The sequence below is a fragment of the Chrysemys picta genome, chromosome 2 (assembly GCF_011386835.1).
Source record: "Chrysemys picta bellii isolate R12L10 chromosome 2, ASM1138683v2, whole genome shotgun sequence".
In the NCBI taxonomy this organism is placed as follows: Eukaryota; Metazoa; Chordata; order Testudines; family Emydidae; genus Chrysemys; species Chrysemys picta.
Window position 1 is genome coordinate 88,346,863 of NC_088792.1, and position 144,179 is coordinate 88,491,041.

A 144,179-nucleotide genomic window follows, 5' to 3' on the forward strand; every position below is an offset into this window, starting at 1 on the left:
GAGGATGGCGTGGACTGGACTCTCAGCAAATTTGCAGATTACACTAAACTGGGAGGAGTGGTAGATACGCTGGAGGGTAGGGATAGGTTACAGAGGGACCTAGACAAATTAGAGGATTGGGCCAAAAGAAACCTGATGAGGTTCACCAAGGACAAGTGCAGAGTCCTGCACTTAGGACAGAAGAATCCCATTCTGCTACAGACTAGGGACTGAATGGCTAGGCAGCAGTTTTGCAGAAAAGGACCTAGGGGTTACAGTGGACAAGAAGCTGGATATGAGTCAACAGTGTGCCCTTGTTGCCAAGAAGGCTAATAGCATTTTGGGTTGTATAAGTAGGGGCATGTCCAGCAGATCGAGGGACGTGATCATTCCCCTCTATTCGACATTGGTGAGGCCCCATCTGAAGTACTGTGTCCAGTTTTGGGCCCCACACTACAAGAAGGATGTGGAAAAATTGGAAAGAGTCCAGCGGAGGGCAACAAAAATGATTAGGGGGCTGAAACACATGACTTATGAGGAGAGGCTGAGGGAACTGGGATTGTTTAGTCTGCCGAAGAGAAGAATGAGTGGGGATTTGATAGCTGCTTTCAACTACCTGAAATGGGGTTCCAAAGAGGCTGGATCTTGACTGTTCTCAGTGGTAGCAGATGACAGAACAAGGAGTAATGGTCTCAAATTGCAGTCGGGGAGGTTTAGGTTGGATATTAGGAAAAACTTTTTCACTAGGAGGGTGGTGAAGCACTGGAATGGGTTACCTAGGGAGGTGGTGGAATCTCCTTCCTTAGAGGTTTTTAAGGTCAGGCTTGACAAAGCCCTGGCTGGTATGATTTAGTTGGGAATTGGTCCTGCTTTGAGCAGGGGGTTGGACTAGATGACCTCCTGAGGTCTCTTCCAAGCCTGATAGTCCATGATTCTATGATTTACTATATGTTTGCACAATCCCTAGAGCAATGAGGGGGGGCAGTCTCAGTTGGATCCTCTTAAATTTTTCTGTAACACATTGTTAGTAATATGTTTCAGTATTTTTTCTGTTTGAAGCTGATAAATTTATTAAATAAGGGTTCTTCAAAGGGGAGGCTGATCTCCTTATTGAGCTCTTCCAGGTGTCCTAAGCGAGTGTGGTAATCATCTTGATGCAGAAAAAGCCCTTTCTCTAGAAGTGCCTTCTTCTGTGACTAAGTCTCCACAGTCTTTCCCCAGTCCTGGGGGTTGGCCTCTTATGGGAACTATTTCCCAGAGGCTTTTCTGGGGCCTGGTCCTCTAACTGTGGCAGAGACAAGCAGCTGCAGCTGTTAAGTGGCCATTTTGCAAGAGAATGTTGCTGTTTGTATCTCCCTGCCGTCCAGCTGGTAAGTGTTCTTAGCTCCTGCTGGGTTTTTGCTTTCTTATTTCAGCAGAGATGACACATCCTGACAGGCCCAGTCTTTACAAACATTAATGCACCTATGTAACTTATCTCATGTGTGCAGTCTTAATAACAAGAAAGCCAAAGGAAACTGGAAAAATAGTTAACTCTCCTTTCTTAATTGTTTTCACTGAGGACTTAGTAAATGTGGACTCATTATTTGTGCTGAGAATGTTCTGTGGATGGCCTTTATATGGCTCTTAAATGGAAATGGGATAGTATGAAAGGAAAACAGAAAGGCTGTCCTTGTCCATGTGTTTAAAAGATGCTGCTAAAAAGGCCCTGTGTTCCCTGAGGGTATGTGGGGTATACACATCTACATCCCATGTTCTTCTGGAGAGATTTTCACTCTTTCTTTTTCAGTGTTTCCCATCAGTAGAAGCCAAACCATTCCTTTACTTTAAAGCAAGGAACCTTAGGACCAAGGTTTCATAAAATTTCATAAGAAACAGAGAGCCAATACACCACTCTTGATACTACTTGTAAAAATAAAACTAAAGTAGTACTATTGAGCACCCCAATACAGTGTAACCCACTGGTGGATGTGTGTTCCCCTCTGTGCCTGATCCCCAGGAGATATGAGTCTGTGAACAGCCTCACAGATGGAGCTTTGAATCAAGTTGTAGCAGCTCAGGATTTGGATCTGGCAGTCCCTTGTTCAATCCTGTGTGTGTTGGTCCAAATGTCTGCTGTCACAATAGTGCCTGCATCCAAGGATTTTAAAGTGCTTCAGGTGTAGTCATTGATTAAGCCTCACAACATCCTGGGTATGCTAGGAAGTAGTATTAAGTAATAATAGCTAGGGAGATTAATAAGTGAGGCATGGAGAGAGTCTATTAAAACCCTGATCTCTTGACTTCCAATCCTATGATATAACAATTAGATAATGCTGCTTTTGTAGTAAAACATCCTGTACCGAAGGGTTCATTGTAGTAGGCATCTTGTTTCTCTCTCCTCTCCCAGGAAAGCTCTGTCTGAGGGCTTTCAGAATCCCTACCTATAAAAACATACAGATTTCACTCAAAAATGTCTCCTTTGACTGACAAGTTTGAGGCTGCATCAATAAAATCAAATGATCTGGATGAACCTAGATAAAGTGACAGTGTCCACAGTACTAGAGGTCTCTTTGGAAGATTTATGTCTATATTACCAATGAAATAAGAAGGTGGCCTGAAATTCTGGTAATAGGAAAAATATAGCTCTCCCAAGAAAGACCTGTTCATTGCACATCTTCAGCAGTAGCCACTGTAATCACCTTGTAAGGGTGTCTTCTTGAGAAGTTAACCTGGATCCAGGATTTTCTTGGGAACCTGAAGGGGGTTTAATGTGCAGGGATTTTTTTAAAGAAAAGGACACTGACAGGCCCAGGGCTTGAGAGGCATATGACTAGCTTTATGCCACCTTTACAGCTTGTTGACTGTTGAGCAGGACAGGGGTTGGGTCAGCCTTTGGCATAGTTTAAAGCTATCTCACGCTTGCTCTGAGCTGTGCCTGTGGATCAAAGAGGCTATGCAACCAGATAGAGATTACTGTATACTCTGTTTTCCACTTTTCTTGCCACATTCCCTCCACACCTCCTGTGCCGACAGATGGGGTGGTCTAGAGCTGGTGTTGCCTGCTTTGCCAGGTGAAGGAATCTTTAACTTGCAGTCAAGATGACTTTATGGTCCCTTTGTGACAGGGGCTAGTAGGCACTGTGGCAATAGAAATAATAATAGATAATAAGGTTGTGGTCAAGAATATGGCCCACAATCTGAGTTGAAACAATATCCACTTTCAGCTGTATTATTTACAGAGGCACCAACAAATTCATTCTGTTCTTTTACAGTCTTGCCTGCATTCAGTAGACAGCTACTCCTGTATTAAGTTTGCATCTTGTACCACTGTAACAGGAAAAGATTAGGGTGGGATACAAAGGAAATTTCTCCCAATTTTCCTTTCAAGAGAGTTGTTTGGAGTATCTGCTTATGCTGTACTAAAGAGTTTGGGGCAGTTATGATTTGATATCTGAGCTCTCTGTAAAAAAACAATGGTCAGACCTAGGCCCAGGAGGATGCTGGGAGTACATGATTTCCCTGACATCTGGATCCAAGCCTTTTAGGTGTTCCTCTTAATGCAAAATGTTAGAGATGCTAAATTGAAAATTGACTACTACCCATATGTAGTCATCCCCCCCCATAACACTGGTGAATTTATAGTACTGAAGGTACAGTGCTTATCCATGTTAATGTTGAAACTGCTCTTATGATACAAACTGTCACTATATGCTACCCTGTGATATGTCTCAATAAATTTCACAATAAAGGGCTAGACACTGCTCTCAGCGACACCCATATAAACCTGGAGTAACTCTTCGTACAGTTGACATTAATAGTATGTGACTATACGCATATTCCAAGGCTCTGAGACATGATGTCATCTCTGTCCAAAAGTTCATACAAAACTCAAAGGCCTAGGAAGAGGCTCTAATTCCTTATTCTGTATATTTCCTGTCTTTGCACCATTCACTCATTCCTTTCCACTGGGTGAATACACTCATTTTATAGAGTCATTCTTACTCTTTCTCAATGACTATTTTAAGTGTTTCTTACAAACTCGAACAGCTTCAACAGGAGAGATTCCCACCTCAGAATGCCCCTCCTGTCACTCAGTGGAGAGGGTGCTCACCCAGGATGTGTTCTGTGTTCAAGTACCTGCTCTGAATTAGGTAGAGGAGGATCTTGGAGCTGGATCTCCCACATCATAGGCATGTGCTCCAGCCCCAGGGTTATTGGGTGTAAGGGTCAGAACCACCACCACTGTGCTTTGTGCACAGCCCCACTGGTAGTTATGTTCTTAGATGGCCTCTGAGCATGCTGACTGGATCTCACTGCGGGTGTGGAACACCTGAAGTGGCAGTTAGGTGCCCAAGTCCCCCATGTGAATCTAGCCCCAAAGAAGAAGAGGCCGCATAAGCAAAACACCTGCACCAGGTCTTCAGCTACCATTCCACTGCACTTTTCCCCCCTTACATCACAGCTTTAACCCACTCCTCTGGCACACCACAGAGCTGGAAGTATTAGTTCCTTGAATAAGCCATTGAACACCGTGAATGTTCCCACTGTATCACAATTACAGAAATACAGGCACTAAGTGAGTTTATGCTGATCCACTGGGAACATTTTTAGAAAGTTTAATAGCCCTGAAAATTTCTCATTTCTAACCTGTCATGGGGTTGCCTAGAGGCTGCTCATTTTGCTGCACTATAAAGCATGTAGGGAATCAGGAATCTGGCTCAAGACATCATTAAAACCTTCTTTTTAGGCAGTAATAGTCACATGCCATATAGGTCGCTGTGTCCATTTCCTGCTGCACTTACAATGGGAACACAGCAACATATTGCAGGCCTTGAAATGCTTCTGATCTAATTAGAAGGGCTTACAAAAACCCATGTAGAGATTATGTGAAATGTTCAATGGAAGGAATAAATAAAACACAAATCTAATGTTAAAATCTGGGCATATTGCAAATGCAAAAGAGAGTCATAAAATATGGATTTTGTTAATAACAACATTAGATATATCATTGGTGATTATACAGGCTTGATCCCCTGATACACAAACAGAGGCAGTTCCTATGTTTCATAGGCTGTGTCTACACTTATGGCAGCACGTAGAGCACATACACTGCATGTCTCAGGTATAAATAGCTCTGTAGACAGTGAGGCACTGCCTAGGTGTATTAAGACACACACCTGAGCCTTAGGGAATGCCCCCTACATGCCCAAGCAGTGTCTCTTATGTCTACATTGCTGATTTTAGCAGTGTCCTGCTGTTGCCCCACTCTTGGAGGGAAAGACTCCAGCAGTGAGGAAGGGCTCTGGCAGGGAGGAGCCAGCAGGGAAAGGCTCTGCCGGCTCCCCACTGCCTCCTCCCTGCGTCACTGCTGCATGGAGCTACATACCAGAGTGTGAATGCGGCCTGCTTTTCCCTGTGGCGTGTCGCTACACGTACCCTATGTGCTGCCAGAAGTTTAGACAAGGCCACAGAAGAAGAGCTTTAGAACAGTCTGAACGAATTCTAGTTTATTAGCCCTAGGGTGACCAGAGGGCAAGTGTGAAAAATCAGGCTGGGGGGCGGGGGAGAGGGGGGTAATAGGAGCCCATATTTAAAAAAGCCCCAAATATCGGGACTGTCCCTATAAAATCGGGACATCTGGTCACCCTAACTAGCCTCAACCTCTTGGAGCTCTATCCTGCGAGGTGTTGAGCACTGTAGACCGGATCCAGCAAAGTACATAAAACATGCTTACCATGACGCATTTGAGAAGTCCCATTCACTTCAGTGGCATTACTCACGTGTGTAAAGTTAAGATCATTCTTAAGAGCATTACTGGGTGAGGCCTAAAGTGTTCATCACCTTGAGGATCTAGACCAGGGGTCGGCAACCTTTCAGAAGTGGTGTGCCGAGTCTTCATCTATTCACTCTAATTTAAGGTTTCGTGTGCCAGTAACGCATTTTAACATTTTTAGAAGGTCTCTTTCTATAAGTTTAGTTATATATTATAGACTATTGTTCTACATAAAGTAAATAAGGTTTTTAAAATGTTTAAGAAGCTTCATTTAAAATTAAATTAAAATGCAGAGCCCCCCCGGACCGGTGGCCAGGATCCGGGCAGTGTGAGTGCCACTGAAAATGAGCTTGCGTGCTGCCTTTGGCATGTGTGCCATAGGTTGCCTACCCCTGATCTAGCCCTTGGTGCATTTGTGGAGGAAAGACATTTCACAGTACTGTTTAAATAGACTGAAAATGTTAATGCTGTAAAGATTGAAGACGCCTGTATTATATGATACAGTGTTCAGTGGTGGAAGAACAGAAAGATAGGTCCCTTCCCTCAAATTCTGATGAGTGTAACACTTATTTGTACACCTCAAGTATGCCAATTCAACTGTTCAATACTTCAGAACATTTAATTCTGCTCCATTCCCTTCCCCCTGCGCCCCACATCCAGCCCTGCTTCCCTCTCCCTTTTTGCCCCCCCAGCCAGTCCTGCTCCTCTCACTCTTTCTCTCTGTCCCCAATCTAGCCCTGCTCCTCTCCCTTGTCCTGTGTGCCCCACATACAGGATTGCTGCCCACCTTGCCCATTCCACATCCAGTCTTACTCCCACCCCCAATCCAGCCCTGCTCCCACTCCTGTACCTGGGATCTCTGGGCGGGAGTTGCCATCACAACCTGCACTGGGCAGGAGCACACACACCAGGTGACCCTGTTCCAGTGATGGTGGGGCACACACTCTCCCTCTCCCCATTGCTCCCCTGAGGCTGCAGCTCCCTGCTAGGCCAGAAAAGGTGAGCAGCCTGGCCTGCTCCTCATGCCCTATATAAATCCTTGCCCCTCCCTGCTGGCTCAAGGCTTCCTGTCAGTCCCTGGTGCCGAGAGAAGCTGCCACAGGTTCTGGCAGGAGGGCCTGGCTGGCAGAGTGGGACCGAGGTGCCATTTCTCAGCCAGGTGAGCAGTGCACATCTGGGCCTCATTTCTGTGGGTGCAGTTGTACCACTGAACCATGCCTAGAGCCACCAGTGCTCCTGGGCTCCTCTGAGTTAGATGGGCCCCTGTGCACCTGCACTGGCAGCAGGCAGATTGGAGAACTAGCCTAAACAACCACTCTTGATGGGAAATCCAACTGATATTAAGAAAGGAGTTGATTAGTGGTTTCAGTATAGCTGTACAGAAAGGTGGTTAAAGACTTAAACACCCCCTCTGTGAGCTGACAACTTAAGAGAAAGTTCTGTTGCTAGGGAGACTGCAACCAAAAAGTATCATGCTAATTCATGTTTTTATTTTAAACAAGAAATGTTGATTACTGAATAGATTTAACAGATTCTTTTCATTCTCTGGTCCTGTATCAATGATAGATCAAAGCCTGGGGGCTACTCTAATTTGTGCTGGAGCACCAGTTGGACATAGAGCCGCCCCAGGATTGGGGGGCAGGGGGGACTACAAAGATAATGTCAAGATGTGCTGGGCACTCCTCAACTGGAGCCAAGGATCAGGGCCAGAAGCTTGAACTGAGGGAGTTTTAAGAGGAAGAATTTACTTTTTGTTTTTTCCTTCTGTTACAGTAACATAAAGACTTAAATTAAACTTAACGCCCCCAAACAATCTCCTTCAGTAACACAAGGGTCCCACAATAGATGCTATTATTCTTCCTCATACAGAAACTATTCTAGTATGTTTGTACTGTCAATATGAATTGCATCTTGCCAGTTCATGCGCCATTCTTCGTGGAGTAGATGATTCACTCTTTGACGTACAGAGACAGATGACTCTTCCGTATCCTGCCCCTCACAGACGCATAATCTGTACTTCGTAGGTCAAATTTGAAAAAATAGGCAGAGGCTCAGATCCTGCAATGTGTGCACCTGTTGGACCCACATTGAGCCCCGTAGACTTCAATGGAACACGGGGGGAGGGGGACCCACAGGTGTCTGCCCCAGTGCATCTCATTGTAGGGTTTGGGGCCTTAATTTGCATAATGTGAGAGTGGTGGTTTGTCGATAACTATACATGCCAAATATGCTGTTGCAACCATACAATGGATGGTTGCATGAAAAGCAATGTGCTTTGTATGCGCAAAACCAGCTCCTGAAGTTCTTAATGTGAAAAGCCCATGGACCTCAATACGAATTTTATTTAGTTAAGAACAAGTAAGAGCTATGCCATTTGCAACGCACTATCTCGATTATGCTGCTACATATGTGTATAAATTAGCAACCTAGTTTTGGCCTTAAGGGTTTGATCCTGCACCTACAGAAGACAGTGACAAAACTACTATTGACTTCAGTGGTGCAGGATCAGGCCCTAAATAAAAAACTCTGGAAGTTATGAGTGGGATTCACAAGGGGGATTTAGGCACCTAACTACCACGCTAGGTGCCTGAGTCCAACATTTAGTGCCATTGGCATTCACAAAACTACTGCTCAGTGGCCACCTAACCCTGCATGTGCCACAATCCCTAAGCCCCTCGTTTTTTGCTGTTGAAGTTCCCACCTTGCCTGCATTTCTGTGGCTGGACATGTGCACAGCCAAATCCTGACACTGATCAATGGCTCAATACCTAACTCACACCTAAGCCCCTTCAAGATTCACAGACTAGGTGTTCTCCCACCTATCTTGCCTTTGTGGCCTATCCAGTAGACATGCTCAGAGCACATCCACATCCACACAAAACAGATGGGAAAGGGGCCCCCACCCACAACTTTAGCCCAGTGGTTAGAGCACTCACTGAGGATGTGGCAAACCCAGGTTTAACACCCCCCGCTGCTTGACATGCATTAGTGTCTGCTACGTCCCAGCAGAGTGTCCTCTGGGGTGTGTGGTACTCTGGAGCAGTGCACTCTCAGGGCATGGCTACACTTGCAGATGTAGAGCGCTTTCAGTTAAACCAGCCTTCGTAGAGCGCAATAGGGAAAGTGCTGCAATCTGTCCACACTGATAGCTTCAAGCGCACTGGCATGGCCACATTTGCGGCACTTGCAGCAGCATTGGGAGTGGTGCATTATGGGCAGCTATCCCAGCATGCAAGTGACTGCAATGTGCTTTTAAAATGGGAGGGGTGGGGTGGAGCATGACAGGGAGTGTGTTGTGTGTTTGTGGGGGAGGGGGGAGAGAGTGGGTTTTTGGGGGGCTGAGACCCATGTCGGCATCCTGTCTTGTAAGTTCAGACAGCAGCAGACCTCCCCCTCCCTCCCGCTTCTCTCTCTCACACACAGCATTTCACAGTAACAGCTTGCATGCCGGCTGTCAGAAACGGAGCTTTGAAGGGGCATTTCTGCATTCGTACAGGAGTTCAAAACAATGACAAGAGTGGCCACTTTCTTAAGGGGATTATGGGACGTTTCCGGAGGCCGATCAGAGCACAGTAATGCAACACCTCGTTCACACTGACGCCCAGGCATTGTAGCCAAGGCACAGCAAACGTTATTCCTCTCGCCAAAGTGGAGTACCAGCAGCGATGTAGCTGCGGAGTCAAGTGCTCTACGTGCCTTGCCGGTGTGAACGAGGAGTGAGCTAGTGCGCCCAGGGCTCCTTTATTGCGCTGTAACTTGCAAGTATAGCCAAGCCCTTAGTCTCTCCTGTTGAAGCTGGTCCACATTGTAGAAGTAATTGAATAGTCATTGGGCTGGAGAGAGTGACTCAGAATGATTCCAAACCCCAATGGTTAGGGTGTTCACCTGGGAGGTCGGAGAGCCAGGTTCTGGTCCCCCTGCTTCAATGAATGTTTAATTATTTAGACACAGTAGAATGGCTTCAAAAGGAGAGCTTGAGAGATCACTGCCCAGTGGTTAAGGCCCTCTCCTGAAAGGGGGGGAAGCCCTAAGTTCAAGTCTCTGCTCCATGACAGGCGGAGGAGAGAATTGAACTGGGGTCTCTAACCACAGGGATAATGGTTGGGGGAGAGTGGGAGGGCTCATCCGCCTTAGTTTTTCTTGACAAAGGAGAGGACTAACCTGTCTGGTTTAGGCATCTAACTCCAGGACAGAGCTCATAGCTGTGAATCCCAAATGGAGATGGGCATCTAACTCCCACTGAGGAGTGGGGCTTAGGTCACACCCCTCTCCTCAGCATTTCCTACTGGCTAGTTAGGCGTCTCCCTGCTCAGTGTGCCAGCTTCTGTGGATCCCATTCTTAGGCACCTCACTCTCCCATGCATTGGATAGGGAGTCTGGGCACCTAACTCAGGGCTGCGAATTCTACCTGGCAGCAGGTAGTGCAGTGCTCAGCAGGACAGCACTCAAGTCCCCGTTGTGAATCGCACCCTACAGTCTTTATTCTTCCCATGTAACATTCATGAAAACGCAATAAACTTATTTAAAATTGATAGGAGGGGAAACAAAAGAGGCCATGACGTGACACAACAGTGTTGAAGAGGTACGCTCCGCATGCGTGAAAGGGATGAAAACTGTTTAAGATATGCATCAATGGACTGGGAGCTTTGTGAGAAGGCTTAAATAACTCTCTCATTAAATACTGCAAAATGAGTATAAAAGCGACTATAGCAGGCTGCAAAACTGTTGTGCCATAGAATAGAATAAATATAAATAATAATAAAATGGATGCAGTACAATGTTAAACCAACTGCATGTAAATAGCAGAAGGGTTGCAATGCATAATAAAAAGTTTAAGGCAAAACAGAATGACCACAACATCAGAATGGACAGAATATGTGGTGAAACTTTGTACCAAACAGAATATAGCCCAGGGAATCAGACAAAGACATTTGGAGTGAAAGTGATGAACGATCAGGTATGCTTCAGAATTTTCCACATTCTTTTGTCTTTCCTCAGCTGTCAGCAATAATATGGGGGGAAAAATCCTGCTTGTGATCTCATTTTCAAACCAATTATTGTACATCTGGTAATGTCACTGCCTAAAGCCTAGCTACTGAGCCCTTAGAATAAGTTTCTGTGCCACCGCAAGCCTCATTTCTTCAGGGAGGGTTTCGAGAATTCAGGATCACTCTTGCTCTGGTGATAGGTGTGTGCAATGTATTGCACGCTGGTAGAATTCCAAGTTCTGGGCTGGATTCTCTTTTCACGCTAGTATAACCCCATTGACTTTAGTGGAGTTTCCGCTGTTTTTCAGTGATGTCAGTGAGGGGGGACCAGGCCCTCTCTCCCCCTGTCCCCACAATTCTGCACCACTGGAATCTTTCATGCTATGTATCAGTAAATCCTAGCATGTTGCCTGCTGCTAATAGATCTGAATATTTTTCCTACTTGAAGAAGTGGAAATTTGTAATAAGGCTGATTTGGACACCTTCCTACTCCTTTTAGTCATTATGTCTGAAACATTAGCACTAAGTGCAAATGCATGTTTCATCTGTATACAGCTCACCACATACAGATCCGAGAAACTATGAGCTTACCACAAAAGCAAGTTTTTGGTTTGAGAAGGAAAGAGTGCGTTCTGTTAAGCATTTATGCTAACAGAGGCCAATCAAGTTATAATTGGCTCTGATTGGCACCCCCACAAGTTATAATGTTCTTGCAGGCACTCACAAAGGTGTGAAATTCTTTCCTTCCTTTGAAACATCAAAGAAAATTAAAGCAATTACTTCCAATCTGATTCATAATCTCAAATGCTTTTCTGGCCATAAGTGAGGGCAAAAATACCTCCAAACACCCAGTATCATTGGGGAGAGAAAGTAAATCAAGTAGCTGAATGATCGCTATAAGCAATGGTAAGTATAAAACTGAATTCCACCAAATTTTTTTTTTTTTAAATAAAACTATTCCCACCATAGCACTCAAGTCATCCATATTTTAAATCCAAATGCTCTTTTCCTCACCCATTACCCACATAGGTTAATGTTAGCACACTGTGACTTTCAGAACTATGGAGTCATGTAGAAGAATACATGGGATACACCACTACAGTATTGCTATATTGCTATAGATGTTACATCATTCCTGTGTGCATATGTTAACATAGCCATGAGTAATCTTTGTACATCCTCACACTGCTCAGATCTTTGATTTCCTTCATTCCTTCTCTGCTGCTGAAGTATATTTTTAGCTGGGCTGAAGAAACCCAGCCTCCCATTTTTGTGAATTTCCACCTGTTATTTTTTCCCTCTGCAAAATTAATTTCAGGTACAAGTTTTCACCTCACACTCTTTGATTTATACCAGCAATTAAACCACAGGTATTCTGATTTGTGCTGACAATTCCACTGCAGGTACAAAAATAAAAAAGTCCCTATATGAAAGAGAGGCTGCCACCCTTCTGAAAGTGTGCCTCTGTATATTCAAACATCCACCAATACCACAAAAACAAAAAAAGACCAAATGCTACTATTTGGTTTGGGAATGCAAGATAGGAAGGCAATAGGAGAGAAGAAAACTGGTTTTAAAAGGAAAGAAAAATTCTAAACAAACCTGCTAATGTATTAGTTGTAACAATTAGCAGAGGAGCTCTTTAAAAAGGTTTTAAAAGCTGTTAAAAATATCAGCATCATTTAAAGCCTTTTGAAGAACCTTCAGTCCATTTTATCTTATCTTGCTACTACCTTGTCTTGTTCATTTTATGTTGCTGCCCAAACAATGCCCTGGGGTGCTAACACATCCTTGGTTTGTATCTCCTCTCAATTGGATGCTGCTGCTGACATCAGATACAGATCTGAACGTTTCCTGGAAAGAGATTCTAGTCCTTCATTTCAAAGATCCATCTCTAAGTCGTGAAGTACTAGTAATGGTTTTTCTTTCTTCTAAAAATCCCATTTACTTTCTGTTTCTTATAGTTTGACGAAGATTTAGCAGCAAGCTGGTGAATCCATGTAGCCCATTTAACAAATGCAGGCTTGGTGAAAACTCAAGGTCATGACTGTTCTGAATAAAAATAGTGGCATAGGAGGTAAGAGCTCAATTCTTCTATTTCTAGAAGTTTAAGCGCTGCTTAGGTCACAAGATGAAGTGAGTTTGGTGGTTTTATCCTAGTACCACATGGATATTTGTCTATATCAAAGTTCCACCAGATAACTGGGAGGCCATTACTGGGAGTGTCTGGGTAGCAGAGACCAGTGGTGAACTAGCAGCAGGTTATTCTAAAGCAGTGAACTGTGGAGCTAAAAGGGCAAGTTTTAACAGTGTCTCCCCATGCTATGCCTGGCTTTGTCTAGCGCTCTAAGCACCATACTTCATGAGCTCCTAAATTTATTCTTTATTGCAAAAGAATAAATGTTAACATTACCTTTAGATTTAGTCGTGCCATTTCTACAAATTCACTTCTCTGAATCACTGACTGAACTCAACAAAAGGTTTTTATCTGCTGATAACTTTTCATTTGAAAGATTTAAAGTGCCAGATGACATTAGCTCTAGTTCAATGAAATAATTAAATTTTCACCTTAAATCTCACATACAGGAAGCTCTCATCAGGGTCACATGAACAAGCTGATTGTATTAGTCATGCTACAAGAGTGATGTACTCATTCCAGTAAATTCATATATTCATGCTGAAGTATGATATATGATTGGATACTTTACATTTAACATGATATGGTTTCTTTACTTCAGTGTTTTTACCAGTTATATTCTTGTCACCATAATTTATATCACTTTTGCTCTGCTGTATGCATTCTGTAGTCTATTTTCATTTTCCTTGCTATGCCATGTTCCACTACATTAAAGAAGTATCCTCTGAGTGTATATAATATAGAAGGATAATAATCTGTCCACAATTAAGCTTGAAGCTAACTTTCCCCAATCATCCCCCTTTTTAAAATATCTCCTGTAATTTACCGAAACTAAACCAATCTCATTGAAATTTTACATGTAGAATTTTTCTGGAAAGACTAAAGCAAATAAGACAAGACATTTGTGAATGATGAGTTATTGAAATGAAGTGTTTGAATGCTTTTAGAAGTCTCCCACCTTCTGCCTTGTCATAACCCAAAAAACATCCAGATGGCTTGAGATAGATACATCTTTGGACTTTACACTCTCCTGGTCTAAACATTTAATTGGTACCTGTTAAGGCTGATTTCCCACTCTGGCACTTTGCGGGCCCCCACCTTCTGCACTCAAAGATTCTAAACATTTAATACTGGCCACTCCAGGCAGGTATTAAACTCCCAAGGTCACAGCTTCTCTCTGACCTTGGATGGGTAGATGCTGCCACCACGCAAGTGCAAAAAATCCCTTTGGAGGGATTCCCAGGAAGGCACACTTGGGAATTCCTCCCCGTGGGGTAACCTCAAGCCCTTTCACCCCCCCTCGGGGAAGAGCTGAAAAAGAAAAACAAAGGAAATCAACTGTTGCCACCAGCTAATTAAACAACATGCACAAACCTCTTGGGACAGAAAAAAAAACGCAATCCTGTTCTTAAAAAAGGTAAATTTTATTAAAAACAAAAAGAAAATACATCTGGAACTTAGGTTATTGCTAGATTTTAAAAAGAGCAAATATAATAATTAAGCATCAATAATGGCTTTCTTGAGGTCCAGCTTAATGGTTACAAGCAAAACAAAAGCATTTGGGGGTTAGCACAGAGAAGTCCACAAGCCAATAAGAAAAAAAAAAAAGGAGAGAAATCTAATTGCATCTTCCGAGACATTCCCTGATCTACTTACATATCTCAGGGTTTCAAATAAGTAGTCTCTAGGTATGATCTGATGGTTTTTCATACCTGGCTTAAAGCTTCCTATAGCATAGTTCAGCCCTGTTCCTGTTCTGCATCTCCTCTCTTCGGAGAACAACAACAGACAAAGGGAAATTTCCCCCCGCCCCGCCCAATTTTAAAAAGTTCTAGCTCTCCCATTGGCTCTCTTGGTCAAGTGCCCACTCCCTTCCTTTTACCTATGGGCTTTTTTAACCCTTTACAGGTAAAGCAAGTAGAGAACAGCTACTAACAGGGATTTTATAGCTAACTGGCTGGCTGGGTGGCCATAAAAGGGAGCTACCCCTGCCCCTTCATTTATCACAGTACCATTGGCTAGCTTTTTGGGATTAGAAGAGTTTACCCATGGATTAGGAATTCTATATGCCAGTTTTAACGGGCCCTAGGAAATGGGCATCACTAGATGCAAAATTTGTGATACCTTTATGTGCTTTTATGGACCTTATCATCATAGTATCTGTGCACCTCAGCAACATGAATACATTTACCCCCACAACTCTCTTTTGAGTTAGAGAAATACTATATCCCTGTTTTACCAATGGTGAACTGAGGCTCAGAAAGATTAAATGACTTGGTCAGGGTCTCACAAGAAATCAGTGGTAGAGCCAGGTATAGAGCGCAGATCTTTTGAATCCTAGTAGAGTCTTAACCATAAGACAAGTCCTTGCTCCAGACTTGTATCAGAGCCATTGTGAAACCAGAAGTCTCTTTCTTTCAAAACATACTTTACAGAGGCTGAGCAGTCTAGTAGATTGAGCAGATTTGGGAGCCAGACACCTCTCAGTTTTATTTTCAGATCTGCCACGCTCTCTATTTATATAACACCTTTTGTTCAAGGATCGCTAAATGCTTTACAAACCTGAATTATGTCTCATGACTCTCTTTTTAGTTACAGTAAGTAAGTATAATTATCCACATGTTATAAATGGAAAAACTGAAGCCAGAAAGGTTAACTGGCTTAATGCATATGTCCATGGCTGTGCTTTGAATCCAGGCAAGAGTCAGGAACAGAACCGACATCTCTTGTGACTGCATCCTATGCCGAATCTGCTAGACCAAGCTCTGTCTTATGCAAGTCACTTAACCTTCCTAGGCTTCTTTCTTTCCTACCCAAAACCATAATTAGCTTAGAGTTGATATTTTTAATATTTAGCAATAACTTAAGGGGAAAACCACAATAAATATAGTTAACCCCCAGGTCCTCGAATCATCATGATTTGGATTCTGGTAGAGCCTAAAGGCCCCAACCAACTTTGGGAGCACATTGTGCTAGACCTTTGCCAAAGCGTTTACAGAATGGTTTCACACAACACACAGTGAGCCTGTGGAACTCATTGCCATGGGATGTTGTGAAGACCAAAAGTTAACTGGGTTCAAAAAAGAATGAAGGATAGGTCTATCAGTGGCTATTAGCCAATATAGTCAGGGACACAAGCCATGCTCCAGGTGTCCCTAAACCTCCAACTGCCAGAAGCAGGGACTGGATGACAGGGGGTGGACTACTTGAAATTTTCCTGTTCTGTTCATTCCCTCTGAGACATCTGGCATTGGCCACTGTCAGAAACAGGATACTGGGCTAGATGGACCATTGGTCTGACCCAGTATGGCCATTCTTATGTAATTTAAATAGAAAAGACAGACAAAGGAAGTATTATTATCTGCACAGATGGGAAACCTGAGGCACACGGAGTGACTTGTCCAAAGTCAAACAGGGAATCTCCTGATTCCCAGTCCAGTGTCTTAATACAAGACCATCCTTTGTCAAAATCAACCATTTCTGAATTTTCTGATTTTCAGTTTAAGGTTACACTTAGCCCCCCACTGTTGCCTGGTTTCAGCTCCAACTGGAGTATTTTCTGCAGTTTCCCCAAACCTATCACTCCCCATTTCCTCTGTCTACAGGAATCTGCTCCTGTTCCCTTCTCTTGGGATGCCAATCAGAAATGGTGTGGGGGAAAGGCCAGCTCTTGGAGCACTCTGTGTGTTGTTGTTTTTTTTACCACTGGTGCTGCAGGATGAGTGACACAGTGGTAACATGAAACTGGAGCTGTCTTCTGTGACATACCAGGGTGCTATCCAGACCAATGAGGGGCTGTGTCACCCCTGCCCTGTAACCTTGGGTGCCTTACTATACCTTGCTGGTAGTAGCTCCCACCTGGATTGCTCACAAACAGCCTTCCAGCATGCAAGCCACACCCTGAGTGTCTGTGTGTAACTGCAGCCTGCCAGCCACACTTGGTTACACTCTGGCTCTCACCAGCTTTCGTTATACTGCAGAGTTACCACAACACTCTCGCAGTCCCAGATTTCCCCCCAGAAATGTGTGTCCAGCCCTCTCCTGGATAGTCCAAATATATTAAGTCCATTATTCCTTTAAGGGAATAAAACATACCAGCCTATTATCCTAAACAGAGTTACCCAGACACTTTAACTTAAACACACTGGATTAGCTAAAACAATAAAACAAGTTTATTAACTACAAAGACATGGATTCCGAGGACAAGTAATGAGGCATGAGTCAGAAATGGTTACAAGAAAAATAAAGATGATAAAATGCTTTCTAGTGCCTAACTTATCAAACTATATTAGATTTAAAGCAGTTTCTCACCACATGCTTCCAACAGCATTACTGTTCAGGTCAGGACCCCTCCTCCAGAGTCCAACGGCTGGTTCCTTTATCTCCTCAGGTGTGGAGAATGAGATGGGCAGGGACAGAGAGAGAGGGGTGTCTTGAGGTGTTTGCCCCTCCTTTTTGTAGTTTCAGTCTCTCTTTAAATAACATGACCATCTGAGAACCAAGAGACACTGGGTCTGATGGAGGAAGGAGACTTCGTGCTACTTCTTCGCTAAGACGCAGATCTCTTTGTCCCTGCCCCCCCTTTCTTGTCAAAGAACGGCCACTTGATAGGTGATGGACCATCAGCTTTGTTGACACATGGCTGAGGCATCAGCTTGCCCTTTGCCTTTGGGAAACTGTTTTAGTCCCTCCCCAGACTTATCTGGGAAACACACTTCAGTCATGATTTCAGCTTGTGCTCGTACCTTAACACACCATGTTGCTTTTTGCATTTTACCATGATATTACAGATCAGCAAGTTATGAGTTTTCAACTGATACCTCACCTCACCAGGCATGCCTCATACAAAGAATATTACGATAGCATGTAGGGTGTGAATACAGAGGTGCGTTCCGTCACACCCTCACCTGCAGAGTCTCTCACCCCTGCACAGAGGCCTGCTCCACAGGCTGAGAACCAGCACTTGTTGCCTTTGCAGTTAGGCTATGGATGCTGTGCTGTAAATCAGTTGTGGTCTGAATTGCCAAGCTATCTAGGGGTTAACCTGCCAGCTTGCTGTGCTACACATCATAGAAACATAGCAACAGTACAACAAGGGTGCACAAATTGATGGGGACATGTTTGCGGTACCTTAACTCAGCATTACCATATTTTCCAGTGCCTGAATTTTTGTCTTTTTAATAACAGAGGGTCCTGTGGCACCTTTAAGACTAACAAAAGTATTGGGAGCATAAGCTTTCGTGGGTAAGAACCTCACTTCTTCAGACTTGCATCTGAAGAAGTGAGGTTCTTACCCACAAAAGCCAATGTTCTTACCCACGAAAGCCACAGGACCTTCTGTTGCTTTTTACAGATTCAGACTAACATGGCTACCCCTCTGACACTTGTCTTTTTAATGTGTAACCTTAACTTTAAATTCCCGGGCCTTGGGGCCTTTCAGCATTTCAACTGTTGAATTCTATTAAGGCTTTTTCAACTTAACTTACTGCTATATGCTTACAATTCCAGCTTCAGCAAGGGTTTATTTATTCATTTATTTATTGCTGGCATAGCTGTATAAAATGTATTGCTCAGGAAAGTGAGGGGCTCATAGCAGACTAGAGCTAAGCTAAGAATGAGCAGGTGTTGTGCAAGTTGCCCTCAGATAGTCGTGCTAATGCATCTTTAGTCCAGAATTGCAGTTCCCCTGCCATGTTTTGAAGTACTACAAGGCAACAGCACAGTGTACCCTGGCGTGTCTTAGCCCATAAATGTAACTCAGAAATATGGGAAACAATGTTCCGAATCTGATGGCCTTTTTAGTCACAATTACAGAGACAGCATGAGTTTGAAAATATCTACACAAGGACATATACAATAATCAGACAGTTGGATATTTGCACTATTAATCCAAATGTGGATGAGCTTTTGGCTAACAGTTTCCCCCGCCTCCCAATATAATGCTAGTGTTGTAACAATATTTCTGGTCCGACATAATGGATGGTAATGCACATATGTATTGTCACTTTTAATGATCGGAATATCTCACCGTTTTGTATGGGCCCCTATAGACCTAGAGAATATGAATGATGGAAATGTTTTTATTTGGCTGCAGATTAAAACACTTTAGTCTGGAAAAGTGGTGTGCTCTGGTGCTTTGAAAATGAAAGAGGGGATGATGAAAGAAGACTAAGGCCACCCAAGAGAGAGATAGAGAAGACATTCAGCCTCCCTCTCCCACATTTCTCTCTTATTTAATTTATTTTTTTCAGGATCAAACCCTGCAAAGTGCTGAGCGATTCCTCTGGTGTGCTGAGTGTCCCTCAGCTCCCACTGACGTGAAAGGGTGTTGAAGGCCTTCGGCACCTTGCAGGAGATGCTCAGCACTTTGTAGGATTGGACCTATCATCCGTAAAATGTCCCCCATCGCAAGGGCTAGGTGGCTGTGCAGAAAACATTCAACCACATGCCTTAGAACAAGCTAGATAGACAGATAGTCAGTTAGTCAGAACTCCCCAAACTGCAAGAAAGCCTCCCACAGTTCCTCAAGCTGCCCTTCGGAGAAAAGCCTGAGTAAATATGCAGAACGCAGTGTGCCCTGAAGGTCAACAATCTCTGGCTTTCTGGATGGAGCCATTCACATACTGTCAAGGCTGAATCGCCACTCTGTCACTTCGAGTGCAGAAAGTGGGGGCCCGCAAGGGTTCTAAAAATTAATACTTGCCACTCCGGGCTTTTATTAAATTCCCAAGGTTACAGCTTTTCTCTGACCTTGGCTTGGTAAACGCTGCCACCACCCAAATGCAAAAAAACAAACAAACCTTGGACCCAGGAAGGAGCACTTGGGAATTCCCCCCTGTAGGGTACCCTCAAGTCGTTTCACCCCCTGCCCCCCCTTCTGGGGATGAGCTGAGAAAGAAAACAAAGGAAATTAGCTGTGGCTACCAGCTAATCAAACAACTTGCACAAATTTCTTAGGACACCAAAAATCCAATCCTGTTCTTAAAAAAGGTAAATTTTATTAAAAACCAAAAGGAAAAAAATACACCTGGAACTTAGGCTTTTTGCTAGATCTTAAACTAAACAATTACAAAAATTAAGCACCCAAAATGGCTTTCTTGGGGGGTTCAGCTTAAAGGTTACAATCAAACAAAAGCATCAGGGGTTAGCACAGAGGCGATCCACAAGCCAAAATAAGAAATGAACCTGATAGCGTCTAACTAAACATTCCCAATCCAAATTATTTTTTCTAGGTATGGAAGATACATTTTCATACCTGATTCAAACCTTACACAGCATTTCTGCTTATAGCATTGCTGCTCCGTGTCCCTGCAGCCCAGAGAACGACAGACAAAGGGAAAGTTTCTTTCCCAATTTTAAAAAGTTCTACCTTCTCGTTGGCTCTTTTGGTCAGGTGTCCACTCCTTTTCTTTTACCTGTGGGCTTGTTAACCCTTTACAGGTAAAGCAAGCAGAGAACAGACCAAGAGGGATTTTACAGCTAGCTGGCTGGCTGAGTGTCCATCAAAGGGAGCTACTCCGCCCCCCCCTTCATGTATCACACATACTATGGTAAATGGGCCTGGTTAAGAAACTAGTTAGATAGACTGGTGGTGAAAACAAATAGAATCAAGAGCCATTCCCTGAGTGCTCTGTCCCTGGGCCCTTTATGCACAAAGCTAGAGGAAACTTTCTTCTTCATGTGAACTTCAGTGTTGGTGCACAAGGAATGCAGGTCCCCAAGATATATTTGGGTTGCTGTTTCTCCTAGGTATTGAAGTGGTTTGGGTGAATGGTATATGGACAAACGTTGACTATCCGAACCTACTCCATCCTGATCGTGCCCATGAGAAGCAAAGTTGTGTTTGTGACAACGCAGTAATTTTCCAGGCAGTAAATTATGATACCTGCTGAAGAGAAGGTTCTGGTTTAGGCAGACACTTACCAGCAAGAGACCTGGATGTGTGTGTGTAAATGGTGTTCCTACTACCGAAAGGCAGCTGTTGGAAACAGTACCAGCAGAGAAATGGATCTTGCGCTTTCATTACATATTCATGAGATGCAGTTTAATAGTCATTGTATTTAGTGTTGATGGAGTGAGAATTTCATCATCTCTCTCAAAGTTTTTTTATTTATTTATTTAATTTTGCAAATAATGTGAGAGAGAAAATTGCTTTTTTTCCACCAGTTTAGTAATGGTGAAAAGCCACTCCCAGGAGTGGCTTAACTTTAAACATTTTTAATAATAGCATATACTGAGACTTACATCTATGGAGACAACCCTGTATTCTTTAGTCTCCAGGAGTGTGGCTGTGTTACAAATGACACCTTTTGAAAAAAGTGATTTACTCACCTGTAAATCTTTATCTCCAAAGATATTATTTGCATATGATCCACGCTTGCCCACCCATCTATATTGCACGGGTAAATTTCTACCTTTTACTTGAAAAAATAACTGAAATTTGGGAGTTTCCAGCTTCTCTTGTTTTAGAACTCTCATAGCTCTAAGTGTTTTGGCGCTTTTAAGACATGAGTTTCCCTTCCTCTCATGTACTTTCCCTCGTGTGCTTTAGCCCTGCCACACCTTCCAGTCAGTATTTGATTTGCACAGGTAGTGAGCTCTCCGTTGCATAAGCAAGTATAAAAATAGACTAGATATAGGCAAACATAATAAAAATAATTATCTCTCAGAGCAAACAAAAGCCTAGACAACTTCAAAAACACTGAGTCAATGGGGCTGTGCGAGCATATAATTTGGCCAGAGTTTGGATCACATTTTAAAATGACTTATCACTGAGTGAAAATCAGGTGCCATTTGATTAAAAATCACAAGAGTTAGCTGGCAATTTACTCCATGTAGCCTTTTGTATTGAGATTTTCAAAGGCACATGTGGGAGTTAGAGCCCACATGGAACTGGACCCCTGCAGGGGCGGCTTTATGTATTTTGCCGCCCCAAGCGCGGCAGTGTGGCAGCCTTCGGTGGCGTGCCTGCGGGAGGTCTGCTGGTAACGTGGATTCGGCGGCATGCCTGCCGGTCCTGCGCCTTCGGCATACCCGCCGCCGAATTGCTGCTGAATCTGCATTACCTGCGGACCACCTGCAGGCACGCCGCCGAAGGCAGCCTGACTGCCGCCCTCACGGCGACCGGCAGGTCACCCCCCGCGGCTTGCTGTCCCAGGCACACGCTTGGTGCGCTGGTGCCTGGAGCCGCCCCTGGACCCCTGCTACCAGAAGCTCCTTTGCAAATTCCAACCTCAAGTAATTTTGCAGACTTGCTTTTGCAAATGTTTTCCTTCTCTTGCTGCACTGGGCAATCCTAGTGTTGAGATACTATGATGACTGCTAGGTATAAATGACAATAGATGGATCTTGCTGTTCCTAATTAATATTTTTTAATCTGTCAGTAATTAATTTTAAAGTCAGGAAGTATAATCTGAGACTCTACTCTGAGATCCACTTTCTAGCAAGCAATGAATGTATGTATTCATTATATCAGGAAATTAGAAACTGGAGCAAGAGCCAATCTATTTGACATTTTGTAAGATGATATAAATTGTCCTACTCAATAAACACTAGATTTATGTGAGGATATGAATGATGTCTGTCTGCGACAAAAGTATAATCTCTCTCATGAGGGTTAGTTAATGTCAGACATCAATTAAATATAGTTCATTAAAGCCGCTGGGTAACCTTATTTTTTGTCTGGATTTGAGGAGCTATCATCAAAGGACTGACAGAAGGGTCATCTCAGTAATAATCTCCACTTTTACTCCTTTCATATGCTGGGCTAAGTGAAGTAGTGTATCATCTGTAAAGAAAATAACCTTTTCAGTGAGAGTATATGTGGAAAGAAAAATAATAGGAAGTGATTACATTTGTGGTAGTTGCAACAGGTGTGCCCTCAGATGTGTCAGCCATGATATTAGTGCTGACATGATAATGGTTGATTTATGCACCAACACCCCCTTCCCAGGCATGTACCATTGCTAGTGCTAGATTTTATAGAGTGTTTCCCTTTCATGCTAGATTTCAAGAGGTAAACTTACAAATTGGAACCAGCAAAGTTTGTAGCTGTATTAAAGACAAGGAGGTGGAAAAAAAATCCCCAAACCTCTGCTTTGGCCAAAATAGTGTTTGAAATGTTTTAGGCGGTTCCTTACTTTATTTTAGCTAGCTTCAGTTTTAATTCTTTTCCTGGATTTGATTAACTGTCTCTTGCTCACACCCTTTTGAACCCAAAGAGCAAGGAACCTACTATTGCTAGCTAAGGAAGTTCTCCTTTAGCTTAAGTGCAAGAGGCCATATCTTTGCAACTGAAGGACCATATTTAATTAGCAATAAATGATGTGGTAGTCAGGCAGCGTTGTAAGAAAGATACCTTTATTGAGCATGCATAGCGGCAGAGTGTAACAACCTGGGAGTCCTGCGTTTGTTTGGTAGCAATCCAGCCACCAGCTTGCATTCCTGTCCCATCAAACTATGTCCCTCCTGAAACTTGACCCTCTTTCTCCATTCCCTCTCATCCTATTACAGACCAGGGTTCTACCATGGCATCTCAGGTATGTTTAATTTATGTAGTAGTTGTGTCTGGTTTTTTTGCAGCATCTGGAGTCATTACAGCACCAGATTGGGAGGACAGGAGGGGAGCACCATTGGACGATGTTATGTTCACGGCATGCAAAGAGAAGTTAGATAAAAAACATACATACTCTTGCTGGAAGGTTGCAATGTAGCACTACTTTAATTCTTAGAGTTCAGAGTGATAATACACAAGAACCCAAAGCCAGAAAGAGAGAGAAAACAGTCTGCTCCCTGTGGCAGAGGGGCACAATTCATTCCACCTTGCTTTAAACTGGCTCTTTTCAGCTGACTCAGATTGCACACTTTGCTACAGAGCCCTCTTGCCTGCAAGCAGGACAAGGAAAACTCACCCACCCTTAAAGTGATTGCTTGCAATTCCAACATAGTCCTCAATACACCATAGGGCCAAAGGTGGGTACACTAAAAGTGGCAGAGAGAACATCATCAATGATTTAGATAATGGCATAGAGAGTACACTTATAAAGTTTGCGGATGATACCGAGCTGGGAGGGGTTGCAAATGCTTTGGAGGATAGGATTAAAATTCAAAATGATCTGGACAAACTGGAGAAATGGTCTGAACTAAATAGGATGAAATTCAATAAGGACAAATGCAAAGTACTCCACTTAGGAAGGAACAATCAGTTGCATACGTACAAAATGGGAAATGACTGTCTGGGCAGGAGTACTGCGGAAAGGGATCTGGGGGTCATAGTGGACCACAAGCTAAATATGAGTCAACAGTGTAACACTGTTGCAAAAAAAGCAAACATCATTCTGGGATGTATTAGCAGGAGTGTTGTAAGCAAGACACGAGAAGTAATTCTTCCGCTCTACTTTGCACTGATTAGGCCTCAACTGGAGTATTGTGTACAGTTCTGGGCGCCATATTTCAGGAAAGATGTGGACAAATTGGAGAAAGTCCAGAGAAGAGCAACAAAAATGATTAAAGGTCTAGAAAACATGACCTATGAGGGAAGATTGAAAAAATTAGGTTTGCTTAGTCTGGAGAAGAGGAGACTGAGAAGGGACACGATAACAGTTTTCAAGTTCATACAAGGTTGTCACAAGGAGGAGGGAGAAAAATTGTTCTTAACCTCTGAGGATAGGACAAGAAGCAATGGGCTTAAATTGCAGCAAGGATGGTTTAGGTTGGACATTAGGAAAAAATTCCTAACTGTCAGAGTGGTTAAGCACTGGAATAAAATTGCCTAGGGAGGTTGTGGAATCTCCATCACTGGGGATTTTTAAGAACAGGTTGGACAAACACCTGTAAGGGATGGTCTAGGTAATACTTAATCCTGCTATGAGTGCAGGGGACTGGACTAGATGATCTTTTGAGGTCCCTTCCAGTTCTATGATTCTATGTAATGAGGGGTGTGATTGAGAGGACTGCACGGAAAATTTCAGAACAGAGATGGGCAAAGAAGACTGGCTCCCTGTTTATTACCTGGATGGGTATTGGGTTTCTCCACTTTCCTTCTCTGACAAAGGAGATGGCAATAAGGAGGAGACATCTAGGAGGAGGATGGCAGCCACCATAGTCTTGGATAAGTGGGAATAAATAGGGCTGAATTTGACCCCAAATCTGGATGTAATTATAACTCCTGCAGATAAGTGTATATTTCTTTTAAAATCCCTTCTTATTTTCAAATTAAGCTAGTAGGTTTATTAGCATTTAGGGAAAATAACTTAAATCACAGATCTAGATTTACTAGATCCTATATATAATATAATATGGCAGAATTCTGACTTCCCCTGCACAGGTTCCCTATAGGGAAGAGAGCTCTGGGAACCTTTTCTCCTGCAGCATGCTCACAAAGAGCTGGCTACCATACAGATTTAATGATCCTTTGAGCACTAGTGTGGGGATTCAGCTCGCACCATGAGTCTCTAAGGCCCCAGGAGGGTATGGCCAGACTGGTGGGAGTGTGGCCAGGACCCCTTTTCTGTTCTCCTGCAGGCATCATGTAACAGGAGCAGTTACAAGTCAGGCTGTATCTTTCCAAAGTAGCAGTAAGGCACATTAATGAGAGCATTCCCACAGTGCCATCCTGAGGTATTCTGCCCTGTGGAGGTAGAATGCTTCAAGCCACCTTTGCTCATCTGCTAGAGCTCTACCCAGCCACCCATCGCGAAGCCAGAATCTTGCCCATAGGGTGTATATAATACCAGCCACAGCTTGATGTACAGCCTAATGTATGTCAAATCTCCAGCAGCATATGTCAGCTAATCCATGCATATATTGGAGGTTTTCTGTTTCAGTGGCATTCAGAGTAGAAATTCATGTCAGATACTGTATGAGAGAAAATTGGCATGGTTGACTTACTGAAGGGATTATTTCCCATGGGCAACTCATACCATCACACAGAGGGTTCAGTGTTTGGGTTTCTGTTTCTTACCATGCTCCCCAAAATCTTGCAGAATGCTTTTCTATTTTTTTTCTTGTAGCTATTCCGCTTGGCACGTGTTTTTTTTTAATTAGTGTTAATTGGACAGACAATAACACTTCACATCCAAAGGCAAGAAATCATCTGTTAAAGTCTTGGGGCAAGAGGCAAACCCTGGGAATGGCATAAAAGCAAATCTTGTGACTACAACCTCAGCCAAAGCAGAGGTGTTTCTGAAAAATAGTTCTAAACAGCCCTATTAGCGAACCTCTTGAGCTGTACTTGAAGAGCTGGCAGTAATCTATCCGGCTTCAGCGGTATAAAGTTTTATTGTGTTACCTGCCTTGTCACACCGTAATTAGCATGCTTCCTTGTCGGGCCATGCAGCACCTTAGTTCACAGCAGCTGTCAGCTCCTATGGCAGAGCAGATAAGAGAAACATATTTGATGGTGCCAGCTTCAGGAAAATACCCAGCTTGCCATTTTTTGCAGGGGTTACTCCGATTCCGATTTCTCCTGCAGGGCTTTGATGTAACAGGATCGAAGAAGCAAATTGTCGGCGGGATGGTGTAACCCCTTCAGAACAGAGGGAAACTAGCAGCTTATTGACGCTGGATTTCACGTTTGCCTTTCCCTCATTTCTGGCAGCTTTTGTGCTGGATGTACCTGATGATGATTTTCTGCTTTGCTGGCTGCTGCCTCCATGTGTGAGACACGTGTCCCCCATGCCAATGTAATGTCCCTTGTGATAGAGCAGAGAGAGCTTGGTTGTAATTAACAAATAGAGGATTCTTTGTTGTGACCAATCGATATAGACAGACTCTGTAATTCTCCCTGGCTCTAGCTTCCAGAATAACACAAACCTGTGCTGCCTAGTGTCACCAGCCAGGGTCTCTCTAAGACCTGATTGATTAGTCTAGGTCCACTGTATATACAGTACAGTTTAATCATCGAAGAGAATATGCCAACCACTAAGGTGCAAATGGGATGGGAAAAGAATGAGATGGAGAACTGATTGCCCCTCCCCCTTATATTTTTCTGGATGAATTAAAAAAGGGACGTGTAACAGGAGACCTCACTACAGTAGCTGATATCACATCTTTGCTGTGAAGTTGGGAAAAAATTGCTGATATTTTGTGCAGATTACACAGTGTGTTGTTCAATGAACTGCAGATTAGTGAATCTACTGTATTATTGCTGCTACAGTAGCTTAAATCATATATCCCAGGACTATAGGAAATGTGACCATATCTCAGAATCTGTTCTTTCAAATGTCTATTTTTAAATGGCTTTCTCCAGATTAGCTAAATGTGCCATCTCAAGGTTTGATCCTATCACTCTTCTATACCCTAAACTGACACTGAATGCAGCTTGTGGTTCTCATTCGCTGATGTTTAACTGGTCCATTACCAATTTTGTAAAATCTGCCCTTTTCTTACCCTGGTAATAACTATCACTAAACATACCCTTGTGCACTTTATTTAAATAATCTAAATATTCCCCAAATTGGTTTTCAATTTTTATTTTTGAAATTATATTAAACTCCCTCCCCCCATTATATAATTCATTTAAGGCTACCACAGTCATAAAATAATGAAAAGATGCAGCTGCAATATCTACCGGAGACAAGACTTGCTGGCCGTTAATAAGGCCCCAAGCTCTCTATTTATATGCCTCCCACAACACTCCATGCTTTCACTCATGCTGAGCTTGCCCCTTCGCAGTTCCTCAGCTTGTTAATTCATTCCTCCCCCACACCAATACGAACATAAAAGGATAAATGGACACAAGTCAATGTTGAGCTCTGTTATTGCAGAATACTGCAGCATTTTTGTGTTAGGGAAGTAGTAGGTGATGCTCTCAGTAAGAGCAGGCAGTTTCTTTTGGTATCTTAGTGGGCAGAATCAAGCAGCAGGTTCTTCACTAGTATCACTACCCACATAGCTCTCATGCTTTTCAGTGTCATTTTGTTCTCAAAAGGAAACAGAATGATTGAAGAGAATGACACAGTCGTGATACAGAGCTCTCAACATTATTTTTTTAAAAGCCCCACCACGTATTAAGATTTAAATTGAAATGAAAGACAAAACCTACAGTCAAGAACTTGTCTGAGTTCTCTTTTCTCCTGTATAATATATTAGGTTTGATACAAAAGAGAGGTCACGTTCATTCTGCAGTGTTGAGGCTGTGCTGAGCTCCAGATTATCACCAGCATTTTTTCTCTGAAAGCTTTGTACCTCGAACATGAATAATATTAGGTCACATAGACACATAGGCTATATTCTGCTTTCTGTTACATGCAATCAGCTTGATTCACTTAAATAAGGTTGCACCGTATAACTGAAGATGAAGTTGAGGTCAGATTGGGTCTACTCACTTTTAAAAGAAGATAAATTGGATAGGATGGGGACTGACAATGGGATTTCCACCTCTAGGCTACTGGTTAGAATCTTGCCCAGGCAGGTAGCGATAGCTATTTGGTGAGTTCTAGCTAGTGGTCTCAACCCCCTTCCAAGTAGACAGGCCCGAACTCAGCCATCTTGTTGGTAGTGCTAGTGGAGAGGCCAAGGACTTAATGGGCATAGTGAGTGCTCCCTCCAGAACAAGACTGAGGCAGAATGGAGTGGCTTGTGCTGCCCCTCTCTGTGCCATCCCTATGATGTGGCTGAGTGAAGACTTCGGCCTTTAGTGCTGTTGAACTAGCACCTTCCACACTTTTTTTTTTTTTTTTTTTTTTGCAACCCCCTGAAAAATTAGTTATATTTTCTAGTCTTCTTCCCATGGGCGGCGTGTGAACTGCTGGCTATGGAAGGCTAGCCCCCAGCCCTGCCCCTTCCACCCGAGGCCCCACCCCTTCCACCCCCCCACCAGAGCTCAGAGTCCTCTCACCGTGGCTGCTAGCCCCTGCCCAGGTTAGCCCCCCTGCTCCCAGCCCCGGAATGCTAGGAGGGCGGGCTGCGTGGTCCTAGCCTCCCCAGCGCTGGGAGGGTGGGCTGTGCAGCCCAAGCTGGGGCCACCGCACAGGAGGAGCCGCAGAGGTGGGTCTGAGGGCGGAGCATGAGCGGGGGCATGCCTGGTTGTTTGGGGAAGGCACAGCCTCCCCCAGCTTATGATACCCGCCACCAGTTCTTCCTAACTGTAAGCCAGCCACAGTTGAAATCTTCACATGGAATACAAGACAACACAAAATTACAACTTGTGCTCCTGTTTCGATGCTCTGCTTCTGTAGCTGAAGTAGATGGAAATTTATGACTTTTTTCTTTTACTACTCTTCTGACTTAATACCTTCTTAGTCTTTCACCTAGTTTAAACAGCCCTTTATGTTGAATATAGCAGGGAATCCATATCTGTGCCACTTCTAGTGGTTCCGTTTGGGTTATAGATGCTGAGATCTAATTTTCTTATTGTTTCATATTCTTAAGAAGGCCTGTGTATAAATTCAATGCAGGAGCATTTCATTGTGTTTCTCAAGTGTGTGTAGGCCAAAAAGTAGCAGGAGCCGGCTCTAAAAGACATATTTGGAACTCTAGTGTCAAGCACTTTCCTCCTACGCTGGAAAACTGTGAAAAACTGTTGAGATGCAGGCATGCATAATAACGCTTCTGAGGGCTGGAGTTGTTTTATTTTTTAACCCACACTTCATTTTGGCATTTAGACTAAATACAACAAAACCCCTCTGACACAGACTATGAAAATGCAGACTAAGCACTTCACACTACTTATAACTTGCAGCATTTCAAAGTATTCACTTTAGAGCTGCCATGCTTCAGACAAGTATATGTGGCTCCAGATGGGGCTTGATTCTCATCACACACAGCCTGTATCCCAATGTAACAACACTGACTTCAATGGCATTGAAGGTTGAGCAGGACAACAGGCCCTAAAGGTTGTTTTTACACCATCTTCTATAAGGGGGGGAGGGATAGCTCATCAGTTTGAGCATTAGCCTGCTAAACCCAGGATTGTGAGCTCAATCCTTGAGGGGGCCATTTAGGGATCTGGGGCAAAAATCTGTCTGGGGATTGGTCCTGCTTTGAGCAGGGGGTTAGACTAGATAACGTCCTGAGGTCCCTTCCAACCCTGATATTCTATGATAACACCATCTCACTGTGGGCCAGATTCTAATATTCTTAGTTACTCACACAGAAGACAACTTTACTGTGGGCCTGATCCAAAGCCAGTTGAAGTCAATGGAAAGATCACTAGTGATTTCAATAGGCTTTAGATCAGACCCTAAATGAATAATCCTATTTATGTCAATAAGACTTCTTATGAAGTAAAGTATCACAAAGGGTATTGGAATCTGGCCCTGTGTAATATGTGTGTGGAGGGTAAGATTAGTTTAAATCCAAGCCTTGAATTAAACACGGTGGTTGCCTCTTTTAAAAAGAGATAATCTGAACATTTACTCCAGTATTTGAATTTACTGTGGTGTTTTCTATACTTAGGCTAAGAAAAATTGTTCCTACAAAGCAAATGCCAAGGTGCAGTTTGTGTGTGTCTGTGTGTGTTGTAGCAATCAGTGTATAAAGCAAAAAGATAAAAAAAACTAAAATATCAAATGGAAATTTAAAAACACTGAAAAAGTGAAAATAAAATTTAAACTGCTGGCTACGGTTCTGCTTCTCCATCTCATGCCTGGCCCCTCTAGTCTCTGCTTCTTCCTAATTGACTCCACCTGAAGTTTAAATCAGCAATGGTATCAGGGGTAGCCCTTTAAAATCATAGGCCCTAGCTGATCGTAGACATAGCAAAAATAACATGTAGTGGGTTATACTGCACCTAATAGTAAGCAGCTCTCCTCTCGTATTTGTTGGGAGCTCTGGGCTCCTGGTCTGATGTCTGGTTGTCTCCTGCAGAATTTCAAAGCAAGTCATTTCCCCTGTCACTGGCTCCCTCCTGGCTGCTCCAGGGATAGCTGCCTCCACCATGGTTTTTGGCTTCTTTGCTGTCATTGCTAAACTCTGCTCTGCTTTTTTTCTAAAGTGTCGCTTTCAAAAGAAAGTTTCTAGCCCTTACCATTGTAGAGGGCGTTTTCAAAATGTAACCTGACTGATAGGGTTGAAAGCAGACCTACCTGACCTCCAGCTTTTAGCTGAAAGATCAAGCTTTTTGCTCCCTTTTCTCTAGCTTCTGAATCTGGCTTCCTGGTTAGCTATTTATAGCTCTCTCTCTCTCTCTCTCTGTGTGTGTGTGTGTGTGTGTGTGTGTGTGTGTGTGTGTGTGTGTGTGTGTGTGTGTGTAAATCTTCAATACTTGCCTGCCACTGAGGGCTGCTTGCCCAGCTGCTGTAGGGCATGTGGGAGGCAGATCAGTAGCTCAAACATTTTCTCCATAACCACTCAGAGTGCCTTCTGTCTCTAAGCTCCTTCTCATCCTCCTGGCTGTGCCGACTGTCTTTCACTGCAGAGCTATGTTTGCAGCGGTGGAGCTGGGGAGCTGAAAGAATGCTGCAAGCAGCTGAGAGACAGCAATACGGCACCCAGAGGTGATGGCAGCCACATTCTTCCTTTGTCTAGTGATCTTGGGAAGAAGAGCAAGAGGAGTCAGGACTTTTGGGGAGGTGGAAAATAATGGCAGAGAGTAAAAGACTGGAGGGGGGTGGGGTTTGGGTACAAAACAGAGACCTCAAAGGCAGATAGAAGAGACATGTGGGAGGGAGAGAGAAAGATGGGGAAGGAGAATGAAACCGAATCAGAATAGAGATGCCACTTGCCTGACACAAGGTAGGGGATAGGGAACTGGTCCCTGAAATTGCTTATGGGGGGTGTGAGGAGAATGTGTGTTCTGGCTGCTCCTGTAGATGTGGAAAGTAAAATACTTTGTTTTCCTATAGGCAGAAGATGTACTTTTTATACAGATATGTTATCAGGTTTCTTGATAGTCTAGTGTAGGTAAGTGTAGTTGAAAGCTTGTTATGGGACTATTCCCTGGACACAGAGTAATTTTACTTCACCCCTTGGTTTCTCTGTGCTCTTTAGGGGGTTCACCCATTGCACAAACATCTCAGCTCTTCAGTACTTTCACTTCAAAATTCTAGAGACATTCTGAATCTGATTAACCTCTGCAAACAAATGCAGCATGAGCTAGGCATTTTCCTAAGCCTGGCACCACAGTGTAAGTGCTTTTATCTGCTCTGCCATAGGAGCTGACAGCTGCTGTGAAATAAGGCTCAGATGTCAGAAAGAATGCAGGACACGGACTATTCTACAGTGACCCATGTGCTTGTCAGGGCGATAAGAAACCACATGAAAATGCTTTTCATATAATCAAGGAAAGGTCTAGTTGAGTCACTTGGAATACAGAAGATAATGATTCTTAGGAACATAAGAACTGCTATACTGGATCGGACCAGTGGTATCTGATGGTGAACAAAACCTGATTCTTCCATGGAAAGTGCAAGAGATGCTATAGTGGGCAAGTTAAAGAATAACCTGTCCCAAGGACAAGAGACTGTCCCAAGGAGAAATTATTCCTGACCCCCATCAGTTAGTGGTTGTCCTATGCCCTGGAGTATGAAGATTTACATTTCTTATAAACATTGCTTATTCTATCTTCTGTAACAGTAGATGTTTTCACTCTCTATATAAATATCTAATCCTTTCCAGCAACAGGTACAGGTCGTCCCCCAACACTGAGAAGGCAATGATTTTGTTCTTATTGTTAGTAGATGTAAGTCCCTTTGTACAGGAATGCACCAGCTCCTCCATTCTCCTCCTGCTGTGATTGTGTTGGTTGTACGAACAGTCCATGTAAATAGCACACTTCTGAATGTAAAATTCTTTCATGACCGACATTCCACTCCCACTGATTCTTTTGAGCATTGCTTTTTAACATCCAGCGGAAGTTAACTGGGAAATGAACAATGTAAGATAGCTTTAGGAGACCTGTCTTCTCAGGCCCTAATTTTACAGATATTGTTATACCATTCCCCTCTTCAGTTCATGTACAATTGCCATTTTTCCATACAACTTGAAATAATGATGTTTCAGTGCAGAAACTGCTGATTTAGTGAGCTTGAAATAACATTTCCTGAAACACGTTCCAAGGGCATGGACATCACATCATCTCATTTCAGTCACCGGTCTTATACAATGTCTGTGTTAGGGGCTATAGTGGACAATATGACCTGCAATATGCTCGTGACACACAGGTTTCTCTTTTTTTTTTCCCCCAGGCTGCTCTGACAGCGTTGCTTCTCAGCTATCTCAGTGCAAAGAGGAAATTGGAGCCTAAATGAAGAACACCGATCCACTGGTAGATAAGGCAGCGTAGCCTTGATCATGCTGGGCTTATTGCTAACTCTGGGTATGCAAACAGCAACGGCCATCAAAGCTTGATACCTTCCATCTTTAGCTAGCAAGCAGAATCTGTCCATTCCTCTTGGACAATGACCAGGTCACAGCAGTTTGTACCTTTTTGCCCCCCACCCCCCAAATTCACACTCTCTGGCTCCTAACAAGAAGCTGAAAAACAAGCTACAGCTTGTGCATAACACCAGTATTCATCTCTTTCTCTATTCATTATGTCATAGAAATTTCTGTCTGTTCCAGCTGAGGAATAAGGAGAGATGGACACAGCTAGCCAAGCAAGGAGCCCCGGGAGGGGCGATCCATTTATTTCTATTGCAATTAGGTTCGAGCTCATAAGTCAGCAAGAACAAAGAAAACACTAACACCAAAGCATTATATGCAGTTGCTTATGATAATCTATCGCTCTATGATTGGCCAAAATTTGCCATCATTACCATACATAATGTATCTGCCCCTCTTATGATCCCTTATTGTTCATCTATTTGCCCCCTCCTCATTGCTTATTTTGCAAACTAAGCGGTTAGCTATCTACAGGACACAGGCACAGAAAGGTCCATTGTCTCCAGGTTTGGAGTTTGGCTACATTTCCTCTTGAAGGAACTTCCTGACTACCTATAGCTGACCCTGCATTTTGTCCTCCTTCTTTCTCCCATGTGTACGTGACAAATTTGCCCCCTGGCAGTTAAGTAGAATAATTTTATATCAATTACTAGATCCACTTCAGTGTCCTGGTGCTGATCTACAAAGCCTTTAATAAAGCAAGCCCATGTTATTTCAGGGACCCTCTCTCTTTCCTTCTGGAACCCACCAATACAAGTACGATCATCTGGGACAGTCTGAATAACAGAGCCCAGATATGTACTTGAGGGAGCCAGAGGAAGAATCTTCCCAACTGTAGTTCTGAGGCCTTGAAACGCTCACCCAATGGAGATCAGGAAGAGTTATGCCCTTTGCATCTTCTGATCAGGTTGCAAGACTGTCCGATTCAATAAAACTTCCCCCAAACTACCAGAATAGAAGAAAATGTGGCAGCGTACATAAAATTAGAACCCAGGGTTAAAACAGAGTTGGGCAGAGAACTGGCTGTCCCTTCTGATCACATTCCATTGTTTTGTGTAACCCCTGGGAAGTTCCCACAAGCTATGGTAATAAACACTTTAGAATCTGGTTGCAAAAGGCTGAGGAATGCAAGTGGGAAGTTGGTCAGCACTGACACAGAGTCGTGATGAGAGGAGTGTATGCTCCACCTAAAAAAAAAAAATACATTTAACGAGTACTGAAGGGGTGTGTACTTCTTGGGACCCATAGAGACACTATGCCTGTTCCTGCCTTCTGCAAGCATAGTGTCACCAGGAACCCAAGCAAACTGTGCTCCACCTCTCCTATTTCCCTTGCAGCTCAGGCTTGCGGATCCCATAGTATGTAAAGGGCGTTGGTCTCTCTATGTAAGTCCTTCTGCTTGCTGCAGAAAAATATCATTTTCTAATGTAATCCGGTCACCTCTAACTAGCCTGTTCCCAACAGATCGCGAGCAACGAACTTTGCCTATGGGAGGTCACACCATCCTCACAGTCACAACCACTTTGGGGTAATATTCTTTAATAAACTTCATAATAGGTGTCCCAAGGCGCGATCGCAAATTGGATTCCGCTGCTGAGATGACTAAAATCTACCTCTGCTTCAGATATCTTTGTTGTATCTTGGAAAGGAAAGGAGAGGGCCAACTTTCCCCCCCGCGTGCTTTATACTCACTCGGTGTTGCTCTGGATCCTCATCTCTCATTGTGTTGAAGTGAACAAGTCAGTTCTGGCAGTGAAATCACATTGACAAGGTTGTACAAAAGAAAACATTTGTCCTTATCTGGTTCTTGAAGAAACCAGCTGCCCAGGCATGTGTCATTTACTGTTGAAGCTTTTTTTCACTTGCCCTATCTTGTTCAGTAAAGGGATTTTTTTGCCCCTCTTTTCCTCTAGTGTCTCTCCTTGGCACTGCACAGAGAGAAAGCGTTCAGAGAGATGCAGCAGTTTGCACTGGTTTTTTTTGTATAGCACCGAAGAAAACAAAGGGAGAATTAAGCAGATTTCATGACACTTACAAAAGAGAATTTGTGGAAATGTCAGACAAAAGCTGTAAAGCAGCCAACATGCTCAAATCTAAAAAACAAGAATTTTACTTAAGAAATTGAATCAGCTTATGTAATGAAAATATTCTGTAGCTGGAACTTAACGGAAGAGTCTCAGAAACAAGCAAAGTTAGTATAGAAAAGATTAACTAAAATAGCCAGTGTGGTCTGTGGGCCAAATGAGACTACCTGTGGCCCACACAGACTGCACGCCTTAGCAACTAGGGCACTTTGAGCATGAAAGAGCATTGCATGCTGGGACCTGTAGTTCTGTGGACTGCATTGCCATGTCTGAGAGTGGGCCTGATTCTGCTTTCACGCTGGTAAAATAGCAGTAACTGTACTAAAGTCAATGGAGTTGCACTGGACTGAAAAACAGCACGAGAAGGGATTCTGGCTTAGAGATGGGCCCAAGATGCAAAGCTCAGATCCGTATCCAAATTCTCTAGTGTGTGGTGGGGTCCAAACTGGGGTTTGGGCTTGGCCCATTTTAGAGATGGGCTGCCTGCAAAGTTTAGATCCGGATGCAAATCTGGATGCAAACTCCTGCAAATTTAAGGGATGTGTGGATTCAGAATTTTGTTACAGGCCCAACTCTAGTTAAAGAGCCGGGCAGCTTCAAAATGTTCCATTTTATGCCAATTGGTGTGTCTTTCTGGCTCCTTATGAAGTTGCCAATATGGTCATAAAATGAGAACGTTTGGGGTGCACTTGGGTTAAAATTGCAGGAGCAAACTAGCAAATCTACATCTCTAAATATAACCTAAATCTACCAGGATTATTTGCCGTCTCTTTGCCACAGTCTGACAGTGGATGATGGTACCATTATGCTATTGTAGTGCTTTTGTAGACCATCTAAACTTAGCACATGTCTCAGAGTAGCTGGTCCCTGTGGATAGACTAAGCCCAGTGTCCCTGTATTGGAGCAGGTGAGCCCAATCCAGCTAATTAAAAAGGCTGGGCTACACCTGGGCCTATAAAGGGCTGCTAGTAGGCAGCTAGGGAGGAAGGACTGAGAGGAGGGAAAGCCACAGTGGGTCTAGCTACTGAGATGGGTCCCTGGAGCAAGGGAAGGGTGCAGAGCTGATTGAGCTTGGGAAGCTGCCAGGAGGAGACCCTTGGGAAGGGTAGTCCTGAAGCTTGGGGCTAAGAATGGAGTTGAGACTATTTTCCGTTTGTTTGTTAACCTCTGTAAGAAAATAAACCTCCTTGACCGAGACTGGGTGTGGCAGTGCATGCTTTGGAGCTGGGGAGAAACACGGCCCAGTGACAGCACATCACTGAATTAAAGTTATCCTACTACTGTCTTCTCAGTACAGAAATCTGAAAGATCACATGGCAATAGTAGGGTTGGGCAAACTCATTTTGCCTAATTTCAGACTCACTCAAACAATGTTATTGGATTTGCATTTCTCTTAGGCAAATGTGGTGAGAGGTGCCTAGGGTGAATGGAAGGAAGAGCATGGTGAAAAATGAAAAGGAATAGAGAGTGGAAAGAGTAAAAACTCCTGAAAAAGGAGTAGAGATGCATGAACTAATGAAAGATATAAACAGTATTGTAAATTTGTGGCGTCCCTGTCCTCCTTCTAACACAGCATATCAACTGCGGGTGTTGGCTAAACTCACCCTGCCCTCCCCCCTTTTCCTGGGGATTTACTTTTATTTGTAATGTAAATAACAAAGCCTTAAGGAAGCAGGACTGTAGTGTACTTTAAAACATAAGCCTTAATTCTAAAGATCCCTTCTGACTTGGAATATTTAGCATTTCTACCTGTAGGACCTCTAGCCTTTTCCTCTAGGTCTCTCTTGCCTGAGAGAGACTTCCTTTTCGCATCTATGTTTAAGTGGAGCTAATGAGATCGACATGGTCTAGCTACCAGGGTGAGTCAACAGAATAGCTCTGCAACCCCTCTCGTCTCCCTACAAGATCTTGTGTCCTGACAGTCAGTTACAAGTATATAAACCACTTGTGCCAGCCTGGCTTTTGAAGATGAGGAGGTTCTATCTATAAAGGCTGACACTTAGCTGGAAATTTTATTTAAATTAAACCTTTTTGGGGAAAAAATGGTTTTGTATTACAAGAAGTAAAAGGTTCACCATCTAGGTTTGCATGCTGCAAGCCCAAAACATATTTCAGATAGCTTGTCAATCTTCAAAATCCATCAAGTTTGCCCAACCCTCCTGATAAGCATTTCTTTCTGCAAAATGTGAAATGTATTTGAAAATAGACTTTTAACAAGAAAAACAGCATTTATAAACTTATTGCTGGGGATGACCATATTAATTAACTTAGCATTTAACATCTCCAGAGCTCTTGATCTTCTGTGTGAGATAGGTAAGTAAATATAATTGCCATTTTACAGAGCCGAAAGTGAAGCAAAGTAGTTGTTACTTTCTCAAGACAAGAGAAGGCGTTTAAGTCAGAGATAGAGACATAGGAGTTTCTGGCTCCCAATCCTGTGTTCAGACCACTACACAATTGCTCTGTTTTAATCTTGCTGAAGAGTAGATTGTTAGTGATATAAGCTGTGTGGGAGTTCAGAGTAAAGAATTGTACAGCAGTTTTCTTTGCTTTCATGTTGATTTAAGAATCAGACAAAGGATTTTATTGATTGAACATGAACCATTTTGTTTAAATATTAAGCTGTAACATCTATCTTCTGATTGTTGAACCATTAGTACAGGGGATGGAAATTTATTTATAGTCTCTCTTTCATTAAGTTCCCACATTGCCCGAGTCACAAATTATGTCACTTTTCAGCAAGATCACAATCACCAGCACTGTAAGCCATGGGGAATATTACATACAGTTAAAATCTTTACAGTTAAATGCAAGTAGGTAGATGGGAAGCAGCATCTCCCTGTGGTTAGCACACTGGACTGAGTGTTAAGAGATCTGTGTTCTAGTCCTGCCTCTGTCCCGGACCTGCTGGGTGATCTTGGGCAAGTCACTTCTGTCTGTGCTTCAATTTCATGATCCTTACAGTGGGCAAAATAATATTTACCTACCTTTGTGGAGCCTGCATCCTACAAATGTTATGAATGGCATGCAAAGAATGGGACAGTTCACGTCTGCAGAAGTGTTTGATAAACTGGGGCCTTTCAAAGCTAAATATTTATTTTAAATTTCTTGTAGCCACTTTTGTAGGGATTGCTATGGTGAGACTTGCTTTAGCTTTTAGCAGTGTTGTAAATTCCCATGACTTTGCTATTATCTCCCTTATGCGAGGCCTCCAGACAGTCACTGAGGCTCTTCGTTCTAATAGCTGCTCTGACAATATTAGGTTTCAACCAAGATTCTTATTAGAATGGGATAGAGAGATGTCCTCACTGATGTGGTGTTTGGTCTCACAATGCATGTGCATCCTGCACATTATTGCAACTGAGATTTGAACCATTGTCCCAAGGCAGGAATTCTACCATGTGAACCAAAAGGGAGCCTCTGTCTGGTATTCAGCTGGGTCTGTTCTGAACTTTTCTCAACTGGAACTTTCTCGCTCTGTATCTCACACAAGAGGGAAATATGACAACCAGTTATGGACAAGCCATCCAGTGACAAATTTTCAGACCTGGCCTGTGATTTTGTATATGTGCAACTAACTGAGTCCTCAAAAATGGGTTTTAGTCTTCTTAGGCAAAATCTGCTTTTGTACGCTATACGCTAGGATGCACAAATGCCCAACGTGTTGGCTCAAAATGGGGGAACTCTCACACAAACGGTTTTGCATATGAAGGTGGGTGTGCAAAATCAGAGGCTGGGGAATAAAAATTTGAGTTAAGAGTTTTGCTTGCATTTAACACACAAATATCAGTGTAGGCAAAAACATATTTAACTTACGGATATATGTGCATTATATGCTGGTGCTACACATAATATGTGTGTGTGTGTATATGTGTGTGTGTGTGTATGGATGAGACGGATGTTTCACTGAATCTGGAATAATATCTTGAGTACTGAGAGAGAATGAATCAATTCTTCTGTTGAATATACAGTAGCAGCAAATCAATGTGACAGGTTTTTTTGTTTTTTTTTTTAAGTAAAATGTGTAGCACATTAGCAAAGCATTACGTACCTCATTATGGACAGACTATAGGAATACAATGGTGAAAGGATGGCTAATTACCGATGTTCAAACACAGCACTTCCTACAGATTGGATGGAATAATGAAATTAGTCAAGCCTACATGTCGAATCAGCCCTCAAAGGTCAAGGAAAAATAAGCAGGACATGTGTGAAACTCTGATCTTCTCAGAAAAGCACACCGTGCAAATTAATGTCTGCAACTTGGCACTTTGTCAGCAGTTCACAGGCCTTTAACAACTGTGTGCATGTGTCTGTATAGGTGTGTTAAACTTCCCCATCTGTAAGTAATTGATGGTGGGAATGGGGAGGGATGGTGACGGAGGCACCTAAACTCTTGAGAGGTTGCAAGGAAAACCTAACCAAAGGGACAATGGCCTCTGTCACCAACCTTTCTGACAAAATGTGTAGTCTTTTTTCCCCCTCCTCTCTCAGAACTGTGCAGAAATGGGCAGCATGAAAGAGTGAGGCTGGCAGGGTGTGTGTGTGTGTGTGTGTGTGAGAGAGAGTGAATGTAATCTCCCAAGAGCTAAACTGCTGCGTTATTTATTTATTTTATTTTTTATGTGCTGAAGGCAAACATCTCTGCTACTTTAAAATCTATGTTCAGATGAAAAGAGTTTTTAGGCTAACATGCTTTGTTACTTTGTCACTGCGACTCAAGAACTGGCTGCTGGTTTGATTAGAAAGAAAACACTGTGGATTTTTCTAAGTTTTAAAATTATATATCTTGTATATATAATTTTGCATCTTTTCTCAGTAGGATATCTGCTAATGCAGAGGACTTCTATTTTGTCACAAAGACAGCTTTACAAAAGTCAAGTTACCATAACAACCAAATGCAGCTTTTAAATCCAGAAACTATGCTCTTCTGCTAGTCAGGGTTTTTTTTTTTTTTTTTTTTTTTTTAACTCACACAAAAAGAAAAGACAGATAATATAGATGGATACATAGACAGATACACATACCAGGGATGGCCAGACCTCAGAAGATTCACAGTTTGGATACATTCTGGAGAAATATCCAAAACTTTGCATACATATATTTGTCCAAACCCCTTTGTACCTATTGGGTTCCGGGAAGTGGGCGGGCGTAAGCCTAAGGGGAGGATCTACAGGGCCTGAACCCCAAATGATTACGGGGGACAACTAATGTGATAACAGGGACAGGAGTGCAGTCAAAGGGGCAAAAGAAGGGAACCTGACGGGGACAGTGAGCAGAGAACCCCGGACAGCGCCCACTGCTCCTTGAAGGTGTCAAGGGAGCCAGTGGATGCCGCTCAGAGGAACTCTGCCCGGATACGTGAACGGACAGAAGATCGGAAACAGGCCCCACAGTCACAGGAGCCTCCATCGGCCAACCTCCTCTCCCTGGTTTTATAGATGGCCGTTTTAGCCAGGGCCAGGAGGAGGTTGACCAGGAGGTCCCGTGACTTTGTGGGGCCACGGATAGGGAGTGCGTAAATAAGAAGGTGAGGGGAAAAGTGCAGCCAGAAACGCAACGTAATATTGGTGAGGAGCCGGTGTAGGGGCTGCAACCTGGCGCACTCCAAGTAAATGTGAGCCAGGGTCTCTCTCCCTCATGCCGCAGAAAGGACAGGTGTCTGGGACAGGGGTAAACCGCACCAAATACACGCCCGTGCTCACGGCCCCATGAAGGAGCTGCCAGCTGATATCCCCTCCAAACCCCTTTTCCAAGGTAAAAGGGATTAAGAGCAGCTGAGGGAGGCTGATGAGGTAGTTGGCCCCAAGTGGCTGGCTTAATCAGCCCACAGCTGGTCTGGATAAAAGGGCTGTGGGGCCAGGAGACAGGGGAGTTTCACTCTAGCCCTGGAGTGGGAAGGGCTAGCTGCCTGAGAACAAGGTACCTGAAGTAGAGCAGTGTTAGGGAAGGGCAAGAGGAGCTGGGGAGCTCCAGCCTGGTAAACCCCCAGGCTGAAGGCCTTGGTGAAGGCCCACAAAAGTACTGGGGCTACAGAGGTGCAGCCTGGGAATAGGCAGAGGCAGCTGGTCCTAACCCCTTGCCAATGATGAGTGGCCATTACAGACTGGAGTCTGCCCCAGTGAGGGTGCTAGATGATGACTGGCAGTAGTCACTGAGGCAAGGTGGGTTTAGAGGGTTGGGGGCTCCCCTGGGAGGGGAAACCCAGAGTAAGGGGGTACTGCTGGGGCAGAACCTTGAGGAAAGGGGTCTGGGAGGGACACGGGGCTTAAGATAGGTGAGACACCAGCCAGAAGGAGGCACTCCAGAGCTGGCATTGAGCTAATTCCCAAGATGACCAGCATGAGGTGCCATGCGGGAGAGTCTTTGCTTTGCTACACCCTTGCATCTGCAAAGCTGGGTTGGAAATGTAACAAGAAGAGAGGGAAAATGTTTTCTTCATCTGTCCATGTATCAAATGATCTCCTTCTTTTTCTTCATATGCCTTCTGGGAAGCCTTTTACCTATTGGGCTTCAGGAAGTGGGCAGGCTTAAGCCCACCCACTGCTAAAGGGTCCCCCCCCCCAGCCTAAGGGAAGCCTTTTAACAATGAAAAAAGAACAGGAGTACTTGTGGCACCTTAGAGACTAACAAATTTATTAGAGCATAAGCTTTCGTGGACTACAGCCCACTTCTTCGGATGCATATCTTATCATATATGCATCCGAAGAAGTGGGCTGTAGTCCATGAAAACTTATGCTCTAATAAATTTGTTAGTCACTAAGGTGCCACAAGTACTCCTGTTCTTCTTTTTGCGGATACAGACTAACACGGCTGCTACTCTGAAACCTTTTAACAATGCTAATTAGCACCATTACCAGGGGTATCGTTTACTTTCTGGCTTGGGAATTCTAATTTTCTTGGTCTTTGTGTGTTACAATCTCAGGGTCTGACTCTCCACTGCCTTGCTCCTTGTGTGATCATTTATACCAGTGCAAAGTAGGAGTAAAATGCTATCAAATCGGATATCTACTTTACATAAAGGTAAATGATCACCTAAGGAGCAAGGCAGTGGAGAATCAAGCTCTCAAATTTAATGTTGTGGTGTTGTATGTGGTATAACAAGCCTGCCCAACTTTAAGTGTGCTGGATGTATCTGTGTTTATTATTCTGATTGTTTTCTCTGATCCATTGTCACCCATGAATTATGCTTATACAAAAGTCATGTACAGTTGGCTTTTTCAAATTCAAACTTTAGAAACATGAAGGCATCCTAAACCACAAAAGGACAGGGAATATAAATTGTATATACTAGGATGCCTGGTGGCTGAGCAGAGGAAACCCATAAAGTTTGAAACTTTTCCATAATCTACAGAAGAGCAGGTGAGAGCTGTGAGGTAGACGTAAAGACAAAGCTGTGCAAATTTTAGGCTGGACTCTCTGTGCTGTACAGCTGCTTTATGCTCTATTGTTGGCAGAATTTGACTATGGAGCAAGTATAACTGGCTAAAGGAGCACTTCAGTATAGGGGGAAATGCTTTAGTAGCACAGAACCAGTGTATCAGCTTCCATAGTACCCTTACTTTTCTGCTGATGTGGCCCTGTACCCTCTAATCCCTGGCTGTGGTTTCAGCTCCTTAGGCTGTTGGCAGCCTGTGTAATGAAGAGCAGCCTTCAGGGTGCTATATCATATATGAGGGGACCAGCTAGGATACTCAGAAGGCTCAGAATCAGGGGAATTGTGTATGAAAAGTTTCCCCCCGGGCTTTCCCACAACTTTTGCTCTAAGCTCCTTGGCTCTAACTAAGAATCTAGTCCTATGACTCAAATAAGAAAACACCGTATGGAATGACTTCTCAGCTTATTCCTAATGTGTTTACTAAGCAATATGTTCGCTTTAGCTTCAGATCCTTTTTGTCTTGAAGAAATACCGCTGGCTGTATTGATAAATAGTCAAATGAAATAACATAAAGGAAAAAAAGTCAAACAAATCACACATAAAGCTCCCCCCTCAACCCCATCTGTTCTCCTCAGGGAAATTATTACAGTGTGGGCTCAACTCAAAGTGCTGCTAGAAAAAGAAAACAAGCTGGTACAAGCTATTAAGAAAATAACCCTATTTCGTTTTTGAATCAAAAGGAAATAAAAAAAAAAAAAAAAAAAAACTCAACGCCCCCCCTCCAACCTCTATTTAGGGCGCTCACAGATTTTAGAACCAGAGTTGGTTTCCTTGTGTTTTTTCTTTTAAAACCTCTCTGAGGAAATCTGTCAGAACTTTAGATGAAAAGCTTTCTGGTGTGTGCCATAATGATTAGTTTGGAAGAAGCTGAAGGCAGCAGGAGCAAAACCTCTGGGAAAAATTCTGTCCTGAGGGCTGGAGAGTGCTGGGGTCAGTACACTGCACACAAGTGAGGGTAGCTATTTCCCCTCTGAAATTCCATACAGTGTGTGTAAGTTTAGAAAGTGAAAGTACATCATAAGTATCAGAATAAGGCCCTGATTCTGTAAACTGATCTGTCATGTGGACCACTTCCCCTTTGCAGTGCCCTGTTGTAGTCAATGACTGAGGTCTGCCCATACCGATTAGTTTGTAGGATTAGAACCTTAAGATCCCAATCCTGCAAAGTGTTGTGCACCCTTTGATCCCATTGAAGTAATGGAATTGAGGGTATTCAGCACCTCACAGGATTAGGCCTTTGATTTTGATTCCAGAGTGAGGGTGACTATAGTAACCATGTTAATTCTAAGGCCTAGTCTCCAAGCCAAACAAGTGTGCTTTTACATAGCTGTTGCTAGCATGGTTAGGCATATCTACACAGCAGTGCTGTTTCTGCCATAATCATGTTTTGGCTGTGTGTTGTTCACACCTACTGACCTTCCTGAATTTGAACCTGTTCCTCTAGTGAGCACACTTAACTCTGAGAACCTGCAGTAGCTGTAACACCAGAATGAAATTTTATTTCCTTTGCTTAAAATAGGGAACATTGCTGGAACTGGTAATATCTCTAGCTCCAGAATGCATTTAAGTGCATCTCCTATACCCGTGCATGACAGGAAGTGATTTGGATAAAATAAGAACAGATTAAAACTTAAAACAAATGAAGCATTTTGTGGAGTGTGAAAGAATACAGTTAATTTCTTTCCCCGCTATTTTGCATTTTCACACGCTTCTTGGATGTCAGTGGGAACAGAATCAGAAATCCTGAATATCATGAGGAAAGTGGTTCTCACAGTATTTCCAGCTTAACCAGAAGCTGGATGTATCAGAAATCTTTTGAGAGAGCCTGTGCCTGGAAGATTTTGAGCTCCATTTTGCAGATTGTGAGATGAGGTTAGGTAGTTCAGGTAAAAGTTGGATAACTATTCCACTCCAAATGGAATATTTTTATTGTTTCACTTGCCGTTATCTCTAGTGCATGTAGAGGCCAGATTTTCAAAAGAACTCTGCTCCTATTTAGGCACCTAAATGAAGAAACCAGATTTTTCAAAACTGCTCAGCATGCAAGATGGTGACTCTTCTGAAAATCTGGCTACTTATTTAGTGTATAAATGGGAGCTGAGTTCTTATGAAAATCTGGCCTCTAATGTATTGAAAATACAGAGGGAATCCTACTCCGTTTTTGCTCAGTCCTTACTCTTCAGGCAAAACTTCGAGTGAGGCCGACTTGTCTACACTAAAATGCTACGTGGCGCAGCTGCATTGCTAGAGCTGCACTGCTGTAGCGCTTCAGTGAAGACACCACCTATGCTGACGGGAATGATTCTCCCATTGGCGTAATTAAGTCACCTCCCCAAAGGCAGCAGCCAGGTCAATGGGAGAATTCTCCTGTCAACCTAGCACCATCTACACCAGGGCTTAAGTCTGTTTAACTGCATTGCTCAGGGGTGTGGATTTTTCACATCCTTGAACAACATAGTTATACCGACCAAATTTTCTAGTGTGGACTGGGCCTGAGCGTAAGGACTAAGCCAAAGCTTGGTAAGAACTTCAGAATTTCGGTCCAGTGTCCTCTTTTGGGAGGAAAATAAGAACATAATACTTTGATAAATGTGTTAGAGAGAGAAAGGTTCCATTTAGAGCTTAGTTGATAAAGAAAACAAACACATACAATGACTACTTTTTTTTTCTTATTACAAGGCACTTTGGAATACTTTTAGTAAGCAGGTGCAATGGTATATTAAGCCAAATTGTAATTCCATATTTGTCAATTTGGCTTTGTTAGAACAATACAATTTGTTTTTATTGTAGCCGTGGAGAGGGAGACGTCTTGCTATTAATTTGCTTGCATTATCCTCTGTTTAATGAATATGATTCTCCCTTCCAAACATCTTCTTTCTTTCATTTTTTTAAAACTTCTATTTATTTCTTCCAGATTTGGATCAGATAGAAAGAAAAACCATTGTTAGTTACTCTTCAAATGACATTACAGCCTAGACAGTTCATGAACCAGGAACTGGCATGGAAGCAGAAGTTTAATATCCTTCCATTCTTTTAATTCTGTGCATTATTAGAACAGTGGCTAAACACTCTAATGCTTTAAGATCTGACCTTTCCTCCTGGCCATATAGCTAAAACTCTCAAGAAGGCCTTCATCATCTCCCATTTTGATTAATGTAACATTCTCCTCATTTGTCTCCCTGATACCCACGTCACCAACCTCGAGTCCATACAAAATAGCTGTTGTCTTGGCCTGTCCATCTGACCCAGGTCAGCGCCCTCTTTGAATCCTTATACTGTCTCCGTCTTCTCCACTTCATCCAGCTCAAATTTTCTGTGATCACCTGCATGGCCCTATATAACGGTATCCTTCCCCGCTTATCCATAACTGTATCTAATCCCATTGCCACTCTGTCCCCTCTGTTCTGCCATCCATTACCCCTGCCACAGCTGTCTTCCCCACTTTCTGTCATGCAGGTTTCTATGCTGGGAATGCTTTGATTTGCTCTAAGTTACATTAAAGGCTGTTTTGGCCCCAAACAGGTCCAGAATTAGGGGTGCAGAACAGTGTCTCAGATCTAGAGTTGGCCAGGAACTGGATTTTCTGTTATATAGGAAATGCCCCAATTTGGATTTTTTTTTCATTCTGAAATGGAACAAAAATGAACATTTTTTGAAATGTCCCATGAAATGTTATTCAGAAAAAAAATTCCTGGTCAATCTCAATATTGCTTTGATAAAATCAAAACATTTTGTTCTAATTTTGACCTTTTAAACTTGACAGCTTTACAAAATCTCTCTCTCTCTCTCTCTCTCTCTCTCTATATATATATATATATATATACCAAAAATTATTTTGGTATATTTGGTATATTTCATTCCAAATGTTGTTTTGAACCAAAAAAAAAAAAGTCTAAATATTCTGTTCTGAAACAGGATTTTATTGAAATACTTTGTTTGGATTTTGTAAATGAAACTTTATCTATCTGTATGTTTTCAGAAATATTTTAATTTTGACAAAAATAGCATTTTTGAAAAAAAAAATACCCCCAACAAAATCTGTTTTGCCAAAAAGTTTCCGACCAGCTCTACTTGGAGCCATCTGTCCCCACTCTCTCTTTCTTTCAGCATGACCGGGCCACAAATGGTTCAGTAGAACTAGAGGTATTTAAAGAGAGAAAATACCTGTCTGTACATCCAGGTGTTTATATTGGTGCCAATCATTGTAGTCTCAGAAAAACATCTGAGAATCTGTAGACCTATCAGACTAGAATATTTCTTAAAGCATCTGCTGTTCATTGTTTTCCCCACCAGTTAAAAAAATAAGGCAATTCCTCCCTCGTGTCCCCCAAAAAGAAAGAAATCAAACTGCTCTTTCTGTTGTACTGGGATAGTTAGTTCCATTTTTTAGCTATGGTCAGTCATTAAAAAAGTGTTATCAGGCTAATTAAAAAGTCTAGCAAAAGAATAGACTGCAGCCATGTAGAGGATGTACAATTAACCTTAAATGAGCGAGGAAGAGAAACAGCAAATTAACAAACCAGTGGCTATTATTCAGTTTCTATGCTCAGCTTTCCACTCACTATTAATCAGACGGATTCTTACATGCTTTGGAATGTTTAGCTGACTTGCAGTATCAGCACAAACCAGAATCTTACCAAGGAGATCACACTGTTTCGGAAAACATCTGAAAGAATTTATAGCTTGTGAATTACAAAAGCCACTTTAATTAGCCCCAAGAGGCAGTTACATAAGAAACACCAAGAACATTGTCTAGTCATAGCTGCTTCCTTCTCACGATTTTTATATGAGATTCTGGTAATGAATGTTCTTTAACAATTGGAGCTGAGAGACCCCATGGGTAATAGCACTCCTGACTAAACATTGTTCTGTATTTGCAACCCTGCAAGTGTTAACTGTAAGCTTAAACCAGAAGATACTACAGTCACTTGGGGAATTTTTTAACCATCATCCCCCTCTGTTCTGCAAAATTGGTAGTTTAACAATAATCAGACTTGTCCATCATTGCTCTATCTTTGCATTTGTTGTGATAATTCTCTTTTAAAATGTATGTGAGGTTTTCAAGGTATCTTTTTATCCACCATCCTGCCCCCCAAACTCTAGATGTAAGAATCCCTCTTGATCCTCCTCTTCTGGGTTCTGATCCTGCACCACTGACAACAATTGGAGCTTTGCCATTGATTTCAATCAGAGCAGGATCTGCAACTTTAATGATGACCAGATGCAGTCATGCAGTGTGTGGGGTTGAGGGGAGGAGGAAAGAGGGAGAGGAAACAATTTTTCTTTTATAATTTCTAGGTCGCAACATCTCCATTTTAATCCCAGATTTTGCTCGATTTCATTATATACAGTGTCAAAGGTTTGAAAGGAAATGAACAAACCAAATACAGGGAGACTGAACCTGCAAACTTTATTCATGTGAATAATCTCATTGAAGTAAAGGGATTACTTACGTGCATGAGTAAGGGTCACAGAACCAGGGCCAATTGAATGTGCTGCATTCCTACGATTCCCTCTAATGACTCTGAAATAAAATTAATTGTAGCTTTGATATACAGACAGATTTCTTGTGTCCATATTGGTGAGAATGTGTAGGTGATATCTCAGAATTTGCTGGCCTGGATATGTTTGAAATAATCATTAGCAACCTTATTGCCTTCAACAATTATACAAGGTCCGTCTACATAGGCAATTTCCATTAAATATTGCTAGTTGTTTTTTAAAGTCCCTGGGCTGGTATGCATAGTGTTGCAATACTACATCTTAGTATGCTCAGCACTGTACAAGGTATCAAAGACATCATTTCCTTATGTCTCTCCCAGTATGTGTAAATGAAGCCTATAATCTGTTTTTTTATGTTTTTCATTTCTTAAATTAATGTAGCAATTTCTCAATACCTTAACCCTAAAGCCTCAGCTCTAAAATGTGGATGTCTAAAGTTAGGCACCAAGGCCCAGATCTTAAAATTGTCCTTGATTTCATGGGACTGAGATGCCTAAATATTTTCGAGGAGCTGCTCCTAAATAAGATGCTCCTAAATTTTCAGTGGTACTGAAGAAACTAAAATGATGCTGGAAGTCAATGGGAGCTGCTAGGCATTTATGAGCTTATTAAGCACCCAAGTATGAAAACTCTGGCCTTAAGTGTTTTTTTTATGTCTCTTCTATTTATTTTACTTAGTGGATTTTTTTTTGCTATGACCCTTACAGAAATGAAAAGAACACCTCCATTCCCTGAACATCTTGAAATAAATCTTTGGAATTAATAGTCATCTCTTAATATAATCTGACCTTATGTTTAAAGACTTTTATTGGTTTTATAAGTGACACATAACTTTAGAGACTTAGGGGGAAAGGCAGGAAAGGAAGAGAAAAAGAGGGGAATGAGAGACAAGAATTAGGGCGAATGAGATCCCATTGATGGATAATAAAATGAGAATAATGTGATTGTTTAATTTTTGTTTTCTGTCATGAAGTAAATAATTAGGAGATGTCTAGAATCAAAGAAATGTCTTTGTTTTAAGCTGTGCTAACTGCTATCAGCAACTAATCTAACAGCACAATTCCTGACCATCATTAACTGATAACATTTAAAAAAACAAATCAGGTATTCAGAAAAGGTACTTACACAACTGAAATACTCTCCCGCCCATACCTTTATGGATAAACTGGTCTCTGACAAGCATAGAGCAGATCTGTCTCAAAGGACACCATCCACTCCCATTGATTTCCTGAGTCAGGAATCTCATATAAAGGGCACTAAGATGATAAGAAAGCAGCAGGTAAGCAATGGTACATTCAGCAACTGTCACTCTGCTGCCCCAATAGATCTCCGAAACAGAACAATTGTCTATGCTGAGGATTTGATACAATAGAAGTAACAGAGCATTATCATAAAAACAGTGTCTCTTACTGCAATAGACAATAAATGACAATGTTTCACATTAATATTTATTTGTCCATAAATGCAGCAGCAAATGTATCTATCAGCGGGAAACCATTATCCTATGACAATATTCTAGACATGTCACATTAGTTCTTTACTCTGTTATCTATTGGTATTCATCATACTTTGTGTATTATGTAAATTCATTAGAACAAGCTTCATTAAAACAATAAATACCACAGATCTGAGCTAGCCCCCTCTCCTGGACACTCACCAGGCTGTTCTTCAGCCCATGTTAACAAGTGGTGGATTTCACACACAGAGAGAAACATTCCCTGATACAGTAGTTTTATAATAACTTATAATAAATCAATCAGAATTCTCAGGTTATAAAGACAGATTCCCCGAATCATCACAATGACTAATTCAGAATTATTCAAACCTACCGTCTATAGCTTGCAGCCATCAATAAAGGGGATTTCATGACAGCAGTAGATTGGAAGGATGCCTAATTCCCACATATTCCAAGTGCACAGTCTCACACATTCTTCCTACACTTTGCTATTGGAGGACAACATTACCAGTTCAGGCCAGGGCCTTTTGGTGAGTGTTTATGATGGTACTGGTAGAGTTAATAGCAACTCTTAGACAGGAGGAGGGTCCTTGTTTACGCCTTCCTGGAGGACCGCTGTTATCTGAGTCTCATGTGGAATATAAGCTGCCATTTTGGGCTTCAAGTTTGTTTCACATGTAATCCTACCCTCCCAGGCCTGGGAGAACTGCAGAAGCAGCTGCTCATCCCCTGGAGGAAATGAGAAGGGAATGCTGTATAGTGACTAACTCTGTCTGACCTCAGGAACAGTAGTTCAAATGAGATCAACTCTGCAGTGCTGTGTTGATTGGCTCAGGTAGGAACCATATCTAGCTTTCTTGACTTGACATATGTAGGGTTGACAACTTTATAGTTGCACAGTACTGAACACCCTTGCACCACCCCTTCTCCGAGGCACCCCCCTGCTCACTGCCTCCCCGCCTCCCTCTGTCGCTCACTCTCCCAACCCCCACTCATTTGCTCATTTTCACCGGGCTGGCTCAGGGGATTGCGATGTGGGAGGGGGTGAGGGCATGAAGGTGTGGGCTCTGGGGTGGGGCTGGGGATGAGAGGTTTGAGGTGCAGGAGGGGGTTCTGGGCTGGGGCGTGGAGCCCATGGGTTTGGAGTATGTGAGGGGGCTCCGGGCTGAGGCAGAGGGTTGGGGTGCAGGAGGGGGTATGGGTTCTGGGCTTGGGGGGGGTGGGTTCTGGGGTGGAGTCAGAAATAAGGGGTTCAGGGTGCAGGAGGGGGCTCTGGGCAGGGGGGTTGGGATGCGGGGGGCGGGCTCTGGTTGGGGGGGTGGGCTCTGGGGTGGGGCCAGGGGTGCAGGAGGGTGCTCTGGGCTGGGACCAAGGGGTTCAGAGGGTGGTAGGGGTTCAGGGCTGGGGCAGGGGGTTGGTGTGCAGAGGAGGGGTGAGAGCTCCGGCTGGGGCAGGGTGTTGGTGCGTGGAGGGGGGGGGTGAGGGCTCAGGGCTCCAGCTTGGGCTGTGGGTTCTGGAGTGGGGCTGGGGTTGGGGAGTTTGGGGTGCAGGAGGGTGCTCCAGGCTGGGACCCAACGGGTTCAGAGGTTGGGAGCAGGACTGGGGTTGGGGTGTTGGAGGGGGTTGGGATGCAGGGTCCAGGAGGTTTACCTCATATGGCTCCCAGAAGCAGTGGCATGTCCCCCGCTCCAACTCCTACATGGAGGCGCAGCCAGGCAGCTCTGTGTGCTGCCCCATCTGCAGGCACTGCCCCCGCAACTCCCATTGGCCATGGTTCCCGGCCAATGGGAGCTGCGAAGCTGGCGTTGGGGGCAGGGGAAGCACGTGGAGCCCCCTAGATGCCCCTAAGCCTAGGAACTGGAGGGGGGGACATGTTGCTGTTTCTGGGAGCCGTGTGGAGCCAGGACAGGTAGGGACTTAGCCCCAGCGCTCGCTGTGCCACTGACTGGACTTTTAATGGCCCAGTCGGCAGTGCTGACCAGAGCCGCCAGGTTCCCTTTTGGACCGGGCATTCAGGTCGAAAACTGGACACCTGGAAACCCTAATATTATGGTATGCTGGGCTGATATTAGCTTCTCCTATGTGGCTCTGAAGAGGGAATAACTGAGAAAAATAGGGGTGAATCTCAGAGGATTCCCCAGCCTAGTTTTTTCTTCAGGCTCCTCTGCTCACTTCTAGAAGATAGCTTGTGGGTCGTTATCCTTTGTTGCCATTAGTAATCTTCTCTGCCTGGGGTGGGGTGGGGAGTGGAAGTTGATGGCGCTCACCATTTCATTGATTGGGCTTCAAGACTGTTATTGATGCATCATATGGGACGTTGGCTGAATTTTTGCGGCCAGCATACCAGTTGATCTGTTGCTCAGAAGTAGGTGAGCACCATTAGTCAGAGCTGATGAGCTTACAGAAATCATATTAATAATGGTAGTGAAAGTGGCAATGATAAGAAATAAATTAATTGTGAGAGATGATATTTGAGATGGCCTCAGAATTCCGCAGAAAGACTTAAAAGCCACTTTAGACCTTCCAGCATATTATCCAATGAGTTTAATGGTCAATGGGCTTAGAGCATGTTTAGAGTAACTCAAGAGATGAATTGAGACAATTGTTACCACGCCACATAGAATCGTTTACTGTACCTTTTATCTCCAAGGCAACAGTTCCTTTGAGAGAAATTGACTTTTTTCTGAGTTGCAAACGGCTGCCATTTATGCAGACAGAGTAAGAGCCCAGAGGGATGTGATTTTGATTGACCTCTCCGCTATGTGATTTGAAGATAGAGTATAGGGTGGTGTGCTTGGTGTAGAACAAAACACAGGGTCCCTGCCCTGCAGAGATCCTCAGATATCCTGGTTAATGGTGCACTTTAAGGACCTAGAAAGATAAAGAGAGACAAATACAGCTGCAAGCTACTCTCTCATGAATCCACTTCTACACATAGATGAAATGAGGGCCATTACAGGGGGCTGCTGACATGACATGACATGATGGTGCTCACCATGGTGAGTCAGATTAACTGGTCAATGAGCACACCCAGTGAGAAGCGCTCCCTTTTGGTGGGCATGGATCCAAAGTTTGAGGATTGCAAGAGCTGTAAGATTAGACCTGAGTCTGTGTGTATGCACATCTACAGACTGTGTGAGTGCCGATGGGCCTGAGGAAGCTTGTGAGGTCAAATGTGAATGGGAGGGGCCAAAGAAAGAGGAGGCACAAATTGGAGCCATGGAGAGCATACAGAAAGGATGGGGATGAGGCAGGAAGGGAACAGAAAGAAGAGGAGGGGAAAAAGGGATAGGAGGAAGAACGAGAGTGCCAAGGGGGGATAGAGCAAGGCAGAAAGAGAGGGGAGAGGGTGCTGAGAAGAGTTTGTTTGGGGTCAGTAACAGGGAGGAAAGAGAAAACAAAGAAGGGAGAGGGGAGCAAGACTAGCTTCATTATTGAGGCAGGAAAGGCTGCTGCCAAATATTAGGGCCAGGAAAATGATTTGTAACTGTTTAATTGTGAGAATGAAGGTGGATCGGGGTGTATGTGTGTGTGTTACTAACTAAATCGACTAGAGCAAGGGAGCTGGTGGTGTACTTACAACCAGCATTCAAATTCACTCTAAATTGGAGGGAGATACTCAGGAAGAAAAATGGTTGCATTAACTTCTCTGAATCATTAGCAATGTTCCTCTATGTGTCCCCTGCTCCATCCAGGGCTACCAGCCCCTCACTTGCCTCTCTATTTAAGGTTTCTTCCCACACTTTTGTGTTTCATTCTCTTATGGTCTAATCATGCAATCTTGATTCAGGCAAAACTCCCATTAATTCTCAAATTAATGGGTGTTTTGCCTGAGTAATGACTTAAGTTCTGGACTCTTAGTACTACTTGTTTAGGGTATGTCTACACAGCAATGTAAGCCCAGGCTCAAGCCAAACTCCCCCCCGCCCTTAAATCCACACACCAGTTGTGCTAACCTAGGGCTCAGACTTAGGATCCCAGGACCCTGCAGAGCTGGAGGGTCCGAGCCCGTATTAAAGTGGGATCTAGGGTCCGAGCCCCACTGCTTTCCTGTGAACATGCAGCCCCGGTTTGACATGGGTCCTGGAAGTCCTCTGGATGTATCCTAGAGTTCCAAGTGGCAGAGGAGCTGGAAGTGCCATTACTGCCTGGTTGAGGGTGTTTCCCCTTCCTGCTCTGGCTCCTCCTCGCTGCAGTGCGGCACTTGCTTGGAGCAGGGAGCAAAGTTGACAGATGGGAGGCAGCTCTCAGCTGCCAGCATGTTGAGAGTCATTCCTCTCCCCATCATGCTGAGCTGGGAGCTCTGCCGCTCCCCCTCCCTACAGGGAAGCCACTTGTTCCTACTCTGCTCTCTGTTCCTTGCTCCCAGGCCCCCCTGCCCTTCCTCTGTGTGTGCAGAGGCGCCCGGGCAGTGTGCATTGTGATGGTGGTGAGTGGGAGCCAGCACCAAAACTTCCCTCCTGCCTCCCAGGGATCCCTTATCCCTGCCTCCTGGTCTGCAGTAGAGGCAGAGATAAGGGATCCCCAGGGGGTGCTGAAGCACACTGCACCCCAAGCCCTGGGGATCTATTTCACCACTCCACGGCTAGAGGCAGCTGGGCTGGGGAGTGTGTGGTTTGCCTTTGAAGCGTACATTTTATTTCAAATGTCAAAACAGAAAAAAATAAATGAAAAACCAACCAACGAAAAACCCCTTCATTGAACACCCCAGTTTACCAATTCAGAATTGCAGAGTTTCATTTTAATAGTTTGACAGCCCTGGAGACTGATGTCCTAGTTATTCTCAGAACAGATGCACATGGGCAATGTCCTGCCCAGGGCCGGCTCTAGGCACCAGCAAAACAAGCTGGTGCTTGGGGCGGCACATTTTTAGGGGCGGCATGGCCGGCGCCAGAATGCTGCCCCTAAAAATGTGCCCCGGCCGCCCTATCTCACCTCCGCTGCTGCCGCTCGCGCGCCATGGCACGCAAAACAGCTGATTCGCACACCGCTGCTCCCCCTCCCTCCCAGGCTCACACATTCTTCCTACACTTTGCTATTGGAGGACAACATTACCAGTTCAGGCCAGGGCCTTTTGGTGAGTGTTTATGATGGTACCGGTAGAGTTAATAACAACTCTTAGACAGGAGGAGGGTCCTTGTTTACGCCTTCCTGGAGGACCGCTGTTATCTGAGTCTCATGTGGAATATAAGCTGCCATTTTGGGCTTCAAGTTTGTTTCACATGTAATCCTACCCTCCCAGGCCTGGGAGGGAGAGGGAGATCCCGAGCGGCCACAGCGCATGAAACAGCTGATTCGCGCGCCGCTGCTCCCCCTCCCTCCCAGGCTCTCAAACCTGGGAGGAAGGGGGAGATCCTGAGTGGCTGCGGCGCGCGCGCCGCTTCTCCCCCTCCCTCCTAGGCTTGAGAGCCTGGAGGGAGGAGGCAGGGCTGGGGATTTGGGGAAGGGGCGGAGCTGAGGCGGGGCCGGGGGTGGGGTAAGAAAAAAACGGGGGAGGGGGCCAAAATTGTTTCTGCTTGGGGCGGCAAAAATCCTAGAGCCGGCCCTGGTCCTGCCAATGTAACTCAGCCTAGAGGTGGAGAGCCCAGTTCCCAGATTAGATAGTAGTTCAGTGTAAAGACTTCTCCAACTGAAGTCACTCAGACAGCCACTAAAGGAGTTAGTAATGCAGTTTATCTGCTCGTGTGCTCCTTATGGGCACCTGAGTCCCATGAGTAGCACCACTACAGAGGGGAAACAGGATGGGCAGTAGAGTTTTCCCACAGTGCTCTATGTTCCTAGGGCTAGAGTGTTGACATTAGCAGAGCAGTGCTAGGCACTCCTGGATATGGTTATTTTGACACGGGTCTGTGCACTGCACTGTGGATGCCAGAAGATTCTTAGCCTAGGGTTAAAATGCAATGTAGATGCTCAAGGTTCCCTGACACGGGTCAGCTGACTCGAGTCCCACTAACCCTAGGCTTACATTGCTGTGCAGACTTACACTTAGTCAAGTACTACAGATCCATCATTCATCAGATAATCAGTTGATATATGCACCTGAATTTGGCTCTGCCTACTTAAAAAAATAAAGACACTTGGTAGTAAATTGTAATACCAGAGCCCATTCAGCAGCACCAGGATCAATTTTGTAAAGAACTTTGAGATTTACTGATGAAAAGCACAGTGTAAGACCTACATACTAATATTATTTATATATTAAACATAGTACAATTAACTTTAATTGAATGGTACTCCCAATATTAAGAACAATTACTATTCATATTTGTTTCACTTAACAGATTTGTACCTAATTTTGTTGGCAGTGGGTGAACCACTGTACTTTAATTAATTAAATGTTAGCCATTTCTCAATTCGGACTAAATTGAAAATGACAGATGCTTAAAACTGTAAATACAAACATTATAACCTTTTTGATCTAACAAATTGATACACAAGAGAAGACATTCAGGGTGACTTTTTGTTGGGTTGCATCCCAACTTGCAAAACTTTTCAAACTTCTTGGGTATTATGATAAAGATCCTCTGCATCTTTCCCCCTCTTTCCAGTTGGATGTGTCAGTCTCTACTGCCCTATACATATGAAGTAGTCATCATGATTTTGTCCTTTGCTGAACTTTTCAACTGTTGCCACTGGCATCTAAATACATTTCAAAATTCAGTTTGACTCTTTTCCCAGTGTCTATCAAATTTCCTTAAAATACGAGACAGTGTTTGGGAGCTTTGTTATTTCCAATGGATTCACGTTTATTTAGGATACCACACAATAGACAGTCATTTCCCAATTCCATTTATGAACAAACACTTTGACATGCTTTCTGCATTTACACATCCTCTTTTGAAGCCATGTGCATTTATCATTAAACATCAGTAATTTGTCCTCTATACCAGTATTTACCTGTACTTTTTATAAGCTTGGAGAAAGCTGATGTTACAGTATATTCTATGATTGGCAAGTGTATGTAGAACCCAACTATGTACATTATTTTGGAAGGAGACAGATGACAGTAACTCGTCTGACACCTTAAAGTTTCTCACGCAAGGAGGAGTAAATCCAGTCTTCTGAAGATCTAGCTCAAATGCTTATTATTAAACACACAAATTTCCCCTCCTCCGCCCATTGTTTGGTACTATCTGGATGTGGCTTATTTTCTGAGCTAGAAATTATATCAATCTTCTGAGCAATAGGAGACCCTAGGAATTTTGATTACTATCAAAATATTTTGAGACAGCTAATAAAAATAGCTAACATACCATCTCCTGATGGTATTCCCCCCCTCCATACAGTAACCACTTTCAGAACTAATCCAGAGCTGGGGTGGGGGGAGTCCTTCATTGTCACAAGCCTTAGCAGTCAGTACCGCTCTGGTACTTGTGGCTGTGAAATGCATTTCATGCCTCATCTGTTACCTAAATGAGATGTGAAAGCAGTGCACACCTCGTTTACATTTGAGCTGTTTTATAGAACAGGATAGACACAGTTCCACTGAAAGTAATGGAATGAGGTCACCTACCCGGTTCTCTCCTTGGATTGAATCCATGCGGCCTGATCCTCTCAGTTTACCAAATTGAAAATGAATCTGTCTCTCTGAGGCCAGCTGCAATGAAATACCATCAGTAGTTACCTATATTTTACAAGGGAAGTAGGCTGTTTACTGGAAAGAAAAAGTTAGCTATGCATTTATATTACATATATGGGAAATGAGGGATTCTGTCTGGATTATAGGTAATGTAATCAATGTGGACAAGCATGAAAAATAACCAGCCTGATTTGGGAGGCTAGAAGAAAAAAGATGCAAAGAAAATAGTGTCTATTGGTTACTTGCCATCTCCTTTACGGCTGTGTGTGTGTTGGAGTTTGGACAATTGCAATAATGCACCTATGCGGCAAAGTTTGGCTCAAGATCAGAACATTTTTAAAGTCCAAAATGTTCTGGGGTTCTGGTTCAAACCCATCTCAGTCAACTGTAGGTATTTAAGCTCCAGAGACCCGATTCTCCTTTGCCTCATCCCTTATGTAGTCATTCACACCTTTGCAGAAGGAGCACTGTTCTGATTTTGCCTGGCTTTTTACCCCTTTGCATGCATGTAAATAACTGCACAAAGCGGGGTGTGGGGGGGAAATCAAACCCTACGTTTATAATTGTAAAGACTCAACCACCTTCATTCCTTCTTCTTTTTTAGTTTTTTAAATAAAGACTTTTGGTGTCTGAAAACGAATTAATGAAAATAAAGTAAGTTCTTGTGATGGTCTCATTATAAAATTCTATTAAGTTAAGAAAAAAGGACTTTTAGCCAGAAAAAGTGAACCGTGAATAAATTATACCAAGGCTACATTAAAACTCCATGTAGAAAGTTATAATGCTGCAAGAGGAACATTTCATTGAAGAAAATATGCTAATTCTTGTAGTTTGAGAACAACCCCTCCTCTCCCTCCTTGAAAAATTAAAGTTTATAACTCCTCAAGGAGTCTTCTAAAGCTGGCTGGGGACTAACTTCCTTTGCAGTAGTTTCATTTCTTTTCAATTTATTTCATGTCATCAGTTGAGATAGGCCTAGAATTGAAGCCAGGATAGAAATACATGAGCTCTCATGGTGCCTACTAAATCTGACCTCACTGTATACCCCATGGAACCTGGGAGAGAAAATCCCTCCCCCTCCCCTTTGAATGTCCTCTGCAAATGTTTGGGACACTCTGTGTTTCTTACTGATGTGGGTCACTTGTCTTTTTTCAGTTCATCCCTGGTGGAAGGTAGGGGTTGAGATTAGAGAGGAAAATGTGGGTGATTCTTCTCCAGAATCAAAGATGTTACTAGTTTTTTGCTTTCCCGGGCCCTCAGTGTCTTGAATTGGAGATGTGAATGATTCTTAGTTTATTAACTCATGGTCCGACTCAGAGCCCACTAAAATCAATGGAAACACCCATTGGCTTTGCTAGGCATTGGATCACCCCCCAAACCATATTCCTCCTTCTGTATAACAAAACACAACCAACCAACCAACCAGATGTAGGTTTGGATCTATAATAAATGAAACAAACAAACAAACTTAACAATAAACTTGACTGAACTGGTGAACTTTTCACAGTGTTGTTTTGGGAACATACAAAGCGCACCATACTGGATCAGACCAATGGTGCATTTAGTCCATTATCCTTGCCTCCCATAGTAGCCAATAGCAAATGTTTCAGAGGAGGATGTAAAAACTCCATAATGGATAATTTTGTAATAATGTGTCTGAAGGGAATTCCTTTCTAACTCCAGGCAGTTAATGGTTGGCTTGTGTCCTGAAGCATGAATAGTCATAGCCTTTATAATTTATGGATAGCTTTCTTAATATTCATGTCCATTTCTACAAAAATCTTTGAGTTGATGACATCTTGGAGCAGTGACTTCCATAGGTTAATTTTGTGTGTGACAGGTACCCTTTGGCCAGCACATTAGGGATTGAACCAGGAACATCCAGAGCTAAAAGCATGAGCTGTTACAACTTGAGCTAAAGAAACAAACCTCTATAGCTGGCAGACGTAACTACTCATATCATCTAGATTGGCACTGGAGGACCTGTAACACACATGCTCACCAATGATGGTTTACATGTGCTTGCAATGAAGCTGTCATGAAACCTATTAACAGAATTTTGCTCAGCTATACAAATAATTATTTTTTTGTCTTTACTGTATGTGGGAAATGCACACAAAGCTCCCTCTTTGTATTTTTATGCTTTCTCTGCTGGCATTGTGAAACAATTGAATTACAAGCAGAGGTGTGCACATTCTTGCTGACATCATCAGTGACACCAGTACATAAACAAGGAAGCAAACAAAACTAGTTTGGCTTAGAATAGAAATATTACTGGCCAAATGGAAAAGGACAAAATCTTCCAGGCTTCACAGGGGGTATTGCAAACAGCAAAGTGTAAGAATAAACACAATGAAAACTAAAAATACTGGTTGGCAGCATCAGTGTCTCTTTAATGTTTGCCTGCTAGTGTTGAACTGCTAGATGAAATGCCAACAGCCTTCTAGAAAGTGTGCAAAGCTATAAAAGCCAGAAGGGATTTCCTGTGCATGAAGTGCAAATTGGTGTCTGTGCTGGAGGAAAAGATTAATGGATTGGAGGGGCAATCTGAGATGCAACTGAGAATCAGAAAAGCTGAGGAGTTCCCAGACAGCCAGGTTTGGGAAACACCAGTACCCCAGGTTCAAGATAAAATGGATCTGGCCAGCAAGGAATTGGAGAGAAAGTAAGTCAGAGAGGAGGACTGGTGGATTGTATCCACCAGAGGCAAGAGGTAAAGATGGCATTTTACATGGCTGGAGGCAGATTAGGATGAGCAGGATGTGGTCTCCAGAGAGAAGAGAAACAGGAGGAATACCACCCAGCTAGAAGTTTCAAATTGATACCAGGTCTTAGATGTTAAAACTATGAGAGATAGTTCTTGAGATCCAGCAGGTCCAAGGGAATGGACAGATGTATCGGGGACTCGTGGATGGCAGCTCAGCCCAACCTGTAAGAAAATCAAGCTTTCCCACAAAGAGTTCTCTAACCATCCAAGGAAGACAAACATGGAGAGTCAATATTCAGAAGAATTCTGCAAGGGACAGGCAGACAACAGGACAGTGTGTTGCTTTCCTTGAGCCAAGACACAAGACGTCACTCTAAGATTGGCTAGTCTTCTTAAGTCAATGGGCAAGGATACATTTGTGATGGTTCATGTCAGCACTAATGACACTGTTCATGGGATATCTGGAAGATAATAAATGACTTCAGAGAACTTGGAAGTATGTTGAAGAAGAATAATGTTCAAATGATTTTCTCTGAGATTATTCCTGTCCCATGAGTTTAAAAAAGACAGCAGGCAGAAGGTTCTGGAAGTGAACCGCTGGCTAGGTAAGTGGTGTAGGGTGCAGGGCTTTGGTTTTGTGGAACATTAGTCCACCTTCTATGGGGAAATGTGGCTATATAGTTTGAATGACCTCCATCTCAGTAGAAGAGGAACCAATCTCCTATGGGACAGGCTGGCTAGAGTAGTCAGGAGGGCGTTAAACTAATAGCAAAATGAGAGGGTAAAAAGGGATGTTGAGAACAAAATTAATCCAGGAACCAAAGGACATGAAGAGAAGAAATTATTGAATTGCATATTCATCAATGCTAGGACCCTGGGTAATGAACAAGAGGAATGGGAATTGCTTGTTTATGAGCATACATTTGATACAGATGGTATTACTGACACCTGATGGGATGATTCACATAACTAGAATGTTAAAATCGGTGGTTACAACCTATTTGGGAAGGATCGAGTGGGCAAAAGGTTATCCCTCACGCTGCAAAAGGGGCAGGCGTCTGGGATGGGGGTGAACTGTGCCAAGATCACGCCCATGCTCACGGCTCCGTGAAGGAGCCGCCAACTGATATGCCTGGCGGGCTTCAGGACCCAGGTGGAGTATAGGCTGGTCCACCGGGGTTCCTCATGTGCCAGAGATGGTAGGAGGTCCCACCACTTCATGTCGGGATGGGACACGAGGGTGAGGACATGAAGGATGTGGAGCACGAGCATGTATAAATGTTTCCTTGGTGTGGTCCGGAAACGAGCCGTCTGCAATTCGTGCAGCTGGCTCACAGTGAAGGGGTGAGATGGCCGGATGGGTCCCCGGGGTAGGGGCCTGATTAAAAGGTCCAGAGGGCCTGGGGTGTAGGGTGGGCGGGAGGTGCCCTCCCGCAGGACCCGGTCAAGATAGGCCCGAGCAGTGGGCGATAAAACGGCCCTCACCTCCTGAAGTACGCGCCGGGGAGTATGAGGGCCAGAGAGCCCCATGGTGTCAGCCAGTCTCCTGGGTCGTAGTCCAGGAGGTCTCCAAGTCTGGTGACTTCTGCCAGGACCAACCTCTGTCGTACCGAGCGGGACTCCACCACCTGTGCATGGAGCTGGGGGTTGTGTAACGGGTTACGCGAGGAGATCCGCCCCCTCAGTGGCCGCCACGGACCTGGTTGCTGAGACCAGTTTCCAGGTCTGGGGGAGGTCCTGGTAGAAGACCGGCAGCCCAGAGAGGTCTCGCAGAAGATCTCTCGGATAGGCCCTTCAACCTTGCGGAGAAAGGTACACCAGGGTCCAATGGCTGAAAGTTGAAGCTGAAGAGATTTGGGGTGGCTTTAATTTGTGTGTCCGTTGGGGTCTCTTTTATAGGCATCTTCCTAGGGGAATAATGCCATGACAGTGTTTCTAAGGACATGCCCATTCTCCTCCTACTTTCCAGATGAACATGCCCCGTGTCAGTGTGTGAGAATTCTGACCCAGATCCTCAAAGGTATGTAGGTGCCCAACGCCCAATGGGAATTAGGTGACTAAATACCTTTTAGAAGCTGGGCCTCTGTGTCCAGTGGCTTCTCAAGCTCCTTCGGGGCTAAATGCATCACGTATGTACTTACCATTTTCTTTGTATTTTGCATTGTATTCACTTCATTGCTGATGAAACACACATAGTGGTTTAACACCAGGATTTCTCTCCTCCTCCCTTTTCCTTCTGCCCATTTATCTCTCCACTTTTGCTTCTTCTCTTAATATTTTCCCTTGCAAGGTAAGCCTCATTGGAGATATTCTTGGAACAGAATGTTCCTTCAATGTATATTTGGAAACATTGTAGAAAGAAGCTTCTTGCAGCATTTTCATTGATGTGGAAAAATCTGTAAGGACAAATTATAGTGTGTGGATTCGCTGGATGCGTTTTCAGTGAACCTTGCAGGATCAAAGGGTGGGAGTTTCTAATTTTAAAATGAACCATTTGCCCGTCCCTGAAACAACTGAGACATTCAGTGCATTTTGTTGGTAAAAGAGGGTCAAAACACATAGCCTCTTGCCCTCCCTCCTCCCCAATAGAAGCTGAAGTCTTACTAAGTTCTGGGCTCCCATCCTGTGCACCATCACTGACTTATTTCTATACATGTTCTGAACATCAGTGAGGAAGACCTGAAACACTGTGTGGCCTGAGAATTAAATTCTTTGCTAATGCATGCCCTTTGCAACCTCATTGACTATGCAGAACAATTTATGGTAATAAATCAATGGAGGCACATGGGTGTGTAAGTCAGCTGAGAATTTGTCCACTGGCTACAAACTCTAACTAAGGTCATCCTTGTGAGAGTGATATGCAGATCAGTTTGGAGGTAATGAGGGGGGTAATTTTAAATTAAAACCCAGGATATGGTTCTGAATAATTTCTTTTTATCGCTGAATTTTACATCCTTCAGATATTTGTAGGTAGTTATATCTCACCTTAGTCACTGTTCAGCCAAGCTATACGTATTGAGTTCTTTTAATTTAGCCTCCTACAGTATGCTAATCCATTTACAAATTTTTGACAAATCTTGTCTTTGAAGTTGTTACAGTTTGATCTAGTTCACAAAATCAACTCTGGAACAGATTATTTCACATCCTCTTTGCTCTGTTCCACAGTTCTAGCTGTTATGTATATGTGCACTATACAAGCTAGTTCAATGTCATGAAGGAATTAGTTTGAGAAGATTCTTCAGGTGAGAAGGAAGATCAAAATGTAAACAATTAACTGCCTATCAAAGAGATGATGTAAGGTCCAGGGTGTGTCACACCAAGAATTTATTTAGGGTCCTAGCTCTTGGTTTCTAGTCTCCAGTTTTCAAGGAGGTCCTCTAGTGTGTTTGGACACCATGGGACCCATGCAAAATTGTGGAAGCATTGCTCATGCCACTTTCATGTACCCAGTCTGCTTACTCAGGACTTCAAATCAGTATAAATAAGCAGAGCTGAGATCCACACTGAGATACTAAAAAGCAGGCCCATTGGTGTAAATTCCACGAGCAGCACTCCAACATCATAGGCTGAGTTGGCAGCTGCAGTATCATGGGAAGAATGGAGTAGAGTGAGGAGACAGAAAAAGGAAGTAGGAGGTGAAAAAGAAAGAAGTGAGGTTCTTTTAGAAGGAAAATATGGAGAAGAAGATAGAGGAGTGGCAGAGACTTACAGATATTGGAAGCAAGGGGGAGAGAGAGAGAGAGAGAGACCAGTGTGTGGCCTAGCAAAGGAAGAGAACCTGACTACTGAGCTAAGTAATTCTTAATTCTATCTGGGGGAAAGCCGTGTTTTTCTGTGGTGTAAAGGACAAAAAGAAGGCGGCTTTGTTTGTACAACAGAAAGATGTGCCTAAAACCTGGGAGAGGATAGGCTTAAGCTTAAGCCTCTGATGAAGCTTTCTAAGTCTGACTTGGCACAGAAGGCTTCTAAAATGACTCTGAGGTAAAGCAGTCCCCTGGCTGGTAGTTAGTATCTCCTCCCTAAGTCATCCATTTCAAAGGAGCCACAAAAAGCTTATACTGCAAACCTTTTCCCAGTGATTCCCATTCATTGGAGTAGAGAGGACAGGTGACTGCATAGAACAATTTGTTATATTACCCTCCTTGTGCTCTATTCTATCTCAGAGGTGGATGCTCTGCTACCCAAGAAGCACAGGATGAAATTTTTTTTCCAAATAAACAGAGAAAAGGATGATTGTCTTTTGAAGTTTCAGGAATTTAAGGGTCTTATTCTAAGGATCGCATACACTTTGGGATCAATGAAAGTCAAGGCCCTGGAAACTGTCCCATCTGCTCTTCTCAGTATCAGCAGCTGCATGTAGGCAGCACTCTAAACTAACATCTGAAATGTCATATCCATTATCACAAGTCTTGTTGTCCAAATGAATCACGTAAGCTGAGAGAATACTGAATAGCAGATTCTTTAGCCAAAAAAACAAAAACAAAAAAGTAACATGCTCCATCAACAAGTTGCCTGTTCTCATATGTGTCAATTTTTTTTTGTAAGATTACACTTTATTTTTGGTTTCGTTTTAGAAGAAGGTTGAAGTGATGAGAATTTATTCATGGCGTGAGACAGATATTAATAGAATTTGAACAAAAGCCCATCAACAGGATTTGAACAATTTTTGTTATAAGTGTTGTGTGTAATCCTGTTAGTCCTGTGAGAGTCAAAAATATAGGTGGTGTAAGAGTAACAGTAACAGTAAACAACTGAAGCCAAATAGACAGATAGACCCAGAGAGGAAGAGAAAGCTCAAGCAGTTTCAGCTGGACAGAGATGCTACAGCACTATCAAACCAAAACAATTATTTTCAGATCTCCTTACAGATTACTGTGTAATGGTGTGAACGGACTTGGGGGCATTGGAAACGAACGTTTGCATGGAGCTCCAAGTCGAAAGGGGCATTCCTGTTCTGATGTCTCTCTTTAAATAATCACTTCTTGCATCTGTCCTTTCTGAATTTAAAACAGCTGCTACCTGCTGGTGCTGCTTTAAGTGCCTGCATTTTTAAGTACGCAGAGGCCCAGTTTCAGGCCTTCAGCTTCCTATCATTACACCTCAGTGACCTTAATATCTCTGCCTACAGAAGTGATAAAGAGAGGATGTGCTTCTATTGGCCCCTGCTCTCTGAACTGAAATATTGAAACTTTCATTTTGTTAGTGAGAAAATCCTTGTTACACACTCTGTCATCTCTGACCTCATATTTTGTTACTGGACTGTAATCTCATCTTTCTTGGGTCACCAAAAGCTCCAAGGCCACCTTTGCACCTGCGGAATATGATATATCAATAGAAGGCAGCCTCCAAAAGTTGGAACATCATCCCCTGACAAAAGCTTCCCTTGTATTATGGACAAAAACATGAAGGTCAGCTACCACCAGTGCCCCGAGAGCAGTAGCAGCCCTCTTACCCAGTGTCCTTAGCCAGCTTGCACAGTATTTCTGGTTAATTAGCCCAGAGAGCAGTTTTATAATTAGCAATTTCCATTTTAACACGGCATAGTGCTGAAGGGCACAATTTTCACTTACAGTTCATTCCCAGTTGAACAGTGATAATTCTGCTACTTCTAAATCATCATGCCTTTTTTATATAGTCCAAAAACACTGCCAGCATTTCATTTAGAGTACAGCTCTGTCATAATTCATTTAGCCTCCAGAGTTAGTTTACCCAGTTCTTTCTCTCCCTCCCTCCCTCACTCCTTTAAGTCTGGACACACAGAAAGTCATAAATCATGAGCTTTTCATATTAATAGGGAGAACCTTATTCAAACTCTTAAAAAAAAATCAGTGCTAGTAGTGGATTTGGTGTGTTACATGGACTCTTGCTGTGAAAGGATTAATTAACTTGAGTCTTAGTGTGTATGAAAACAAAGTCTTGTAACAATGGCTAGGTCTTTGACTTAGTGCCCTACAGAGTTCTCAAAGCGCATTGCCACTCATCTGTGCCCTACCTATTAATATCAGTCTTTCCCTTGCGTTATTTTAGTTACTCTTTTTTTGGGGGGGTTATAATGTTTAGGGGGTTGAGGTCAAAAGCCTCATTTTTGTATAATTTCAAGAATCTGCCTAGAATATCTTACTTTGGGCAAAATAATAATAAGAAAATTCCCCTCTTGAAAGCAATGTGCAGTTTGTTCGGTTACTAATTGCCTTCTTGGTGAGCCAAATCCTGAAGTCCCTACTCAGGTAGAGCTTGCACTGGAATTAACTTTGCCTGAGTCAAGATAGCAGGATCGGGCCCTCTGCTAATGGAAAAACCAGGGCTAACTCGATAGAATGTTTTATTTCTTTGCATATTTTATTTCTTTTTGCATTATTCTTCCTGCTTCCTCAGCTGAAATGGTACCAAGTACCAGGCTCTGCTGAATCACTACATGGGTGTGCAGTAGGTGAGGGCCTGAGGAGACATCCGCTCCCTTCTCCTGCTTTGGCTGAACAAATATCGGCACATACACTTTTCCAAACACCTGTGCATGTAGCTCATAGATTCTAATAGTGGATTCTGCCTTCATGCTATTATTATTTATATTAGAGAAGCCTCGACAGAGATCAGGCCCCCATTTGTGCTAGGTACTGCACAAACACCTAGTAAGATACGGTCCGTGCCCCAAAGAGTTTACCATCTAAATGGACAAGCTCGAGAAAGGTTGGGAGGGGAATGGTGTGTTAATCTGGATGGAATATATGAGCCCAAATTCTTAAAGGTGTTAACATGACCCTGAAACTGTCCCACGTTAAACAGTTTTAAACAAGGTTTGGGGTTTGTTGTAGACACCTCAGCCTGCTTAGTACTATGGCAAACACATCAATAAATATCCTTTTAATCTTTTATTAAAGATACAGAGGGGAAAAAAAGGCAAAAACAGTTGAAGCATTTGAAATGTAAAGTACTAAATAAGTCTTTCACTTTAACCATAACCCTTCTACCCTTTCTCGTTAGTTGTAGAAAGTCTTTATATGAAAAACCTTCCTATCTGACAGTTTTTAGATGATATTACAGATGATAATAGCTGTCCTTTTGGGGCAAAAGAGAAAAAGTTAATTGAATTGGGCTGGAGCTGTTGTCGTCGCTGAAGTCTGATCCAGTTTCCTAGAAGACAAAATAAGACAAACACGCACAAAAGGGGAGAGAAAATAACAGCTAAAATAGACAATCCAGTTTCTATGTCTGGTGTTGCAATCTCACGGTTGGAAAAACACAGGCACGGCACACTGTCTTATCAGCCACGTCAAGACCTGGCAAACTTGTTCCAGCATACGGTTGTTTAGGGCATTGCTTTTGGCTGCCTCTCTGGTCACAGGCTCACAGCAGTGTTGCAAAATAGGCAGTCTTGGCCGGCTAAGACAGACTCTTATTAGATAGAAGAAATAAGGTGGGGAAGGACAAGGACAAAGGAGGTAGAGACAAAGTCTCATATCCCAGGTTATGTTTGGGATTTAGCCACAGCCAGGGGAGGTGGTGATGTCATCTGGTCCCTCTCTTGGTCCAGTATGGTCAGGACATCTCTCAGGATCAGGATGATAAAGGCCTAATCTTGTTGTGCTAGAATCCAGGGTCTCAGGTAATGATGAAGCTTGCTCCTTCCCTTTCTTTCAGTAAGCCAGTGTTGCATTCACTTTGCCTTCTTATTTTTCCCCAAACGTCTTTTCTTTTAAGGACCTCAAAGAGAGTAATGGGTGGAATAGGTCATCCTCTCATTATTTGGTCCATAAATTAAGCCTAATTTCTGACCCACTAGTTTTTGTTCATTTATTTCCAGTCTCACACTTCCCTTGTTTACCAACATGATCTTAACATGGTCCTTGAATTATATCAGGAGGGCATTTTGTTTGTCTGTCTGTTTCCCTTTGGCACCTTTCCCCCTCAACATATATCATTATATGTGTCTGAAACATTTTGTAAACTTTTATCCACTTTCCCACAGTTGAGCTCACAATTAGGGTAAATTTGTAGGCCCAATTATTACCACAGGAAACAGAGGCACAGAGAGGTGAAGTGACTTGCCCAAGGTCACAGAGTAGATCTGTGGCAGAACCAGGAGCGGAACCCAGGTATCTTAATTCCTGTGCCCTGTCCGATAGCCCACACTGCTTCGCATGTGCCAACACACATGCTAATGCTTGAAAATGAGTGCACAGGTGTGTTGCTCATTCACCAAAAGCCATTGGTGCTGAGGCCTACAGACCTGGAAAAGTAAATGAAAGGGAATGTACAATGGAAAGGCATAAATTGTGGTTACAAAATCTGGGCCATGGTTTTGAACTTCAGTTTTATTTAACTGAAATAAAAGATGGAGACACCCGCGGTGGTGGGGAAGGAATGAGAGCAATGCTGTGGTTCATTATGGCTCCAGACTTTATTCAGGGGATCACAGCTGATCAGGTCTTTGTTTCAGGAAGGGCTGCAGAAACAAAGGAACGCATCTAGATAAACAAAGAAGCAATGAGTGTGGGAATAAAATGTGAAGCCTTCTTGAGCCACCGTGTACGTTCAGAGCATCGTCCTCCCCCGCTTCCACCGCATGAGGATGTACAATATGAGGGAGAGGGCCACTGAGACCGGGTTCCTCTCCCTGCCCCTCACGATAAAACACTTGAAAAAACACATGTACTGAATAACTTTATGCCAAGCTGTTGTGAAAATTCACAGAGTTCAGGAGCCAAGAATATGCCTAAGTTCCTAGCTCTGTGTGTGTGTGTGTGTGCGCGCGCGCGTAGGTGGGCTAGTGGTATCACATTGGGCTGTCGGATAAAGCATCAAGCTACAATAGTGAATCGAAGCCTCTTAAATGAATTGTTTTGTTTTTGTGCATTGCCTGCTAGGTGCACCTGTGCTTCCTTCCCTTCTCCAGATGATGTATGTGTTTGTTTTCTTATTTAATATTCAGCACATCAGGCACAAGAAGAGGGGAGGAGAAAATAGATTTTTAATGTCCGTTCTGGTCTAAATCTTAAGAGTAAGAGCATTACACACTGGAGCCATGAAGAGACCAGGGAATAAACACACTTAAACTCACATAATAAATGGAGCTAGTGGCTGCAAGCAGGGAGTCTCCCATACTGCACCCAAGTGCACTGCCAGCGGCACGACAGATGTACACTGCATGAACAGGTGCAAATGTGCTTCTGAGAAACAGGGGGATTTTCTGATGTCTCTGTATCCATAATACACTCACCCCAAGGTGCACATATACAGCTATTATGTATTTTAGGTTCTCTTGTTACTGCTGCCTGTGGAGCTATTGTACTGAAGCAGGTGAACGTACCTAGAAGCTCATAAAGGAAGTCGAGTCCATCACGGGCTGCCCAGGGGTTGCATGAGTTGCACTCGTACCAAGCGAAAGCGATGAATGTTGTGGAGGGGAAGAAAGGGATACGTGGTAAAATGCACCTTCACATTCTAACAAATGGATCCTTTTTCTTTGTTTGTTGGCATGAAGTGTCAAATTGGTCAAATAACCAAATTGCCTTTTGGCAGCAGCTACTCTAGATACAGTCAGAGACTTTGCCCTCCACAAGGGAAGTTAAGAAACTACATCAGAAACTGTTTCTTAAAACTCAAGCTCTAAAAGGAAAACGAAATAAAAACCTCTTATATTTTCCTCAGTATTCTACAGTGATGGTTTTGAACACGAGAGTAATGGGGTCCTCGGGTTTGGTCCATTAATGCAGAGTATTTTTTTAAATTTTCAATTGAGTTTTACGCTATCTTCCCATGCATGGCCCAAAGGCAAGGGAATTGAGATTCAAACTGTCTAGCTTCCATGTGCATGGAGGGAGAGGAGCCAACATGGCATGCTGTTGCTTCTTCTTTTAAGCCCCCAGATGCCCCTCTGAACTTATTCCATGTTCAGTTCTCCAGGGGGGTTCTCATGAGTGGAGGTAGGTAGCAGCAACTCTTTGCAGCATGCTTCCTTCAGGACCCCATGGATTCCTGTATGAAAAATGATCAAAGTCATAAAAGCAGCATGGACTCCCATGGCGTCCCCTTCTACTGGATAGCTGGGAGTGTTCATCCATTGCATTCATGGCTCCTGAAGGAGCCGTGCAGGCAGGACCCGTGGACAAAGGCTTTGATATCCATGGAGATGGGCTCTGATTTCTCCAAGAGATCCTGGGGCTCTGCCTGATGTGGGATGTGCTTTGAGACCTTTCTGTGAGGCGGGTAACTCCTCCTCTGTATGGGAGAATGGTTCCACCTTTTCAGAGTCACTTTCAGTTTCAGTTTCACCCACATGAGGTGAGAATCACGTAAAATCCTTTCCCCCGGGAGGATAGCAAAGGGCCTTCTGTCTCTTCCTTTTATTTTTCTGAGACTGTGCTGCAGTGTTGCCTGCCTGCTTGGCCATCTGGCAGAGGTAAAATACAATGACATTCCGATAACTTGGCAGCCAAGGAAGATCTCTTAGCTCAGAAGTACCACACCTCTCTCTGACTGTCCCTCCACAGTGGAACTCTGAGCCACATCCTCCCTAGCTAGCAATTATGGCTTTCATTGACCTATGATGGAGGGGGCCTTGCAACCCTGTCAGAGGTAAGTGGACTTCAGGGGAGTGCTCACAGGAGCATGGGAATCCTGTAGTGAGGATGGTGCCAGGGGGAACTTTAAAACATTGTGCTTCTGCAGAAGCCTATTAAAGCTGACCAATGCCACCTCTGACTCATACCAGCACAGCTTGTGCTATTTATATCCATCTCTGAACTAGATTGCAGCCTCGCTGGGGCAGGGACCGTGTCTTATCTGTTTGTAAAGTGCCAGGAGCACTGTGGGGGGCTTGTTAAATGAATGGTACTAAATAGCCAGGCTGTCGGGAAGCAAGTGGAACAGTGTTACTATTAGAAAAGCTAGACTCACCGGCCCCTGTGAAAGGGATGTGGGACAGAAAGAGAGCAGAGCCATCTGAGGGAGGAGTGGGCTGGCTCCTTGGAGAGGAGCAGAGTGTGTCAGCTTGCTCTGCTGTCTGAGCAAACTGCGCTGTCAGGGTGGTCTCTTTCACCAACCCGTAGCGGACACACAGGCTGAATGACAGGTCCTGCACAGTCATTACCTTTATGACTAGGCGTTTAATGGGCCCGATGGTCTTTTAGGGTCCGTTCTGCAGTGACTCTCTGTTTAGAAGTGAGTACCTCAGTCTTGACACATAGTCACTGCTATAGTAAGGGTGAATTGTGCTACTTGAGAAAGCAGCTAGGTCCTTAAGGTATGATATTGGGACACATATCCATCTCTAGTTCTGGCTTGCTGTGTCACTGGCACTGTAAGAAATCCCTTCTCTTCCTTCATGAAGAGATGACTCAAAAGTGTGGGATATTCTTTCTCAGATCACACCACCTCTCCAAGTTCTGCCAGATAAATGGAGGTGGAAAAGCACTAAATAAGGGTCCTGCTCTTGATATGTTTTCCACACACAGAGAAATTGATAAAGTCTGATGCAAAGCGCAGGGAGGGGGGAGGAGAAGGTTCCCTCTCAGAGAGATTCTTCCTAAATCTCCTCAATGTTAGTGCCCTTTGCACAGCATCACCCACCATGGTCAAAGCGTTCACACAAGGCTGAGAGCCAGCCCTCAGATCATTCAGAGCTGGATCTAGGTTTTGAATCAGGGGTCTTTGAGACTTTGGGGTTTTAGTTTGGGCTCACTAGAAAGATGGGATCAGCTGCACCACTCGGACTGGGTTTTGAATTCCCTTCCTCCATCCCAACTGTAGGGGTTTTCTGAACTGAGATTTTTAGTAGAAGCCTAATGCTAGCAGATATGTTTTTTTTTTCTAGTGCTGGTGGAGGGGGAAATAAGACCTGCTTAACTCAGCATCTGGCTGCTGCAGATTTCAAAGTCTATTTAGACCGTGCCTGTTTATGGCAATGCTGTATTGACTGCATGGGTAAATTATACAGGGCTCCTGATGAAATACCACCTAGCATCAGTGACAGATTGACACAGCTGCAGTCCTTATGCTCTCTTGAATGCAGGGACTAGTTCCAGCTAGCAGCCTTTGGCCTTGTCTTCCTCATTCTACACATACCAGTAGAGTGGTCAGGCACACACAGGTGCCTTTCTAAGATGTGCTTTCCAGAGTTCCCCCTTGTGGCTGTGTTCCTCGGCATGATCCCAAACAGGCCCGGGCTGTAAAGGCACAATTATTGTTGTAATGCAACAACTAATATATTGTCAAACATTCAGTAGCAACACATCTCATTTCTCCATAAAGATTCTGGGTTGATACTCAGCTGGTGTAGAACAACATAGTTCCACTAGCCATGCTGACATCAATGCAACTAGCCTGATTCACCCTCAACTGAGGATTTAAAAATAAAAAATAGAATATACTTGCCTATATGATCCCCTGAACAGTGTCTGTATATACAGCTTAAAAAACCAATATAGACAAAAATGATCAAGAATATTATAGGCTGCGGCTTTGTTTCTATGGAAACATGCTCATTCTCTTATCCCTTTCTTTTTTATGTTAGCCAATTTAACTGCTCTATCCTTTTAATAAAACTCCTCCTCATTAAATGCACAGTTGTAGGGTTCTTTGTTGAGAAATGTGGGCCGTGAAACATCAGCTTTCTCATCTGTTTGCGGAATAAAACCCAGATCCCTAGAAAAGAATGTGGAGGAGGGTGGGGGCAGAGGGAAAAATCATTTAAAAAACCCTCAGTTCTGATAGCCACTATCTAAACTGGTAACAGGTATGCAATCTATACATAGATAGCTCTTCTCCCCATATTTGTTCCACTGTATTCTTCTGCATTATCTCAAGGTACGCTCTGGCCCCTGGGTATATGGCTGGGTGCAATTTAGAGCTGTATGAGATGATGATAGTTACCAATAACATTTAAAGGAAGGATTTGGTTGGCAGGGTGGGTTGAGGAGTTGGCGGTGGAGGGGGAGTTAGGGTTTGAGGCAGCTCTCTCTCATTTTTATATTCTTTGAGTCTGAGTTGCTTTCCCAGCCCCAGTGAGGGGGCTTCCACATTGAGAACTGCCAATAAATAATCCAATTCTCCTTCAAAAACCTCCTGCTAATTTATTCATACTCTCAAATTTACCTGAATGACCATGGAGGTTTGATTTGCTATTCCCAACACTCTGCTCTGTGCCAGGTTGCCCTCCCCATGGGAGGCTCCTCAGTTAGTACAGTAAACAAACAAACAAAAGTATAACATCAACACTGTTATAACTTCGGGCATCACTTATTCCCACCTGCGCGCTCATTAATTTAACGATGGTTTTTAAACACTAATAACATACATGCCTATATTGGCACTCCTAGGTACAACCTCATTCTTTTCCTTTCCCCTACTGTTCTGTGAGTATTGAGCATTATGTAGCATGCCAGGGATAGAGCATAAAGCATATGGTAGGTAGAGAAATACCAGTAATTTATTACAATAGATATTACAACAAATTACAGAAATATTTCCATATTTTAGTATATTTGACATTTGGATGCGATGTCGCTTTTGGTGCCTCCTACCAAGTTACCCTACAACAGGCTCCACCCACATTTTGTCATGATCTCAGTAGTTAATCTCCTGCTGCTACAATTTGTTCTGCGTGGGCACAGGGCCGGTGCCTGTAAACTCTTTGGGGGGGGGGGGGGGGAATGATCTTTAATTTGTCTGTCAAGCACCATGTCGTCTCGTGGTGGTATATCAATATTAATAATAAATAATTATAGTAATTTTGTTGTTTGGGTGTATACGTGAGAAAAAATATACATGGAAGGATGACCATACTGGAATTCAAACAAAGTTGAGCACATCATTTTATTTTTCCTCCCAGCCATTCAGAGCTGTCATCCCCCCTCCTTTCGTTCCTTCCCCCCAATCCTCAAACTTCACTTCACACTGTCTGACCTCCTGTCCCAGAGAACCTGGATATGGCTTCCAAGGGAGATCATCAATGATACATTTGAATCAGATGCAGGGGTTACTGGAGAGCTACATGCATCCTTCCTACGATGCAGTGGATCTGCTGTAATCTCCAGTATGAGACAATGAAGCAGAGTCCCAGGCTTGTTGCCCATTATGGTAATGCTGCTCCCATCCTCAAACCAAATCCTTTTGAACACAGATAGCTATGTCTGTTGTGAACAAGATGCAGCCAAAGCCAGGCAGACACAACTAGTGTAAGTTTCTCTATTGGTTGCGAAGCAGCAGGAAAAATCATTTATCTGAGTGCTATCCTATCAGGAATAGCAGGCCAGATTCTCAATTGCAATCCAGCCACTTTGCTCCAGTCAGAATCTGGCCATAAGGGGCCAGCAGTAGATTCCCTTTGTGTCAGAGGAGTGATGGAACAGAATTCTGCTATGCCTAGCTTCTGCTGATGAAAGCTCCCTTCAGTTGCTCTAGCTTTTGCTGGGACTGCCACAGTTGGTTCAGGGAGACTTAACCACCTCCCTGTGCCCTATTGCTTCCCTCCACCCTGCAACAGAGGCATGCTCGGGCATGGTGTGTTTAGTAATGTGGATGCACATTCCCTAGGGGCTGGACTGAGACCCCTAACTTTGTCCACATGCTTTAGGTCACTCACAAGCTGTCTGAATGTGACAGCTTTCAGTCACTACTGATGTGGACCGAATTCAAACCTGGAAAGGATTTGTGTCCCATTGCCAGAAATGGTCTTCTGAGCCAACCAGCCACAGAGATATTGATTTAATTTTGAAAAAAAAATTGTTAATTATTTCTTGCATAGCATTTTAGATGAAAAAATTACCATGGGGTAATCAAACATGTTGTTGATTTTGCTCTAGAGCCTTTAATTGACTTAGGAAAAGTGTCCACCAATAATTCTAGATTGCCCTTATATTTGAATGACCGAATCACTCTTCCTTTCTACCAGTGTTCATTTCACTCATAGACCTCTCTGTTGAAACTGCCAACAAAGCTGCCAATTATAGATTCATACATTTTAAGGCCAGAAGGGAAAAATTATGATCATCTAGTCTAAGCTCCTGTATAACAGAGGCCAGAGAAACTCACCCAGCAATCACTGAATCAAGCCCTTAACTTCTGTTTAAGCTATATTGCTTAGAGCCAATGCTATAGAATTATTCCCAGTTGTGGTACTGTTTTCTGAGTTATGAACAATTGTCCATCATGATCTAGACTGAATTGGTAAACTTATTTCATATAAACCACTAATCTGGCAGCCTATGGAAACAACTATCAGTCATTATAGATCTGGTGTGGATTGTAACCAATAGCTTTGAGGTAAAAAGCCTGACACCCACGTTCATACTCCTAGCCCTCCACTCCCCCCAAGTGGAGGATTTTTTTAATTAAAATTTTCTCACATGTAATGTAATTCAGAAAAATACTGTAGAAAAAGAAACAGTAAATATGGAATCCATAATTTTATGGAAATGCACATCTGAGATGAAAGCCTACCGAAAACGTTAGTAAACAGCAGTAAACCTAGGTCAGTAATCATTTGGGGGGTTGAAAAGAAATAGCCCAGAGAAGAAACCAGGAAGGGTTTTAAAAGCAGAGACTGTGTATGGGCATGAGAAAGGAGTCTCCTGAAGGAAAGAGCTAGAGATTGCTAGTGGGGCTGAGCCTAAGATGGTGGCTGTTCCTGGCTGTGTCTGTACAAGCTCATACTGGTACAGTACTTGTACAAAGAACAGGAGTACTTGTGGCACCTTAGAGACTAACAAATTTATTAGAGCATAAGCTTTCGTGGACTACAGCCCACTTCTTCGGATGCATACAGAGTGGAATAAATATTGAAGAGATATATATACACACATACAGAGAGCATAAACAGGTGGGAGTTGTCTTACCACTTCTGAGAGACCAATTAAGTAAGAGAAAAAACGAATGAGACCTTTAAGAAAGAGGGGCGGTCCTTGATAAACAGGTTTGTGTGGGTGAAGGAAGTGAGGCAGGGCTCATTAGTGGTGCCTTGCCTGGCTGAAAGGAAGTGCACTCGCGTGACCTCCAGGCAGGGGTGAAAGTAAAATTGAACTCGTACCGGTACGGGGGCTGGCTCCGGTCTCCCCAGAAGGGGCGGAGCCTCAGGCAGAGGGCTGTGGGTCAGCATCCCCAGCCCATCTGCACTGCGCCGCCCAGGGCTCCAGCAGCGAGTTAAAGGGCCAGGGTTCCGGCCACTGCCGAGGTAGCAGCATCAGCGGCCAGGAGCCCCGAGCCCTTTTAAATCGCTGGCCCCAGGGCAGCTGCTCCTTTTCTCCTCCCCCCCACCCACCCCCCGCCATCGGCGGCCCGGGGGAGAGGAAGGGGCAACGATGTTAAAGCTTTAAAGTCAGCTGTACGAGCCGGCGGCGGCCACTTTTTACCGGTTTCTTTCACCCCTGCCTGCAGGCCATTAAGTGAGAAAATAAAAGCTTTCAAAAAGTAAGTTTCTAGCCCTCGGGGTTGTGTAGAAAGCTTGGAAACTCGAACCCTAAAGACTCAAATCAGGAGGCAAGTAAAAAGAACCCAAAAGTTAATTTTTTTTAGCTCTCATGACTTGTAAAACAATTGCATGATTTTGGGGATGCCTGGCATTTTTTTAACACTTGGGGTTGGCCATTTGGTTGCAAAACAGCATTAACTTTTGTTGAATATCATTTATTGATTGTCTCTTCTTTTTGGCAATGTTATATTTTCAGTTTTTCTTCAGTCTTTCCTTAAAGTGTAGAATAAGGCTTTTAAAAACACCTTTTTAGTCAGTGGTGGGAGGTGGGGGGAAGGGCAGAAGGGAGCGAGGGGAAAGAACTCTACCAGGCTGCCTCTGCTAGAATAGATAATCAAACTAAGAAAAAATTAGCAACACAATTGCTATGGTATGTCATAAACTGCAGTAATTCTTTCTTTATTATTTTAACTTCATCATAATTGACTCTGCGTGGAGTTAATTATGTTAGATGAGTCTAAGTCTGGTCTCCAGTTTCTGAGCAAACTTTGAATTGAGGGATGAAGATGAATGTCTCGTACCTCTGAAATCCACCAATCTTAAAGAAAAATTGAAACTACGTATCTTAAAAATGTCTCCATCAGTCAATAGCATGACAGTGTTGAATTATCACATTGTGCTGGCACATGCACAAATCTGTTTCTCCATGGGGATTAGCGTGGTAACAGATGCAGCTAGTGCCATTTTTGTTCAAGGAAGACATTCTGGCCCTCCCCACCCAGCAAATGCCTTTACAGAGGCAGAAGTTATTTGAAATCATGCTCAAATGATCAGAAAACAATCTGATGAAGTGTTGGGGAAGGGGGTCAGGGGACATACCACCCAGGCTATACCCTATATGGTCCATAAGGAAGAGTTTCAATTTCCCCTTGGATGGGATTTTACAAGGGTCCTAAGGGAGCTAGGCACCTGACTCCCTGAGAATCAATTGGTGTTGGGTTCCAGGTTCCTTTTAGAAATCTCAGCCATGGTCCCTGCTCCAAATCTTTCTGAGCACCCATTAACTTAAATGGAAATCTTCCTGCTCTCACTAATTTCAATGGAAGAAAGATAGAACGTGATGGAGGAGGAGGAGGATGAACACAGGAGGAGGAGGGAAGGGCAAGGTTACAGCAGTAATATCACACAGTTGCTCTGATTAGTAATACATAGCTTTTGGAGGTTCAGAAATCTTAGGCTACGCAATTAAAAGTATCTTAACTCCCTGTGTTGTGGTGTTTTAGTTTTATTATGTAGCTTTTAAGTTCTTCATGTGACTGTTTCAGATAAAGCTTCAGCTTGTTTTATATTCCAGTGCATAGTTAGCCATGTTCCACAGGCAAGAAGCAAAAAAGGAGGATTTTATGACTTCCTCTATTTATCTAGCCATATAAAGTATCAGATTGTGTCTAGTCCTGTACAGGGGTACAAGAGGAGTGGGCCATGGTGTGTGTGGTGGAAACACATGTGGCTTTTTAAAAGGTGGTGCATTCCCTCAGGTTTCTCCGAGAAATTCTGGCTGAGTCAGCTAGAATGTGTGGCACTCTCTTCACCTCCATGCTGAAAGCTGTGGCTTAACAACCACAATGCAGCTTTAAATTTCCATCCAGGTGAGCCATAAAAGCAACTTCTCCAGCTTTGCTGCTCGGAGACCTTACTACATCCATCCAGGTCATTACGCCCTCCATAATTGCATAACCCACTTAATTTCCCCTCAGTGATTGCCTTATAACATACAAAACATCCCTCCAAATTGACTCATTCTGCAGCAGAAAGCCTCCATCTATATGCTGAGTGATGAGGCAGAATCTGAGCTTCTGTTGCATTTCTCATCTCAGCTTAGAAGGGAATTGGACAAGGTCGTGAAGGGCAGCAGGTTAATACTGAGCAGCTCAAGGAAACTGGCCCAACTGCTTAACTAACACACAGTACATGTAACTATTTCACTCTTTACTTTGTGTTTCTGGTGTTCCTTCATGTATCACACCATGGTTCAGTACTTCTTTATAACTCCATAGTTTGCTCATCCGTTTCCAAACCTCCCAGACTGGATATTTTATGATACCTAACCTACCTACCTGTGGAACACTGTTAATTTCTTTCAATACATCCACAGCTTCATTAGCTTCAGTACAAGACTTGGTAGCGTGCCGTATGCTTCTGAATTATGATTAAGCCTATAATAATAGCTGAGACATCTGTCCACGCAGAGCAGCAGGTATATCAGCTTGGCTGATTCCTTCCTCCAGAAGGAGAGCCGTAACAATGGGCTAAATGAAAGAAAATGAGGCAGTGACGATAATTGCAACCAACCTTGAACAAGGAAGTCAAGTGTTCTTCTAATAGTTCCTCACCTCAGAAGATTTTCTAAAGAGAAACAGTTAGACAAGTGCTCAGATATTATGAGGATTAGGGCCATATAATTATGTGGATACATAGAGACAGCAAGAAGAACAGACAGTACTAACAAACCAATCTTAATATATTTTATTAGCACAAAAGCCTATTGTTTTCATATTATGGTACCAACATCATATACTAGGGGGAGAGGGGAGGGGAGGAAGCCGGGAGGGTTACTTGCCTCTGGCCATAGGTAGCATTAAGGTTCTCATTCAGAAGATCGTTAACCACATGCCTAACATTAATCATGTGAGTAGTTCTGTTATCTTGAAGTTAGGTGCGTGCTTAAATTCTGTGCTAGTAGGAGTAGCATGAGAGCCATAATGTTTCTCAGATGGTGTGAATAAAAAAGCTCAAAAATCAGTAAGAACTACAGACTTCCTGAGACAAAAGAAGATAGGGCTATGAGCTGGGGGAAATGATTGATGCATGAGAAGAATTTTTTTTAGTAGGGTAAGTAGTGGTTGTGCTAACTTCTTATGTGGGGCTCTATTAACCAGTTCTGCAGGTATCTTAAGGTACTTCTTGGTACAGACACTTAAACAAGCCAATATTTTCCTCTGAATAAATGATTGCACTTAAACCACAAAGTAATAAGACTCAATGTTGGAAGCCTAAAGCCATTAACACTAAACTCACAGACATTCAGACTAAGGTACAATGCAGGTGTCTCTAGGGTAATTGCTTACCCTGGCAAATCTTCCATCAACTGCAATAGCTTTAGACCCTGCCCACGCTACAGGGAAGTAATTCTTGATCAGTACATTGAATGTACTTAGCTACCTCAAATGTGTGTTAGGCCATTCTAAACACAGCAGTGAATAGTTTTTCTTTATTACTTTTCTCATCCTTCCAAAAACAAAAATTCTGTATGTTTAAATAAGGTTTTTTTTTTATATACCTGGCTGAAACAAATGGAGAGGTATCTGTATAGTTTATTAATCCGATGTATGTCTGTGTGTTATTACGTATTACTTGCTATGGAATTAGATCAAAAGGAGTTGTTAAGCAGAAAAGACAAAACAATGGCATAGCTAAGGTGCATCTGAATAAACACTCAATTGCAATAGCCAGGTTTATAGTTGTTACCAGGGGATCAATTCTTCACAGAGCTGTTTTACCAAGACTGAGGGGGCGGAGGAGAGAGAGAGAGATCAAAGGGGGCACTAAACCATTACAGGACTCTCGATGTAGGAAAAGATGGAGGTTGAGTGAGGGTATGTCTACACTGCAATTAAAAACCCATGGCTGACCCATGTCAGCTGACCTGGGCTAAGGGACTGTTTAATTGCAGTGTAGACATTTGGGTTTGGGCTGGCACCTGGGCTCTACGACTCTGCAAGGTGGGAGGGTCCCAGTGCCCAAACGTCCATATCACAATTAAACCACCTGTTAGACTGTGTCAGCTGGCATGGGCCAGCCGTGGGTTTTTAATTGCAGTGTAGACATACCCTGTGGCCAGACACAGTTGGGGGAGAGTCAGCGAAAGTTCACAGCGGGAAGGGGGAACACAGACATGGTTAGTTCATGGCAAGTTTGGGTATAAATCTGCCCTGCATTATCTGGCTGTGCACTGTATCCATATGGACCCTGCTACTGTTCAGTAACAGCTCCCTAGTGCGTTTTAACCCTCGTGGCTTTGAAAGGGAGTATCAGAGCAAAGTGTACTATGGAACTGTTAGTGCGTGGCAGCAGGGTCCTGTGGATGCTTAGTATGCTGCAGGCTAGTGCGGGGTAGATTTACACCCCAGTTTGCTGCAAACTCAATGTTGTAGATAAGCCCAGAGAGAGCCTGTTGTAAACAAGACAGCATGTTTCTCCTAGCCAGAGGTGGGGGTTAGCTATGCTGAGGGGAGGATGCAAAAGATTAAGGTGTAGGTAAGACTCATGAGTATAGGCCTCTTATTATGTATCCTACTTGCTATGCACCTTTTGAAGGCGCTGAATAAATAATGCTTTATTTTGAGAGGCTGTTATTGAGTCAATTTACTCAGCTTACTGGTCACAGGTCCCTGGAGTGTAGGGTTGCTACTATCACAGTTCAGAGGAACTGTACCTGTATTCCTCCTCTATGGTCCTGCAAGGGCACCCACTCTGAGGCTTTCAGCTCCCCAGCTGTCACCTCCTGGTGACATGCGTCTCTCCCTCCTGACCAAAACATATTTCCTGGCTTTATGGTTCCCTGCCTACATTGTGAATCCCTGAAAAGGCAGGCTGCCCCAGCAGACCTGCTTTTCCTTCTCTTCAGAGACTGCAAACAGCACAACGGCCTGCAGTAAGTTACCACCCAGCTTTCTCTAGGCAAGCACACTTATTCTTAAGGTAGCATTACAGCGAAATTGTATTTAAAAACAATACAAGAAGCTACATGCATGCTAATAAGCTCACCAAAGATTATCCCCCCCTCCGATGAGGGCTCCTGTAAGGGAACAGTCTTTTAAACCCTACCCATGGTGTTTTCCTGTGGTTACGGGTTCACAACTGCTTGAACAGAACAAACACACCCATGAATCTGAGAGTCATGCTCTTATCCAGTCTGGGTGTCTGGTCTTGGCCTTATGTAACAGGCGATCAGCGGACACTGGGTTTCTCCTCAGGGTGAAGGTTCTAAAGGATGGGGTTTGGAGGTGAAAAAGATGCTTTCTCTTCCTCTCAAGTATTTCTTAGGAATGCCACTTTGTTTGCCTAGCGTTGTTTCAGAGTCCTTGGATGCTCCTAATGCGTCCCAAGGTTTACATTAGCTATGTCTCCTAGAGAAGTTACATAGAATAACACACAAACATTTGCATTTTTAGTATTATGAGCTCCTAAGATACTTAAACTTAATACAACCTGGCTTGTTCAGGAAATTGCCATATCTGTCATAGTTGCCTCTAATGTACAATAAGCTGGGACATCCGGGATGATGCTGAGCCCATAAAACTATACAGCTGGACATGTGTACTCAGCCCCCTTACAGATTTCCCAGGACAGTTACCTCAAAAAAGGGATAATCTGGACTGGTGGCAACCCTACTGTAATGAAAGGGCTTACAGCTGCCCAAGGCAGTTGGGCATGTCATGTTAAACATAGTTGGAAAACAGATGGGTGGGGCGGCAGCCCAGAAATCCATTCCCAGAACGGTTGGACCACAGGGTTCCATCTGGAGTGAGGGGCAGGTCGCCAGGCCTTTCACCAGAGGCGTGCACTTGAGAGGCACTAAAAGGGGTCTGGGTGTTGTTTGCATGCATTAACCATGAGGCTGCTTCTATTGCTCCTGTCTCTTATCAAAAACTACCCTTGATACTCCAGCTGGCTTTCTTTCTGCCAGTCTGATTTCTTTGTATGATGTTCATGCTGCTGTCTAAGGCTTCAGATTCTCAGATTGGGAATCCAGAAACGTTAAATGTGGTTAAAGGTATTAATTCCTTTAATAGTGACTGGGGGAGAGAAAGAAAAAACTAGAAAGTGAGTGACAGGTAAAGCATGTATAATACAGCTCTTGTGCCTGAAGCACTAGAAACTAGAGAGCTCACTATTGACACCTGCTGGTGAACAGGGAGGACAGCAGCCTAGAGCTGTTTGAGAACTCCAGCTGGACAGAGGCTATGGAGGGGAAGGACATTTTTTGCTGGCAGTTGTTGATGAGCAAGGGGAATTGATTTGGCCAGGCAGGCCTGGGCACTAGTGAGAGAGAGAGTGGGGGAAGGGGTGTTTATCTCCTGGTGGGAGTGCATCTCTCGTGCCAATAACTGGTCAGCTCTGTCCCCCTCTGAGGATTTTGTGACGAGACAGCTTTTGTGAGCGAGATGGCTTTGAGGCAGGCAATGGTGATCATAGGGGCTTTTGCTGAAGATGCAGAGGGCAGCACCATAGCTGAAGAATTCCAGTGAGGTGCCTTCCCCCCACCCCTAATCAATAAAGGCTGTAATCACTATAGCTGGTTTAGATCCTATGCAGTAGACCAGGCAGCACTTCCCTTAGGCGCTGGAAACTGCATGAACTCTGGACTCTGAAAACACATGATACAGCAAACAGTGAGTGAGGGTGATAAAGGAAGGAGGAAAGAAGTGGCTACTGCAGGAACACATTGTCTGTGTTGGATGTTTACAACGCTGAGTGGAGACCTTAGTTAAGACAATTGGCAGGATGCCCTGGGTGGGGGTGGGTGGGAGTCTTAATAGACAAGTACTGATAAATTATTACTGGCTTTCCAAAATTTATTCTGTGACTCCCTTCCCCCCAATAAACTTTTCTTGGTACAGTATCAGAGGAAGTACTGCACTCTAGAGGATATTTGATTTTTCCAGGTTTCTTGGTGGGGACTCGAGATGGTGTTGTTAAGCTTTCAGAAGGAACCCCTCGATAACATGTCTTTGTTGCTGACAACACCTGGCAGAAGGGTTACATACAGGTGTACAGCAATAGAGGTTTAAAAAATAAGTGTCTAGAGAAGTGGCTGAGCAGTTTCTGAATGGCTTGTTAACTCCGTTTAGTTAAAACAAGAGGAAAAGAGTGGCTGCTGAGGTACAGAGGGAGAAGGATGAAAATGGTGCTGTTTAATGTACAGCCCTGCCCTAGATTTTACACACAGATCTCCTAGATGACCCATAAAAGAACAGAATACATCAGTGGTCCCAAAGGAACTTTACTATCAAAGTGTGAGCATAGGCTTTTCTGGAAAGGCAAACTCTAAAACTGTTCTGTTTGTTTTCTGTCCCAGACAATTCTTTGTGATGTCTAGGGGGGAAAAAATCTTCCCAATAACTTTAATAATTTTCATCCTTGCAAGGATGTTGCATGAAGCCATAAATCTAAGCAAAGGGAGTCCATGATATTTCATAGGATCTTCTAGATCTGGCTGCTGCATAGCCAGAAGAACTGATAACTAGATTTCTTTTATGAAGATGACCTGAACAGCCTATCCTTCACCTGCCTAATAATTTCACACAGGAGTCTGCTAGGTCAGGGTCAAGCTCTTTAACTGTCACGTTCCTGGCACAAGTGACTTCCTAACTTCACTCACCAGTTTGCATCCCAAATAAGGCCCCACTCCAGCAATCCTATTGCACTGATTTCAGTAGAGCTATGTGCAGGCACTGGAGTCTGCTCACATAGTCAATTGCAAGATTGGGGCCAAATGCAGCTCTTCATTCCTCTTAATGATACTGAGGTCTAAAAACTCTCTACTACTTCAGGGCATAATCCAAAGCCAATGAAGTCAGTGGAAATACTCTCAATGACTTCAGAGGGAATTATTTACTTCAGTGGGAGGTGGCTCAGGCTGATTAAATACATACACATTCTTGCAATGAAATGTGATTGTTTTATGGAACAAGTAAGTAAATGATGAGACTTCTGCTTGCCAGGATAGTTTTCACTGTACGTGTTAATAGGTTTCAGTAACTACAATCCCATGGGCTGCCCTATAAAATAGGAATACTTTTCATTTTTATGATACATTTGACTCCATGTGCTAAATAGGTTTGGCGAAAGTATATGCAGCATTGGGGGAAGAAACCATGTGTTTGCAAGCAGATGACTCTTTTCATCATACACCCACTGACCTGTTGTTAGTGGCATTGTAGCAGGTGGCATTATAGTCCCCTCCCACCCTGTTTTTGTGTGCACAAATCAAGCCACACTTAATCAAATTCATTATATCCATCTATCTATATATATACACACACACACATTTAACAAGCTGACAATGCTCCAGCAGCGCTTGTGAAATTTCAGATGCAAATATAAACCATCTGCTACATCTGTACCATGGAATTTAGCTTGTACTCATAAATTCATTTCATTTGTTACCCTGGGAATGACTAACTCCAAGCACTTCTGAGAGTCTGGGCTTCTACTGCCCATGTCAGGACCTGGCCTTCTCCCCACTGTGCTCAGAATACAGCAATACGTGGCATTGCAACAGAAAACTATGAAACCTGCTGGTGGGTCTTGTCACAGAAGGAGTGATAAGAAAGGCTTGAAGATACCAGGAGAAACGTGGTATGTGTATGTGGGAGAGGAGGGTTATGACCACACAAATCCAACTGCAAATGTTCTCTCTGAGGATGCTTTACTCTTCGGAGGGTCTTAAAAAGTAAAACAAAGCTCCCAGCAATAATGTCATTTTGCTGCTTTTTAGAAAATTCAAAAATCTTGCTAGAAAAATGTAAGAAACAACAGATGACCAAAGAAATGAAATGGGAATCCAGCCACAGCCTACCTGAAACAAAAGACTTAATTGGAAAAAGAGTTTCAGATCTGGTCCTGCAACGACTTGTCCCGTAGGGCTGCTTACAGGGTGAAATCCTGGATACGCTGAAGTCAGTGCAAGTTTTGCCTTTGACTTCAAGAGAGCCAGGATTTTGCAAACAGTGTGTAAAATTAAGCGGATGTCTAACTCATTGCAGAATGAAGGCCTACATTTGACCTTGTGGTTGACACCACCTGTGACTAGTTATTTATACAAACATAGCCTTGTTTATTGTGACCTTGTACCCGAGCGAGGTGTATGCACCCCCTGTTTGAGGACGCTAGACCCCTGCCAGTCCCTTCTGCCCAAGGCCCTAGCCCCCTCCACCCGTTCCGCCACATATCCCACACCACCCCGCTCTCGCCGGCCAGCCTGCTGGCGCAGACCTGAATCCTGTCCGGCTCCCAGAGCAGCCCCGAGCCTGGGCCGGCCGGCCAGCGACTAAAGCAGTCTGAGGAGCCCCGGCTGCCCAGTGGAACATTGAGCCCCATTGCAGCCCAACCCTGGGGCTGCGGCGGGGAGCATTAGTGGAGGTTTGGGGAAGCTTAGCCTCCACCAGCCTCTATTACCCACTGCCCATGCTTGTATCTCACCCTATCCTCATTTGTCTGTTTAGCCACCTGTTGTGTCTTGTTATTATCTTAGACTATGAATTTCTTGAGGCAGGTACTGTTGATGTCTTACTTGTTGGCTTAGTGCTTAGCACAATGGCCTTTGGGTGGCACCCCCAGATACATAAATAATATAATAGAACATTTTAAAACAATCGGAATGTTTTGATTGACCCCAAACTAATTTTTTTTAAATTTTCCTTCGTGGAGAATTTTGAAACTTTCAGGTTTTGTTCCAATTCAGAACAAAGCCAGATTTTGAACTAATCCTTCACAAAATGGAACTTGTGTTGTCAGCACAGCTCTATCCAGGACTCTCCTGAACCCACTTCAGCTTCCTGCCGAACCCCCAGTTTTCAAGACCGAAGAACACACCTCTGTGCTTCTCCTATCTGTGCTTCCACAACACTTTGCTCTGAATCTCCTGTTTCTCCTCTATGCACATGCACCTCCATAGTCTATTCCAGGCTCACTCCCACAATCTCCTCCCTTTCGATCCATGCCCCAACTTCTGTCCCAGCCCAACAGCAGCTGCACCAAAGCCTGATGTCTGAGGAAGGTCACAGTATGTTTTAGGAATCCACAGCGTAGTTTATGTGTGCTTGAAACTGTTTTTGTTTGTTTGTTTTTGTTAAATCTTCTAAGAACACTATGAGAGACAAGGAGAGTAGGGTTGTCAGGTGTCCATTTTTCATCAGAACGCCCGATTAAAAAAGGGACCCTGACGGCTCTGGTCAGCACCGCTGACAGGGCTGTTAAAAGTCCAGTCAGCAGCGCAGCAGGGCTAAGGCAGGCTCCCTGCCTTCCCTGGCTCTGCACAGCTCCCAGAAGGAGCAGCCATGTCCGGCTCCTAGGTGGAGGCGCGGCCACAGGGGCTCCACATGCTTCCCCTGCTCCGAGTGCCAGTTCTGCAGTTTCTATTGGCTGGGAACTGCGGCCAATGGGAGCTGTGGGGGCGGCGTGCAGAGCCCCTTGGCTGCTCCTCCACCTAGGAGCCAAACATGCTGACTGCTTCTGGGAGCCACCTGTGGTAAGTGCAACCTGGCTGGAGCTTCACCCTGAGCCCCCTCCGACACCCCAACTCCCTGTCCCAGCCCTGAGCCCCCTCCCACACCCAAACTCTCTCCTGGAGCCTGTACCCAGAGCCCCTCCTGTGCCCCAACCTCCTGCCCCCGTCTGGAGCTCTCTCTTGCACGCCGAACCCCTTGGCCCCAGCCTGAAGCCCCCTCCTGCACCCCAAACCCCTCATCCCCAGCGCCACCCCAGAGCCCGCACCCCCAGCTGGATCCCTCACCTCCTCCCACACTACAACCCCCTGCTCCAGCCCGTAGCCCCCTCCCGCATCCTGAACCCCTCATTTCTGGCCCCAGCCAGAGCCGTCACCCCATCCCGTACCCCAATCCTCTGCTCCAGCCTGGTGGAAATGAGTGAGTGAGGGTGGAGGAGAGTGAGCGATGGAGGGAGGGGGGATGGAGGGAGTCAGGGGTGGGACCTCAGAGAAGGAGCGGGATAGGGGTGGGGCAAGGGTGTACAGTTTTCTGCAATTAGAAATTTGGCAACCCTAAAGATGGGTGAGGTAAAATCTTTTATTGGGCCAACTTCTGTTGGTGAGAGAGACAAGCTTTTGAGCTACACAGAGCTCTTCTTCAGGTCTGGGAAAGGAACTCCCAGCATCACAGCAAAATTCATGGTGGAACAGATCGTTTAGCATAAGTAGTTAGTCCATATTTTAAGGGACCATTTAATGTAGAGTGGCTGGTCAACATCGTGTCTCTCAAATATCCTGGTGGGATCTACACTGCATACAAAAATATTATAAGGCATTTGTCCACAGCAACTCCAACAAAAACAAAGAAATATAGGTAGGCTACCCCATCTTGAGATATGATAAACAGCAACAAAAATCCATTTTCCAAATCACCATAACTTTAAAACTCCTTTTCTGATTTTTACCAAACTTCTCAGAATAAAATCTCTACCCAAGGATGTAGAATTCCAACACAATCATTTTTTCCCCTTGGAGAGGTTAGGGAAAAATCACTTCAAAGTTTGATTTATGATGCAAAAGGTCAAGGGATCAAGCTAGATATTTAGACAGAGAATTGTTAGATTGTGGGGAAAGGGCATTTATAGCTTTGTGATCTTTCACCTGTGTTTACCACCTATGCTGGTAACTAGTCTAAAGTGCACAAAAAACACCAAGAGCTCTAATGATGCATCTATTAAAAAGGCCCATCTGAAAGAACAGCCTGCGTCAAAATTATTATAATATATTATTTGTATTACAGTAGTGCCTAGAGGGCAACTGATTCACAGCTGTTGCAATAAGAAGATAATGAAAATTTATCAACAACATCTCTACCAAATTATGGGAATTTATAGCAGATATTTGCAATCTGGGTTATTGGTGAGTTGAAATTTCTTTTCCTCCAGATATTTGCCGTTTTATCAAGTTACAATCTGTCATGCTGTGTGTCATGTCATGTTACATCATGATATGTCATATGATATTATTAAGAGCTTCCACAATCTCTCTTCCAGTTGGTGATTCTGCTCCCCTGGGAAGCATACATTGCAAATACAGCTGCATGAGCTGATACTTCTGAACACCTGGCAGTCCCTGAAGTATTTGCTGAGTAATATGCTGATGAATACCTGCTGTATGGTGATAGCAAACAGGTCCTTCCTGCAGTGCTAAAAGCTCCTTGAATAGCACAAAGAAGGTCAAGGTGAAGGACTCTGGTTCCTGTTCTAAATCATGATAAAGGCACTTCCACTTTTTTCCGCAGCTCTATACTTCATAACCTGTCATGCATTGCAGGGAAATAAGAGGGGAATGTATATATATTATATTTAGCTGCTGCTGATCTTGTAACTTCATATGTAGTTAGTCATCCATTCTCACAGATTATGAATGTGGCATTTTGAAAATAGTAAAATGAAATTCACAGCTACACTATCACAGCTTGAAACTTTGTAAATGAACATTCATAGCAGGGCCCTCAACATCCTTTTTATAGACATGACTGCAGCTACAATTTTATATACTTTTAAACAGCTATTCCTTTCAAAGCCCCAACCTCTGTGCTTTCTGTGCAATATTCTCTAAGGCATGATCCTTCTAATTCTAAACTTCCCCAAACTAAAAGAAGAGAAAGGCAGGCTATGTACTCACATAAGCAGAGAAGTAACTAATTGAAGTTATTAAATTATAATATCTGAGTTATAGGACTTTGAAAAAATATTTTTTACATGTAAAAGTCTTATTTTTGGCATTGCCAACAGCAAAATGGCATTTAGTTCAAGGGAGCAGCTTTTGTAGCTAAAAGCTTTTATCTCTGAAAAAAGCAGATACAAAAAGAGAATTTCCTGCATTGAAGAAACTTCAAGGCAGGGGGAAGCAGTTCTCTTCCCCTAAACCTTTAATAAGTTTTGCTGACAGGAAGATGACAAGTGTCCCATACCACTGGACAGTAGACAGGCGTACAGTGACACAGGCTATAATAGACAGCTCAATCTCCTTAGAGATACAAAGACGGCTGAAGTGAATGGCACCTCATGTCAATCTTATGCCGTTCCAATATATGTTTCTTCTAAGTTTTAATTGAGCATATAATCTCATGACATGTTATCTATCTCTAAAATAAACTTGGTGTGTGGGGGGTGGGGGTTGGGAGGGGAAAGCCCTACGTGGGGATGATTGTGTTTCAGAAAATATCAAATGAATAAAATACAAGGAAAATGACAGGTCTAAGGTGTCCTGGGTACAGGGCTAGCTGCACCTCTGACCCCTTCTCTAGTCTCTCTGAGTGCATCCCCACAGCCCTGAGGCCTCCATGTTTTTATGTCTCCTGGGGTGGAATGTCATAATTCTCTCACTCTGAGGCTATGTCTACACTACAGAGTTAAGCCAACACAAGTTACGCCAACGATCATAAACCACTATAATTATGTTGCTTGTGCATGTTCACACAACGTTCCTTGTGTCGACGGAGCACATCCACAGTTGGTAGTCTAGCATCGACAGTGAGAGCAGTGTACTGTGGGTAGCTATCCCAGTGTGCTACTTGCCACCTTCTGCAGCTAGGAGTTATGGGAAGGCGGAGTGGATCGCAGTGCACCATGGGTGCGGGCTCAATGTCCCATGATGCAGTTTTTTCTGTCCCATCATTCTGTGGACTTCAGACTAAGTTTCACACCATTTTTCAACAGCCCCTGTATACTTTGCGCCTGCCATCTCTCTTCCTGAAAGCATGAATCCTGCATTGCTCTCTAATCTTGTGGTCAATGTTATGAACATAACGTGGCAATCATGCAGTATTTCATGAGTTTTGAATCTGAACAGGAATCTGTGCTGCTGGCCCTGTTGTGTGCCATGGATTACTTTTGGCATTCATGGAGCAGCTGCACATGGTGCACCGTCACTTCTGGGCTCGTGAAACAAGCACTGAGTGGTCGGATCGCATCCTTATGCAGGTCTGGGATGACGAGCGGCGGCGGCAGAACTTTCGGATGCAGAAAGCCACCTTCCTGGAACTGTGTGCGGCGCTCGCCCCAGCAATGCGGTGCAAGGACTCCAAAATGAGAACTGCCCTTTCAGTGGAGAAGCATGTGGCGATCACTGTGTGGAAGCTGGCAACTCCAGAAATGTGCATGAAATAGGGGATGGCTTTGCAGCAATGGGACTCCCTAACTGTGGCAGGGTGATAGATGGCACGCATATCCTAATTTTGGGCCCAGACCATCTTGTGACAGAGTACATCAATGGAAACGGGTACTTCTCTATTGTATTGCAGGTGCTTGTGGATCACCGGGATTGTTTCACTGATATCAACATGGAGTGGTCAGGGAAGGTGCATGATGCACACATCTTCAGGAACACTGGCCTATACAGAAAGCTGCAAGCCGGGACTTTCTTTCCAGACCAGAAAATTCCAGTGGGGGATGTTGAAATGCCCATAGTGATCCTGGGAGACCCCTTACTCCCCTTACTCCCATGGCTCATGAAGCCTTACACCAGAAACCTGGACAGCAGCAAGGAGTGCTTCAACAATAGGCTGAACAGGTGCAGCATGACCATTTAATGTGTGTTTGGCAGATTAAAAATTCACTGGGGCTGCCTATATGGCAGGTTAGACCTCAATGAGGAAAATATTCCCATGGTCATAGCAGCTTGCTGTGCACTGCATCACATTTGTGAGGCTAAGCGTGAAAAGTTCTCCCAGGGGTGGAGCATGGAGGCAGATCTCCTGGTGGCTGATTTTGAGCAGCCAGATACCAGGGCTATTAGAGCAGCACAATGGGCGGCTATTCAAATCAAGGAGGCTTTGCGGCAACATGTTGACAATGAGCACCAGTAATGTGTCTTTCTATAAAGTATTCTGCCAGGCTTTGTTAACTTGCCGCCTTTCATGGAAGCTTTGATGATTGCTTACTGACTGATTTGTAGTCTGCAAATGTGCCAGTTGCCACTGTGTATTAATTTCAGCAGCAACCACCGCATGCAGGAGACAAATAAAGATTGATTATCTTTCAGAGAGTATTTTTTAAATTAAACAGCAATAACCAACACACAGAAAATGCTTTCTTGAAAGGGACATAGCACTGAGTGGAGCACTCTCTTGACGGAGGCTCTAAAAGCTGTGTGTGAGTCCAGCTATCATTTAGGAAGCTGTCTGAAGGGGTAGAGTGAATGGGGTGCTGTGATGGGCTGGGGAGAGGCAAGGAATGTGTGGGAGGAGGTTGTGGCAAGGAATGTGTGGGAGGAGATTGAGGAGAGTATGGCAAGCATTTCTGATGGGCTGCGGTGTGGGAGGGAGAGCACACATGTATTCTGCTGAAGCTTGATTAGGGGCTTGATTTGGTCCTCCATCACTTTTATCATCTGCTCCTGGCCCTGCTTCCTCTCCTGGCTATCTATTTTTAATTTTTCATTAATTATCTCTCTCCATGCCCAGCATCAGGAGACTAAATATCATTGAAAAGCTGGCCCTAAGTTCCATTGAAGTTCATTGATCTTTAGGCTCCTTAGAGAGTGTCATTTTTGAAAATGGAACTTACCCTCTCTTAAGTTACTTAAGGTACATTTACACTGCAATAAAAGAAACGTGGCACAGCTGTGGCTGGCCTGAGTCAGATGACTTGGGATTGCAGGACTTAGGCTGCAGGGCTAAAAATTGCAGTGTAGATGCTCGGGCTGAGGCTGGAACCTGGGTGCTGAAGCCCCATGAGTGGGGAGGGTCTCAGAGCCTGGGCTCCAGCCCAAGCCCAAACATCTACACTGCAATTTTTAGCCCCACAAGCCCGAGTCAATTGACCTGGGCTCTGAGATGTGGAGATGTGGGTTTTTTTATTGCAATGTAGATGTACTTGTGACACTATGCCCCATATTCTTCATAGAGATATTATGATAGGAATATGGCATAAATAAGATGTGTGCAAGATAGGTCACGTGAGGTATCATAGGATATTCATATTCAGTAAATCATAACCTTTCCAATTTGTATGCATGTATCATTTCTGTATCTGAAGTTAGGAATATTGACTATGTAACAATTACAAGTAGGTTTACACCTGGGAAATGCCCACCAGACAAAATGCAATCAGCCTCGATGGGTCATTAGGGAGAACAATAGGACTTTGAAGATGCTCATCTCCCACCTTCCTGAGAAGCTTCCTGGGATGCTGCTTTGACACTGCAGGGTCATGTGATCATGTCACTTGGTCCTGGACTCCATCTTGGACTACTAGTATTTTTCCACTAATAGGGGGTGGGGATCCAACTGGGAAACAAAGGATTCCCACCATGTGTAAATCCTATGTAAGGCAGGGAAGTGAGTTAATCAAGGTTCATCTTCACTGAATCCCTGCCCAGGATGACTGCTGGAAACATTTAAGAAACAAAGACGAAGGGGTGGGGGGAAAGGACTGAACCCAGGCTAGAAAAGATGTCTGGGCTGTGGGAGAAATACATGGAGTTTTAAGCTGCAAGCAAGAGCAACTTGTCTTCAAGGTCCTCTGCAATCTGCCATAAAACAACATTTAGGGTGAGAAATTACTACTTTTGTAACCAGTCTCTTTAATATATTAAACTTAGTTTGCATGTTTTGTTTTATTTGCTCAGTAATCTGCTTTGCTCTGTTTGCTATCCCTTATAATCACTTTAAATCTACCTTTTGTAGTTAATAAACTTGTTTTTGTTCATTTTAAAACTAGTTTGTGGAACTCATAATGGGGGGATGGGGGAGGAGAGTGCATATCTTCCTCCACATTGAGGGAGGGGGCAGATTTCCTGAGCTTACGTTGTACAGATTTCTGTGCAGCGCCAGACAATACAGTTTTGGGTTTACACTCCAGAGGGGGTGTGCACTTGAGTGCTGGGCAATTCCCGAGCTGAGTCTTCCCATGCAGTGCTGATCTCAGTGTCTGTGTCTTTTTTTGCAGCTGGGTGTGGCCCTACCCGTGTGTGCTGGAGGAGGCTTGAAAGCCTGGCTCAGCAGGGCAGTGTAAGGGAGCCCAGGCTGGTGGAACAGGTGGGCTCAGTGGTACACCAGTACATCAGGTGGCACCCTGGAGAGGGGGTAGGCAACCTGTCACAGTACCCTGAGCTGCTTTTGAAATTTTTACTTAAGACCTGAATTTTGAATGTAAAAACATGTCAAAGAAGCAAAAAGCTCCCCTTCCCCACTCCCCTTTCATTTGCAGGTCACCTTTAAGAGGCACTATAGATTAGGACTGCAGCACATTGGAAGAACTATGAAGGGAGCCAGGAGGGGATATAGTCCAGGATAAAGTTCATTGGCAAACTATGCAGATACCATCATGACATTTTTGTCCTCTGTGGAAAAAAGTTGCTATTTTAGCTTCTTGTGGCACATGATGACTCGTATCACTATTTCCAAAAACTGTCACAAATGTAACTTTCTCCATCCCATAGTAGTTTTGACAGCAGCACAAATAATAATAATGATTCACACAGCTACCTACCTCATGTACCATTTTAAGAGTCTTATTTACAGCTTGGACTGTATGGGAGAGAGCCGAGGACTGCACAATAGATTCTCTTTGCTATGCCTGTGCTGCAATAGCTTCCAGAATGTGCTTTTGTCATTATGAATATTCACTTATGCGTACTGTCTTATCTTCAAATACACATCATGGATTGTTCTGTGTTTCTAAATGACAATCACCTGAAAACTGAACCTTCAGACTTCCAAGGAGTGAGTTGCTAATGAAGAACCAAAAGCCCTACTGTTTTTACATTGTATTTGATTATTTGTCGCTAAATTTGTAGTTTGTCCTTAGACTAAACGATGTGAGGATATATAGGCACTGGTTCTTTAAATCTATAGTTCGAAGCCAGGAAGGAGGTGGCTTGGCAAAGTTTTACAGTGGCAGAAAGAGACAAAGTATCTATAGGGGTAATACCATTTTCCTCATGATAATAAAGACTTATTCAGTGTAAGAAGAAAGTGACTCACTATGATTCTTCATTATGGTCATATAGCAAATGCAATTGTGTATGTGTGTGTGTGTAGCACCTTCTCAGGCAGGTAAATCCCCCATGGATTTCAACAGAAGTTTGTCTTTGTGACGGCTGCAAAATGAGAACCTGATTCTCTTTTCACATCAGTGTAAGTCAGAATCATCTCCGGTGAAGTCAGTGTCTATTCTACCAATCTAAATACAGTGTGAGGGGAGAGTCAGCCCTGACTGTCTCCAATAAATTATATTGTACCAAAATTTTCTGAGCCAAGCTCCTCCTTTGAAACAAACGGTGAGAACTGCTTAAGATTCAATGGCATAATATGGCCTTATGTTGACTGCCTTTTATGTATGTAATATATTTTATTATTTCGTGAACAATAAAACAGTACAAATAAAACATCACAGATAAACATCAAAACAGAGCCACTCTACAGAAACATATGATGCACAGAAAATTAACTCCAGACTTGTGTGCAGAAGTTAATTACGTGGGTTTCAGATCTCATCAGATTCACTGTTTAATCGCACTTCCAAGAAACCAGGCTGTCTCTTTTATCATTTATTTAAAAAGCATTTTAAATATCCTAAATGTGCACGTTTCAACTTAAAGAAAAACTCACTTGCTATGTCAAGGGCTAATCTGGCTGTGACAGTTTTGTTCCCATATTATTTAAACAGACACTGTACTAATGAAATAAACACTTACAGCCATATCCTAAACTGGTGTAAACTGGCATAGCTATTTAGAAGTCAATGGGACTGGGTTTTTTTACACCAGCTGAGGAGTTGGCTCTTAAAGTAGCGTCACTCAGCACTGGCACCATTCCAATCTGACACTATTTCAGCTTTAGTGGATCCTGATTGCGTGGGAGCAACAATAGCTTTTACCTGAATACCATATCAGAAAGTGAATGTTGTAATAAGGCTCCATCCTGCACCCTTCCTGAACAGCTGAAAAATAGAAGCAATAGCCCAATGCCACTAAATTCTCCCTGATGAATATGATATAAAAATATTCCTGATCCCTTACTTCTGCCAGAGGGATCATCTCATTATCCTACTTTAAGCTCTTCTTGGTAAGGACAGTCTTTATTCTGTCTGGAGCAGCACCGAGCACATCGCCAGCGTTTAAATAACGATGATGATATCTGCCATCCATAATTGCTGTGTCCTGTCATGGTACTATCTCTGCTGATGCTTTCTCTCTCTCTCCCGTTTAGTCTGATGAAGAAATATTTATATAATAGTCAAATTTAAAGCCTGGTAGATTTTTCCTTTTGATGCAATGGTTTATGTTAATGTTCTCTGCTCTATAGCCAGGAACAGCGGTCGGTTTGGGCGGGTTAGCTTGACATATTTTCCTACATTTTCAAAGTGTTACCTCAGGGATTTAACTGTATGACTCCCATGAAAGTAGATAGGAACCACACAACTCCCTCCTTGGGCACCACTTTAAAAGTGTAGATGATTGTTTGGGCAATGGGCTAAGAGATGCTGAAAACACTGTTCAGTACTTCTCTTTCAAACCTCTTCTCGAGTGGTTATTTCTGCGTTTAAACTGATGAAGATTGCTGTGGGGGGAAAAGTGATATGCAAGGCCAAATTCTGGATCAAATCCTAGTCCCACAGTTTTAGATTTCAAATTACTGTGGAGATGGGTCTTCTGGAGAAGTTCTAACAGTGTGTCACCTTGTATGTTGTAAAGATGTAGCAGGGCATCATTATAAACATTATTTATTTGAAGCTTTAGCTTTGCTGATGAGTTTTTTGCCTACAATATTTCCTCTGCCTTGCCCCCCGAAGAGAGTAGCCAGGTAAATGTTTGCAAACAGTGGGGACTCTTTCATTTGCATGCTATGAATTGTTCTGAAATGCAAACTTATCCTTTTCTTTTTGAATAAACGTATTATAGCTGTGTCATTTTAAGTTTTTTTTTTCATTCAGAATCGTTATGCAGTTTTTAAAGGATTAATGTGAGAAGAGAGGAGAGGGTCACTTGTGTTTAGGGTGTGGGCATAAACTTCTTTGCCTAATTTATCTACAATGAAAAATACTCCTGGATCTCTCTGTGATCTACATTTAGTCCTTCTGAATGAGAAAAGCTACAGTGCTTCTACATTTAGTCCTTCTGAATGAGAAATTGAATACTTCTGAATGAGAAATTTCATGGAAAAATGGGAGGATTGTGTTTGGATGAGTTTCAGCATGTCAGGAACAGCTGGTTTTGATTTGTAATGTGGTAATCAGTGCTTCATTTGTGCCGGGGCTGAACCCCAGCACCTCTGGGCTTGCTGCATCAGTTCTGAAAACTTGCTTGAGCCCCAACACCTAATTGCTTGAGCCCCAGCATCTCTTTCATTACAAATTAAGCACTGATGGTAGTGCCCAAAATATGCTTAGTGTAGTATAGTCATACAAGAAGAACTCTGTCCTGGAAAGCTTACAATTTGAATAGAGAAACAACAAAATAAGGGCAAAATGAAGAAGGAAAGGACAAGATGCAACCTATTTGCAAAGTGGAGGATAAATGACACATGTTGTACCAGTTCCATTTTTGTCTTATTGCTATCTGTCCTCCACTCCACTCATGAAGGCTTCATGGGAGTGAGTTTTTGGGAGGTATTTCCAATTGTGAAGGGAAGTGGCTTGTTCATCCAAACAGCAGCATTTTAAATTGCACTTGAATGTTTTAAAGCAATTGCTGTGCTGCCTTTGACATCAGTTTAAATATGCTTTCTGTAATAGAATTGCAGGTGGCCTATTCTGCCTCCTTTCTCAATCATGTAGTCATTTTCACATGAAAACTTCTTCTCTATGTGTTGGACCTAGAGCAAAAGTTCTTGTAATGATGAAACAAAGATTCTTGGGTCTTGTCTTAGAGAAACTCACCTAAATACCTTTTGATCCACCTAGAAGTTGGAACTGAGTTTCCATTTTAAGTCCAATATTTGCAGTTTGTAGTTACATTGGCCTACAATTCTGTATTTGCAGATGCAAATCAGGTAATGGTATATACATAAAAGTAGGAGTGTTGTATGGGTAATTACCCATTTTGGGTGTTCATATGTGAGTTTTGTGGGCATATTTTTCCAGGTGAAAACAGGGTCTGTTTTTCTTGGGGCCTAAGTGAAAATAATTATGCAGGAACAAAATATATTTCTCTTTCATTTTCCCTAAGCTGTCTTGAGTCGTCCCTGGACATAACTGGAGCCTTCCTGAGGTAGCCAGTCTCACACTTTGAGAACCTGCCTAACATAGCTCAGTGGTTTGAGCATTGGCCTCTTAAACCCAGCGTTTGAGTTCAATCTTTGAGGGGGCCACTTAGGGAATGGGGGTAAAAATCTCTCTGGGGATTGGCCCTGCTTTGAGCAGGGGGTTGGACTAGATGACCTCCTGAGGTACCTTCCAACCCTGATATTCTATGATTTACAGAAATGCCTCTTGGGAAAAGAAACAACATTTTTCATACTTGGAAATCCAAATGATGCTTTATTTCCTTGGTTGCTGGAAACTCCATAGATTTCTCTTCCTTTCTCCCCACTTCCCTTTTCATTTCCAGTTATCAATGCCAACACAGCTAAGATCCAGCTTGACATTTTGGAACCAAACCTTGATTTTAATAGCAGCATCACAGGTTCTCAGAAATACCCAATAGAATGGACAAATGCACTAATTCTCTCAGCAGCTGTGCTAACCTTAAAAGCCTACCCGGTAGGCACAGTACAATCAAAAACTAATCAGTAAAACCAAGCTGGGATTTGATCTCAGGGGCTAATAGATGAGAAAAGATGACTGTGCAAATACAGCATGGCTTTGTGCCTCTCCCTTCCTGAAAGCCATTCTAAATCATTGGTATCTCCACAGAATAGTGATAGGAAGACATGGCAAAGCCTGCCAGCCTCTGTTAATCCATTTAATTAGTGGGAAAGGACAAACTCCTCTGAAAGCACCTATGTGACTGGCAGGCTTTCTTCATATTTCATTTCAGATGACTCTTCTCAAAGGTTACAGGCAAACTGTACCTTTTTGCTCTAGAAGCTTTTTCCTGGTAGTGTTATTTTAAAGTTAGAGGATGGGTGGGAAGCACTCCTGGCACCCAGAAATTCTTTCGGAAGTGGTGCGAGAGGGAAGGAATGGCTTGGTGTACAACCTGCACAGTCTGTACAATTCTCTCCTCCCCCTTCTGCCTGGCTCTTTAAAATAAATGGCTGCAACGTGTCACAGAGGAACAGACTGTCATACATCTGCCTCTTGCCTTATTTATTTTATTTTATTTTATTTTATTTTAAAACCCCATGGAGCCAACTCTCCACCCCAGAGCGCCCCCGTTCCCTGAATAAACCAAATGGTGGCTGTTGGCAGTGTATTGACAGCTCGTTAATGAAGGAATGCTTGACAAAATGACAACCTGTGTGGGATGCTGTGCGAAGCAGAATCTTCCCACAAACCAGCACTAAGTAATTAGCAGGTGGTGAAAATAGCAACTAACTGCTGCTGAGGAGAAGGGGAGGGGGAAAAATCTCCTAAACTAATTATAAAAAGCAGATCCCCTTTGCACAGTTCCTCTTCCCTGTCACCAAACACACACACACACACACACACACAGTGGTTTTCCTTGTGTCATTTTGTCAAGATTTTTCTAAGTGGTCTGAGGAATCTATTTTGATAATTTGATCCTCAGTGGAAGAGAGTCGTGTGTCTTTTTTTCTCTGCAGAGAGATGCAGTGAGCTGGGCACTAAAGAATCTGAAATGTAACAAGAGGCTGTAACTTAAAAATGAGATGAGGGGGATTAACTCCTTCCCCAGTAGGTTCAAGTCTACCTAGCTCTTAGCTCTAGCACCTAGCTCTTTTTTTTGGTCTCACCCCTTCAGTCAGGTGGGCCAGCAATAAACCACTGACATCAGTGCCAAGCTTTGGCTCTCTCATGTTAGCGATGTATACACAGTTCTCACCCGAGCCTCATCAGTTACAAAATGGGTTTTGCAAACAGATCCATTTTTGAACAGTGGGTGCTGAAAGAAGGCTTGGCATCCACAATTGCAACTGTAGCCTTCTCCAATCACAACCACAGCATTCAGGTTGGCAGGAGCAATCACAATAGCTATCGACAACAGCAAAATCCAAACCCAGACGTGGATTTAAATTTTGCAAACTGCCATTATCATACTAATGGGCCAAACCAAATGTTCTTGATCTGAACAATTACAGACATAGGGTTATCTGAAAGTTGAACTGGTTTAAAAATAATAAAAATTATTCAAATACTACTTGAAATCTTTTTACTAGTGTTTTTAATTTTTGATGACACTTTTCAAAAAAAGTGAAAAATTTTGACCACATGATCCACCGCCCAAAAATATTGATGAACATTTTGGAGGGTTGGTTTGTTTTTTTTCTGTTGTTGGAATTTGAATTCCCAATGAAAAATTACATTGAAAAGTCAAAGTTTGAATGATCAGCATTATTATTTTGCAGTTTGAATTAATCTCTGCTGGCAATGATACCTTTCTCTGTACCTGGTGTTGATATATATTTGTACAGACTTTGCTGTGTTTTTAGATTTGCAACAAACTGAAATGGAACATTTCTATCTTCCGTTTTTTAAATAACAGGGAGGAGGGAAGCCCTCTCAATCTTTGGTTAGTCCTAAAATGATTATATGAATCTTATAATGTTCATCACTTTTTTTCTTCAGATAAGCACACCTCAGTAACCGTTTTATACCTCCTCTCTCTCTGTTAACTTTTTTCCTGTTTGTGGCTTTCATAGTCATGGCTGCTTTCAGGAGCGCCGCCAGCTTTTCTGCCGCCTAGGCGGCGGAAGGTCCCGCCCTGAAATGCTGCCCCTCACAGAGGCGGCGGAAGGTCCTGCCGCTCAAATACCGCCGCGGTCGCCACCCCCCAAATTGTAGCGCCCTGGTCACCTAATGGGTTGTGCCGGCCCTGGCTGCTCTGTTAAAATATTATAACAATTACTGATAACTAACTAAATACCCATTGCCTCTTGGGATGGATGCAGCAGATGGATGGATGGATAGACTCAGAATCCTCTACAATAGTTCTGTACACTTAATTCTATAAATGATTTCTGACATGAATGGGAGATTGATTTGCTGCATGAGGTCAAGAATGCACATAGAAAAGAACATTTTTTGTAATAAGAAGGTTAAAGTCTTCTCTTTAGACCTCTTGATAGCTTCCTGTGATGTTTCTATAACCTGCTGCACTATTGAGATAAAAGAGGCAAAAACCAGGTCAGAGGTATTTTATTCTCCTCCAAACAGAAGTTATAGTAACAGAGCTGTGAAGTAAGAATTTGCACTGCCAATGGAGAATCTTATTTTCACTGTGGTATTGGCCTTTATTTACTTATTTATTCTGATTTCAATGGAGAAAGATGGTTTTTGTTTTACTGGTTTTTCTGCAGGTGCAAACCTGTCTTTTGCTGCAAGATAGTGACATTTCTCAGTGGCGGTGGCCAACTTTTACTTGCGATGCATGTATGTATTTCATATTTGGATATTCATCATTTTGGTTGAATGGAAAAGAAATGTGTCAATAGTAATGGTGAAATGTAGGCTTGATCAAACTTGTGAATTCTCTCATTGACTTGCAAAAACCTCACTTTGTACACATAGTGTTCAATAGTTAATAACAGGGAAAGTGAAAACGAATTGTTTCACATAGCTCTGGGCAAAAGGATTGAGGTCTTGGGGATGCTCTAATGACAGTACGATTGATGGGCCAAGCAAGTTAATATGTAGGAAGCATAATGAAAAATTGCACAGCAGGTTCAAACCATTGAGGGCCAGACTGTGCTTGAGCACTGTGGCACCTTACTAACAGTGATGAGCAGTAACTTCACATTCTGGCCTTATATAACAGGTATATGATGCAAACGACCAAAGGAAAATGTAGCCTGAATACCAAGTGACTGATTAACAAGGAGGCTTGTTAGACTGTGGAATAAATTCAAAAAGGAAGCAGAGAAAACCCAATCACAGTAGTTATTTAAAGCTGGACTATATTGTTGGGGACAGTCCTGCATTGACATGGGCATGGACCAGATGATTTAATAAGCCTTTCCCATTGCAAATTTCACTGTGTAGGTGTAAAGCCTTCTCCAGTGTTTGTGCAGGCAGTTTTGAGTAGGCTGGCAGTAGTAAAATAAGGAGAAACTCATTTGAAGCCAGTGGGATAAAGCTTGCAGGGTCAGGTCCTTTGCTTGGAGACTAAGAGACAAATATTAAGGGCATCACTGATGTGAGGATTTTAGTCCTTGGGGGAAGCCAGTGTCTGCACTATAAATATATCCCAACTTTTCACTTATGTTACCTGCTCTGCCAGTTCTACTTCCTAAACAGGTAAGAGCCAGATATAGCAACTGCTAGAGAAGAGGACTGGGAATATGGAGTCGATCTTGTAGAGTACTAAATGCTCTGGTCCCAATCAGCAAAGCATTTGTGTCCGTGTGCTTTGCAGGATTGGTGCCACAGTGTTCAGGCACCTTACAGATGGAGCCCACAATGAGGAAGGAGTCTCTTATCCTTCTATTGTATCATTTTGTCCAAAATCAAGCTGATATACAGCAGATAAAATCTAAGTATCCATGTGGGCTAAGCCATTGGCGCACTCTCAGCACAGAGACTGGACTGTGTTATCATTGTGGACTGTACTGAGTCAAGGACTGTTCGTATGTGTGAGATCTGTTCAGCCGTTGTTCAAGGGAGGATTCTGTTTTTGATTGTTTTTTTTATGAAGGCTCTTAATAAGCCAATTAAAAAGTTCAGAAAATATTTGTGTGTTTTGTTTTAGTGTTTCAGACTTTAACCCTAGCAGGGCTGTCCATAGCTCAAGCATCTGACAAAAATATAGAATGGTTTCATTTTTTAATTTAAAATTTAAGCAGCATGTCAACTCCTTGTCTATAAGGGGAACAGAACTAGGTACAATCCATTCCGGTCTAATCCTAAAACATTCATTCATAGGCCCAAGCCTATTGATTTACTGACACTGGGACAGTAAGTATGGAATGGAGATGTCTGGCAGCTAAAATATTATGACACACAGACTTCAAAATATTGTTCCTTATAGGAAAACATTTACAATCAGATTAGAAACAGACAAATTATCTCTGGGTATAGTCTACTGAATATATTAAAATATAACAAAGGTCTGACAAATCTTGGCTATGTCAGGTCACTAGAGTTATGTGCATTGTGCTTATGAATACTTTGGAACTGTACAAATTGTATATCCCTGCTCTTTATGTGAACAGCGAATCTGGAGTTATGCAGGGCCACACTTTGGCCCTGATTCAGGAAGATACTTATGCACTAACCTTAAATATAACTTTACATATGTGAGTAGTTCCATTGAAGTCAATGGTACAAATTATATACTTAAAGTTCGGCATGTGCTTAGGTACTTACTTTTCTGAATCAGTGCCTAAGTAACTTGTGCAAGAGTGGTAAACATCAGGGAATGGTAGAGGGAAACTGAGGCTCAAAGAGTTGACGTGCAACTTGGAGTATTAGCCATAAGCCTAGTAGTTTGGAGACATAGGGTGAAATCCTGAACCCACAGAAGTCAATGGCAAAATTTCCATTGATTTCCATGGGACCAGAATTTCACCCTGTATATTTTGTAAGCTTACAGCTATGATGTTTACAAGGCCTACAAGCACAGTCTGGGATATGCAAGAGCTATAAATGCCCACACCATGAGCTACAAAGTTTATAGAGGCAGTCTATGCCTAATGCTACACAGTTAACATTGTGAAGATGCAGAGATCCAGGGTGACTGCTTGGAGCAATCAAACTATCAACTGACGCTACTGTGGTTTTTAAGGTCTACACTGTGGCAGGAGGTGTAACTTCCCCCTTGGGCAAATGTACTTGCAGTAGCTTTGATTGAGCTAGTATGCCATGGCCACCAGGGTGACAGCATGGGCTAGATGCCAGAATACATACCTGGGGGAGTTGAATGGAATTGTACATGGGGCAGCTAGACTGTGCCACCACCTGTGTAGCCAGGGCCATGCTGGTGTTTTTAGTGCACTGGCTCAATAAAAGCTTGATCTGGAAAATTACTCTACTAGAAAAGTATAGATGTACCCTGAGATCCGTAGCAGTAATTTAGGATTTTCTCTTCCCCAGTGCAACCACTTTGAAGATTTTTAGGTTTAGATTGGTTGTAACTAGGATATGTCCTGATAGTTCATAGTAGACATATATTTTTTAAAATCCATATATCGGAAAATATAAAACCTAAGGATATTCACAAATGAGCATCGTTAAGAGTTGATTAAGGTGGTAATTATTTATTAATGTAGAGTAACAGTTTTAGAACCTGACAATTCTAATAAAGCAAACAAAATATCCACCAAATATTTAAAAGTCAGGCAATCCATAATTTAGGTGCCTTCACCAAACATTCATTCGACACCACTATCCTTGGATGCATTTCTCCATCTAATAATCAGATATTTGCCACAAACCACTTCTATCCATAAGTGGTGTCTAATTAAGTGAGCTGCAACCTATAATCTCATCTTCTATGGCCCAAAGGTACAGTACCACCTTCCCTGGCCACCTGGTATGGGCGAGAGAGCAGCTTACACACTTCATATACTGTGCCTCATCCACCATCCTGTTATGGGTCAAGAAATCTTTCACCCTCCCAAATATTTGCGTTTAACCTATGCAGATAGGCCTTAACATTCCAATATCTTACACTCACAATCCTGAGCTGAGAGATCCCTGTTGTCTGATACAGGAGGGAAGAGTAGGTGTAACATATATCATTATTATACAATGAAGGACTGTAGTGGTGCATTTCATATTGTGATACAGCAGGGCCAGGGAGCAGCGGGAGAGGGGAGATATATAAGCCCTAGGCTAATTAAGGTGTGGTTCCCTATAGATTAGAGAAGGTTATTACAGGTTAATTGGAGCACCTGTAGACAATTAAGGCCCTGTCAGGATCCTAATAAAAACCTCCTGCTTCAAGCAGACAGGGTGGAGTGAGGAAGGAGAGAGGACTGGAGTTTGGAGGGGTGTTGCTGAGAATTGAAAGACCAGAGAGCTGGAGGAAGGGAGACTCCCTCCTCCCAGTATCAAGGACCAAGGGTAACCCTACTCAAGGGGGAAGAGGGTAAGAAACCCACAGGGGTGGAGAGGGGCTGGGGCTCAGAGTGAGGAGCAAACCCAGACCCCTTCCCCACTTCCCTCCTCTACTACCTTCCCGGGCCACTAGTCTTATTGGAAACCCAAGAGCAGGGGTGAGTGGTGTGTCCTAGCCCCCCTGCCAAGAAAAGCACGGGACCCACCATACCAACATTGGTCATTTTGTCACATGATGCAATAGAACTGGGTGGGCAGAGGAAATATGGGCCAGACTCTCAGCTGGTGTAAATCCATTGGCACTTCAGTGGGCCTTACACTTCACTTCAAATGCTTTTGTTATAGTGACTCTAAAGGTTATATTTAATTAACATATAATTATTTATAACTTGGGTGTCTAAACTTAGTCATTTATATTCATATTAGTAAATGGCATGATTTTCAGAGGTGCAGTGCTTCCACAGCTCTGTCTGGTTGAAGTCAGGGGGATGTGCTGAATGCGCCTCACTTCTGAAAATGAGGCCACTTAAATATGGACGTGGGAGCCCAACTGTAGGCAGCCATTTTTGAAAATCTTAAGCCCAATTCTGCCTTAATAAAGCTCAAGTGTAAGAGGTGCTTTAACTTTGCATGAGACTCTAAATATAACGCTCTCCCAAGTGTGGTCCGTATAGCATCAGCTATACGTCTGTCTGTCTGTCTGTCTGCGCTCAGCTTCAGCAGCCTATCCCTGCGTTTTCTCTTTGTGCAGGCTGCTGACCCGCTTCCTGAACTTGAGCCTGAAATTTGATTCTGTTGAGATCTAATCAGCTGTGTACACCAGGTAATGAAAAGAACAGCAATCAATAGACCGGCCACTTTCACTGAGCATTCCTGGCTCGTGCTGACTAGTTCTGTGAGTTGGCATCTCTGAATCTTAATGTGAGAATCTGATTCCCCCTCCCCCCGCCCCATTTCCATTGCATAAACTAGCAGAACCCACAAGAAGGCCACGCTATCTATTCCCCGGTCAGCCTCTGTCTTTGTACTTGTGCAGATACCATGGTAATAGTTCCTCCTAAAACAATATTGTCACAATGCTTACAAGGTACGACCAGCTGACAGCGGCTGGGCAAGTAGTGAGCTGAGGTCTCTGCTTAATGTACAGTAATTTATTTCTCTCTCCTGCCACATCCCCTTTCACTGCATGTCTGGACAGTGCCTAGCACTATGGAGCCTTGATAGGGGCCTCACAATGCTATTGCAGTATAAATAATAGTAATATGGATTATAGACACCTTTTGGTTGCAGTGGATTCTAGTGCAACACACATGTACTGCCAGAGGGTAAGGCACATCAGATAAAGAGCACCAGCATCGAAAATGTACATGCACAAAGTAAAGTATCTTGGAAGTCCTGACTTCAGAATAATACCATGTTGCAAATATTTTTACATCTTCAGAGCACGGTACGAAAAAATACCTACTTAGGGTAGATAAATAAAACTAGTGTCCTCATTTTATAGAGAGGGATTAAATAAGTTACTCATACCCACACTGTGACCTGTGGAAGCACTAGGATTAGAATATAGGAGTTCCAAACGCCATCTCACTCTGTTTTTTAGATCATGCTGCCTGATTAGATATTTGTAGTACTGAACTATATACACTCATCCACTTTATGTCTCATCATCTGAAGCTTGCAGTTTGCTTTTCCCAAACTCCAAGGCTTTTGATGTTCACCCATCACCATTTGCAGATTATTTATGTTCTGGAAAAAGCCTGGCCACGAAAATCTGTTTTAGGTCCATTGAAGTGCCCATTTTAAACTGATTTACACCAGCTGAGAGTTTGGCCCAATATTGTCAGTGTTCACTCAGTACCCAACAGTAATGTAATGGGAAATGCACCTTTTGTAGCATCACTATTATGGTAAAAGTAACATAAAAATGTGGGGATGTCGGATGTTTCCTTTAGCCTTATAGCAATCTATCACTATTCTCAGCATTATTATTATTTATTAAGCAGATTGTTTAAAGTACTTCACATTTACCCAGAGATAGTTTACATCGGATAATTACGTTTCCAACCACATACAGGAGTATATATCCTAATAGTCCAAAATACTCCGCTACGATGCATTTCAGGACTGTGCTGTAGGGATGAGAGCATTTTGTGGCATGCTGCCTGCATAACAATGAAGCAAAAGGATTGTCACACACATGTTTTTTGGCTCTGGTAAGTTATCATATGCAGGCTGTGCCTAGAAACTGCTGCCAGGTGGCGCTGCCTAGGTGGCACATTGAAGCCAAAAAAATAAAATAAAGCATGTTCATGATGTGCCACAAAATTCTGAAACCTTATCTCAGTTTTTGGATGAATTCTTTACATTATGTTATGTTCACACCCCGGTAGTATTGTAAAATCCCTACTAGTAAAATCGCCATCTTGCTCATCCAGCAAGTGTGCAGTTTTAAAAGATGATGCTATATGATATGTACTATACAGTAGCCCTGAATTCATTCATGTTTAGAGTGCCACTTATCATTTAAGCATTCGGAATGCTGAAGTGAGGAAAGGAGAGTATTTCTCCTTTACACAAAATGAATGAGACTCAGTCAAGATATTAGTTTTGAGCTGGCTCTACTTGTGCAAAACTCTAGTGACTTGTGAAAATGAGTTCTGCAGTATCAGGCCCTTTTCCTGCCTTTCAAAAAATTATTCATATACCCACATCATTTAACTGTAATGACTGTATTGCACGAGTTGTTTGTACAGTGTGAGGATCTAACCCTGCACTTGCTTTGTGCTTAGGCTCTTCAGCTTGTGCTTAACTTTAAGCACATGAATAGTCCCAATTGGAGCCAATCGATCTTCTCACACACCTAAGTGCTCTGCAGTAACAAAACACTGTGGGCTTGAGCTACAGCCCATTGAAGTCAATGGGAGTCTGTCTATTCACTGGGCCTTGGATTGGACACACCGGGCTCAGTTTGGGTGTGGTGTGGAGCTGCACCATCCCAGAGGGAGCACTGGGTTGCATTCTGCCCCAAGAAATGCCTTTGTGAGGTGCATCTTCCTCCATCCACATGGTCAATAGGCTCTGCTGGCTGAATAAGGGCGTGGAGCTGTGGCCCTGCCTGCCCCTCATCATTCCCTGCCTCCGTTGGGGCACTGAATGCGCACAGGAGAGTAGGGATGGAACAAACCCAGTGGAACTCTCTTGAGTGTAGGAATGGAATTTTGCTTGGCCCTAACCTTATGTGAGCTGTATAGGTCAGAAAAGGCTCTGTTTCTCTCTCCCCCCCCCCCCCCGGCCTCTAGCTCTCGCACCTGTGCACCCACATAAAGGGCCATGGAGAATGTATGCTTGGCAGTAAGTGTCTGTGGGCTCAGACCTGAGGTTATTACTGTACTGGGCTAGGGTTGTGAGAGGATCAGTGCCATGGCAATCTGGGAACATTACCAAATGATCTAATCAATGGCAAATCCATTTTTCACCATTCATTCACATGGAGAATACTGATGTCTCATGTAATCATTTGTTGTAGAAAACAAGCAGATACCCTGTGAGTCCATGAGAAAGAGCATTCATGGAAGAAGCCAAGGTGATGTTTCTATACTACTGATTTGTCCCTTGGTGAAGCTAAATTGGTTATGTGTGTTAAATATTCTCTCTCTCTCACATGTGAGTGAACAAATCCCAGACAGCTTGCAGTTTCCTTCTTGTTGCCATAGAAATTGCAGAATTTTATACTGGCTGCATCACTTTTGGAGACAATGGGTCCGATACTCCTTTCACTCACACTGGTGTAAATCCAAAACCACTCCTTTGAAGTCAACAGAGCATAAAACTAGTATAAATGACAGGAGAGTAAGACCCCGTACACTAGGTCTTTGCATTAAGTGCTTCAAATTCTGTAATTTTTTTGCTATATTTTGAAGTACGGCTACGTTACTGGAAGTAATAAATTATACACACGAGCTACCTGCAACATATCGACAGGGCCAATTTTTCAAATATGGGTGTATTATTATTACTATCGTTACTTAGGATTTGTATTACACTCGCACCTAGGGTCCCCAGCTGACATTGGGGGGGCCATTATACTAGGCACAGTACAAACACATTGTAAAGACACATGCTCAGAAGCATTTACAGTCTAAATAGACAAGAGAAACCTATGGTGAGAGGGCAAACAGCCACAGAGAGGTGAAAGAATTTGCCCAAGATCATACAGCAGCTCAGTGGCAGAGCTGGGATTAGAACTTGGTCTCCCAACTTCCAGCCCTGTACACTCTCCATTAGACAGCACCCACAAAAATGAGTGTAGTGAAATCACTAATGGCTAGTTAGGTGCTCGCCAGTTTGCATATACTGATATCCATTTGTCAGAATCAGTTTATGGGGCTGGTGAGATCCAAATCCCATGGGGGCTTCTCAGTTAATGGCATGTGACTGTGACATTCAGCTTGTTGACTGTGGTTCTGCTGCTGTTGGAATGCATTAATTGGCAGTCTGCTGGCTGTACTTTTAGCAGAGAGAGAAAGTAGAGGAGGGAAGAAAGATTGAGAGGATTGGGGGAAGAAATGAGAGGTTGATTGGATTATATTCTTTACTTTTTGTATGGTAGCACTTAGATACCAAATAAGATCAGGGTCCCATTGTTCTGTTCTAGGTGCTGTACAAACATTTTTATTTAATTTATTTAGAGTAGGAGAATTTCCAGTGTACATAATGGAAGGTCCCCAAGCATAACCGTGGTTGGGTTCCCAAATTCTAAAGATACCCTTGTTGTTTGCACACGCAAAGGTCTGTGTGTTGTTTCAAATCCAGCTGTTGTAGTTACATTTGAAAACGTGTCCCTTAGGGCTAATTCCTGCTCTCTAACATGTTGTGTATTCAGTAAGTGTTATTCCAAGATACACAGTGTTGTTGTTTGCACTATGGAGGTGAGTCTGGGCATTCTGCGTGGCATGGTCACTTCTCAGGGCAAAGAAGCTGCATGATTGCAAAGAGCAATATAGAAATTACTGCTGTCATGAGCAGCAATAACTCCACAACTGTAGGCTGAACAGACTGCAAGGGACTATGGGTGACTGAATGGCATGGGCCCAACCAGAGCAGTATGGCAGGGGATAAGACCCATGTGGCTATTTCCCTGGCTGGGAAGCTTAAAGCGATCACAAATAGGCTAAAACCTTTGGGATGAGTCTCATTTTTGTAAGAGTCAGTGCCCCCACCCTCTGACTAGTCTGCTCTGTCAAAGGCCCCAGCTCCCAGAGGAGATGTGGTGATTTCAAAAGGACTGTCTCTCTGTGGATGCCTGTGCTTCCCTTCCACATGTTTATACTCGTTAACAGGAGCATTTGCCCTCTTGTGTGGTCCCCCTATTTCACTCTATGGTGTATGGAATACCTGACTGCTTGTGGGATATTCGGTAGCACCCTAGCCTTGTGTTATTATTTCAGTACTTACTTGCTCATGTCAAGAAGAATTATGCTATAAAATTTGCATGTTGGCATGTCCTGGTATTATTTTTAATGAACTAATAGAGGAGCTGCCTGTCAGCAGCACTAATTGTGTATATTAATGGGGTCCAAAGACATTAAGAAGCTGTCGCCCTGTATGAGCTACATGTTCTGTATCAGCTTTATTGTGAGTGCTGTGGACCTTCACATATGAGCCATCTGTAAACAATGCAGCTCCTTGACTCCCTCTTTTTATTTGCTGTCAAAGAAAAATTAATCTGGCCCATCTGCAGCTGGACTTGTTTAGACAATCTGATTGCCTTGCAGACACCAGCCATCCTGCCCTAGGAATGACAATCTTTCCACATGGTAATTAACAGAGGACAGAAGAAATCATCACAACACATTCCCCTCTTTGTGCCTGCAGCTGTAAATTCAGAATTAGGATAATTTGTGGTGAAATAGTGTTGTGAAGTGTCACAGAAGATTTGCATCTGCCAATATTTTTAAAGGAACCATGCACATAACTATGGACCAGATGTTGAGTCAAAACGAACCCTGCTTAAACGTTAGACTTAAACTGGGGTTGAGTGATTCCTGGTTCTGCTGGACAAAAGCAACAGAAAAACTGAGGTTTTGTCTAGGATCTTCCTACTTTTTAAACCCCACTCCCAAAATTAGGACCCTGAGCCTGGTGTCCTCATGTGACTAGTCGGCACCTAGATGCAATGGTGATGGCTGGGCACCCTATAAATACCTCAGATTTATACAGACAGATGGAATATACTCTATTCTAGTCTAGACTACTAGTCCTGATGATTTTCTGTTAGACTAACTTTCATGAGTAAGAGTGGGAGGATCAGCTTCTAAATGAGTTAATCTTCTAAAAGGAGCAATTTCTATAACTTCAGGTATTATATCACATCAGTTGTATGAGAGAAAAATTTCAGCTATCGTTCCTAAATCAAGAGGAAACATACACACTGAAGCCTTACATGTAAATAATATAAGGCCTGGATAGGACAGGGTAAAGGAAAAGGATGATTCTGTGAGGATCCCAGTTCTTACCAACTCTTGTGACTTTTGTCATGATATTTAATGTTTTCCAGCAAGCTCAGGTTCCTGGAGTCCTGATTATGGAATAATCTCAAATTTGATTTTTTTTAAAGCAAGTTTCTATCCCTTGTGGTTGTGGAGAAAAGCCTGAAAATATGACCCCCAAATGCTCAGAATCCAGAACTAAATAAAAATAACCCAGCATTTAAAACCTAATGATTTCCAAGCCAATCTCATGATTTTTGTGGCTGATTCACAGTTTCTTTTACCCATGGGGCATCAATATTGGGATCCATTAGGGGTGGATGAAATTTGGCCTTCATTGGAATGAGCTACAGGGCTCATCCCCATACCTGGAGCATCCCCTGGGTTCCCCTACAATGGCCCCAAGTCCCCAATGTATTTCCCCTCTCTATCCCCACCCTCACTTCCAAACAGAATGATTCTAGGGAGGGAGTGGAGAAGTGCATTTAGGGCCTGACCAAAACTCACTAAAGTCAGGGTGAGTCTTTCAGTTAACTTTAATGCGCTTTGGATCAGGGTCATAGTTAATCATTAATAACAAGATTGCCATTTAGAACTCGTTACTCCCCTGGTCTGATTTCCTCAGAAGATTCTCTGTAGTATTCTTTCTGCTGCCGCAACCAAATCCCTTAAAAGTTCAACTTTTATCCCAATCGCCGAATTGAATGCTTCTGCGTGAGTAAGCCATGACAGAAGTGTCTTCTGCTTTTATAACTTTAAAGTATCCTCTTGATTTAGGAACGTCTGTACGATTCTGAATCTAGATATTTTGCTAATAAGTTTGAATTCAGTGTCTCCTGAGTATTCTGTGCTGAGTATTTAAAAAATAATCATTTTTAAAAGAGTGACAGATTGAGCACCAAAGCAGTGCCAGAAGTTTTGTACTTGTTGAATGTGTGATTCAGATTTAGGGTGTCCAGCTGTTTTAAACTGAATTTGCAACTATTTTTTTATTTGTAGTTTCTAGCTTCTCAGGGATGGGCAACTAACCAACTTGCTGTTCCACGGGTAAGTATTTCCAGGGCATATGCTTGGCTGTGTAAACAGCAAAGTCAGAAAGCTCAGATGAAATCTGTAAAATTACTTTGTCTGTTGCAATGAGCAGGCACCATTTAAATATACCTTAGTGTGGCAGCAAAAGGGCAAATCAAACATAAGTCCATTTTCCAATTTATATCAAAAGGCCTGTTCGCAAAGAACACGTTTTGCTCATTTTTATTTAAAAATGCAGTGAGAAGCAACAGTGTCAGAGTAGAACCACAGCCAAGTCTATTAACATAATTCCCTGCAGGAAATCTTACTGTAAAACGAAAGAATGCTACAAATAGGGATAGTATTAATCCACTGAAATTACTCAGTGCTTCAATAGGATAACGTGGAGTAAGATACTTTCAGTATCAATAAGGGTATCAGAATCTGGCCCTTAAATAGTTGAACATATCTCAGACAGAATCAGTGCTACTAACACTGCTATGGTTAGTTAGTAGGTTATGACAACTTACCCTATCATAGAATCATAGAATATCAGGGTTGGATGAGACCTCAGGAGGTCATCTAGTCCAACCCCCTGCTCAAAGCAGGACCAATTCCCAACTAAAACATACCAGCCAGGGCTTTGTCAAGCCTGACCTTAAAAACCTCTAAAGAAGGAGATTCCACCACCTCCCTAGGTAACCCATTCCAGTGCTTCACCACCCTCCTAGTGAAAAAGTTTTTCCTAATATCCAACCTAAACCTCCCCCACTGCAACTTGAGACCATTACTCCTTGTTCCGTCATCTGGTATCACTGAGAACAGTCTAGATCTATCCTCTTTGGAACCTCCTTTTAGGTAGTTGAAAGCAGCTATCAAATCTCCCCTCATTCTTCTCTTCTGCAGACTAAACAATCCCAGTTCTCTCAGCCTCTCCTCATAAATCACGTGCTCCAGCCCCCTAATCATTTTTGTTGCCCTCCGCTGGACTCTTTCCAATTTTTCCACATCCTCCTTGTAGTGTGGGGCCCAAAACTGGACATAGTATTCCAGATGAGGCCTCACCAATGTCGAATGGAGGGGAATGATCACGTCCCTCGATCTGCTGGCAATGCCCCTACTTATATGATTGTCTGATCCAAGTACCTATTACGTGTTCCTACAGAGAAAAAAACTTAGTGTGTCAGCCTTAAATCTATCCATTTGAGATGACAGAGATTCAGACTTTTGCAGCATTGTCCATTGCTTGTTGCCACAGTTCAGTTGTGGTGTGATTCCTTCAACAATAAGATAAACTATTGGAAGAAAAGAGAAGGGCAGATAAAATGTGACTTTGTTCCTGTGCATGCAAGACGTGCCCTTCATTAACTACATCCTTTGTCATGTTTCAGTCCATTTGGTCTTTCAGTGTGCAGCTGCTTTTTATTAACACCACAATTACAAGAGTATCAACAACTTATCCTGTAGAGTACACTATTATGTTGAGGCATCTCAAAATGCCTGACCATACCACAGTATTAAAATAAAAATGGTATTCCATAGCAGAGTTAAAATTTGTTTTTGTTTTTTTTTAAAAACTGCAAAAAAATGGAAAGAAGAAAGTCTTAAGTTTAGGATTAATCCAACGGGAAATTTCTGATGTCAATACTAGAGCTGATCAGAAAATGCATATTTTTTCATGGAAAATGTCAATTTTTGGTGAAAATTTGAAAACATATCTGAAAACTGAAAATTTGAATTCAGAATTACCACCGCTGTGCTTTGTGGGAATTGTAATGCCAGGTGCCTTGTGACCCCCTTCTCCTCTGTGGTCCAGGCTCTCTGATTAGACACTCATTTTTCATGCTGTCGCGCACACTCTACTCTGGCTGAACTGCTCCTGTGCATCACAGGAAATGTAGTCCAGATAAGAAACCAATTCCAGAGAATGAAGTCTAAATCACAAATTTTGGTTTTCAGATGTTGGGTTTTTTGACAAAAAGTCAATATGGATTTTGTATTCTTAGAAGTCTCTCATGAATCAGTAACTGGTTAAAAGACACAGGGTAGGAATAAATGGTCAGTATTCACAATGGGAAGAGGTAAATAGTGGGTCCCCCAAGGATCTGTATTGGGACTGTGTTGTTCAACATACTCATAAATGATCTGGAAAAGGGGGTAAACAGTTTGCTGATGATACTAAATTACTCAAGATAGTTAAGTCCAAAGCTGACTGTGAAGAGTTACAAAGGGATCTCACAAAACTGGGTGACTGGGCAACAAAATGGCAGATGAAATTCAGTATGGATAAATGCAAAGTAATACTCATTGGAAAAAACGTAATCCTAGCTAAACATACAGAATGATGGGGTTTAACTTAGCTGTTACCACCCAAGAAAGAGATCTTGGAGTCATCGTGAATAGTACTCTGAAAACGTTTTGCTCAATGTGCAGTGGCAGGGATAGATAAGACAGAAAATATCACAATGTCACTATATAAAATCTACGGTACACCAACAACTTGCATGTATTTTTTTGTTGCCCCATCTTAAAAAAATATTAGAATTTGAAAAGGTACAGAGAAAGGCAAAACAATTAGGAATATCAAATAGCTTCCATATGAGGAGAGATTAAAAAGACTTGGACTGATCAGCTTAGAAAAGAGACAACTAAAGGGGCACATACTAGAGGTCTATAAAATCATGAATGGTGTGGAGAAAGTGAATATGGAAATGTTATAACACAAGAACCAAGAGTCACCTAATGAAATTAATAGGCAGCACAATTGGTCTACACAATCTCCCATTTGTATATGAGTGTGCATATTTTCCAGGCACGGTTTAGGCCTCCAATTTTTTTAAAATCTCTGACACATAGATACCCACCCCATTCCCATTGAGCAGGGCCGGCTCCAGGCACCAGCTCAGCAAGCAGGTGCTTGGGGCGGCCAAGGGGAAGGGGTGGCACGTCGGGCTCTTCAGCAGCAATTTGGCTGATTGCGGCTTTTTTTTTTTTTTTTTGCCGCTTGGGGCGGCAAAAACCCTGGAGCCAGTCCTGCCATTGAGTCCCCCAGTCTGGTCTCAACCCTACTGATGCCAATACTATGTTTTCTGCTACTTTTTTTTATGAAACTCTGACTTTGTTCAAGAGCTTGGAGCAAGAGAGAACTGTAATTTGATCTTGGCTGAGCAAATCCGGAGATCTTTATAAGAGATAAGTGAGGAGCAGCATCTATTGATGCAAACTATTATTATTATTCTATTAATATTGAACTTAAGCCTTTGCATGGGGCAATATAAGTTCTATAATTAGATCCTGGTTTAAATTTCTAGGCCTCTTCAGGGCTTCCTGCTATGAAACGGTTTATGAGAAGCCCCTTGGCAAAAAGGGTCCGTTCAGAATCACTCTACCCCACCAAACTTGTTTTTAGCATTCTAACACCCTTGGAGAACTAAAAATGTCTCTCCAAGTAATTTCATTGACTCACTTCCTTTTTTTCCAGTGAATTTCCTTTCTCTCTGGCTGCTACTCTGTCAATCCTGCCTATCCTTCACTATTGGGGAAACTGTGCTTACGTAAATTGGGAACCATGTAGAGTACATATGTATACCATTATTTTTTGTCGGTGTTCTCCCCTGCAGTCAGTTTCTCCGGTAAATGAGGCAGAAAGCTGTCAGTAGAGGTCAGAGAGAGCAGAGAGGCAGAGTGGGTGTGACAGAGAGACAGTGTGTTCTGTCACAAATGAATAGGTTCTAACTTCTGAGGGAAAGATTCAGGATGAGTCTGTATAATCTCTCATGGGTACTACTAGCACAGATGACAAGGAGGACAGCTGTTGTGTAGGATGAAAACAGCCAACAGGTATTACTATCTGGAAGATTTGTTCCAACAGCAAAATCTACATACACCTTTTCTCATTTTCCCAACATCAGAGGCAAAAGAAGAGCATTTTAATTCTCATTTTGACTTCCAGTGTCCAGCTGTTCTTTGTTGGATGATGAAGGGGAAGGGTCTCATGGTCTGAGGCGAATTCTTGCCAGAATTCACAAAAATATTTTTTAAAACATCATATTTTTACAGTTAAATTTCTACAGGGCCCTTGATTTAAAAGTTAAAGATTCCATGCAATGACTGTGGGGAAAAAACACAGAGAAAACTATCACCTGGAGTAATGAGGGTTAATATTGCCATAGTTGCTGGAATTAACGTATTCATTCATATTGGTTGATCAAACTTTATTTAAATGACCGCAATGCTCAGAAGACCTAGACAAAACTGTGTGTGCAAGGCACTGTACACCCACGTTGTAAGAGCCAGTCCATACCTAGTCTAATACTCTAAATAGACAAGATAGAGAAAGTGTGGGAGAAAGAAAGTACCATTATCCCTACTCTATAAAGAGGCATGGAGAGATTAAGCATAATGTCATACAGGAAGCCTTTGTCAGGGCTGGGAATTGAACATAGATCTCCTAAGGTCCAGGCCAGTACCTTAACCACACAATCATTATCCTTCTCAACGTCCTATGAATTTCTTTGAACCAGTTTGTGGTTTACATTGGACTGGAAATTACCTGGGTAACATGAGTTTATAGCTTCCCTACTCCTCTCCCACTCTTTTTCATCTTCCACAAACTTACTGCTGATTCAGGGCCATCAGATGATTCCTTTACTCACACTAAATAGCATTTTATTCCATGGGCCAGGTTCTCAGCTGGTGGGTTTCTGCATAGCTCCATTGACTTCAATGTACAGTAGGTAAGCCAATTCACATGAGCTATGGATCTGGCCATACAAGTAGTCCCATTCACTTTGACAGGACTACTTGTTGGAGTACTCAGCATGAGAAAGGGTGTCAGAAAATGGCCCTCAGTGAAGCGAAAATCCATGCTTGTAGCTTAAGCCTTCAGTGTTGAACCTCTGAGCTATCATTTTCAGTGAAATAGATGCATAGGAAGCTAATAGCAAATATCTCCAACAGCCAGTGATGAGACACTAGATGGAGAGTTACTACAGAGTAACTCTGAGTTACTACAGAGAATTCTTTCCTTGGTGTCTGGTTGCTGAGTCTTGCCCCTATGCTAAGGGTCGAACTGACTGCCATATTTGGGGTTGGGAAGAATTTTTCCCTGGGTCAGACCGGCAGACTTGTTTTTTTTTTCACCTTACTCTGTAGCACAGGGCCTGGGTCACTTGCAGGTTTAAATTAGTGTTAATGGTGGATTCATGATAACTTGAAGTCTTGCAATTATGATTTGAGGACTTCAGTAACTCAACCAGAGGTTAGGGGTCTATTACAAGAGTGAGTGGGTGAGGTTCTGTGGCCTATGTGCAGAAGGTCAGACTAGATGATCATGATGGTCCCTTCTGGCTTTAAAGTCTATGAGCTCCAAATGCTGTAAGCATGGATCACATTCCGGTGCAGAGTTAAGTGAATAATTAGCAAAAAGAAAAGAAAACAAACAAAAAACACCCCCCACAATGTATCCAATAAATTCTGCCTCATTATTTTGTTTGTAAATATCCACAAAGAGATCTCGGTTTTCTCAGATTTATTAGAAATTCTTGACAAAATTGTTTACAGTTCTTTTAAACGCTGTGAATTTTTTGCAAACAGTGCTCTGCAAGTGTACAGTATTCCTACTGTGTTGGCTTGCTGTGGATGTCAAAAAGTCCCATGGTAGCAGACAAACACAGGGCCAAATTCTTTGCTGGTGTAAACAGAAGACCATAGAGCTGTACCAATTTAATCCAGCAGGGAACCTGGCCTGTATTATCTCTGTTCCCTAATTGGATGAATGTGCAAGAACTAAAGAGGTGTGAGAATGGCTCATGATAAAATTAGTGGAACGTTTTTCCAGGTATCTCTTTTCAGTATTCACCTGGCTCTATTCTAAAGTGTTTTCCCTCTGGTGTGTTTAACTCTTCAATGCTCAGGTGAAGGTGCCTACCTGCAGAACTTCAAGTAGCAAGTATGCAGTAGATGAGAACACCTTTGCAATTGCAGTAACTCACTGGGCTGACCCTAGAACTAGTAGAACTCAGTGAGCCAACTGACCATCATCACACAGCTTCTACCTTGTTCTCTCCCTCTCTTTGAGTTCACTCTGGGCTTCTGCTTTCAGGTATAGCATTCAATATATTGTGTGTTGTCTGTAAAGTCTCCCATTAGCATGGATTTTCAGCAATATAGCGAGCACCCTGGAGAGTGAGATTAAATTTAGATGAGGATGGAGAGCTGAAACTCAGCAGTTACAGTTACTATTACCCAATTACAAACACAGGTCAGAGAAGTAATCCTATGCGCTCAGTTCCACCTGGGTCTGATTTCAAACACACATACAATTTTCTCGTTCAGTTGAAGCCTGTCTTATTTCTGCTTGAGGTTCATTTGTTTCTCTGATTTTAGCACAGGAGCAAAACAGCACTGGGACAATCATGAAAGATGTTTAGTCTGGGTTGCACTAAAATTGTCTCTCAAATGCAGTCTAATATTACTGTGGGGGAAACGATCTTGCTGCCATCATACAATATGTGTTCCCAGATGAGGTTTGGGAAAGTCTAGAGGCTCAAATTGGAGGATATGTTTCAGCTTCTTAAATAACGCAGATTCCTTATTTTGACAGTTTGCCTCAAAGTTTGAGATAGGCCTGAGCTATAAAGTTTGGACCAATCCAAAAATTTTCAAATTCATGGATAATTAGGATCCAGCAGTTTGGTTCAGTCCTTTATTGGGAAAGGGGCTAACTGTGAAGTTTGGATCTGGAATTTAACTTTCCCTTAAGATGGGCTGTCCAGACCCTTTAGGATATTTTTTATGCACTGAATACTTTATGCAGATAAATATTCAAGCGCAAAAGACCCAACAATTTCAGAGCTCAGATATCATTGTGATGAGTGCAGTATAGATGCCTAGATAGGGAGATTAGATTGTTATGAGCATACATATTTAAGGCATAAAATAGATCACTAGAGTAAAAAAACAATTTTGAAGCAATCTTCTAGCTTGGAAGACATCAGGCTGTCTTTCTGGGCACTATTATGTGAGGAATTTGCCATCAGACTGTGCAAAATCTTTGGGTGTGCACAGGCTGAATGACAGTGATGATGTTGACTATTGCTCTCCAATTTGCGCCGTACCCAGGTAGGCTCTAGCACAATCTGTTAGAATTGTGAGCATAAGCTAAGGCCAAGAGGTCTTGTTTTGGTTCCATTACTTCTGCTTACTAATGATTCTGAGGAGCACAGGGCGTTGGGGAATGGGGATTCAGCTTTTCATGTCACGCTATTTAAGGAAAAGTCTGTGGCTAGTCGAGAATGGGCATATCCAATTGGTTTAAAATACTGAAGGGGTTAAAACTTAGGACCAGATCCTCACCAGGTATAAGTTGGTGTAGCTCCATTGAAATCAGCGGAGCTATGTTGATTTACAGCTAAGGGTCTGTCTCGTATATTTACCTACATCCACATGTAGGTTCTACTGAGTTCTAATGGAGGGAAAAAAGTTAAAACCTGAACTCATAGATATAAAGCATCATTAAAGAATCTCACCATGTATTATTTTTTTCACATTATGATATAAAAATGACCTTTAAAGATGATATGGTATCTTATGTTTTGGGAAACAGAAATTTACACATTGTTGCAGAAGAAATCCAATATATTATTGGGAAGATAATGCAGCTACATTATTTTTATTACAATTTTATTTTTAACCACACTTTTACAAGAGATATCATAAAAAGTTAATGTGTCTGAAAATTAAAAAACAAAAAACCGATCCACATACAAACTCCCCCGGCATATATTGAAAGCTGGGTTCTTCCCCTATTTCACACACAACTCAGATTTTTCCTTATTAACTCTTCTCTCTAGACACCTTGGCTAGAACTGAAATTAAATTTGCCAGCTCCAAAAGAAAAGTTGTAATAAATACAATGGTGGGTCTGTGACCTTTTCTCTCTCTCTCTCTCTTGCGCACGTGCGCACACACAAATAATCTACCAATGATATGAAACAGCTTGTGTTGGAATTCTGGAGTGGGTGAGGGAGATGTCCTATTAGCCTGAGTGTAATAAGGGTAGCATTGTTATTTTGTGATAATCACATCCTTTGCATCTAGACGACTTATCTGAGTAAGAAAATTTTGGTCTTCTGTTAGTGAGTTCATGATGCAAAAGGCCGCTGAGCAATAATTTTCAGTAAAATGAGCAGGGGAGAATGGTGGGAGGGGGAAACCAGCAACAACAGATAAAAGCCTCCACAGCATATTTTTTCCCTCTCTGTTTCCAATACTTGGCACCATGGGACTCAAATTTTATTACATGTCTTATTGGTATAAACAACAGGCAGACGAATAAGGCGCTCCACTCTAATGAGGAGACTAGGAAGGAATCAAAGCCTAAATGGCAGAAGAGAGCTCCGCTAAGCCGTAAGCTCTTTGTGGTTCGATACACCATTTTGGCTTGTGAAAAATAAAGCTGACAGGCTGATGTGTTCTTGACATTTTGATGCATTCCTTGAGATAGCTGAATCATAAAAAACCCCAGACATACACGGCTTGGTTCGTCTCTCGCTTAGACTGGTACAAATCAGGAGTAACTTCATTTAGTCAGTGGAGTTTCACAAGGGTAAAACTGGTGTGACATCAACATTAGGGCACTTTGTGTTGAGTTATTATGTGGGAATTAAAAGAGAGCCTAGGGCTTTGTGTGTCCCTCCACATTGGGATGAATTTGTTCCCCAGCCTTTATATTCTATGGAGGAGCTAATAGTGATGCTTATTGTTAATATTGTCCAACATTTTCCATTATAAAACCCTTTTTTCCTGTTGCTTATAACTTTGGCAAACTTTAAGAATTTGGGATGAAATTTTTCATGTCAGCCAGGTCTCAATTTTGGGTGTAATTTTTCTGGAAAGGTCCAGCTGCTTCTGAGAACAAGTGGGGAGGGGAGGGAAATACGTAGTTTTGCTCATGTTAAAAAAGCAATTCAGACAACTGTTTTGTTGAGAATATCTGCTGCATCTATTAGGGGATATACCTTTTGCTGTTTCCTGTGAAAATGTGTCCAATCTTGGCAAGGCTACAAGCCTCCAAAAATTATCTGTACAATCTTAATTCAGCCCACTTGTGCATATGCTTTATGACAGAGACATTAATTACTGTTACAAAATATTTTTTCCACAGGACCCCTGCCTCATTCAATGAATGGGCACTTGTTCAATATTTCTTTTTATCCTCCACATTGAATGTGTGGCCCAGCCCTTATTTAGCACACATCATCCAAACTTTGCACTGAATGCCAAATTATTAATTTCCTCATGGCATTTCTATGGTGTTCCACCATAGTATCTGAGTGCTTCACAAATATTAGTGAATTTATCTTCACCACACCCCTGGAAAATTAGGTGGTATTATCCCATTTAAGCAGCTGTGGAATTGAGGGACAGAGAGATTGAGGCCAAAATTGGTAAATGTCACTAATTTTGGATACCCAACTTGAAACATTTAGAGAATTATTTTTCATTTTTATAGCACTTTTTGTGTCCATCACAGCTCCAGTCATCTTTAGTTGTAGCTGTGAGTGCCCAGGAGTTCTGCAAATCTGGCTCCAGGTCTCTCACATTTGGTACTCAGAAAATGAGGAACACACAATTAGTGGCCCCTGTGAACATTTTGGTTTAGGTGACATACCCAGCATCACATAGGAACTCTATGGCAGAAGAAGGGATAGAGTCAGAGCCAATTATATGAATAGCTGAGTCCTGATTCTTACTTGATTTTTGGAATGTTGATGATATTCATAACAGGACTTGCAATGGCAGTATTTCTTGTGGTTATCAAGACTGTTGTTATGAATGGTTGAATTAGGCTAGACAAAATAAGAACACTCTACCTCAAACCTTCACTCAATGTATGTATTTATGTGCATTGTTTTTTTGTGCCTGGAAAATGTTTGGTTAACTTTTTCCCCTTATTTTCATTTAGTGGGTTTTGTATATTTCTGGATTGTTGACAGATTTTTCCAGCAGTAGGTGCTGGAAATTTCAACAGAATAGGCCAGATTTGCAGGTCCAAAAGGTTTAATATATTTATCTAAGCTTGTAATAAATAGCCAAATTTTGGGTGCTTATCTGAACCTTTTGAGATTCTCCCATGTGAAGTTGTTGTTCTTCTCTGCGGGTTGTTTTTTAGGAGCCAACATGCACTGATGTTTTATTAAATCACAGGAACATCCTGTGATTGCCATCTTGTAAGCATTCTGCTTATGCCACTGAAGTCAATAGGAAAGCCCACATTGCAGGAACAAGTACTAAATGAACAAAGCAAAGTTGTAAAACTATACCTAGTGTGTTCTCTTGGGTTCTCTTAAGCAGACATTTAATCCTTGTAAGAGGCAAAGAACAGCAGGCTTTTTTTGTTTGTTTTGGCTTTGGTATGATTTCAAAATCACACCTATTGGTGAAATTGTCCATGCGGACTCTGGGCCAGATTATATCCTCCATTATACTTGTGCATGTCTTTCGATTTCAATGGGGTTCCATGTGCATATGTATAATGGAGGCTAGATCTTGATCCACTGGATTTTAATAGTTTACAAGCAGGTTGTGAACTCAAATGTTCATTAAGAAGAGCTGTGTACGTATGGGGTGGGGGGTGGGGGGGGCAGGGGGGGGCCTGGAACCACAACCACACCTACAAAATTCCTCCTCACAGTTTACATTAAAAATAAATAAATCATTTTTGTTTTATGATTGTATTTTTCTTAGAAATGGAAAGTGATTTCTGTGGGCAGCAAATGCTTTTAATTTATTACATACAAGTACCAGGAAGTGAAAGACACAGTAACTGCTATTCATTTTGCAAAGTTACATGTCTAATACTCTATTTGAGCAAGTATCCCATGTTTCTCTGATCCTTTATAACTAGCAAAGATTCTTATTGTTCACAACGAATAAGATTTTTTTTTTTGTGCTCCAAGAGAAATCATTATACCTTCTGGATCAATAAGCAACAGGGCCTTAATTAAAGCTGGAGAATGAAGTTGGTACGAGAAATTAAACTCCTCCAATATCCTGAAGGGAATAAAATCTCTGTTTTTCACTTGAGTATTGTTACATCATATTATAGCTAAATAAAAGTAGAAGTTAACTTCTGCTTTTAGGGCTTTGGTTAATCCTTCAGTATCACTTCTTGATGGGCGAAATTTGTGGATTATTGAAAAATTATATTAAAGTAAAATAGTATTTGATTAGTTTTAAATACAATAAAAATGTCATGCACAGCTGTGAGTACTCTGCAAATTAAGTAAACTCACAATTTACATAAGATGGAACTGACTCCTTTGGTATGGGTCAGCACTGGTCCCATGCACCACCTTAATCCGGGTTAAATTCACAATTACAGCCATCAGAACAAATCAGCAAAATAACGATAGCAACTTGCAAAGAAATAGCTTAACATAAGCAATTAGTGCATCAAAGCAGCAGAAATACTCCTGTCTCACCTCCCCCCGAACATTCCAGATCGTCAGCCATCCCCAAAAGCCCTGTCAAAAAATGGCTTTTGCAGAAAGCCCAAAAGGTTAACATGTCTGGGCTATTTTGACATAAGTTCCAGAATCAAGGGGACCTCCCAGAGAATGCTCCGTCATCAGCCCCCTCTGGCACTCTGAGCTCCTACCCTCACTGCAGCCATGACAGTCTGAAATGACATTATTTGTATTACATTTGATGCCTAAGGGTATGTCTACCCTACACAAAAACACCTGTGGCAGGGAGTCTCAGATCCTGGGACTACAGCCTCAGGCTTGGGGATTTGTGCTAAGGCACTGAAAATAGAAGTGTAGACATTCCCACCCAGGCTGGAGCTTGGGCTCTGAAACCCGGCAAGGGGGTGGGTCTAGGGTGACCAGACAGCAAATGTAAAAAATCGGGATGGGGGGGGGGGGGTAATAGGAGCCTATATAAGAAAAAGACCCAAAAATCGGGACTGTCCCTATAAAATCAGGACATCTGGTCACCCTAATTGGATCTCAGAGCCTGTTCTCCAGCCTGAGTTTAGCACCATAGTGCTAGCCCAAGTCTTGGGCTTGAAGACTCGCTGCAGTGGGTTTTTTTGTTTGCATTTTTTTTTTTTTGCCATGTAGACATACTCTAATTGTCCAGCTGAAATCAAGCCTCACTGTCCTTTGTGTGCTGTATGTACACAGAAGTGGATGGGTGAGGTTCTGTGGCCTGCAATGTGCCAGAGGTCAGACTAGATCGGTGGCTCTCAAACTTTTTTACATAGCAAGACTCTGAGTGTGACCCCCCCCCCTTATAAATTAAAAACACTTTTAAATATATTTAACACCATTATAAATACTGGAGGCAATTTGGGGTGGAGGTTGACAGCTCACGACCTCCCCATGTAATAACCTCATGACCCCCTGAGGGGTCTCGACCCCCAGTTTGAGAACGCCTGGACTAGATGATCATGATGGTCTCTTCTAGCCTTAAAGTTTCTGAGTATGAGAGAGTGCTTTCAGCCTACATAGGGCATAACATGGGAAGTAGAAATAAAACATAGCAGAATGTAGGCAGGGTGGAATGAAATGTTGGCAGGGGTGGAATATTCTTGGGTCACTAAGTCAACCCACTGTTCTAGCCCATCCAAGTAGCTTTAATGGTCAGCATTTACACTTCCAGCATTGTTCCAATGGAAATAAGAAGGGCTGCAGCCCCAAAGTATTTTCAAATTAAACGATATGATGAACTAATATATATATATATATATATGAAGGGCCTGATGAAATACATTACATCTTAGAATACTCAAGGGCCTGACTAAGGAGATATCTGAGCCATTAGTGATTATCTTTGAAAAGTCATGGAAGACTGGAGAGACTCCAGACAACTGGAAAAGGGCAAATATAGTGCCCATCTATAAAAAGGGAAATAAGGACAACCTAGGAAATTTCAGACCAGTCAGCTTAACTTCAGTACCTGGAAAGATAAGGGAGCAAATAATTAAGCAATCAATTTGCAAACACCTAGAAGATAATGAGGTGATAAGTAATGGTCAAGATTGTTAAGAACAAATCATGTCAAACCAACCTAATAGCTTTTTTTGACAGGGTAACAAACCTCGTGGTTGCGGGAGAGCAGTAGATGTGGTATGTCTTGACTTTAGTAAGGCTTTTGATACTGTCTCATGACCTTCTCATAAACAAACTAAGGAAATGAAACCTAGATGGTGCTACCAAAAGGTGGGTGCATAATTGGTTGGAAAATCATTCCCAGAGAGTAGTTATCAGTGGTTCACAGTCAAGCTGGAAGGGCATATCAAATGGGTTCCCACAGGGATCAGTTCCGGGTCCGGTTCTGTTCAATATCTTCATGAATGATTTAGATAATGACATAGAGAGTACACTTATAAAGTTTGCGGATGATACCAAGCTGGGAGAGGATGCAAGTGCTTTGGAGGATAGGATTCAAATTCAAAATGATCTGGACAAACTGGAGAAATGGTCTGAAGTAAATAGGATGAACTTCAATGAGGACAAATGCAAAGTACTCTGCTTAAGAAGGAACAACCAGTTGCACACCTACAAAATGGGAAATGACTGCCTAGGAAGCAGTACTGCGGACAGGGAGCCGGGGGGTCAAAGTAGATCACAAGCTAAATATGAGTCAAAAGTGTAATGCTGTTGCAAAAAAAGCAAACATAATTCTGGGATGTATTAGCAGGAGTGTTGTAAGTAAGACACAAGAAGTAATTTTTCCATTCTACTCCGTGCTGATTAGGCTTCAACTGGAGTATTGTGTCCAGTTTTGGGCACCACATTTCAGGAAAAATGTGGACAAATTTGGAGAAAGTCCAGAGAAGAGCAACAAAATGATTAAAGGTCTAGAAAACATGATGTATGTGGGAAGGTTGTAAAAATTGGGTTTGTTTAGTCTGGAGAAGAGAAGACTGAGATGGGACATACCAGGTTTCAAGTACATAAAAGGTTGTTACAAGGAGGAGAGAGAAAAAGTGTTCTCATTAGCCTCTGAGGATAGGACAAGAAGCAATGGGCTTAAATCATGGTAAGGGTGGTTTAAGTTGGACTTTAGGAAAAAATTCCTAACTGTCAGGGTAGTTAAGCACTGGAATAAATTGCCTAGGGAGGTTGCGGAATCTCCATCATTGGAGATTTTTAAGAGCGGGTTAGACAAACACCTGTCAGGGTGTTTGATAATACTTAATCCTGCCATGAATGCAGGGAACTGACCTCTTGAGGTCCTTTCCAGTCCTTTCCCTATGATTCTATATGGGAATTGATTGCTTAAATGGTTAATGTTTGCAAAGAAGTCTTTTGAGATTTGGATGAAACACACTGTATAATAGAAAAGATTATTGATTTGAAAGTAAACAGCCTTTTCTGTGGGACTAAATAATGGGGTCCTTATTAAACCAGCAACATACATTTAACATAAGAAATTAGACATTTGAATCCAGTATTTGAAAGAAGAGAGATCTTTAGGATCACTGATACAATTGCGGGAATCCCACAGCAGACAGGCTATTCATATTAAATATCATTTCTATCGTGTTTTATTTATCTTCCGCGAGTCTGTCTGACATGAGTTTCCTTTAGAGAAAATGGAGTGACTTGACACGATGTAACCTGACATAATTCGATGTGATGGTATAAATGAGAGATGCCATGGATAGATGTAGTGGATAATTTGAGACACCACCTATGGTATGCATGAGCTGGCAGACAGTGTACTATGGTTCACTGACTACTGGATTGCTTTCAGTTAGTCCGGAACCTCACCTCCCGATGCACAACTCTCCCCTCCCCCAGCAGCTGGGGTGCCTCAGACACTAGACTAAATAACCACTCCATGCACATATTCTTTTGCCTTCTGAGTTGGGGGTGCAGGGCTGATGCATGGGCACAGGTGTTGAACTAGGGAATCATTTATACACAATCATCCAAGGAAAAGATCGGCCTGTTAACTGAATGTGTTGTCACTGGACCATATGTATTTACAATAATGATGGAAATAGCAATAGTAGAGTAAGTCAATTCTTGTTGTCTGACACAATACCTGGAGGGAATGAAGATGGTTCAAGTTTTCCAGCACTGCTTAACCCTCCGAGATGAACTTAGGAGCAGGCTCCCAACCACAGCTGACAGCACCAGCCTCAGTTATATCAAGAATCTACTGCTGTTGAGAGTGCATGGAATAACTGACAAACACTCCACTAACATTGTCCAGCCAAAGGCCAGGCATAGTTAGTAGTGTATGAATTTGTGCTTTTGCTTCCAGGCCTAGCCCAGCTGTGCCAAGTTTAGTTGCCAGACTAAACAGCTACAACCTTTTGTCTGAAGAGGGGAGGAAGAGACAGGCCTCTATGGGTATGTATACACTGCAGTTAGACACCCTGGCTAGCCTGTGCCATTTGACTCAGGCTTGTGGGGTTTGGGCTAAGGGGCTGTTTAACTGTGGAGTAGATGTTTGGGCTCAGGCTGGAGCCTGAGCTCTGGGACTCTCCTACCTCACAAGATCCTAGAGTCCAGGCTCTAGTCTGAGCCCGAACGTCTACAATTAAACAGCCCTATGAGCCTGAGTCAGCTGGCATGGGCCAGCCATGGGTTTTAGTTGTAATGTAGACATGCCCTTACCCTACAGCTCCTCATGTTTGAATGGAAAAGTGTGAGGACAAGAAATGCTCCTCCTTCACTCAAATAATATGGGGAAAGGAAAAGCCCAACTGGACTCAGGGAGGGAGAGTGGGGTGAAAAGGTGGCAAGGAGTGGGAAGGAACAGAGACTTGTTTATACTTCCCTTTTGGGGGGGGGGGTGGAGTTGAGGGAAGAAGAAATACCTCAGCTGGACTTCAAGGTGGAAGTCACTAATGAAAGGAGATAGTGAGGGAAGTTTTTAGGAAACAACCCTCGTGGAAAAGTCCTATAAAGTTTAATAGGGAGGAAACCAAGCAGGTTTTACAGAAATATAGTCGGTTCTGTAGATATTACTCTAAACATGTTTAGAATTTGATAGTATTTCATTATTTTTTAAAGCCAACAAATAGAATTCTATAGTAGAGGTATAATACTCTAAGTTCTAGAAGACGTATCCTTAAGTGCAGGTAAGTGTAACAGAGAAACCTTCTGGCTTGGTTTCCCATTGAAGGGAAATTCTGTGACATGGAGAGTAGGTATTTTTCTTTATTTACTCTATATATGCTAGGCCTGGAACAGAGATAGTTAGACAGAATGAAGGCCACTCCCCCTCTTTCCGGAGTCTCAGTCCAGCACCAAAGCCTAATTCTTAAGGAAAGGAACTGCCTCAAGAACTGACTCTACTTAGAAAGAATAAGATGGAGAGCAAACTCTCTAGCTGTTGTGCAGTAGTTCTTCTCCCTGTAGCAAAGAACCTATATCTCAAAACTAATCACACAAGCATTTCTTCTCCAATTCTTAGTGCAGACCTTTAATACAAATTCTGCATTCACTTCATAGATGTAGCTTCCTGTAACATCAGCAGAACACGAAGGCCCTGATCTAAAGCCCACTGAAATTGATGGGAGTCTTTCTATTGACTTTACGGGGCTTTGGATCAGGCCCTGGGAATAGAGTAGGAGACTGTGATTTATGGGGATGGACAGGGTTGGGGGGAGTGTATCAAGAAACTACTGACTTCTGAAATTGGCTTTGTGTCTGACTTAAGCTGTGTCTACACTATCACTTATGTTGGTATAACTTATGTCACTCAGGGGTGTGAATAAACCACTCCTTATTCTCATGTGTAACTCGTGTCACTCAGCAGAGTGACATGAGTTACACTGACCTATGCACCAGTTTGGATAGCGCCACAGCGGCGGCTTGTTGGGGGTGGATTAAGTTGACAGGAGAGCTCTCTCCTGTCGGCTTACAGCAGCTACACTAGAGATCTTACAGAGGTGCAGATGCATTGGTGCAGCTGTGCCACTGTAAGCTCTCTAGTGTAGACCTAGCCCGAGTGACACAAGACAACTCCCTGCACTTCTTTGTTTCGCAGCGTATACAGTGGGCTAATACATGACTACCGTAGTGTATATGAATTTATTCCGGTTCTTTGAATATATGAACTGCTTCCATGTGATGGCTCTTTGTGTCCCTCCATTGGCTAGTCCCCATAGAGAGATTTATGAGTTGGCTACAGCTTTAAGCTATGGGGCCAGGGTTCTTTATCTCAGGTAGAAGGGGCACATGCTTTCAGAGTCAGAGAGCATGGGTTTAATTCCTATTGCCAATAACTCATCCAAGGGCATTGTGTTGCATTCCATAAGAGCTAACTTTTATTGCTGTTCATTGTGCATCAGAGATTTTTGTTGTTGTTCTCCCTTTGCAAAATGGTTAAAAAATCCATTGATATTTCCCTCTTCTGCTTTCTTTGGTCCCTTTGGAAACATGTCTGGATATTACATGGATTTATACACATTTTTCTGACTCACTGGAGGATAAATGCATTGTTTTCAAAGTTGTAATTATCTAAGTGCGTTATTAAATAAAACAATAATTATTTCAGTACAAATGTTTTCAAAACCAATGGGCATAAGAGGAATTGAAATGTTCCTTCCCACCCCCACCTTGCCCAGTGTTGCTGGTGATGTATGGATTCCTGCCCATATCAGAGTGATGTGCATTCATCATGAACATAATAAATGCTCTACTGTAGGCAGAGATGTGGCAGGCTGGAAACAACTGAGAGGCCAGATCTTTGCCTGGTGTAAATTGGTATAGCTCCCTTGACTCTTGTGGAGCTAGTCCAATTTACACCAGCTGAGGATCTGGCCCCTTGGCTCATGAAAAGACAGAAGAATAATAGCTCAGAAAAGCCAGATTCCTTTCTCAACCGCCCTTCCCCCCTCCAGGCTTCTAGTTCCCCTATCAAAATGATTGAAGATTATGTTTTAGCTCGGAGATTAATTCAGCCTCTAAGCAAGCTCTCTCGACACCTTACCTGCTGAATCTTTTGCTTGCCCAACCTCCATAGTTTTGTCTTGTAATCCTTTTTTGCATAACACACTCCATTAATTCCACTTTCATCTGGGCTTTTCTCCACTTTCTGTCCCTATTAACCCATGGCAAAAGCAGAAACCAAAGGAAGCTGGTGCAGTTTCCTGCTTGGCTGCCACATTGTGGAACAGCTGTTGTGGAGAGGGAGCCGTACGTGACCGTTTCTACTGCAGAGCCGAGCATTTGCCAAGGGCACATTAGAAGACCTGGAGGGCTGCAGTTTGGCCACTGCTGACTAACAAAAAGGGGCAGATCAAAAAGCAAAGCTTTTGTTTAATACAAAGGTCCATTCATGTGCCATGTTGGACTCTGGTAGCTCCTCTGAAGGGTCACATCATACTAACAGAAAGAAAAGACAATAAGACAAGTGGGGGCAAAACAGATACATTGGAGGCTTTAAAAAAGGCAAAAGCTCTTTGCCTAAGGTGAATAATAACTCCATAAATTAAAATAGCATCTTAACATTAGTTATCTTTACCAATGGAAGCCGATGTCCCGCTCTCCTTACTCCTCTTGCCTACTCCCATAGGCTTTTTTCATGCAGCTGGCTGACCTAGAAATGTGTGTAGTGCTGGCTTCAAGTTTGGCAGCCAACCAGAACTTTACAGACTTGAGCTTGAATTCAGCTTCTGTTCTGAATTTAAAGCCTTTTCCAACATTCCCTAAAAACTGGCTGAGCTCTCTAGGCTGATCGGCTAGGCCGCCACTGGAACTTGAAGGGGTTTGGATTTGATCTGGCATCTACAACACTGTTGGTTTCAGCAGGTTTAGATTCTGACCTGAAGCACTCACCGAACCCTGCTTCCAAGGCAGTGGCTGTTATTCCAGCGTCCGGACTGAGAACTGCGTATGCTCACAGCATACGCACAAAGAAATTAGATAGAAACTCTTGTTGGAAAGTTGCAACATAACGCTGCTTTATTTTTTAGAATGCCGAACAAGAACCTCAAAATGAGGGTGGGGAAGACAGGCTGGTCCCTACAACAATAAGGCAACTGACAAAGCAACAACAAGGCAAAACAACTGACTGATGACTTCTGGGAGCGCTGGCACACTTTGCTACAGTGCCCTCTAGCCTGCAAGCAAAGCCAGGGAAACTCCCCCCACCCCTTAAAATGATAGCTTGTGATTCCAACAGAGTCCTCCTTACACCACAAGTCTTTGAGGTGTTCATTGATTCCAGCCTCTGGATGTCTAGGTGCTGCTACGTCAATGAAGCATGAGACAGCTGCCCTTTGGTGGCTGGCTACTGACGCAGTAAGCGCTTCATCCTACCTCTGTGTATGAGCAGGGATGCATGAGTGTTGTCTAGCAAACCAAATGCAGTTGTCTAGTTCCCCACCCAGCCAGAATATTTGCACTTTGTCTCCTAGCACCGAATCTTTCCAGCCTTTCCAACTGCCTTATCTCATATTAGGCTTAAGCCAAAATGGCTGATCTCAGCTGAACATTGGTTTTCAGATGGTAGAAATTTCAGAGAGTCTTTCTTTATACTGCACTGATTAAATGAAAAAAAAAATTGGACTGGTCTGTTAGAGATGGCCTAGGTTCTGCTTCCAGCTCTGCTACCAATTGTGATATCTTTGCTGAACCACATGCAACTACATTATTCATAGTGGCTAGTCGCTTCGTGACTTCAGTTTTTGAGTGCTCACCTTGAGAGCCCACAGACCTGATTTCCAGGGAACACCCACAGTTCCAGCTTACTGCAGCTGGATTTATAGGGCCAAGTTGTCTCAGAACTAAGGCATTTCAAGTCAGAGGCCTCTTTTGAAAATGTTGGCCTTTAATCTGCCTGTTCTGCAGTTTGTTCATGTAATAACAGAGCCAATGCTTGCCTCAGAGACTTACTATGTGGCATAGCTGGTGCGTAAAACACTTTTAAGATCTTTACCCATGAAATTTTATTAGGAGAGACGAGGGTCTACACAGAAAACGTCTCATTCCCTTGTTCAAGAAGGTAGCAACATATTTTACTCTCCTTCAAGAAGTCACAAAAGAGAAGAATAAAAAGATATCTGAAGTGGAAATATAAAATTAAAGATTTTCTTTATTCCAATTTTATAACAAATGGTCAGCAAAAGGACCAATATAATTAGAAGCTTGGAAAACAATAGAGTTAAGGAAATCTTGACATTTTTGTCTTACGCTATTCTTTACCCTGATTTATGGTTGTAGGGGAGATGAAGTAGTACTGTAGTCATGATAGTAATTGTGTGAAATTGTTCTCAAGCAGGATTTAAAAATATCAGTGTAATTAAACTAATTATCCTTTTTTTAAATTCAGGCTGGTGTCACCTATTGTAATTTACACATTCTGTCACAGAAACAAGTGGAGCTGAAAGTTCACGCTTTTGCATACTGCTATCCATAAATCTTCTTCTTATTTCTTATTTGCATTAATGAAGTGCCTATTGGGCCCCAGTCATGGGCCAGGATCCAACTGTGCTAGGTACTGTACAAACAGAAAATAGATGGGTCCTTGCCCTAAAGAACATTTCAGCTTAGCTAATGCACTTACTCTCTCTCATCCCCACAAAAACACAGTAACATAAAGGGCCTGATCTAGCTCCCATTGAAGTCAATGGGAGTTAGCTTGGGTCCTGAGTGCATGACATTTGTAGTGAATTTCAGTTTGAAAGAACAGTTGGGCTTTGTGATGATGAGACCATGGTGACGAAGGCTTCAACTTGCTTTCTAAGGGCTAAAGGGCCTAATCTGTGGTGGTCAACCCCCCAAAAAAGAGAGTGATGGGATTCGTCTCTCTTTATTGTTATAGTTTCAACTCCCTTCCCCAGCAGTGGGTACGATGGACACAAGGTAGAGAGGTAGAACTCTCAGCTAGTCAGCTTTTCTGGTTCCAAGTTCTTACAGGTGAGCCCAATATAGGGTCAGAGATGTCATTTTTTTCTTTTCTTTTTTTAAGTCCTGAAAATATTATGAAAATATGACTTGAAAGACCTTAGGTTCACAGAAGAAAAAGATTTCTCCTCTTTTTTTTTTTTTTTTTTTGTCAGTGGAAATGAATGCGAATAAAGACTTTTATCACTGCTTACTAGCTTATACATCAGTTATAGAAGCAGTTATACAGCTTTCTTATTATACATTCCCATATTTACAAACTTCATCAAAATATGATAGGGAAAAAAAGATCCTGCATTGATGTATAATATTCTGCATCTAACCTAATCCTCCCAACCGGAGCAAACCAAACATCATAGTCCTTCTTTTCATTAAAAATACTTAAGTGACTTACCCAAGGTTACACAGAGTTAGTGTAAAAGCCAGGAAGCAAACCTAGCAGACCCGCTGCTGTAATTAGCAGACAACGCTGTTTCACTTTCCTAAACTGACTTTTGCATAAAACTTGAAAAAGGCATCAATTTTTGTCAGAAAACTGTTAGCCAATACCTATATGTTAGGCATACCACATCAATGGGTATTATGTTAATAAAATATACATTACATATATAATGTATGTGTTAGGAAGTTATGTTAACAGAATATATAATGCTCTCCCCACAATTCTTTTTGCCCATTTCAAGTATCCCACAACACTTTGCAAAGCTGAAAGCAGATTTGGCATTAGAAAATACGAAACCTGTCAAAGCCAAGACACATGAATGGGATGTACCTCTACAACCAACTGGTTTGGAATGTAGTATCCAAAATGGAAACGAGAGAAGTAAAAACAAAACGAGTTAAGGAACTGTTATGAATTGGTGGGGTGGATTGTAGTGATGTAGAAAGTTTTGTAACTTGCAAAATCATATTATAAATACCACTGGTGTATCTTGAAGCATGCCTTCTGTGTAAGGTGAACATGCTGCAAGATAAGAATTGCTTCCTAGAAGGAGGGTATGTAAATATGTACTGTACTGTTTTGTCTTTAGAGAATAAAATTTGGCTAAGTTTAGTTATTTGGTTTCTTAAAATTTTTTAAGAGTGAACTTTGAGTGTAGTCAAACAATTAGCTACACCTTTTAGTCAATAAAATGAATGTATACTTACCTATTTGTGGGTAAGGAGAATGATATTTTTTTCAATCTTTTTCAACAATTTGAATTACATCCCTCTACTGTGCCTTTAAGTGAATTTTTTAAAAAAATCACTTTTGGTACTCTAGCGTGAGCATTTACATGCAAATTTTCTACATAGAGATAATTGGTGAGAAATCAAACTATTAATACACGAAATGCTAAAATAACTACATTTAAATAATGCTAAAGGGACACTGTCAAGTAACTTAGGTACACAATTTGATTAAATGTGAATTTGTTATAAACTGGCAGAAAATATCCTAAGGGCTCTTTCTTTCCTACATGTATCTTTCTCTCATTAAGAAACTTGAAACCCCATAATCTCCTCCAAACAGTAGTCATGTTTTTACTTAGAATCTGCAAAGCCAGCCTGCACAGATGGTAACTCCCAACTCCATAGTCTCATTAGTGATGCTGATGAAAACAAAGAGAGGCGGAGCCATGTTGTCAGCTTGTGATTTTCATCACAAATCTCATGTTAATGTTTTTCTTAAAAGTTCTGCTCCTAGAGCCAAAGGACTGTGAAAATCTCAGTTTTGATTTAAAAAAATAAAATAAAAAATTCCTAGTTCTTGCAGTTGCAGAGAAAAACTTGAAAATGTAAACCCTAGAGGCTCAAAACCCAGGAAGCAAATAACAAGAACTGCCCCTATATCAGTGGTTCCCAAACTCTGGGTCATGACCCCAGATAGTCAGCAGATGGGGTAAAAGCGATCCCTAGTGTGTGGAGGACACCATTTCACTCCACCCAGCGTGACCTCGCATGTATGGTGCCTTCATGGTCACGGCGCATGAAGGATGCCATTTTGCTGTACAAAATTGTGTCCGCCGCACAGCATGATCTCACACGCATCATATGTACAAGGTCACACTGTGTGGAGGAAGCCGTTTTTAGACCAAAATGGCTTCTTTCCTGTAGCATAGGTACCATGTGAGCAAGGTCATGCTGTGCAGGGAACTCCATTTTGCTCTACAAAATGACATCCTCCATGCTGTCTGGGGTTCTGCAAGGAAATAATTCGTTAAAATAGGGTCACGCTGGCAAAAAGCCTGGGAACTCCTGCCCTATTGATAATTTTTTAAATGTCATGAATTTTAAGCCAGTCTTGTGATTATTTTTTTTTTTTTTTGAATACTTGGGGCTAGCACTACTGTGTTGGCTTGTGCTGAATGAGCAATGGGTGGTGGTGGTGTGTATTGTGGGGGAAGGTTGCAGGTTTGGAATGTGTTTGTCAAATGAAGGAGGGTGGGGAAACTAATAAGGGAGAAATATTCTCATGTTCCATAAAAATTGTTGCAAATGGTGGAAGGCAAAATGCACACATTAAAAACCATAAGAGGACTGGTGCGTGTCTCTTCATGGCTTTGGCACAATACTCAAAGTCTGATAATAGTATACAGGTTTGATTTTGTCTAAACACTTCAGCAGACATGATTCAACCAGGTACTGTAGGAGCCCTTTGCTTCCTCTACAGATGTGGGCCCATGCACCGACATAGAACCCCACTGACTCCAGTGTGGGTAAAGCCTGCAAAGGCAGTGGTAGGATCGAGGCCTAAGACTGCACATCAGCCCCTGAGTGACAGGAGTAGGCATTCCAAACAATAACTGTGGACCAGAAAAAAAATCAAATGTGTGAAAGAGCAGTATTTATTAAAAGAAAAAAAGAAAGTACCCTAAACATAGAGTAGTCTCCCCAGAGATCAGAAGACAGCCAGACACAAGTAAGAGATAACTGCAAAGGTTTGGTTTCTGTGGAACTTTCTTTCCACCATCCTGCCTCTTTAAAAGCAACTACCTGAAGTGATTCAAGTATCTACTGCAGGACTTTTATAGAGCAGAATACCCATACTGCCTCAGTGCCTGCTGGCTGATTGCTACACCTGTGATTCTTTACATTAGTCACAGGTTGGCTGCCTGTGGCCTAATAGCATCCAGTTGACAGGAAGCTGCTTACAGACTCATTCTCCTTCCTAGGAATAAACTGGGATTATTAAACTATTATTCTCTCCCCAAGGTGAGAGCTTTCATCATGTGCTGTGGAAGAAAAGGAGAAACAAGCTAAACTGGATTAAGGGATTGCTTTTTATACCTAGTATTTTTTTCTGAACTGTTGTGGAGTTGCATCCATGCTGTTCTACCCTTAATCTGTTCAAGCGAGAAATAAAGGCAATTGGACTCTCTCCTGTACTGAGAGAGGATGGAAAAATAGAATGTCACAGCTGATAGGGGGGAAAAGAAAGCAAAAGAGCTTTAATTATCTTTCATAAAACACCCATAGCACATACACCATGAAAAAATAAATGTTCATTGCAGTGTTGGAACTAAAAAATGTAAAAGGGATACAGCCTCAGTCTCTTGAAGAGGAGAAAGAATGGAGTTTCCTTTCATGGGTTCCCTGACCAAACAAAAGTCAAGCATATAAAAAGATGGGCCTCTCAGCCATTGCCTTCACTGTGTAGCTTCCTGGAATCCTTCCTTCTCTAATCCCTGGTAAGTAGAAACAATCAATTAATAAACTAAACAATCAGACAAACCTGTTGAACAAACAGAAGGATTTGTGGTTGTGGAGCTTTATATATTGGTACCTCCCTGAAGCCAAAGCCCATCTTTTGGAAGCATCATCCAATTTAGGAGGCCATTACAGCCATAATTATTCCAGGGTCAAATCCTGGGTTATACAGAAGTCAATGGAAACTGCCAGATACTCCGCACTTTGGAAACTCTAGTCACTTATTTAGGTGCCTAATATGGGTGTGGAATTCCAAGTTCCCTAAATGCCTTAAAAGCCCAAGCCTCATTGTAAATTGATGGATGGGATTTTCCAAAAGTGCCATGGCATGTGGTTCCCAGATCATCTAGGCACTTTTGGGAAATCCCACTCCATGTATTCCTAGTTTAAACACCTACATGTAGAAAAATCTTTTTTTTTTTTTTTTTTTTGGTCAACCCCAAAATTCTTTAGAGCCATTCCCCTAACCTAATGTATGTTTGTCACTACTCTTTTTTTGTTTTGTTTGTTTGTAATTTTGTTAACATAACCAGCATGCAGTTCCAAGAAAACAGTCCTGGCCATCAAAAGTCATGAGCAAACCAGTAGATGTATATCATAATGAGAAATAAAAGGCCCCAATCCTGCAAATGGGCCAGTGTGTTTGGGTTGTCCGTTGGCTTTAGTGAGGTTCAGTGTGAGCTCCGAAGTCCATAATTTTCAGGATTGGGACCTAGTTTGTAGGGAAAGATTTCAGTCTCAAACTATTCCAAGATTTATTATCATAAACAGTGAGCAAAATATTTAAAAATGTAAGATGTGTGTGTCCTCTTAGTGGCATTACAATAATACAGTTAAAGAAAATGGTTCCAAATGCAGGTAGCAGAAAGGGGTAGAACAAATTATGGAATTTTCCACAGTATGGAAATAAATGGAAAAACAATAGAAATTACTTATCTGTGCAGTCTTTAATGTCTCATACAGCTTAGAATTTTTGATTTACCTTCCCACCTCCATTAGAAGCAGCAATTAAAAAGTGGGCAATGAAACTGTTCAGACATAGAGAATTAAATGAAGCTTTGAAGGCATCACTTTAAGCGTCTGTTAAACTAATTGTCTGTCATCTCTAACTAAAAAAAGAAAAGAAAAGGTGACTCTTTGATGTGCGGCTACAGAACAACGTGAAGGACTTTAGAATAAGTATTTTAGCCTCCTGGAACAATGTTTCAGCTTAATTGTATTTTCTGTTCATTTAACCCCTTGCTCACCGGGTTGCCATATACTCACTTCTCTTCTGCACCACAAAGTCCCCAATTCATGATTTGATCCTGTAAATCTGATCCTGTAGGCACAAGCAGACCTCCATCATAGGCAACGGGGCTTCTCGGGATACAGGACTGATCCACAGAAGGGAATCCCCCACTCTATGCTGTAGGCCCTGCGTTACCACTGACTTTGTCTTTGCAGCACTGACTCAGAGGGAAGAGTGCGTCCTACTGAATTACCGTGTCCAGGATGAGAGCCTCACCCCCACACCATTCCCTTTATGCTGGGTTAAAGGGCTGGAGAGGCATAAAGGGGTCCTAAAAGCCCCAGTTCTGTCTGGAGGAGGATTTCCCAAGCCACAGGTACTGGGGAGGAGAGTTGTAAGGCAGTCGTTCTGAGATGCCTCTCACAAGCCCTAGCATAGGGAACATCTTGGATGGTGGAGGCATTTCAAGGTGTGGCTGTAGCCTATAGCTTCGCAGAAATTCTGGGCAGCACTATGGCTTGTAGGGCAGCCCCAGGAGGCTGCCATAACAGGCCTTAGCAGCCCAGGATTGGGAAAGCACAAAGGTGGTAAAATGCCTTAGCCTACTTTTCCCTGGGGGGTGAATTCTATCCCGTGCCTTTCAGAGGTGCAGGGCAGAATTATGCCTTGTGAGTCTTCCTTGGAAACCTCTGAGCCAAATAATGATTAAGCCTGACCCTGTTTTCTGTAACTTTTAAAAACAACTTCCAACTGTTTGTGCTGGGGATCCATTGCGATCTCTGGGCAGGGATAATGGACCTGAATGATTTTCACAGTGTTTCGTAACTGCTAAATTAACTTCAAACATAAGAATGGACAAAGCATTACATTTGTAGCGACAGAGTCTTGATTACACTGGATGAGTAAACCTGCGTGGAACCCCCATGCGTCAAAACTATTTCCCATGTTTTGTCACTCTGGATTTTAGACACTCTTTATGTGAGTCCTTCTGATCCCAGACTCACTGCAACCTGTGCTTAAATAATGCCATTTGAAACCCGACCCCCCCACCCCCACAGAAAATAATGGTGCTGATGCCCAGATAAGTATGATTTGTGGGTGTGTTCCAGCCAATCTTCTTGGGTGGTTTCTATTGTTTTATTTTGGTTTCTTCTGAGTTCTCTGTGGTAGTTTCATGTTTTACAACACGAGGTAGATTTTTGCTTTGGCTATTGCAAGAGCTAGTTTTCGAGGGCAGCGGTAGTAAAATCTTTAAGCTATTTATGTTGAATAAAAAAATCGGTGCAAATCTCTGTCAACAAAGCCAGTGGAGATTCTGTGTTATCCGGACAGATGGAGATCACATTAGTGCAGAGCTGAGGGCTCTAGGCTGCTGATGGGCTGGGCTGAACCACAGAAGGCAGCGCACCACAACAGGCCAGATCAGCCGCAGCTTGAAGCCCGAAACAGCAGCTCCACCAGCTTGTTTACATAGCTGCCAAGCTTTGTGCAGCTCCATGGGTGATGTCTTATGCAAATTATTGAATGAGCTAGTGTGCATATTTGGAAAATATTTTTCACATAAATCACATTCCTTCCCTTTTTAAATAAACGTGAGGATCTAGTACCTGAGTTGGTCCCCTGGTCCATATGCATCATGTTAGGCTTGGCAGAAATTGTTTTTTTTTTTTTAAATCATTTCAAAAGAGAATATCAATGTTTACTCTTAAGCATTTTTTGACTTTTCTCTAGTTAAATTTTCACAGCTGCGGGAAATTATAGGGGGGTCAGACACTAGTTATTTAATGACCGTAGATGTTGCAATTCAAACAGTTAAAGCTTTCTAACTGTTAAAACATAAATGTTCAACATCATATATCAAAATATATAAAGTAAATACTCTTAAATCAAACTCTAATAAAAATTCTCATATGTTCTCAAGTAGCATCTTTCTTATTTTACTGTCTGTACATTTTTTGTTTATTGATAGAAGTATTTTTAGTCAGTTTGAGTGTGTGCAGTGAAATTGATGTTTCTCTACATTTATCAGTACAAATCTAATCCTTCCAAGCCTAATTATGATAGTCTTTAATTACATAGTCAAATAGTATTACTTCCCCCCTGCTCTGGGAATGAATCAGGGTTGTGTAATGAAGGATACTCTTGTCTGTGAGACCCCGGCCTTCTTGTTGCAGAAGCTGGAAGGTATGTAGTGAATGAGAAAGGGGATTGCAGGAAAATAAAGGATGATCTCATGTTTGTGGCAGCTGAATGCTGCCCTGGAGAACTGGATTCTATCCCTGCTTCTTCCACAGAGTTTCTATGTGATGCTAGGTAAATCATTTGCACCAGACTTTTGACAGGTGGTCACTGATTGTGCGTTTCTCATCTTTTGGGTGTCCAACTTAAGACCCTCAGATTTGATTTGCAGAAGTGCTAAGCACTCTGAGCTGTAACTGAAGTCAGTGGGAGCTATGCTTGAATATATAAAGTACTTTACAAGGCTAGCTACTCTGAAAACTCAGGCTCTTGCTATCTCAAATTGGACATCCCAAATTAGACACTTTTGAATTTAATCTCTGTGCCTCAGTTCCCCATGTGTAAGATTGGGTTTATGCCACCACCTCACTTCACTGGGGTGTTGTGAAATAAATCAATGTTTGAGACGCACTTGGCTACTACACTGATGAGTTGCAGAGGAAACCTCTGAGGAAATTAATAATTCTGTATTCAGAGCAGGGTTTGAATAGTGTGAGGTAAATAAGGCATGGGCCACACATTGAACAATAAGGAGGTAATAAAATATTGAATAGCAGCTTATTAAGTGAGCACTGTCCATCAATGAGGCAAGGATCTTGTGGAGAAAATAGTAGGTGATTTTGTAATTAAAGACTGTATGACAATGCATACCTAGAAGGGAGCAGAATTAAGGCTGGCATTTCCTAGTTTTTGAGTGCTTGACTTTGCAAGCTCAGTAATGCTCTTTTAATTTAGTGTGTGTGTGTATATCTATAGATATATAGATATAGAATATACACACACAGTAGAACCTCAGAGTTACGAACTAATCAGTCAACCACACACCTCATTGGGAACCAGAAGTACACAATCAGGCAGCAGCAGAGACCAAAATAATAATAATACAAAGAAGCAGCGGCAGCAAGTACAGTACTGTTAAAGGTAAACGACTACAAAAATAAAGGGGAAAAGGGAGAGCAGCATTTTACTTCTGCATAGAAAGTTTCAAAGCTGTATCAAGTCAATGTTCAGTTGTAAACTTTTGAAAGAACCGTAACATTTTGTTCAGAGTGACAAACATGTCAGAGTTATGAACAACCTCCATTCCCGATGTGTTCATAACTCTGAGGTTCTACTGTATATGCTTTCAGAACTGTTAATGTTGCAAAGTAAAACATTCAAAAGTTAGGAAATGCGAGAAATAAGGTTATTCCTGCAAACTTAACTCTTTCGCCTTGCACAAATGCATCATATTACAATCTCTAATTACATGATAACCTGTATTTTTTTTCCATAGGTCATTACCTGGGTTTGAACCCAGGGCTTTCAGTTTCATAATGCATATCTCCTGTACTGCCAACTGTGAATGTTCAAAAATTATGATTGGCCAAAATATCAAATTAAAAATAAACCAGTAAAATGTTTTTTGGTCTGTCTTGATCAATGTCCTTCTTTGACTGGCCTAGTGGATAGGGGAGAAGCGGTAGAAGTAATATGTCTTGATTTTACTAAGGCTTTTGACACAATCCCATGTGACATTCTCATAAGCAAGCTGGGGAAATATGGTCTAGATAAAATTACTAAAAGGTTGGGTTCACAACATACTTATAGTTATTATCAGTGGCTCGCTGTCAAACTGGAAGGACATATTTATGGTTCACAAGCATTTGGAGGAGAGGATTAGAATTCAAAAGGTCCTTCATGAACTGGAGAATTGGTCTGAAATCAGTAACATGAAATTCAATAAAGACAAGTGCAAAGTGCTGCACTTAGGAAGGAAAAAATCAAATTGCACAAATACAAAATGGGGAATAACTGGTTAGACAGTGGTACTGCAGAAAAGTATCTGGATCACAGTGGGTCACAAATTGAATGAGTCAACAGTGTGATGCAGTTGCGAAAAGAGCAAATATTCTGGGGTGTATTAACAGGAGTGTTGTGTGTAAGTCACTGGAGATAATTGTCCCGCTCTATTTGGCACTGGTGAGGCCTCAGCTGGAGTTTTGTGTCCAGTTTTGGGTGCCACACTTTAAGAAAGATGTGGATAAACTGGAGACAGTCCAGAGGAGAGCAACAAAAATAAGAGGTTTAGAAAACCTCACCAATGTGGAAAGGTTAAAAAAAATGGGCATGTTTAGTCTTGAGAAAAAAAAGATTGAGGGGGCGGGGGAAGAACCTGATAAGTCTTCAGATATGTCAAGGGCTGTTACAAAGAGGACCATAAGCAATTGTTCTCCATCACCATTGAGGGGAGGACATGAAGTAGTTTAATCTGCAGCAAAGGAGATTTCAATTATTAGGAAAAAGCTTTCCAACTATATAGATAATTAAGTAGTGGAATAGGTTATCAAGGGAGGCTGTGGAGTTTCTATCAGTGGAAATTTTAAAGAACAGATTTGACAAAAACACCACCCCAGGATTGGTCTAGATCAGAGGTGGGCAAACTACGGCCCGTGGGCCACATCTGGTCCGCTGGACTGTTCTCCTCGGCTCCTGAGCTCCTGGCCCGGGAGGCTCACCCCCGGACCCTCCCCCACAGCCTCAGCTCACTGCACCACCAGCGCAATGATCTGGGCAGTGGGGCTGTGAGCTCTTGCCTGGCAGCGCAGCTGCAGAGCCGGCCTGACCTGGTGCTCTGGGCAGCGTGGCTGTAGTGCCACCAGCCACTGGTGCTCCAGGCAGCGCGGTAAGGGGGCAGGGAGCGGGGGAGGGGGGTTGGCAGGGGAGTTCAGGGTGGTGGTCAGGGGCCGGGGGTGTGGATAGGGGTCAGGGCAGTCAGAGGGTGGGGAACAGGGGGGTTGAATGGGGGTAGGGGTTCCGGGGGGTGGTCAGGGAGAAGGAGTGTTTGGATAGGGCGGGGGGGGGGGGGAGACAGTCAGGAATGAGAGGAGGGGTTGGATGGGACAGCGAGGGGCAGTCGGGGTGGGTGTTCCGGGGGCGGTCAGAGAAGAGGGAGAAGGGGTAGGGATCCCGGGGGAGCAGTCAGGATGGAGAGGTGGTGTTGAATGGGGTAGTAGGGGGCAGTTAGGAGCGGGGGCGGTCAGGGAGAAGGGGTGGTTTGATGGGGCAGGGGTCCCACGGGGGGGCAGTCAGGAAGGAGGGGGGTTGGATGGGGCGGCGGAGGGCAGTTAGGGGCGGGAGTCTGGGGGCGGTCAGTGGACAGTGGACAGAGAGCAGCGGGGGTGGATGCGGCAGGGGTCCAGGGGGGCCATCAGGGGTGAGAAGCACGGGGGGTCGGATGGGGGGCGGGGGCCGGGCCATGCCTGCCTGTTTGGGGAGGCACAGCCTCCCCTAACCGGCCCTCCATACAATTTCTGAAACCCGATGCAGCCCTCAGGCCGAAAAGTTTGCCCACCCCGGTCTAGATAGACTTAATCCTGCCTCATTTTGGGAGTTGGACAAGATGACCTCTCAAGGTTCCTTCCAACCCTACATTTTGATGATTCTATGAATTTGCTCTGTGCTTTCAGAGCTCTCGGTAGAAGGCCCAGCTGAGATCATGGCTATACTATGCACTCTGCAAACGTACAGTAAGAGACATTTCCTGCCCCAAAGGACTTGCATTCTAGTGCAAAGTATGGTATGTCAATGAAACATGGGAGTTGGAACTGAACTGACAAAGTCACCTCATGTAGGGCTTACCTAACTTGCATTTGATGGAAACAGTTTTTACTCTCTATTGGGGCCTGGTCTGCAGGCAGTTCTTATACTTGTATAAGTATGTTGGTTAAAGGTGTACATTTTTCTGACATACATATATTGGTGTATCTCCTAGTGTGGATGCAGTTATTCCAGTATAAAAGTGCCATTATTGTTATATCTTCTTCCCCTTCCTATATGGGAATAAGCTCTACTGGTCTAAGCACTTTACCTGTATAACTAAGTTCACACTAGGAAGTTGCATTGCTTTACCTGTGTTGTTATAGTTAAACAGTACAATTTTTGTATGTAGGCAAGCCCTGAGCTGGGTTGGAGTCAAACTGGTGATCTACAGGTGAAAAACTCTGGAGCTCGTGAGCAATGCCCTGAGGCATCCAGTCCCTCAAAAGTGCAGTGCTAAAGTTGTATCTTCAAGAATGAGGTTTGCTTCCTGGTCAGATAAGTTTATTAAACCAAGTTCTGACCCGTTTGCATCTGACACAGGCAGAGTCTTCCACTCTCTGGACACACAAGCAAAATCTTCTACACACAGGTCTTTGTCTCTAACACCATACAATAAAGGGTTGCCCCTACCCCCGTTCCTAGCAGGACGACTTTCACTAGCTACACTAAAAATGCAATAAAACAAATGCACAAAGCATCCAAACTCATGTCTCATTCCAACAATTGCTGTAGAGGCGAACTGCTTGCATGTGTAAAAGTTATGTGAGGGTGCCTTTGTATAAGCCTGTGTGTGTGTGTCAGTGAA

The 144,179-nt window shown here is 42.8% G+C and overlaps 2 long non-coding RNA genes across 2 annotated transcripts; one reads left to right on the forward strand and one right to left on the reverse strand.

Annotated features, from left to right (window-relative positions):
* The first annotated feature begins 1,105 nt into the window (after positions 1 to 1,105).
* Positions 1,106 to 92,754, forward strand: LOC135981394 (uncharacterized). Its single transcript, XR_010598386.1, has 4 exons — positions 1,106 to 1,349; positions 12,687 to 12,799; positions 87,926 to 88,044; positions 88,179 to 92,754. It is a non-coding gene; the product is annotated as an uncharacterized LOC135981394 (long non-coding RNA).
* On the reverse strand, positions 23,202 to 30,986 carry LOC135981393 (uncharacterized). The gene is made up of 2 exons (XR_010598385.1): positions 30,591 to 30,986; positions 23,202 to 26,550 (listed from the first exon to the last, which is right to left on the reverse strand). It is a non-coding gene; the product is annotated as an uncharacterized LOC135981393 (long non-coding RNA).
* Positions 92,755 to 144,179: the final 51,425 nt, after the last annotated feature.